Source organism: Rhinolophus ferrumequinum, chromosome 21 (assembly GCF_004115265.2).
Source record: "Rhinolophus ferrumequinum isolate MPI-CBG mRhiFer1 chromosome 21, mRhiFer1_v1.p, whole genome shotgun sequence".
Classification (NCBI taxonomy): Eukaryota; Metazoa; Chordata; class Mammalia; order Chiroptera; family Rhinolophidae; genus Rhinolophus; species Rhinolophus ferrumequinum.
Window position 1 is genome coordinate 51178807 of NC_046304.1, and position 135484 is coordinate 51314290.

Here is a 135484-nt window from a genome sequence, read left to right on the forward strand (position 1 = left end):
GTCTTGCCCTTGCCCCGTGTTAACACCCACTCCCCCCCCACCCCAAATGTCCAGGTCCTGGGGCAGAGAGCAGGAGGAAGAACAAAAGGGAAGGAAGGCTGGTGGGACCTGGGGCTGGTAGGAAGGATCTGAGCCAGCACCGGGCCAGGGCTGGGCTGGGCTGGGCTGGGCTGGGTGCCAGTCCACACAGAGTGGGGTCAGGTGAAGTGTGGCACGGGGTGATCAGCAGGCGAGGCCTCCTCACATTAACTGCGAGGCTCCCTCTGAGCTCTGAGCACTTTGGCAAACACCTCCCCCATCCCAGTCCCGGCCCTTCAAAGAGTCAGGAATGGGACACTAGAGGGGTACAGTGAGAGAAAGAAAACCTTGCCAGAGCAGCCCTCAGTGTTCAGTTCCTTTCTCTGTAGGCCCCCATTCCTGGGGAGTTGGGGTGATACCCCAGAAGCTGGATCTTAGACACATCCCATATAAGCTCTCACTGGCAAATGACAAGGTGGGGGTGGGCACAGAGAACCTCCAAGGTCCATCCCGGGGACTCTGCCTCATTTCCTTTTGGTGACCCCTGGGTGTGTCCTATGCATCCTGAGGCCTGGTGGGCAGCCGAGCTTGCACACAGCTGAGAGCTGCCCTCCAGGGAGGCTGTCTGGCCCACTGCGGACTCCACGACCCACCCACCGTGTGCTCGTGCAGTTGTTCGCACATGGGATCTGCGTGTCCAGAGGGCTGATGTCTTCGAGCTCTTGAAATCCCCTCTTAGCTTTTCCACCCCCCCACCCCCCACCCCCCCCACCCCGCGAGGGGCCGAAATAGCTGCCCCTTCCTCAGGAAGCTTCCTCCAGCTCCCCAAGAGTGCCTCTTGCTCTTTTTCCCCCAAAATCTGTTTCTAAGTTGGAATCAGGGCATATCAATATGGAGCTGGGTAGATCCCAGGCTTGGGGGAGGCAGAAGGGAGACAGTGTGGGGGAGAAAGAGGAGCCAGAGACGGGGAGACAGGCGTGCGCTTCATCTGTCCTTTCCATGAGGTCTCACACCATCTTCAAATAAGACTGGCCTGCTCTGTCCTAGATTTGACCGCTTCTCTCTGCCACGGACACGGGTTGGAGGTGAGTGTAGTCTGGGTCCCCTCTGCCACCACCCCCAGGGCCCAGCACGTGTGGGAAGTAAGTACAGATCTGTAGCTACAATCAGTTAACGGCTTAAGGGCTTGGGGACACTACTGTGTAGGAATGGTGTGTGCACCTGTCTGTGGGTGTGTGAACAACACTGTCACTGTGTACGTGGGTTCCTCCAGGCCATGCGGTGCCTGCATGACCCCTGAGCCAAAGACATGTGGCCTTTCCTCCCCAGGTGGTGGGTTCAGGGTGGGGCCTTGTCTCCTGTAGCTTCTCCCCTTCCCTCCACGAATTCAGTAGGGATGTATCCTCGGGGACTGCTTGCTCCTCCGTTCACCTGTGCCTCACCTGGAAGCTCCCTGCTGGCCCACTCCCTAAGGTCAGGAAGGGCCTGCTGGGAAAACTGGACCTCAGCCTCTGTTCCTTCTGTCCTCTATTTTCTCGTCCTTTGCACTGTTCTTCCAAGAGGCTTGAATTCTTTCAAGGGGTTGAGCTGGAAAGAGGGCTCTGCTCCTCTTTGTCCCCCTTCTGGGCTGAGCCTCAGTTTTCCCTTCTCTAAAATGGGGAGCCCCCACTGAAGCTCCCCTTTGAAAGGCTGTTAAAATGTGTATCCATAACGGTGGCGGGTGGCTGGGGTCATTGATGAGGAAGGCATGACTGGCGGAGCTTGGAGTTCTGAGGCCAGGAGAGGAGGGGGACAGAGGTACCCTCCTTCTGCATGTGGTTCCTAGTTTTTGGTGAGTCCGGCACCCAGAGCCAGGCAGGGCTCAGCCAGGGTTTCGCCCACCCAAGGCACCCCTGGCTGAACGCATCCCGCCGGCCGCGGCCCCATTCGCAGCTGGGGAGGTGGCGCCGGAGCTCGGACCCTGGCCGAGCCCGCTCCTGCCCGGAGCCGCTGCCACCCTCCCTCCCCCGGGCCCGGCGGGGCTGGGGCGACACCTACCTCACCAGGATGGCCACCCCCACGTCCTCGCAGTTGGCATAGAGCCGGGCCCACGTAGCCTGCACCGCCTTCCTCTCCGCCTCGGACAGCTCCTCGCTCCGCTCCCTGCGCTCAATCTCCATCTCGCCCGGCACTTTCTCCATGAGCAGCACCAAGCCCAGCCCGGCTTCGCTCGGCGGCGGCGGAGAGCGGAGCGCTGGGCGCCGGGAGCCGGGGCGGCTGCGTGTGCGGCGGGCGGGCGGGCGGGCGGGAGGGCGAGGGGTAGAGCGCGCCGGAGGGAGGGAGCGTGTCTGTCTGTGTGCGCCGGGTGTGTGTTTGTGTGTGTGTGTGTGTGCGCGCCTGTCTGCGCGCAGGATATATGTGCAGGGGGCGGGGGACCGCGAGCGGGGGGCGGGGATGTGGTCTGATGGAAAAATGTTAAAAAAAACAAATCCGCTCCAAACCCCCAACCCGGTGTCCGTGAGCCAATTCCTGCAAGGTGAAGGCAGGGCAGGGTGGGGACAACGCGGCTGGCGCTAGCCCGCCCGCCCGCAAGGACCCCACGGAGTTTGACCGCGGGGCGGGGCTGGGGCGTGGGTGTGGCGGCTGTGCTGGGGGGTCCCGGGAGGAGGGGCGGTCACGCGGCGCGGGGCGGTGCGGGTCGCACAGGAGTGCACCCAGCTGGGTGCAAGTCTGGGGGCACCGCGTCTCGGTTCACGCTGCGAGCGATATTGGGACGCGCGTGTGTGTGTGTGCACCCTTCACGCGGCGGGGAACTGACTCAAAGTCATAACAGTCCCAGGCATTAGCGGTGTGGCCGCCGGCCGGAGCGGGTATACGCGAGCCCCTCTGGCGGCGCGGCGGTCGGAGCTGAGCTCCCGCTGGCTCCTGGCCTCTCCTGAACCAGCCGCTGGGTGTTGCGGCGCCTCTCCCGGAGTTCCGGACCCCTGGAAGGTTAGGACTGGGTCGTCTCCCTGCTGGAGTCTCCCCGCTCCAGTACCTTAGTGGAATCCACCGCTGCGGGATGGGGCACCGCTTTCAAACTTGGGCGCCAGAGGCCTGCGCTCCCTTTCCTTCCGACCAGCACCCCCAGCCCTTTGGTGCACACCCTCGGCGTGGGAAAGAAGTCCCTGGGTGTCTAAGTAATGACACAGGCCGGCAACAACCAGGCGCTGCCCGGAATTCTGGGACCGGGGGAGCGCAGTCCGGAGAGACAGCAGGGCTGGGCAAAACAGACCTGGGAGGGCCAGGAAGTGTTGGGGAGGCCCAGGCCACTGGAGACAGCTCAGCCACCAAGGCCCCTGTTAGGGAGGGGGTCTTGTCTTGGTGGCTCCTCTCTGGGAGATGTAAATATACTATTGGATCAGAGGTGGGGACCGCACTTCTGAGAGCCACCGGTTCCCACTCTGCAAGCAGGTGCTCAGTCCTGGGACAGCCAGGCCCCACCTCTGACTCCCAGGGGAAGCCTGATGCCAGGTCCCGCTGCAGCGTCTGAAACAGTGGCACACTGCAGGTATGTCCACCTCTCCCTAGGGCTTCCTTGCTCAAGCCTTTGTGTCCCACTGCTCAAATATCGCAAGAGGTTGGCTCTTCTCTTCAGCTTTGGTTTATGTGTTTACTTAAAAATCCATATTTCAGAATCGAGATGCCAGGCGCAGGCAGTCCCAGCTCTGGCCCTCCTTGGGGCTCAGGATTCAGGTGCCTTACTGGAATCCTGGGCTGGTGGCCTCTTGACACTACCTCCATCTTGGCCGAGGGAAGGAAAATCTAGCCTTCTTTTGGGGCCTTGGAGGGGGATGGAGGAGAGAGGGTGGGTTCAGTTCCTTGCATCACTCTCAGACCCAGGTCCTCACTTTGGTCCCCCTTGCCATTGCCTCGGTGCCTCGGTGCCTCGGTGCTCTGCCTGGGCTGAGTCTGAGCATTGCCCCGGGCCACCTCTCTAAACTCCTCTGATAGTTTCCCAAAACCTGGGAGGTGGCCTTCCACATGGCTGCCCAAGAAGTTCCACCAGGACGTGCAAGTAGAAGAAATCTTTTCTCTATTTATTTCTATTTCATCCTTTACAAGTTCTACATATGTCTATGGGACAGGGTTGTATTTGCACAGTAGCATAGTATATATGTATAAGCCGATGCTTCGATCTACTTCGTGAGTGCACACTGAAATTCTGCCTCTTACTGAGGAGGGGAGTTGATCAGAAACGTTTGGAGAGGGCTGACCAGAGGGAAGCACTGAACCACTTAGCCAGCCCCTCACTCCCTGGCTCCCTTGTCTTCCTGGCTTCACTATTCCTCCCCTCCTGATGCCTCGCCTGTGACGTCATTGCCCTGCTGCCACTCAACTTCCAGCTGCTGGAACGTGCCCTGCGCTTTGGCTTTTGTGGTCTGCAGCCCTGGCAGAGTCTGTCTGAGGGCCCATCCTTCCTTGAGCAGCTGGCAATGCAGATGCCCCCAACTCCCCTTTGAAGCTTCCCCTGATGCTTGCAAGTCCCAAAGTGTCCTGTAGGTACCTTTAACGGCCTAAATCACTCTACTGTTGTCATTGTTGAACTTGCCAGTGTGTTTGTCTGGACTACACACCCGTCGAGGCCAGGCCCACGTCTCAGTCATATCTACATCCAGAATAGACAGGTCGATTTACCTGGCACTGAGGGACAAGCTGGGCCCAGTGAGGTTAACCGGTCATCTTCGCAAGGTCAGGTATACCGACCCCACTAATCAGCTTGAGCCTCCTAATCCAGCACCAGCAGGAACCTTAGGACACAGCAGTGGCTTGGGGAGCTGGCAGGGCCATCTTGGCCGTCCTCCGCAGACTCCGCCTGGGAGGGGATGGGGCAGATGAGCCATGTGTACCACCCTCTTCCTGCTCAGCACCTTGGCTATGCTCTGTCGCCGACGATTCGCCAACCGGGTCCATCCGTGAGGAACTGACGGGGCCATGGGCTGGGGAGGGGGGAGAAACTGCTTGGCTGGGCTACACAGAGCTGCCTGGCCCTCCAAGGAGGCTGAAGGGATTTGCAAGGAATCCCCAGAGGTGCCCCCTCAGAGTAGGGGACTTGGAGCTCTTCAGAGACACTGGCCAATGTGACTAGGTCCTGCCCAGAAGCAGGAGAGGGAGTCTGGGGTCTGGCCCACAGCTCTTCCTGCCTGTTCTTCCCTCCCGCAGAGAGCCCAGTGGAGTAGATGGGGCAGTTTTGGGCAGCACCTTGGAGACAGACTCCGAGCCCCCAGGCAGGTAAGGCAGAAGAGTCTGGGGTGGAGGAGGGAGAGTGCTGCCATGGAGGCTGCCCGTCCCGTCCCTGTCCACGCCTGGGGGTGTACATGGGTGTGCGCACGCACTCTATTCTGGCACCTGGCCCCCCTGTTTCCTCTTTGCCTGGTGGGCAGGCTCAATGTCTGTTTTCGCCAGTTGGGGATGGGAGCTCCCAGCCTCTCCTGTGGACCAGAGCTGCTTTGCTTTGCTTTGCTTGTCCGAGAGTGCAGGGTGGTCCCCAGAGTCCTTTCTGCAGAAGGCTTTGGGGGAGTGGAGAGAGGGATGAGGCAGAAGCAGCTCTGCATGGCTTTGCTTGCCTTCCCTTCCCCCTCCCTCTCCCACTGCCTCCTCCCAGCCTCAGAGACTCCACTGCCTGAATGATTGGCTGTCCAGTCCCCAATAGAAGGCGCAGGAGCAGCATGACATCATCAGCACTGAGTGTCATTGGCTGGGCAGCCCCTGCGGGCAGGACGCTGTCTCCGGTGGCCAGAAAGTTAACTCTTCCCTAGGCTGGTCATGTGGCCTGCACAAGGGGTAAAGTTTGGGGAACTTCCGGACTTTTCCTTCCCTGGGTGATCAGCGTCCTTTGATGATAGGGGCTCCTATGCCCAAGAAAACATTAAAAAATCAACCAGCATTTATTAAGAACATACTGTTGGAAATGTCTTTTGTGCCTATGGACCCACCTAGTGTGGGAGACCTCTCTGAAGAATGACATTCTCACCTGCAGAAGCGGCTATTAGCCCCTAGCTTCTCTCCCTCCTGGTGAAACAAAAAGCATAATGCTCATAGATTCCAGGGCCCTTGGAAGGAGGGTGTCTCCCCAAAGGGTTCGAATGGCTGACACAGCATGCATGCGTGTCTGTGCACCCCCATGTCTCTTTCAGGCTGTGGAACCTGCCTGTAAAGTGCCCCTGAGATGAGTGGAGACCGGCAAGCTGAGAAAACTTGAGTCTTTCTCTATGTCTTGGTCCCTGATTTTCCCAGGTCCCAAATGTCAGAAGGCCCACCCGGAATTCCTAGGCATGGGTGGGAAACAAAGACGTTTCTGTGAAACCCTCCCCGACATCTAGGGTAGCTGATCTAATTACTACTACTGATGAAATGGGTGGACATAAACAAAATGACCATCACTGGGCTTCATGCACAGGAGGCTGGCAAGTGCTGACTGGTCCTCACTGTTGAGTTGGGGTCTGGAATTGGGCAGAGTTTAAATTCTGGCTCTTCTCTTGCCAACTGAGATACGTTGGGCAACTTATGTAATCTTTTTATTTTTGTGTAAGCTGGGATTAATAACAGAGTGGTGAGGTTTCTGTGAGGTTTAATTAACTGTTAGGAAGCGCTTGGCACAGAGTAACTGCTCAATAAATGCTAGCTATTCTCTTGTCGTTATCTTGTACTGATCAGTGCTTTATGCTTCCCTAGAGATTTCTCATCTATTAACTCACTTGGAAGTCTCAGTAGCCTCAGAGGGTTGGCAGGACAAGTGTTTCCACTTCGTTGATGGTAGAAGAAACTGAGGGACAGGGAGACCTAAATTACTTGCTCAAGGTCATCCCCCCAGTTTGTGGGTGACGTGGCACTGATAGGTCCCGGACTTTGGGCAGTCCGTCTCCTCTACATGAAATGGGCCTGGACCTCCTATCAGGAGAGGAAAGGCCAACTTTGGGACCATCTGGCCAGGCCTGGCCTGGTGTGTGGCCTAGCCAGAAGGAAGCAGTTGCCTATTAACTCCTTGGGAACTAGTGAACTGGAAAACTTGGCCTAACATCTAACACCTCCCGCTGATGGTGGCAGTCGCGGAGGGCTGGCCCAGGGTGGCAAAAAGGGTGAAATTTCTACTCTCCAGTTCCACAGTTGTAAATTTCAACTGGTTTCTCGGGTGATTCTGCCGCTCAATAGTGGGGTGTGAGGTGTGAGGAAGTGGGGCATGGGGTGTGAGGAAAAGAAAGGCCAGAAAAGTGGGAAGGTCATTCCGTCCAATCCTCTGACTCCCACACTTTTCTCTGTTTAGGGAGAAAGCGCGCCTGAAGTAAGGCCTCACCTCCTCAGGAACTGGAACCAGCTGGCAGAGGCAGGTAGGCCAGGGCCGCAAGCCCTGGAGGGCAGAGGGCAGGGCTGGGGCCAGGGAAGAAGAACATGCAAGGCCTGTCCACGTGGGCATAGAGCAGGCCACCTTCAGCTCTGCAGTCATCAGTGGAGGCTGATACCAGGAGGGTGGACTCATTCCATCAGTTCTTACCTTGAGCCTGTTAGGTTCGCGGCAGGGGGGCAACAGGTCATTGTTAGAGCAACACGGGAGATCTTGAAAGCGTTTTTCTAGGCTTGGGGATGAGTGGTGGTCATGCTGGGGGCCTGAGTGCAGTGCTAGGGGATTTCTAAGGGACAGGCAGTCTCTGGACCGTCCACTCTGCAGTGCAAGCCCCCGCCTGGGCATGGCAGAAAGTGCCCATGTGGTTTGGTTTTCTGCGTCAGCTCAAGTCCTGGTTTGCCCCCTTCCCCAGGGGGATCCTGTGGTAGAAGCAGCAGCAGCAGCAGTGAGAGGGAGGATGAAGAAAAGCAGCAGCTGAGAAGGGAGACTCCTCCCTTTCAGCCCCTGGATCAAGCCCTGGCTGGGGGGCTCCTGAGGCCAGGCCTGTCAGGATGGCAAGAGGGGCAGAGAAGCTCAGGGCTCTGGGACAGGCTCCCTTCCTCCGAGTCCCTGAGGCGCCTCTGAATCTGGCTCAGAGGCAGGGACTCAGTGGGGTCCACTGGGTTATCTCAGCCCCGCAGCCCAGACGAGGGGCAGGAACACGCAGCGCGTGGGGGACTCCAGAAGGACGGGCAGCTGACAGCTTGCGTTTACTCAGGAAGGGCTTCCCGTTCGTTCTCTAACTGAATCCCCACAATAACCCATGGAGACTGGTCAGAGTATTATCCACATTTTAGAAATGAGGACACACAGAGAAAGGCTAACTAACTTACCCAGCACGGCCTAGCTAGCAAATGAGGGACCGCAGGCTCATACGGAGGCCGCACCTGGAAGTTTGCGGCTGCTCCCTGAGGGACGGGTTTCCCGGCCTGGCCGCCTCTCTGGCAGCTCAGGAGCCACACTGTTAAACCTCAGCTGTCGTCCAAGGCTATGTGGTGTCACTTTGCCATGGTGGCACTCACTGGCACTCTCTGCCTGTGGCATGTGCCTCTCCCTCATCCCCAGAGCTCACCATGTCACTGGCTGCTCTGCTGAAATGATCAATAAGACATGCCAGTTGGATCTGTGACAGGTCTGCCTAGAGCTGGGTGGCAGCAATCCACAGCTCGTCCTCTAAATGTGTTTTCAGAGTGTGTGTGTGCATGCGTGCCTGTGCTCCAAAAGGGCAGTGGCATGTGGGAAGGGAAAAAGCATGACACTTGTTTTTGTCAGTCTGCTGACTGCTCAGTAACTGCAAAGGCCTCCTTTGCCCCCAGCTGCTCTGCCATTTCTCTCTTTACAATCTGCCCAAACCTGAGCAGAGATAAAAGCAGATTTCCGCTTCTGCTCCCTGAGGTCCAGGCGCAGACCCTGCAGGCAGCTGCTCACCACGCACTTGAAGCCATTCATCTTCCCAAGTAGCCCCCACACGCATGCACATCTCCTCCCCATGCAGCCCCCACTGCCCACCCAACAGCGAGGTCTCTGACTGGCTGGTCCCTGCCCCTGACTTTCAGGAAGCAGGAGATGGGGGAGTTTCTAGACAGCAGCACCTCACATCTGAAGGGAAGGAAGGAAAGTGTGGGATGCCAATGCCGTAGCCTGAGGGGACCCACTCTGAAGCAGGGAGACTGGCAGTTCGGTGGGAGCTTCGAAAGTAGGGCAGGTAGAGGCGGGGGAAGGGTCGTGTAAGGGGAAGCTCTGTGTTGGGACCACATCAAAGCTCCGCTGTCCACTTAACAGGGGCTGTGAGTTCGTGCCACCTGTCTCAGCTCCTGTCAGCCTGTCTTTCTCCTGGGAGGCATTGGCCTTCCTGGTGAAAGGACTGTCAGGCTGAGGGCCAGAGGGCACTGTTCCCAACAGGTCTTTGTTGCCTGATCCTATCTTTGCATTCATTCTCTGCTTGCCATGTTCCTGTCACTCATCCTTGCCTCTGCTCTTTGCCATTTCCAAGTTGTCTGTCTCTTTCCACTGGTCCGAGGAATTGTCAGGCCAAGGTCACCTACCCGCACCGGAGCTGGCTCACAGCCCAGACACACATCCACAAAGTGACACCCTTTGCAGCAGTGTTCTACGGACCTGCTCAGGAGATAGTGGCTCCTCCAGGGATCCGTTCCGGATGAAGGGAGGGAAAGAGAGGCACGGGCTGCTGGCAATGGGGGGATGTGTCTGCAGGGGCTTGGAGGCTGCTGGGGCCCTAGCAGCTGGGGTCTGTGTGGGCTGGGAGGGAGGGGCTCAGTCCTGCTGGGGCGCAGACTGCTGTGGTGGGAGCAGATTGTGTTTACACCTTCCCCACACACCCAGCCTGCGCTCGCCTCTTATTCCCGGGCTCTCCCACCCCTGGGTTTTGCACGATCTGCGCAGAGCCTGGCACTCCTCTGCAGAAGGCTGCCAGGGATCGAGGCGCCCCTTCCCCGGTCCACTGTCTCCTGTCACAGAGGTTGGTGTGAAGCCCATGGTGGGGGGGGATCCCAATGTCCCCAATGTCCCCAGAAGTCCTTCTTCCCTCCCATTTCCTGGGAAAGAGCTACTGCTTGGAAATGGGAGCAGGAAGGTTCAGGGCCTTGGTAGACAGGCCATGATGGGAGGGAGGGGATTAAGACAGACCTGTGGTGGGAGCTCGGTCACTCCTGGTCCATCTCACGGAGTTGCTCGAAGAGTTAACTTAGATAATGTGTGTAAAGTGCTTAGCATGCTCAGTGTTCAACCTGGGAACTAGGAGGATTGTTTGTGAACTGTCAGTTACGGAACAATTAGTCATTTCCGAACAGGTAGTAGGCTCAGAACAGCTAGAGTCACTGACCAGCTCTCCCAGGGCCCTTCCCACCCTGTCTTTCCACATACACAATAGCTGGGTGATGGGACATTCTGAAACAAATTAGAGGACAGCAGAGGGGGCAATTGCAGGGTAGGGGCCATCTAGGAAGACCTAGCCCCCAGTATGGCTGCACGAGAGCACGGCCGTGGCCTCTGCGTGCCCAGAACCCCATCCCAACCTCCAGTGGGGATCTTGGCCTGGACACCTCCCCGCACCTGGCTCTGCTTCCCGGAGTGAATCTCAGATCCCAGAGAAGACAGGAGGTGGTTGCCCTGATGCTTTTCCATCCTCTGTCTGAATGCTAATCTCTCTGCTGGTGGGAGCCCGAGTGACAGGGAGAAGGCTGCTCTGAGCTGCAGGGTGGCCGAGGGCAGCAGCAGGGACCAGGGAGGTGCTGTTGCCTGCTACTTCTGTGGCTGAGACTCAGGGTGGCTGCCAGTCTCTCCTGGAGACGGGGACATGACCAGATGGCTGATGAGGTGGCGGGGTGGGTGGGAGAGCAAAGGAAGCAGCCATAGCAGCTGCTGTCCTGTCAACCTAGGGTGCAGATGTGACCTCGGGGAGTACCTGCCAAACGTGTGCTGTGTGTAAGTGGGCAGGATGGTCTGGATGAGGGTAGGTAGCAGAGGCTCTGTCCAAGACCAGGTGGGCGTGTGCCTGAGCTGAGGCAGGCACGATGGCGATGGCGTGAGAGCAGGGCACCCCACTGGTCCCGCAGGCTCCTAGGGCCCCTCTGCAGGAGCCTCACTCTTAGGAAGAAGCCCAAGATCTGGAGCTACAGGAAAGTAAGGCTTCTTTGGGAGCCTCAAAAGGAGAACGGCCAAAGGGCTTACACTGAGGTTTATATTAATACAAAATAACGATATTACTAATAGTATTAATAATGGGTAACGTGTCTCAAACACTTATTATGTGCTAGGCGCTGTGCCAAGTGCTTTATTTATAAGCATCGTCTTCTTTATAAGGCAGGAACTGTTGTTATCCTCCTTTACCCAATAAGGAAAGTGAAGTTCACAGAACTTGCTCAAGGTCACTCATAGCTAGTAGTGAAGCCAGGATCTGCACCTCGGCAACGGGCGCTCAAGTCTGTGAAGCTCTTGGGATACAGACAACCTGAGTCTAGAGCCCATGTGACCCCTCTCCCAGGGCCCAGGAATGAGAGCTGTGGCCCCACCCCCAGATGTTTCTGCAGGTGGCTGGGCGGGGTTTACCAGGGTTATTCTCATGGCTCTTTCTTCAGGACTCATCTTTGGAGGGCAGACCAGACTCTGGGCCCTGAAAGGGGGGCGAGTCCTTGCCTGCCAGCCGAGGGGAGTGAGGAGAGCTGCCTCTCCAAGATCTGCTGTCCCCTCAGGGAGGAAGGAGCGGCTGTTGGCCAGGGTGACAGACAGTGAGGTCACCACTCACAGCCGGCCACTCTGTTGCCTCCTTCAACCCCAGCGAGGGTTGAGGTGGGAGATTGAAGAGGAAGGTTTTGTTTTTGTTTTTTGTTTGGTTTTGCAGGGGGAGGGCTCAGGGCATGGGGACCAAGGAGGTGGCTTCAAGAGGGACCCAGTGACAAGCTGGAAGCAGTCCTTGCACCTAGTGACTACAGGCCACCTCTGTGGGATACATATGCCCCCTAGTGGGCATTAAGACTAGAAGGTGGCTGAGAAAAAGAAAACCGATTCACTGAGGGACTAGGACCTGTGAGTCTGGGGAAGAATGGTCAGTCCTGTCTCTGTGTGGACAGACCGCCCCCCACACACACATAATACCATATGCAGAAGCCAGCTGACGTAAGCATTAAAAGAAAGTATTTAATTTATTCAACAAGCTTGTATTAGCAGCATGTGTGTGCATTGTAAGGAGTGTGTTAGGAGTGATACAGCAATGAAAGAGTGCCAGTTAGTACAATGGAAAGATCCCTGCCGAGGAAGCACAGTTCTGCCAGGTGAGCGGCTGCCATGTGACCTTTCCTTCTCTGGACCTTAATTTGCCCATGTAATAAGCATGTGTTGAAGCCAGGTGGGCCGGTGCCGAGGACATAATGACCATCTTCAGGAAAAGAACTGTCTAGTAGAATGAAGGGGACAGGCCTCTGGGGGCCTCCCAGATTCTCCCCACTCCAAAGAGGCTAAAATGGACTGTGTCTGGAGGTGCTAGCAAAGACTCGCCACTCAACAAACATTTGGTGGTGACCGTGTGCCAGCAGCCACTGTGGAGACAAAATGAATGAAGACTTCCTGCCACAAATGACCAGAAAACGGCGCAAAATACAAGAAACAGACCCTTGACAATAGGCAGCACACAGGACAGTGACCCCTGACTGCCTCAGCGTCTGCCTCAGACAGTTCCTGCCTGGGGCGTGGGGAGAGGGACCCGAGCAGACCACAGTGATGTCGCCCAGGTGAGGAAACGAGATCAGAGCTCAGACAGCGTGGTGCGCCTAGGATTTACACAGAGATCAATGGGATCCAGAAACGGGTGCAATGAAGGTGATTCCATGGAAAAAGGGGAGGCCTCTCAATAGAATACAAAAAGCACTCACCATAAAAGAAAAATGGCTTAATTGGACTTGATCAAAATTCTTGGAAAGGGACTGGGAGGAAATATCTGCCAAGCAAAGACCTGAGAAAGGATCAGTATCCAAAATATATAAAGAATTTTAACAACTTGATATCAAGAAGACAACCCATAAAAAAGGGGAGGGTTTTAATAGACACACTTCACCAAAAATGTATACATGTGCTCAATAAAAACATAGAAAGATGCTGAACATGGTAAGTCATCAGGGAAATGCAAATCAAAACCACGCGATACTACTATACACCCCCCGGAAGGGGTCATATTAAACTGACCACCATAGGTGTTGGCAAGTGTGTGGAGCAACTGTAACGTGTAATAGGTTGCTGGGGTTGCTTACAGAGTGACGTCTGCTTGGCAAACCAGTTTGGCAGTTTCTTATGAATTTATCCATGAGGAATGGAAACATATGTCCACAAAAAGATTTGTACCAAAATGTTCACAGCAGCTTTATTAGTAATAGCTCCAAACTGGAAACAACCCAAGTATCCATCAACATGTGAATGGCTAAACAAATTGTGACATATTCATACAATGGAATAATAGTCAGCAATAAAAAGGAAATGAACTACTGATGTAAGCCACAACACGGGTAATTGAGAGAAGCCAGACACAGAAGAGTACCTACTGTATGAATCCATTTATATGAAATTCTAGAACAGGCCAAAGTAATCTATAGTGATAGAAAGCAGATGGGTGTTTGCCTGGGGCCAGGGTTGGTTACAGAGACTGACTGTAAAACGGTATGAAGGTGCTCTTGGGAGTGATGACAAATTCTAAATCATGACAGGTTGTGGTCACAGGGGTGGATCCAGGTATTAGACTATTGAACAGTACATTTTCAATGGATGTGCTTTAGTATATATTATACCTCAATAAAGGTGACATAAAGAGTTAAAAACAAACAAACACTAATGAAGACCTGATCCTTGTCTTGCTCATGGGCTAGCGGAAAAGCCAGACATGAAAACAGGTCATCATAAAACAGTGAGTATTCAAAGAAGTACGGTCAAATAACGAGCACTCTGTTTATCACGTGCTCGCCTTCTGGTGGCCCATGCTAGGCGTTTTGCAGGCATAAGCCTGACAGTCCTGAGAGTTTCGGATACCACCGTCCTTATGTTACAGACAAGAAAGGGAGGCTTAGATAGAGGGGTAGTCATTTGCCCAACTTTACTTGGCTAAAACCAGCAGAGCTGGGCCTGCCTGCAGAACATGCCTGGTTGTGCCTGTTCCTTGAGGATGAACTCAGAGACCACCTCTGCGTCCCAGGTAAGACTTCAGAGGAGGTACCGAAGTGTGAGTGGGGGTCTGCTGAGCAACAAGAGGACAAGCGGAAGGAAATTTCAAGGCAAAGGGAACAGACAGCATGAGCCAAGGCTATCAACAGTTGTGAGAAGGCAGGGTTTTCTGGGAACCGAGACGGGTCTAGAAAATAGCAGAAGAGGTCGACAGAATATTACATAGTCTTCAAATTCACTTATTTGTAAAAACTCCATTAGCAAAACATGTTCTACCCTCACAGCATATTTTTGTCAGGGAACCCAGCACAGTGGTTAACACCATGGGTTTTGAGGCTGGCTTGCCTGAGTTGAGATCTCAATGCTTCCACTTAGTAATTATCAGGTTGGTGCAAAAGTAAATGAGGTTTAAAAGGTTAAAAATAATGGCAAAAACAACAGTTACTTTTGCACCAATATGTTTGCACCTAATACTTCCCCCTTTCTGCACTTTGGCTCCCTCGGGGGAGAACAACAGGGCTGTTGTGAGAGTCAAATGAGATAGTACAGAAAGGTTTAAAGCCATCAAGTGTATACATGAAATATGCGCAGCTTTTTGTATGTCAAGCAGATCTCAATAAAGTGGTTTCAAAAAAAAAAACCAAAAGGTACTTAGAAATTGCCTGGCCAGGAGCATACACTTAATATGCATTAGCTGCTAAAATGTGAAAATATGTGTCTGAATCGAAACAAAAGGTCTGAGGCAGGGGGCTTCAGCACTGATTATTTCAGCAGTTCAAAAGCATCATCAAGGACTCATGTTCTTTCTTTCCACTCTGCCGTCACAGACCTTCAGTGCTTGCTTTGAAGCAACTCATGGATGCAAGATGGCTGCTGAGTCTCAAGCATCACATCTTCACGAGGTCCCAAAGCCAGAAGAGAGGATTGTTTTGAAGAACAGGAAAACTTCCCTAAACTTGGCAGACCTGCCTGCAGACCTTTTCCTGAAACAATTACAGGCAAAGGGAATAGATTTACCCTATGAGTCTGGTGCAGACTAATCAAGATTCGCCCCTTAGGGCCGGGGAGGGACTTGCCTCCCCTGAAGCACACGGCTGCCCACTTACGTTCTGTTCTGTCTGTGATCTGGAGGAAGAACAGCTGCAGGGCTGGCAACTAACAGTGCCTGCCACACAGATGTCACTGATGCCACTGCTCCCAATGAAAACAGGCAACTGCTTGGGATACACCTGCCCTCCTTTGTGTTCTTATTAATACAATTAAAGATTCCTTTCCAGGTTAAGAAATTAACCTCCATGTTCCGGAGACTCTTGTTTTCTGTTACTGTGGGTTTCAGACACCTGTCAGTGAATGGAACTCAGCGAGCCGACCACTTGAACACAACAGGCCAGCTGAGTAGATTTCCCCTTTGCACACAGAGCTGGGATCCCTGAACAGCACTGGGGACTCCTGCTCTGCTCGGCTTGTGATCTACTTCTGTCACTTACCACTAGACTGTGCAGCTCTTTCCATGCCAATAAATACAGATGTATACTAGGCTGAATAATAGCTAGATAATAATTCCACCGTACGTAAAACTCCAATGTTCTAGACCTCACCAGCAACTGAGTGCAAATGAAATCCCAACATTAACACACAGCCTCAACAGCTCTGAGCCCTTGCTTGCTCCTTCGGGAATTCGGATGCATTCTTTGAAGTCTCCCCCAGTTATTTCGGGATGACCTATGCAGTGTACCTGACATGTCCTTAGGCACAAGTCCTCTCATTGCATTTTGCTTCCACCTCTTGGCCACTGTCCAGCGGCCTGTGACACTCCCATCTGCCGTGAGCCTGCTGCTGTTCCACTAAGCACGCCCAGAGCCTTACCATCTTGCACAAAGCAGCTCCTGCAGCCTCTCCTTCTCACTCTTCCTACCACAAAGTGGCTCAAAACACAGAAACAGGTGCCCGTCATCCCCCCACCTTCAACCTCATCTCGTTTCATCCCTAAGCACTCTCGCAAACACACAAAAACCTTCCCTCCCGTTTCCAGCTCCCCCAAACCAAAACCCTTATATAAAAGATCGATTTATATACATACACGGTGCAGTACAACTTAGAGGTAAAAGCACAGACTCTGCAGGCTGAGATCAAACCCTGACACCCCCAGTCAGCAGCTGTGTGAATCTGGGCAAGTTACTCATCTCTTAATGCTTCCGTTACCTGATCTGTATGTGGGGATCCTGCCAGCGCACTTCACAGTGCAGCCAGTGCAGCGGTGAGGATGAAACGATACATACCAAGTGTTCAGTAGTGAATGGCGCTTAGAAGTGCTATGAAGTATCAGCTATCATCGTTTTGCCTGCAGCAGGTTACTTGGCTACTACTGTATTTTCCCAAGTGCTTTTAGCAAATTCCACACTTAGAATTCTGCAAGTCTGAAATGAAAGGAGCTTAGTTTGCAGGGAGAGAACCCTTTCTTTCAGTATGATACAAAATCATGTCTTCAAGGGTAAGAGAAACTTAATGACCAATTTCACAAGACAGAACTTACTGCTAAGTGGGTTAATGATTATTTGTTGAGTCCTTACTGTGAGCAGAGGCAGTAGAATACCAACTAGGCACTGTGAGGAAATTAAAAAGACAAAAGTAATAATTAAAAGACTCCTCCAGCCTCGAAGAGCTTACAATCAAATTAAGAGAGTCAAACAGAAACAAATGTGCTAAGTTGAAAATAAGCACCTGCAACATATTACCATACACAGACCGTAATCTAGACTAAACACCACTGAGTGCACTGTAAAGAGTTGACAAAAATGGGGAGTAATACAGAAGAGGCTTCGTGGTCTTGCAAATTTAAATTAACTTGCAAGTAGGTGTAAATTCTGGCCCCCCCTCTAGTTGTTTTGCCCTATTGTTATTTCAACTATGAAGCCAGGATGGTTGCCTGAAAAATAACATTCAGAAGTAGCAGGAAAAAACAAAACAAGAATTAGCAGTGGGTGGTACATTTTTCTTTGTTCTTTTCATAATGCAATTAGTTTTCCTTCCCGGCATTAAAGCCACACACAGGCAGCGGGTCCTGCCAGCGCAGAGGCTGCACACGGGTTCAGGGTAATTCAGAACCACTCCAGCCCGCCGCTCGCGGGCGCCCTCTGCCGCCCGGGCCTCACCGCTCTCGCCCCACCTTGAAAAGCAACTGAGCGGGAAGTCGAACCATTCCCTGGGAATCTCCCTCCCCTTCACTAAAGCCACCAACCACCCCAGACGCCCCCTCCCCGTCCCAAATAAAATCCACAGAGCAGTTAAGAAACCGAGCCGTGCCTCAGTTTCCTCATGGTTCTCCCTAGGGAGGCCTCCTCGAACTTTCTGCGCCCGCGCCTCAGTCTCGGCCTGGGACACCCTGTGCACTCAGTACCGAAAGCGACCGTCCATCTTCATTGTCTAACGTCCCCTCTTCACAGATCAGGCCTCCCACCCCAGGCCCTCTCCCGCCCCTAGCGGTGGCCACCACCGTACCCCGGCTCCAGAGCCGCGCTGAGACGGCAGCTACCGCCAGCCGCGGCCGTTTGGACTACATTTCCTATTAAGCTGTTTCAACATCGCGAGAGCTCCAGCGAGACTGCCGAGATGACTTGCGCGCAGGCGCGGCGCCGCCCTCTTTCCGAGGCCGGCCTCATGGCTGGAAGTCATGGCGGCGTCTATCCGACTCGAGGGCGGCGAGCAGCCTCAGGCCTTTGGAAGTAAGTAAGGCCGCGGAGGTGGGAAAACGGGGTCTTCCGTGACGCGGCGCTAGTACACTTGGCCTCCCTTTTTTCAGAGGCAAAATGGTGACGGTAAACTGGTTACCCTCCTTAGAGGGTTGTTGGAGTAGCTGAGGTACTGGATGAGAAAACGCCTTCCAGACGGCGCGAGTTTTTATGATTGAAGGGAGAGAACCCAAGCCCAAGTCCTCCTGGGGGAGAGAGGTCCTTCCAACCTGCAGCCCCAACCCCCCTGCCACGAAGTGTCCTACGAAGTGTCCCTGAGGGTCTCCCAGGCCCGCCTCCGAGCGGGCTGACAGTGGCAGGCGGTTCTTAATTCACTTCAGGAGTGTTAACGTCTGAAGACTTGATTTCCTCCTAGAGTGCCTTGAGAACGGCCCCAATCAGTAGTTTTTACTTAATTCTACAGATAATAAACAATGGGATTGTAGACTTTGGAAAGCTGTAATTTTACAACGAACCCTTCACGTTCCTTTTTTTCCCTTTCTCCACAGGCCTTTCTTGGCCATCTGCAGAGACAGCAAGAAGCGGACCTGCAGGTTGAAGCTTAAAAGTAATGAATGGGGCCCTAAAATGAGTAAGAGTGGGTGCAGGCAGGACCTGGGTGGGCACCAAAAATGAGAAAGCCAAGAGGGTGTGAAAGCCTATCACATACAGCGGCCTAATACTTTATTCTGCAGTTAAGTTCAATTCTGTGAACAAATGTTGACAAGTCTAGAATCCCTAAATGAGGAGGGTCTGTGCCACTAGGTGTCCCTGTTTAAAACCAAAATGGATGCCACTGCAGACAGGGGTGAAAAGAGCCTTGGAAAATGAGTTCTGGTTGCCTGGGGTTTAGAAATGTTTGTTCCAGGTTGAGCTGAGGATGATTTAAAGTTATCCCTGTCTGAAAGGACGTCTTTTGTGAAGAGTCCTGACTTGCTGAGGCTCAGCTTTTTAAATGCTGTTCTTGAAAATAAATACCTTGATTGTTTCTGTTAGAATGAAAAGTATGTTATCTACATTTTTCTTTCAGATTAAATGTGTTGGCTGTGGACTTGGACAAAAGTCACATGAAAAACATCATCTTAAGATGTTCCAGTGTAAGGATCTTTGTGATGAAATTTCTATAAATGGTAAGATTTTTGGCTCTTTTCACAGAATTGCATAGGCTCTGATGCCTTTAATTATTGGTCGGCTAGATTTTGGAGATGTGTGGGTCTTTCAGGATTATTACTGTCTAGATAGGGAAGTGGTAAAGAACTGTGTTTGCTAGGCTCCTTGCCAAGCAGTCTCCCAAACAGTGTTTGTTACAGTAATTGTTGAATTAGATTCGACCAGTGGTTCTCAGCTGGGGGCAGAGGGTGTTACTGGGATGTAGTGGTTGCCACAAAGTGTCCTACAATGCCCAAGACAGCTCCCACAACAAAGAACTATTCACTCAATATGTCAGTAGAGTGGAGGTGGAAACCCTGTGTTGTATTAGACCAAGGGTAACTGCGGCCTGCGATCCATTTTTAATTGGCCTGCAGCAAATTCCAAAAATATATTTAGTTTACTTAAATAAACCAGGTGAGGCAATACGTACTTCACCTCGAGTGAGTGTCCCGGCTGTTTGTGTATTTTACCGCATATGGCCCGTGGTGAAAACCGTTGAAAAAAGTTTGGACACCCCTGTATTAGATTTAACTTGAGAGATGTGGATTCTAGTCTTAGCCTGTTACGAGATAACTGCACCAGAGTCTTACTTTTTCATTTGTAAAACAGGGTTAGTCCTTTTCAAACCTGGCTATACATCAGAACCACCTGCAAAGTGAAAATGTATACATTTCCGGATCCCACCTCCAGCCATGATTAAGAATGGCTCTGGAGTGGGGCCCAAGAGTCATGTGTAGCAGTATAATAGGTCAGATCTACTTATAGCTCAGGGATTTTTATTACAGCAAGATTATAGTACTGCCTATTTTTAAGTAGCTCTCAGGGCAGATCTATAATCCTCTATCTTAAAAAAACTGAAAACAACATGCTTGCTGTGCAGGATCGCTTTGTACACAAAGGTGAGTGAAAGAGAAATGACCTTGTGTGATGTCATTGCCTCTTGGTATCAGGTAGGCTTTGTGCGGATGGCCTTCAGTAGGCTTGCTGAAAAGAGTAATCCACACTGTCTCGGGCACTTTACTGATACTAGAAAGACACTAAAACATATATCCCCTACTCAGCTATCAGACACCTTGTGCTGAGGGATTCCCATCTTTACAAGGAAAGGAATTGTCAATGTGTCAGATGTAGGGTGCTGGGTCCATCTAGCACTAGATAGAGGCAGTTTTTGCCCTTGAGGGAAAGCACATTCTAATAAAGTAGACAACACTGAGAGTCCTCACGAAGAAAGTAAAGCAGAATTTGGCAAGAAAAAAATAAGCTGGCCAGTGCTGTGGGCTGGCAGGTTGGTGGAAGCCGAGTCCATGATGATGTAAAGTTATCCCTGTCTGAAGGCCGAGAAAGGCCTTTCTGTGTGGAATTTGGATGTCTGAGACTTGGTTTCCCAAGTTTGTTCATGAAAAGTTTGGGCCTGTTTTAAAAGCGAGCTGCTTGAGAGATAACCTGTGCATAGCTTCTTGAATAGGTTTTTCTTTTTCAATTTCTCCTTATCAAGGACAGCCGCAGCCTCGGTCTGTGAGGCGGAAGCGGATCCTCCAGAAGGCACTTAACCAGCAGCAGCACGTGTCCGCTGCCCTGGACGCAGTGGGCTTGTTCTCGTGTATGTAACAGGACTTGTCGAACGGCTTGGGTGGGGTGTTCTTTTTGCTTCTGCTGCCCTGGATTTTGGCTTCTGCTAAGTGGCAGGGAGACTTTAGCATAGGTTTGTGTTCTTTCCTAGATGTCTGCAGTGTGAGACAGAACTGAATTGCTTTGCCCGAAGCGAGTGACGATGCCTCTCCTGTTGCTGGTGAGCTTTCTGTTTCCATCTTACACGTCCCTAAGAAGCCCCACAAGCCTGTGATGGTTGGTTATCCCTGTCTGAAAATCTCGACTGAGGGAGAACAATCTGTTCTGAGGCTTCAGGGTTTGGTTCTGTTCTCTTAAAAGAAGTTCGGGCTTTATAAGGGATCAAGTGGAATGGACTCTAAAGGGAATTTTGTGGACTCTGCCGAGACCCCAGGCTAGTGCATGAGCCCTCTACAACTTGAAAACCAATGGTGTGGCTGTCCTGTCACGCATTAGGCCCCTTGATTAATGTCTCTGAGGGTACGGGCAATAAGAGGTGGCAGAAATGGGCAAGTGGCCCAGATTTGGTTTGGGTTCTTATTTTGGAATGAAAGAGTGCTTGTCACATTTCAAGAAAATGATTGTGCTCTTTGAAGTAGGCGGAAATGTAAAATGTGTATGCCAGCTGTGGCAGTGAGAAGACTTAAGGGCTGTCTGACCTCTTGCCTCTGTACCAGAGCCTGACCTTCAGGAAAGAAGGGGTACCGTGGCACTGACAGAGCTCTTTAGTTTCTAGGTGCTTTTTTAACACCAGGGAGCTCTCCTGGGTTAGCTCAGATCCTGTCTGAGTGGCATGACTGGCGCGGGGCTTTTCTTTGGGCAGCACGGGGCTAGGCTCCTTGGCATGTGAGCAAGAAAGGAGCGAAGTGGCTCTGGGTAGGGAGGGTATCTGGCTTTGTTCCCATTTAAATGCCAGGCTTGAAGTGGGCACATCACCATTTCCATTGAAATCTGGAGGTGTGTATAGGCTCTTTATATTTAAGGTGAAGTGTTTGTTCGGTCACCAAGGATGCTACAGAGTGAAACAAACCGAAAGGGTGTGCGTGTTATCAAGGAGAGACATGTACAAAAGTTTTACATCTAGAGGGGGATGAATGTAAATGTCCTCAGGGCTCATGGCTGTTCTTTACTGGCCCTTTCCTAACACTGCTCCCTCCAAGCACCGTCTCCTGAAAACGAGCGGTGGAGTCATCTGAGCCTCACCGGCCCACACTGGAACTATCTAATTGCGCTGTTGTGCCCTCAGCACACACACAAACCTCATAAGGGCTTAGAATGAGTGCCTCTGTGGTTGCCTTTTCTCTGAATTAGCTGCTGCTTTACATTTAACCTTCAGTGTGAGTCACTTAGTTGGCTGTTACATCAAATGATTCTCCTTTGGTTTTCCAGGTGGCCTCCCAGTGGTGCCAGACAGGATCAGCAAGCCTCTGCCGCTCGTTGCTCATGTCTGTCAAGTAATCCCCCAAAAGGAGAATCATTTCAGAGTTCTTTGGACCTTTATCTTCAAAAGGAGCCAAAGAATTCGAGTGACAGTGAGTTTATCCCAGAAAATCTTGGGCAGTTAGTGAGACTAAGAATGTTGAGAACACCACTTTCGTAATCATGTATTGGCGGGACTGCGAGCGATTATAAATTGAAGGTAATTAACGTGTATATGCTCTTGTGGGAAACAAGAGGAAACAGGTGCGTGGCCTAGAAAAACATTTCTTGGGAGTGGATTTCCTGTGAAGTCCATGTGTGTCCTGGGCTTAAATTTTGAAGCACAAATAAAAATTTTTTGAAATGACTCACTAACATTGTGGCATCAGATTGAGGCCCACATAAGAACAGTATTTCATTCTGTGACTCAGTAAACGCATTCTTCTATAAGTGAAAGTTTCAAAGGCTATTAATTGGTGCTAACGTATACAGGATGCAATCAGATGTTCAACTTTACCACTAAATTGAGTTTATACCCCTTCTAATGAGTTGCCACCAACAAATATAATAACTAGGACTTCTCAAATTCAGTGGATTGACAGAGGTTCTGATAACTACAGACTTGATGGGAATAGGGAAAAGTAAATAATGTATTACTGATAAAAAGGGGGTCCAGGCAGCAGGAAGCTATGGTTTCCTCAAGTAGCTGCTTTAGTAATTAAAGCCCAAATGTCTAGTCTGTTTGTCACATCTCTGAATTTCTAAAGTAGCAGTATTTTGGATCTAGTGATAGAGTTCATCCCTCTTGTTAAACATGCTGATAGGATCAGCCTTCCAGAACCAGAGGCCAGGTCCTGGGCCTTGGTGAATCGAGCAATGGTGACTGATGCCATCTTGGGAAGGCTCTTGCCAGCCAGCCCTGTGGAGACACGACCCCGTCGGCCCTACAGTATAGACATCAGACTATCCTGAAAGCTACTCGTCATAAGGCCAGGAAATCCCAGGGCCTCTTAAGGGCTGTATGGTGATAACTCGGCCGGTCAAGACCTTGTACTTCCGATAGAAGCCCATATAACTGTCTTAAATGAAACTGCCTGTCAACTAAGTTCAAATTACTGAAGCCATGATGTTCAATACTCGACAATGAGGGTTCAATACCTGATAATGTCATCCTTTTGAGACAAGGTGGGGTCATATATCTCTAATGGGACTTCCCTGAGAGGGAGGCAGCCTTCTGTGCAGTTGGCCCCCATCAAGTACTAGAACTTTCCCAGGTTCTGAATTCTCTGATCTCCATGTTACACCTGCATGGTCTACTACTTCCCCCAACACACAGAAAAAGACAAAAATGGTCTCCATCATTTATTCAATTTACCTAGTTTCAAATTACGTTCTGCCTATTGTACTCTCATTTTATCAAGTAAGTCGGTCATGTTCTCAGGTTAAGATGTGTCTTTAAGTCGAATTGCTTTGGAGTTCGCATTGGGCAGTACGTGCTGGTGGGAAGGTTTTGGCTGGGGAGTGTACAACTGTAACGTCTGGTCTTGATTAACTGAGCTGCTCCGCTGACTTGCTGAAGTCACTCAGGACCGCCTGCTGCCTTTGAGATGCTTAGATCTGACGTAACCTGCTCCTTGCTGGTGAGGGTCACAGTCTCCTCGTGGGAGTGTTATCTTTGGTTCTAAAACAAATCCAGCAGAGCAGTTCATTTTTCCTTGACCAATGTCGGGGTGTCTGTCTCAGAGCCAGACCCCTCTGGAGTTTTCCTGGATGAGCCACGGACAACACGGGGTGTCTCACAATAGGTTTCAATGTCAGTCACATACACCTCTTAATGTCATCTGTAGGGAGGGAGTGGATCTAGGGGAGTTGACGCCCCTCTCACAGGTTGAGAAAACAAGAAGGTGGTTTTGGTCACTTGAGGGGACGTGGGCCGCAGCTCTGTAAGAACAAAGGGCTCGGGTGCTTCGGGGTCAGCGCTGGTACAGCCAGAGGATGCCAGCTCCGTGCAGGTCCCTCCACAGAGCAGCTTCCAGGGACAGATCGTGGTTTGCATAGAATATCAGTGGCTTCTTGATTCGTTCGAAATAGTGGTCCGAGAATTTCCAGTAGTTGCTTGTGATGAATCCATAGGCACTAACCTGGACAAGCATGGTCACTGAGTCAGCATCGACTGAGCTGCTGCTAGACGCAGGCTCATGTACAGTGACAGGGATTCAGAAAGGCACAGCTCCTCCCCACCCACAGCTTCCTTCTGGCTCGTGTGAAGAACGCAGATCAGCGACAGTTCTAGCTCACAAACATCCAGCACTGTGCTCTGTACACTCGCACCCCAGCCTCACAAGTCTTAGGTGGGTGTTCTCCCCATTTTACAAACGGGGGAACAGGCTCAGAGGTCACCAAACGTGTCCCTAGTCACAAGCGAGGCTGGGTTTCGAACACAAGTCTGATTAAAGCCACGATCAAGCTGAAGATAGAGACCACACTGACTAGTACGGTCCCCCTTCTAATGGCGGCTGCAGACTCCTGCTTTGGAGTCGGGAAAAGCTGTGGGGCCAGTGTGGAGTGGCTGGCTTTAGCGCGGGTCCCTGCCTTGCCTTGAAAACTGCTCCTCAGCCTCTCCCTGTGGCTTGCTCACGTGGGCACCCTCCCATCAAAAACGCTCACAGTGACTTCAGGGATTTGTGGGTAGAAGGCTAAACCTGCTACCCTACCCCACTTCTAGAATGTCCTCAGAAAAAGATTTCCCTACCCAGTTCTGTTGAGATTTTGCCATTTGGTAATGTGTGCCTCAAATACCATAGGGTGGCTGCCCTGGGGAAGAGGGGAGGCCGGCCTGGGGCTGTTCTTTAAGGGACCTTGGATAGTGGATGTGGCATTCTTCCCACCCCTTCCCTAGACCAGGTCCCTCCTGCAGCGGGGGATTCCGAGCAGGCCTGGGGGTGATAGACCTCAGCTTAGGGATATCATGGATCAAATTAGGTTCCATTCACACCTGTACTCTACTGCTGTGAATTCCTGAAAGAGAAGACCTCTTACCTGGTCACAGGTATGCAAAGCTGTTAGCAGCATGAGGGCCCCAGTACTAGGCATATATAGGTCTCCAAACTTTGTGTTAATCAACTTTGATTTCAAAAACCTGGAAGCAAAAAGCCATTAAAACTCAGACATTTAGGTCTTGGCACACTGGCTTGATGGTTATGCCATTCCACTTTACGATGACCAATGCAAAAAGGTTGGGAAACCAAAAACTTCTGGCCCTTCTGCCCCAGTGAAATCATCCCTAGTTGGGGAAAAACCAGATGAGCTCCTAAATGCAACAATTTTCAGTTGAAATAACTCATTGGGTAACAAAGGAGGTGAGAAAGGAACAGGCCTGACCAAAAGACCCCCAGGTAAAATCCCGCCTTCTCTAGAAGCCTGAATCCAGCCTAAGAACTTTTCCTTTCTGCAACTTCCTGCCCTCACCTCTGGGCTAAGTGGGGACCTGCATTAGGTCAAATGGAGCACAGGTCCCATCACTTGGCACTGGTGAGATGGTGGACGTGTGTGCGTACGTACTTGTGGGGTCCAGAAGTGGGTCAGTGGTGACCATGGGCCTTGACCTCAGCCCGGGGTTCACAGCCAAGCTCTGCCTGGCAAACCTGACTCCACGTGTGTCTCCTTGTGGTGTGGCTGTGACTGCTGGGCTGGTGTGCCCAGCTCCCCGTGTACCCTTCACCTGCTCTGGGGCTGCCAGCCTCCGGGTGACAGCAGTGTTTCTCAGCCAAGGCATACTGACATGTTAAAAGGGCCCGATAATTGCTGCAGGACTGTCCTGTGCATTGTACAATGTTCAGCTGCATCCCTGGCTGCTACCCACTAGTGGCACTTGCACTCGCCTGGTGACGACCAAATGACCCCCCCACCCCCCCATGGAGAACCGCTGGTAGGAGGGACAGAAGGAAGTGAGACTAGTCCCCCAGGGTCCTCCCCGCTCCCCTCCGCCTGGCTGTGTTTGGGCTCAAAGCTGATGACAGACAACTCTGCTTCTCCTAGCCCCATGACTGCCGGCACCTTGTGGTTCCCCCACCCCCAGCCCGAGCCTTTGTGAGCACTGCGGTAAATAAACCTTGAGTTCTTCCAAGTTTCCTGGCCATTTCCTGTTGACCCTGGCTGACACACCACTAGCTCCATCAAGGAATTAACTAGTAAGCGGAGAATAACAAGTGCTTGGCACCTACCCTGTAAGCACGTGCGTGCGGTGTGTGGGGCACGAACGGAAGGGCCTGCAGTGCTGCGGGGGTCCTCCCACCGCCACCACCTACCTCTCTGTCAGGTAGCTGATGAAGTCTGGATGGAGAAGCTTGAATTTACTGGCAGAGGCTTCTGGTCCAAAATAGGTCTGAGGCCTATTTTGAGAAGAAGTGGACAGAGCGGCCCGCGCTGTCGTATTGCGATAAGGTGAAGGCGCTGGGGCGGCGGCGGGGCAGGAGCCGGTGGGGGCGGGGGTGGGAGTAGTAGCGGGAGAAGGGGGTGTAGAAGGTGGGCGGCAGCGCGGAAGGCACCGCGTGCGCCTTGGTCCTCACCAGCACCTCGGTGGGCGGGGTGTAAGTGAGCGAGGACGGGGGCGCGAACAGAGCGGGAGGGGTCGGGTAGGAGGAGCAGGTGTCCCGGGGGTAGAGGGGAGGGGGTGGGAGGAGAGGGTAGTAGTAGGACTCGGGGAGAGAGGTTTGCTCTTGGGCATGGCGGGGGAAGCAGGGGCTCAGGGGCAGTGGAGCCGTAGGGGGCTGGAAGAAGGGGGGCTCCTTCATGAAGCGGGGCACATAGGGGGCGATGTAGGACGGGATGGGCCGAATGGGCCCGATGTAGGAGGCCGAGGGGGCAGGGCTGTGGAAAGGGGACCTGGTGAGGGGCGCGCTGGGATTTTGGGAAGAGTTTCGAGAGAGAGATTTCAAGCCAGATTGGGAGGGAGATTTGGAGGTGGGTGGAGTGGGGTTTGGTGGAGATCCTCGAGATGCGTGCTGGACGTGAGGGCTGGGGCTCTGGGAGGAAGCCCGGGAGGACGGCTGGGAGGCATTTGGGGTAGGAGGGTGGGAGGTAGGGCGGGAGGAAGGCCCCCGGGTCGAGGATGGGGAAGGGGCGGAGCCTCCGGAGTTGGGCTGCTGGGTGGTAGGGTTGCTGTGGTTGGACCGGGACTGGGAAGGGGATTGGGTAGGGGACGGATTAGGGGTTTGGGAGGGGGAGCTCATTGGTATTGGGGTGGCGTGTCTGCCCGGGGTCTCGGAGCCAGCTCCCCCCAAAAGCCCAGTACCTACTCGTGTCACAAAGCCCACGCTCATGACCAGCTGCAGCATTGTGAACAATTGTTGGGTAATCACAGGTGGGGTTGGGGGCGGGGCACAGGGTGGGGCAGTGGATGCTGGCCTGGCCTCTGAAGGGTTAGCCCCTAAGGGACCTCAGAAGCTGCTCTTCTGGGGCATGGCTGGGAGCACTGAGATAAGAGGCTGGTCCTTGTAGTCACAGGGGTGGCACAGATTTCTAAGGACTGGACTCAGGGACCAGAAATTGTCTCAGCACCACAGGGAGAAGGTTCGGCTGAGGGCCAGGATATGGTTCAAAAGAGCTGGACACAGGCCTGCTACCCAGGAAGGTGGGAGACAAGACAGAGTGTCCTTTGTTCCCACTTCACAGGATGTGGGGCCCACATGGCCTGCTCTCCCATTTCATGGGCACAGTCTTGGGAGGGTGCCGGCAGGACGAGTGGCACCAATACTGGCCCTATTCTTAGTTTCCAGACACGATGCACTCAATAGGACAGTAGACCCAGCTGTAGACAGACCCTGCAGATGCTGTCTGCTGAGTGGCTGGGTTGGTTTTGGGGACAGCAGCCTGAAGCTGAAGTGCCAGGCCTGCCTGCTCCATTCAGAAAAGCGGCCCCTTGAGCCACAGCCCACCTCATCAGGAGGGTCCCTGGGGATCAGTAGGGTTACCTGGGCTTTCCTGGAGGTGGGTAGCAAAAATCCATAATTCCCTAATGCTCTTGAATGCCTGGGGATTTTATTGCTGCCCTCACTCACCTTCCCTACCTGCCACAGTATTACCATGCCCTGCCCCCAGCTGGCTGCTCACCAGTCCCCTTTATCAGGACCTTCGGGGACAGGCACACCCAGAATGGCTGATCTCAGCATCACATAGTCGCGGATGTCTGAGGGGATGAAGATATAACGCAGGTCCTGTTGGGGCAACAGAGATACTGAGCCCTGATGGGCACAAGACCACTTCTAGCTCCTGCTTAGAAGGAACAGCCCTCCACCCAGTCCTGCCACCCGTCTTTTCAGGAGAATTTCCCTTATACGAGGTATGATCAAACAATACGATGAATATTTAAATATAAAAACAATTATAGTAAAAGACACATTGCCATTAATCCCCCTCAAAAATACTCCTCCTCACTTCAAACACACTTATCCCATTGTTCTTGCCACTTTCTGAAGCAGTCCTGGAAGTCCTCTTTCATGAGTGTCCTTAGTTGCACTGTCATGGCTGCCTTGATGTCTGAATCATTTTGTCTTCGGGGAGGGGCCAGAAATCACACGGTGCAAGATCTGGTGAATAAGGTGGATGAGAACATACCGTAATGGTTCTATTTGACAGAAATTGCCATATACCAGAAGTGATGCGTGACACAGAGCCTTTCATGATGGAGGATGATTTACGGCACACTTTCAAACACACTTTCTCTCAACCGTAGCACACACCTGACTGACTGCACCAAACAAGTGGAAACTTGTCACTCACTGTTACTAAGGTTTGACATGCCACGTCCTGTATTGGGGATCCCTGCCTTTCCGTTGGATGGCACTCGGCAGCAGCATTCACCGTATTTTGTGATCACAACGGAAAGGCTCCAAGTCACACACCGTTTCTGGTATATGGCAATTTCTGTCAAATAAAAACATTGTGGTGTGTCCTCATCCACCTTATTCACCAGATCTGGCACCTTGTGACTTCTGGCTCTTCCCCAAAGTCAAAATGACCATGAAAGGTAAACATTTTTAATTGATTCAGGACATCGAGGCAGCCACGACAGCACAACTAAAGCCACTCACAAAAGAGGACTTCCAGAACTGCTTCAGAAAGTGGTAAGAACGATGGGATAAGTATATTTGAAGCGAGGGGAAGTATTTTGAGGGGGATTAATGGCAATGTGTCTTTTACTGTAATAAATCTTTTAAAATGTAAACATTCACTGTATTTTTTTTATTACACCTCACATGCCTGTGATTGCCACTCTCAGTTAATGTGGTGGAGGCTTCTGTACACTCCCAAATCCTTTGGTATTCTTCCCTTCCAGAGGTGAAGCTTATTTGCCATCCCCTTGAGTGTGGGTCGCACTTAGTGACTAACGAATAGAAATTTTCTAACAAATAAGAAAAAAAATGGAAGTGACGGTGTGTGACTTTGGAGACCAGGTCATAAAAGGCACTTCACCTCCTTGCTCTCTGAGATTACTCACTCTGGGTAAAGTTAACTGCCATATTGTAAGGACGCTCGTAGCCTCTAGAGCGGCAGTGTGACAAGGGCCCGTGAAGGCATCACCTTGACTCGGGCCTCAGTCAGGCCTGCCGATGACTGCAGCCCCTGTCAGTCCTGACGGCAGCCACCTGAGAGACCCTGAGCTGCTTGCAAATTCCTGACCCCTTGAAACTGTAAGATAGTAAGTGTGTGTGGTTGAAAGCTATTCAGTTGTGGGGTACTTTGTTACACAGCAACAGGTAACTCATACAGGTACTGTAGCCACACCACAAACAAAGCTGCCCCATCTTGTTCTTTTGTGAGCTAAGAGAGGTTCTACTGTGCAGCCTCGGTGTGTAGACACTGTGGCTAGCACACTCCTGAATTCCCTGGTCAGAAGAGGAAGCTTCTAGAAACCCGATGCAGCCCCACTGAGCATCACAGAACCCCTTACCCTGGGAGCTCCCTGACCCTGCACGTGGTACCCAGACCTCTGTGAGGGGAGGTGTGCTGTGCTGTTAGAGCATCACGGTGTGGTTGCAGGAAGCTGAGGCAGGAGATGCTCAAATTCTGGCTCTTCTCTCCCTAGAGCCAGGCTGTGTCCCTCAGTCTCTGAACCTCAGCTTCCTGCTGTGAGAATTCAGGAGACACGTCACTGTTCTGGTGACCCAGCGCTGCAGTCAGAGGGGCCTGACTTTCAATGATTTTAGCTTGCTGGTTGCCACCTGGCAATGTCTGCCCTGATGACCGTGCCAACGCTGGGAACAAGAGGCACGCAGTAAATGACCTTCCCCGGGGTGTTGCTCTGGGGTGGGAGTCTGGATTTGAACCCCGGCCCTACCTCTCCGCGTCTTAGCCTCCTCACCAGTAGAATGGGGGCTGACGTGGCATATGTAAATTGCCTGGCTCCCTACAAGCTTTCACTAAATATCAGCCATTCACACTCCAGTCCAAAGTTGTGCGGTGCTGCCTGAAACAACGCGACCCTCCTCCTCTGTAGCCCCATCCTGTGCCCAAGATCCTGGCACAAGCTCTCCACCCCCTGGGAACCCTGTGGCTCACCCCGTGGGGGGGGGGCTCTGGGAACAGTGGCACCCATCAGAGGTCTCACCTGTCCTTGTGGCACAGAGGTGAAGCCCAGTTTCCAGTAGGAGATGAGGGAGTTCTTCATGGTATTCACAGTGAAGCCATAGAAGGAGGTCTTGGTGCCCACATCGTCCTCAAAGCCTTTGGTCACAGCGCCATTGAGTCTGCTCCCAATAGAGGCCCATCAGCCTCCTTGTGGTTACGCCATGCTGGGTGTCTGCACTTCCATCCCCAGGGTTCCGTCACACCTGTCCCCATGCCTCTGTACGGACCACTCCCTCTATCCACTGCAGCACCTCCGCCCCCTCCGCAGCCCCAACCCCCCTCCTCCAGACCTCAAGGGATACCCTGTTAAATGGGCACATCTGGCCCTGGCAGCTCCTTCTTCCTGGGTCCGCTTGGCGTGTCTGCTCGCATATGCCTTCGTCCATGCCTCTCTGCCCGTTACAACTGCTGAGCCCCCTGGGGCCGCAGCTGCCTTGGCCCACGGGCCTCATGGAGGATGCCCACCCCGCGGCTGGCCAGGACCAGCTCTCCACCCAGCTCCTCTGCCCCCTCCTCCCTGATCCCTGCTCCGCATACCTGAACACATAGTCGTGGGCATCGATGTTCTGACCCTGGTGGGAACCATTCAGGATGCCACCATTACCCACCACGGCACACCGGATGCAGTCTGGAGGCTGCTCCCTGGACACAAACAGCTGGGCGCTCTCGGAGCCATTCAGAAGGCTCAGGGTGGAGGCGATGGCTGTGGAGGCAGGACAAGGTGGGATGCTATGTAGAGAGCTGTCATGGCTCATCAGGGACCTTCCCAAGACGGTTTCTGGCACCCAATTCGCCTGCGGCTTGATCCCAGCCCCTCCCAAGAGGCACAGAGGGTGGGACAGGGAATGAAATGTCAGTGGGGCCATGAGAACCGGAAAAGGGGAAGGTGGGGGAGGGGGTTCGGCTGTGCCCTCCGGGCCTCAAGCACTCAAATAACTAGCCCTTTGAGACTGTATTCCAAAAGGAAATAACCTGGGGCATGTGGGGGTGGTGGCAGATTTAACGGGGAGGGGGCTCTGGGCGGTTTCCCCCAGCAGCAAAGGTCAGCAGGCTGTTTGGGGCCTCGTAGCCCCTGTGTTTGGCCACCTTTGGACACTGGTTCCTTAGCTTTTCAGGCCAGGGAAGCCTCAGGATGGTGAGAGCTGCTTGGTGGAGGGGAAGCCCCAAAGCTTGGGGATTGAGCGCTGAGGCCCTCCCTGGAAAGGAACACGGGGGTCCCACATCACGGTGCTATGAGGGCAGGGAGGCCTGTTCTTCATCAGAGCAAAAAGCAGGAGGAATGGACCAGCTGGGGCCAGAGGGGCTGGGAGAGAGGCAGCGGCTGCGGGTTACCTTGGCGGGAGAGCCCCTGCCAGCCGTAGGGAGCTTTGTGCTGGCTGAGGCTGTCCCAGAGCTCCTGGGTGAAGAGGTCCCCTGACAGCAGCACTGGAATGGAGAACTCAAACAGACTCCGGAAGTGGGGGTGCCGCTGAATGGCGAGATAAAGTGGGTGTCGGCAGGGACGGCTCTGTGGGTGAGAAGATAAGAGGGCTGAGCTCTACTAGCTGGGGCCTGGGGTAGGTGGGAGGGAAAGGTTGCTCTGCCCTCTTCAGACTTGGGCACCCTCAGATCTGTGAGCTGAGTGGCCTGTGGTGCAGCAGCCGGTGGGGATCAGAGAGCTTTCTGGATTGACCCTGCCCAGCCCTTCTCCTGGATGCCACATCTCTGTGGCCTGATGGCTCTAACCTCCTACTCTTTCACCTCACACTTGGGGAAACTTTGGGGCATTTCCCCTGAACGGGTAAGACCTGCCTACCCTTGGGCGGATGAGCTCCATCCTGGGCTTTGGGATCCATCAGCCTGTATCCTAATCCGAGCCCTGTGGGATTTTTGTAGAAAGGGCTACGGGGAAGATTATGATCGTCTTTCTTGTAGCTGGTGCCTATACTGGGTTGAATAATGTCCCCCCAAAATTCGTGTCTGCCCAGAACCTCGAAATGTGACCTTACATCTTGGCAGATGTCCTTAGTTAAGATGAGGTCATACTGTATTAAGGTGGACCCTAAATTCAATGACCAGTGAGTGTCCTTATAAGGTGGCCATGTGATGACGGAGGCAGAGGTTGAGTGATGCAGCTGTAAGCCGGGGAACACCTGGAGCCACCAGAAGCTGGAAGAGGCCCCCTAGAGAGCTCTGCCCACGCCTTGATTTCAGACTTCTGGCCTCCAGACTGGAAAAGAATCAATTTCTCTTGTTTTAAGCAGCCTAATTGTGGTCATTTTTTCCAGCAGCCTTAGGACACTATACAGCGCCTGTGCACGCAGGGAGCTTGAAGGAGGGTGAATACTGACCAGCCCATCTGCCTGCAACCCCCACGGCAGAATCCCACACAGCTTTGGCCTGGTTGGGACTCTAACCACTGAAGGGGACCCTTTGTTAAGGCACTTGGTTTGATCAAAGGATAATGCAGGAAAGAGCTGTATAGTCATTTCTGTGATAATGTGACAGAGAAATTCCTAAATATCACTACACTATGGAAAACTTCAGTGAAGACCGCAGGGCTTTGGGGAAAATGGGATTAGTGGTACCACACTCAAAAACTAGGCAGTGATGCATAAAACAGGAATCTAAGGGAGATGGAAACAGTTTTATACACATTCAGTGGTCAAATACGTAAGAACTGCTAAAATATGGCATTTGACCTTTGAAAAAACTTGACATTCACTTGCAGAAGGCGGAGTCAGAGGGTGGCAGCTTGTGAGTTATTGTGAAGTGGTAGAAAGAGGGCTATACTGTACATCTGAGGAAGCAGATGGACTGTGCGTGTGTGTGTTTTGTGTATTCCTACGTGGCTCCCTTTGGTTGGGTGTGGTTTTCTGCATTTAACCCAGTGTTGATCGCTGACAGAATCAGCAGAAGCAAACACAAAATTTGTGTTTTGCTCAAATTGCTTTCTAAGATATCAGTCTGGTTGGAATAAATTAATGTTTTCAAAGTAGCAGAACTGAGTGTATAGCTTCAGTAATATTGAATTTATCATAATATTTTCCAGGATCTTCTTTACGAGACCAGGAGAAAAATCTCCAGGTCTCTGTATCAGAAAAGGCTGCGCTTCACTTGGGCAGCTGCCTTTCTTTCATCTCATGGCCATGGTGGCAGTTTCCTCCTTCACTGTGGCCACCAGGAAGCTCAGAGCCAGATATATGGCTCGTCTCCTATACCCTGTGGTACATTTTTCATGCACTTATCTCATGTCATCTTATTTTCCTTCACCTGTTTCTTCATTTTATTCTATTTTATGTCTTTGCCTGGTTATATGTATCTAAAAGCTACCTCAAATCATCTTTTTTTAAAAGCACGTGGGGATATATGTCATTTAGTACCAAGCAGCTCCAGGTGGGAAAGACTTGAGGAACGTAAAGATGACCTGGCCAAGCACTCATGAGACACTTGAGGCCTCTCTTCAGCCTGCTGGCCAAGTGTCCACCGGCCTCTGTTCTCAGACAGGCGCCTATCACCTGCCCAAGACTATTTTGTTTGGTCTCTGAACAGCTCATCTGTCACTAAGTCTTGCATCAGTGAAATATTTCTGAGGCCAGGGAGAAATATTTCAAGTTCTAGTTTGGTCTCTTGGGCCTTGAAAAGAACTCTTAGATGCAAATTAACCCAGAACACAGTTCTCACTCTGCTCAAGCACAGCTCACAGGGGATGAGGCGGTATGGCTCAGCAGTTCAGAGCCAGGGCCTGGGGTGAGACCAGAGGCTCAAATCCCAGTACCACCTCTTCTCCTTGAGTGACCCTGAGCAAGGTAACTTCCCTCTCTGTGCCTCGTTTTGCTCCTCTGTAAATACTACCTAACATGTTTGCCCAGAGGCTTGAGTGAGAGAACGCAGGGAACGTGCTCCAGATGGCATTTCAGCCCACAGTCATGACTGTTACGGAACAGGGTCTGGGAGGTTCTCAAACCCTCAGGGCAAACATGGAGCATCTTCCCAGGGTTTGGTGTTTACTCCACGGTGAGCAGTTTAAATGAGGAGTAAAATGTCAAATTCACAGGCCTTTTAAAGATAAGTCTCAAGACTTCTAAGAAATGTTCAGCTGGCTCTGTCCAGGGGTACATATGGATTCGTCCTCCTCTGTTGGGGTACAGGGAGTCCTAGTGTCCAGGTCCCAGAAGCCCTGATGGCTGGCTCCTCAGAAGTAAGTGGCATGCTTGGGGGAGAGGTGTGAGGAGGGGGTAGGTTCCAAAGAGCTCCCCCACAGCTGTCTCTGAGACCCGTCTCCTTTGTTTGCTCTTTCCCTTCCTCCCCATAACTTGAGGATACTCAGAAGTACAGAGTAGCTGACCACTGTACCTTTCTTGTACCAGGATTCGCTGCCTTGGGTCCAGAGAATGCTTGAGGCGCTGTGCTGTTCCTGTGGGAGAACAAGTCAAGTAGGGGTCTGACCTACCCCTCAGAACCTTCTGTCTGACGCCTTCAGCGCCAGGGGCTGACAAAGTCCATCAGGGTCAAAGGCATCCATTCTGTGGATCCTTCTGTTTCTATGCTCTGATTCTGGCCCTTGTCTCTCTCTTTAGGTACACAAAATCCTGTCACGTTATCATGTTCTGCCAAGCTGTATAAACGCAGAAATCAGGAAACCCCTTGGCAAGTGGCAGAAATGTGGAGTTCATAGGAACAGTGAGATGGTGCTTAAAAGATGAAAATCTGAAATAGGAAAGCTTACCAGCCGCCTGGAATTGTGCCCATGCGAAGGGTCTCCCTGCCAAGACCCCAGAGCAGACTTCATGTCCCGATGACTGGGGTCCCTTCACCTTGGATTGCCCTGCCTGAAGGGCCTGTGCCTGAAGCCTGACTCCCTGGCTTTGTAGCCTGTGATCCTGGGAGATGACTGAACTTCTCAGCACCCCGGTCTCTGCATCCGGACAGGAGGGGTAATCAGATTGTTATGACCGATAGTCATATCACATACCATCCAATGGCTGCGAGGGCTCAGAGAATCTGTGTTATCTCACATAAAAAGTGTCCTGAGTGTTAACTATGGTTATCTTAAGGAAGAAGGAAGAGGACTGTTGTGACAGCCTCTATGACAACATCCCTTTTGTAGGGCAGTAAGTGGGGGCTAATGTTACTGCCCCACCCCCACCTCCAAGAATGCCCCTGCATCAGGACAGAGGAGAAATAAGAAGGAAGGAGGAGGGGCCCTTGCCCATTCAAAAGGGTGTCAGGCTTCTCCCAGACTTCCGCCCTCTCCCCAGAAGCCACAGGGGGCAGGTGGGGAGGTTTGGGACGTGAAGCTTGTGAGGGAAACAAAAGTCTCTTGTTACTTGCTTCTTGGGGCTGTGACATCTGAGTCACAAGGAAGCCTGTGACCTGCCTCCCTTCAGGTTTCCCTAAGACCTTGGCGGGGCAGGACAGAAAGAGCAGGGATGATCCCACCCCCTTTCTTCCCTCTCCCCCTCGGACTGGCCACCTGTCCCCCCAGTAACCCTGTAGTTCCTCTTCTTGAGCACAGTAGGACCCCTTTGAGGAGGAACTGAGCCATGGCATCCAGCCAAGGCAGCAGCGAGAACCCCCAAGGAGCTTTGGAAATTGGAAAAACACAGATGCTAAGGCCCCACCCCTGAGATTCTGATCTGATTGGTCGGGGCCTTCCCAGGTGATTCTACTGTGCAGCCAGACTTGAGAGCCTGTCAGAGGAGAGGCTGAACAGGGCAGGAGGGAGACAGGAGGGATAGAGGTACACGGGAGGTGATGGGGACTCCCCCAATTCAGTTTTGCTCATCAGCATCAGGGACGTCTGCTCATCTCCAGGGCACCCCTCAGGGCTCAGCGACGCCTCCCAGTCTCTCGCTTCTCTTAGAGAACCCCCAGGCCTTCTAGACACATGCCTGGGGGGCCTGGAAGGAGTGGGGAAAGGGGCCAGCCCACCTACGGTTTGCTCCTCTGGGAAGTTTCCCCAGCCCAGGAGAAATGCAGTGCATTTTTCAGAAATGAAATTTACTCAACTTAGATCGTATTCTTAGGAATTCTTGGCCCTAAAATGTCCTTTCTTTTACAAAATAATGTTGACAGTAGATGGTCACTGGCAGGTTAGGTAACTGGTGCCCTACCTATATCTATCCTCACCCCTACCCCATAAAAAAAGTTTTTTTTTAAAAACAAGTCTAGACGTCTCCATGCTTGGGAACTGCTGATCCAGATTCTTCTGTGAGTAAACTCACAGGCTGGGTTCCACTCTAATCTGTGAGAGTCCTCACCTTGGGTGGGGGGCCTGGTCCCAGTGCCCTTGTCCCCTGGCCTCTCTATTGTAGTCAGGCAAGCCCATTTCCCGTCCCTAGTTCTGAGTCCCACTGCCTGTTCTCCCTGCCCAGAATGCTCCCCCACCTCCCACCCTGCTTTTCCTGGCACTCAACAGGCCAAGTCCCAACCTGCCCCCTGGGATTGAGCTATAGCACAGATGTCAGGGAAACACCAAGGAAATAGCTTCTTTGGTTGTACCAGATTTGTAAAAGGTAAAAGATGTTTTTAAAAAGCTTTGTTGAGGTATAATGGGTGTTCCACAAACCCCATCCTTAAAGCTGTATGTCAAAGGACATATAACTGCATTTTAAAACATCTTTACATAAAATTGACAAATATCCCCTTTCTTAATACCCTCAACCCTTTCCCGTCTTTCTCCTAATGCAATTTCTGATTACAAGGAGATTCAGTAACTTCAAGTTATTACCTGCTAGAGCATCTGGACTCATAATCAGTCGCAAGCTTATTTCATATTGTTTTGTAATTTTGGGTGCCATTTGACCTTGTTCCTTGAGAGCCCATACTGATTCTGCTTTCATCCCGTTGTACCTGGAGCAAGGTTTAGTGAGGAATGGGCAGATGGGAAAGCGCCAGGAAGGGAAAGCCGGGGCCCAGAGGCCCCTTGGCAGGGCTGCCGGTATCCTTGCGCCCTCCCAAATCCAGACTCTGGGCACGGCTCCTTCCCCTTTCCAGAGGTAAAGCTAAATCCTTGTGAAGTTTCTTCAGTAACTGGAACCATTACCTACCAAAGGCAGGCTCTCAGGTTTCTCCTTGTGGGGCACACATGAAAAGAGGGTGCCCAGGGCAAGCGGAGGGAGCAGAGCGCTGAAGCAGGCCCAGTGAAGGAAACTTGGATGGAGCCCAGGACCCGCCGCTTTGCGGGATCCGGTGCAGACGGTGCTTATCAAATAAACTGAGCAAACAGAGCGCGGGTGAGAGTGTGCCAGGCGCAGAGATTAGAGATAGGAGCGAGCAGGTAAAGGCCAGAGCCGAGCTGGGGATCCCAGCAAAGTTGGAACCGAGTGACTTAGGTCTCAGCCCCAAAACTAGAGTCTGAAAGAGGTGACGTTACGAGGGAAAGTTCCCGACAAAAACGGGACTGTTTTGTTTTTTTTGTTTGTTTTTTTCTCGGACTCAGGTGACCCAGCCAAATTTGGACTATAGAAAGTGTTTCTAACTGGGGCTGCAGGGAATTAACCCATAAGGCTGTCGCGAGCGGATCGCTAGTGCGCAAGAGGCGAGGCTCCTCTCGGGCAGAGGCTGTGGGGCCCCGGGCAGCGCCACTGTAACGCTGGGGTGGAAGTTCTAGGGACAAAGGGCCGCAACCGGAGTCCCCGCTGGGAGCCACCCCAACGAGGCCGGTGTGGAAGGCGATCTGAGGGCTCTGGGCGCCCTGCCCGTCTCCTGCGCCCTCCCGGTCAGGTCCCGCGCTGCAGCCCTTACCTGGCTCGGGACCGGGGCTCCGGGTACGGCCTCCCGGCGGAGAACAAGGCGAAGAGGATCCCCGAGCAGGCAGCCGCGAGTAGGAGCAGCAGCCAGAAGAGCGGGCCGCGCGGGAGCCCCATGCAGCCCCGGCCGGCGGCCGCCCAGTCCGCCGCCGTCCAGGGCGGAGGGGAGAGGACCTGGTGGGCTGGGCTGTCTTCCCGGAGGCGGCCGCCCCGCCCCGCCCGGCCCGGCCCGGCCCTGCCCTTCTCTGCCCCGGAGACGCCTCCCTGCCCTTCTCTGCCCCCGCGGCGCCTCCCCGCCCTGCTGCTCCCCCTCCGCCCCGCCTGGGCCGCTGGAAGCTGCCGCACCATCGAGGGCTGCGCGGCGGCGGGACCGGGGAGGCGGGAGTGTCGCCCCCAGCGCCCAGAGCTGCCCGTGTCCTTCCGGCATTACCCTCTGCCCGGGGACAGCGGGCACCCCGCCGCTGCGCTCCCGCCTGCGCCCAACCCCAGGACACCAGGAGCCTAGGGCTGTACCGGGCGGTTTCCCCGTACGGTCCAGGGCAAGCGCGCGCCGTCCATGGGCTGCAGGGCTCGGGGAGACGCCGCCACCGCCTCGGCCAGCGACTTCCGGAGGCCTGAGGCAGGTGGGGCGGCACCCCTCGGAGGGACCCTCAGGACTTGTCTGTGTTGCCCGGGCACCTTGGGTCCTTCCAGAATGCTGGCGTAATGAGGGGTCGGTTCCCCAGGGCCAATGAGCAGGCAGGGTGGATGTAGGAGCAAAAGCCGAGAGCTCAGACCGGGTTGACCTTGAGGTGCAGAGGTGCGGAGCCGGCTAGATGCGAAGCGTGGTGGGGCTGAGGCTGTTCGGCCCCTTCACTTGGTGACAGTCCAGGGCGTTCACGGCCCTCAACGCATTGCATTCCCTTTGCAGAGGAGGTCAGCCTGGAGATCTCAGCAGCAGAGAGACCACCTGAGAGGTCTAGCAGGGGCTCTGTTATCACCAGGGAGGGTGGGGAAGCTCAGGCCAAGCTCTGGAAGCAGAGACCTCCCAGGTTGGGAGCAGTGGGTGACACGGTGTATTCTCCCGTGGGCAGTGTCCCTGGTCTTATATCTCAAAAACCTGTGAAATCCCCCAGCATGCCCCCACACCCACCGCCCGATTGGCAGGAACTGCTGGTGGTCCCTTTCCACCAGCTCTCCGCGCTCACTGGTATGGGAGCAAGTCTGGATCCAGAACAGGTATCTGTCCAATTGCAAGCCTCCCGGAAAACCGTCCCAGAGTCTGCCCCTGTGAGTGGGAATGGGTTCTTCAAGTTCAGTTCTCACAATTTTTAAAAATCCCTCACCTGGCCAACCGGCTGATGAACACTGCTTGGAATTGATGGCTTCAAGTTTTTTTTATTTCAATCTTTGGTTGTCAGTCATCAACATCCTCGTAGGTGTTATTTATCCCTTGATCAGCACCTTCTCCCCTTTCCTCAGTGGTGAATAAAACATCACACCCTCTCTGTGAGCCCCCCAAGCCTATGCCTGCCCTTCACTCTCAGTAAATGCCTCACTTGCTTCATGAAGAAAAAGGGAATCACTCACTATTAATTTCTTCAACTTTCTATCTTCAAACCTACAAACTTGGTCCCCACCACAGTCCAGCCTCCCCCTGCCTGGACTCCAGCCCCAAGCGGAAAGGGTGCTCTCCTCCTGTGTGTGGGTTGATCCCCCACCATTGGTCCACCTCCAGTGCCTAAATGGCAATATCCCAGCTCAGACGGAAGCTTCCTACTCCCTATCCACCCACCTGGAGTTCTCATTCCTACTCTGCAGCCGCACAGGCCCTCCGGCCTCTCAACGCCTCCAGTGTCTCCCAGCAAATTAGCCCTGTCCCTGAAGCTTTCTTTCCTATCCAGGCAGGACCCCTTGGGTCATAATCTGAGCTACTCTCTTATTGTAACCCGATTGTCTTGTGTTCCTGGCTTTCTGCCCAGCAGAACTCCGACCTGGATTCCCACTCTGATCTGCCTGTGCAGTGTCCCCTCCTCCATGTGGCCTGAGTGCAGCTGGCAAGTATCTCATTCCAGAGCCGAATGGCACCACGACACATTCACCTTCAGCTGGACTCTCCACGCCAGCCTTTTTCTTGTCCTTTGCTCCAGGGACCGCCCTGCCCAATGGGGATTCCAGAACATCACCTCTTTCCTCCAGCCTCCTCTCCGCCCTGCCGTATCTCTAAGGGGGAGCTCCAACCTCCCATGCCCCGAACTACAAAGTCATCTTCCGTCAGGAACTGGACAAATCTCAGATTTACCCTTTGTGCACACTAACAGGTCAGCCGGCGACAGGTATACGGATGCTGGCAGAAGGCACCCGACTCCTGGGTCAGAGACAAAGGACTTTATTACTCACAGCACAGCAGGCGGCCTGGGTTTCGTGATTGTGTCACTCCTCCATGCCTCTCAAGCCCCATGAGGGTGAGGGAGAAGGGCCCAGGAGGGGCCACACAGTGGGTTTCCTGCATACCTGAGGAGCCCTGAACAAGGGGAACCAGAATCTTTCACAGTGGACTGCAAGCTACCCTGCCCTTGTCCTATCATACCAGACAGTAAGAAAACCCTCCCTCTGCTTCAGAGGAGGCACTGTCTTTATCTTCCAAAGCTGTTTGCTATAACAACACAATATTCTTGGAAACATAGTCTGGAACAAAAGGGCAGTTAATACCTCTGCTGATGACCTGTGCAGAAGTGCCACAGACCCACGAGGGTGGTCTCCCAACATATTCATGCCCACGCATCTTCACCTGCATTGCTCAGGCTCTCCTCCAAGGAAAGCCAGCCTCTCGGCCCTGTCCTCCCACCATTGCGGGCCTTGCTTTGGCAGCCATCTCCTCCCCCCTACAAAATCCTAATCCCAGCCTATGAACATGCCCCCAGATATTTCATCTTAACAAGGCAAGCGTAGCAAAACAAAGTCCAACAAAAACCTCTATTGAGCTGGCACTCTTCTTATCTCCTCTCTCTCTCTCTCTCTCTCTCTCTTTCAAGGAGGGCACAGCTCAAAGTGGCCCATGCGGGGATTGAACCAGCAACCTTGGTGTTATTAGCACCATGCTCTAACCATCTGAGCTAACCGGCCACCCCTCCTCTCTCTTCTTTTCCTCCTAGTTCTTGGTAGGGGAAGTCCATGCTTTTTCCATTTCTCTCTGTATCTGGTTCCTTTACCTACCGCACCACTGAAATTGTCCCCACTGGGCCACCAGGGGCCTTCATCATTCCCAGTGGAGCAGACAGTTTTCAGTTCTAATCCTGCTACATCTGCCTCTGAATTTGATTTTGACACTGTTCTCCTCAGGGCTACTTTTAAGTCTTTGTCTGTTAAATCCGACATCTGGCCATTCCCACAAGGCAGTTCGTGCTGCCTGCCTTCTTCCAGTGTAAGAGTCATACTTTCCTGCTTTTTGGGTTGCCTCACAAATTTTTCTTAGAGACTGGGTATTTTGAAGAATGTGGCAACTCAGTGTTGGTCACCCCTCCCTCCAGGCTTATTGTTATTTGCTTGTTTGTTTAGTGACTGGCAGGCTTATTTTTGTGAAGTGTTAGACATCTGATACTCTGCAGGGAAGGGCAGCTCAGGGTATGCCCACAGTTACCCGGGATGGCAGTGATGTGGGCTAAGCTCTCTTCTCTGTTCTTGACTACACCCAGCTGTTAAGCTCTCTTAAGTGCCAGCTGATTGTCCTTTTTTACAAAAATGCCCTGGAGCATACATTGTTCTACAGACTCTGGTTCCTTTGAAGGAGTAGTCCAGACGTTACTGTTCCGACCTCAGGAGGTTCCTCCTAGCTGTCCCTTTCCCTGGTTCTCTCTCGCAAACTAACTGGCTCACACTTTGGCCTGTATCTTCATGGAATCTACCGATCGCTCCCAGTGGGCTTTTACCATATCCTCCACTATTTTTGAGAACACCTTTCAGCTTGAATTTATCCACCCTTGTTTGCAAATACCGTAATGTCCTTTGGGAAGAGATTAGGACCCATCAGTTTTTACAGACCTAGCTACTTTTGACCCTAGGCAAAATCTCTGAGCCAGGTCTCTGAAGCTGGGGTGGGGACGATGGTGTGCTTCTGTCTGAATGGCACCCCTATTTAGGAGTCAGGCATGTGGTAGACAGAAGCCTCAGATTTTCTTGACTTCCCTCTCCTGGCATGGAACCACCATCTGTATAAACCAGGATAGGGACAGTATCTTCGGTATCATCATGCCAAGATAAAGCCTCTATTCCTTGAGTGAGGACTCGTGGCCATGTTTGCTCAGAACGTAGCCTCAGCAACAGGTAGCTGGGGCAGGATGAGAAATGCTGAGGTCCTGCTCCTCCCAGGATGAAAGCCTCTGACAGGGAGCTGCAGGGAGGGCGCCCTGTACTCTCGGCTGCACCCATCTCCAGGGGAGTTTTTTTCTCACTGAGCTGGGCACAGAGAGAGAGGGAGCAGTTTTGGCTCAAATACCACAGACTCTTACCAAATTTTAGTAGATTTTCTTGAATAGATGTTTCTTTATTTGCTGTATACCCTTGGGGCCATTTCCAGATTCTTTAAAGGATTGTCCTTTCATACTCTCCCAGTTTCTCTGCAGAGTTCCTCGAGATTTCATGGTGGAAGTCCATCGTCTGCAATGGTTTTAACTTAATGTTGGCTTCACTGTTGATTATCCTAAAATGCTATTGTTTGAAGCTGATTCAAACAATAATTCAAATAGAAACTGAATATTTGGTGAATCTGAGGAATCGTTAACATTTTTAGGTGTGATAATAGGATTGTGGTTATTTTACTACTTGGTAGTAATACATACTGAAATATTGACAGATGAAAAAATACGATGCATGTGATTCATTAAAATAATCAGGTCTGGGCAATAAGTAGGGATATTGATGCAATAAGATTGGCTATGAGTGGATCATTATTGCATTAATAATGATATCAATTATGATTTATATGAGCTGCAAATGGCAGTTCATTTCACTTCTTTTTACTTTTGTATGTTTGAAATTTTCCATAATATGAAGTTAAATTTATTTCTTTGTATACATGTGAAATATACCTCATTAGATTTTTTTAGAACTCTAAGGGCATCCTTAAGTTGAATTAAAACCTTGAAAAGTATATACACACACATTTTACTTAAGATGTGGAGTATGGTTTTATAAAACCGACAGATGAAAACTTCGAGTGTTCTATGTTCTGAAACAATTTCGTATAAGCATCTTTGTAAAAATATGTTTTTACTTAAATCAGTTTATTTCTCAGTATCTGAAATAGCATGAATTTCAAGCAAGTTCCTAATCAAAATTTATTAGATGTTGTAATTATGTATCACAGGCTGGTTTTGTCATTTCAATCAAAACCATTTTTAGATTATTAATTATTTTGTAAAAAAAAAAAAAAGCCATGATTAAAATTGTTCCAGTTGTATTTCAAGAATTTATAAAATGACAAATTTATGCACTGAATTGAAGCTGAGTAGAAACTGAGCTTGCAAAAAGAAAATACAGTTGGTGACTAAATTTTGAGTATCAGCTGGGACATTCTGGATCAGTCAGAATATGGATTAGCGCTTGTGATTCAGACAATTAGAGCCTAATGCTTTTCAAGATTTAAAAGGTTTCCTTTTATATATTTTTTCAATAGACCTATTCTTGGGAAGTTTTTTTTTTCCAACCTCTTGAAAATGTCAATTTCTTAAAAAAAAGTTATGTGTCAGAAATGAGAAATTAGTTTTGACAGTAGGTAAGTTATTTGCCTGCTTGTATAACACAATGCAATTGATAAAATTTTGCACAGTTATAATTGGTCTTCGTAATAAAAGGGAACAAAAATGTTAAAATTAAGAAATTTGAAATGATTTTATCATTAATCTCAATTGTGCTATTATATTGTATTTATTATAAACCATTAGCTATTCTAAAATAAATCATAGTGATTTTTTAATTTTTCTATCTATGATGCTTAAAACTGTTCACAGCGATTTTTTAAAATTTATTTTATTAGTTTGGAATTCAAATTGAACCCATTTGCCATCTTGATCCTAATATTTTTCAAGTTTGTGTTCATCTCTCCTCCCCCACTACATACAGGTGGCCCATATGCATGTGCCTTACAGGTGTCTTCTAATGCCACTCCTGTGCCTTCCCTCTTGTCACCTTTCACTCAACTAGCTGTCAGTGTGATTTATGTAAAGTGGAGACCTTACCACCTCTCTCTTCTGCTTGAAAATTTTCTGTGGGTCCCCATCACTGCCAGTAATTTCTCAAGTATGAGATTATATATACAGGAAAGCCCTGCCCTCCAGTTTGAAAAATACTGTATTAGAAGTTAAAGTATGACAGTTTCGGAGATTGCTAAGTAATGATAAATGCAAATGTGGGCACTGAAACTACATGGTGATACGTGATACGTGGTTATAAGGGTCCAGATAACTAAACTTTCCTCATAGGCTTCTGGGTGAAGATGACAGACTGAACACATGCATCTAATGATGTTCCCTCCTGAAACCCCACTAAGATGTTAATAAAGGGATTTTTTAAAACCATAACCCCACAAGGTCCAGGAAGAGAGGATTGGAGACGACAGCAACACTATGCCAGAAATTGAAAGCAAAAGGATAAGAAGTAATATTTAGCATCTTGAGATAGCTGAATACTAAACTTTAACTGGGGAACCAAGAACCAAACCACTTTATATTATAAAAAATTCCAAAGGGTTAGGAATGTTTGGCATTTTGGAAATAGGATGAGGGGTGAACTATAATAAGGACTGGTAGAAATCTGTTTAAGATGATTTAGTTCCACACACTCTTCAGCCACTTGACTGCCCCTTCCAACTCCGGCAAAAAACTCGAGTTTTTTCCCCTGTGGAAAGTTAAATAGAGTCTTGGTCTGGAGGACACCAGGCAGCATTGAAGCTATGTTATGTTAATGAAGTCAGGCATATTAAGGGAATGTATGAATACTGAATGCTTCCAGAAAGGAGGGGCAAATGAGATAAATGGATAGGAAATAGGAGGAAAAAAATTAAGAAAAATTATAGGGTGAATTTAGGAAACCCAATGCCCAAATAATAGAAGTTCTGGAAAGAGAGAGAAAAAAGAAAGGGTACAAATCACCAATGAAAATAATTCCATAAAATTTCCCAGTATTGAAGGACATGAGTTTCCAGACTGAAAGAGCCCACAGTGCCCAGAGAAGATTCTGCAAGATTCCAGGGAGGGAAAAACAGGTCACATGACAAAGATCAAGAATGGCTTTGGGTTTCTCAAAAGCAAAAGAAGAGGCTAGAAAGCAATGGAGCAATGTCTTAAAAACTATGAAGGAAAACTGTTTCCAATCTAGAATTCCATATCTAGCCAAACTGTTGATGCAATGGAGGAATAAGTATTTTTCAACATTAAAGTCTTTAAAACTTTTCCTCTCTCCTACTCCTTTTCAGAAGGAAGCTGCCAGAAGACTTGTTCCAACACAATGAGAGTGTAAACTAGGAAGAAGAAGATATGGGGCAAAGAAAGGAGACTCAACACGGGAAACAGTTGCCAGGACGATAGAAAACCTGGTCCAGGTAAGGAGGACAACCAGGCCAAACTGCAGGAGGTCAGAAGCTCAGGGAGAGATTTCTTCCTCAAACTAATGGCATGGGTAGAATCCATGATGTGAATCAACAACTTGAGTGCCTAGTTAGGCAACTGGCAGAAAATTTGAGATAAAATTACTGATAACTGTATAGAAAACAAAGCAAACCCCCAAATATAACAAGTGTCTATGCCAGGGTAGGGTGTCCTTACTTCTGTACTCCTCTTTGATTTCTTGTTTCTTCTCCATTCCCCCTAACCTCCCACCTGCCACACTGTCACCTGTTTTCGGCCTTCCTGTGGGTTATTTTATTTTTAGCATTCCCTTTTGATTTATCTAGTGTTTTTGAGTGTATATCTTTGTATAGCTTTTTATTTTGTTTTAGTTTTTTAAAGATTTTTATTAAAATATAGCTAACATACAATATTATATTTATTTCAGGTATACATTGTAGTTATTCAAAAGTACACACCTGGCACTATATAGAGTTATTACCACATTACTGATTATGTTCCCTATGCTAAAGAAGTGATCACCATGATAAGTCCAGCAACCATCTGACACTGTACCATGCTATCACAATATTTTTGACTATATTTCTCATGCTGTGTATATATTACATCCCCAAGACTTATTTGTTTTATATCTGGAACTTTAAACCTCTTATACTTTTTTTATCCCTCCCCCTGATTTTTATTTTTTCAATTAGAGTTAACATTCAATATTATTTTATATTAGTTTCAGGTGTACAGCATAGTGGTTAGACATTTATATAATTTAGGAAATGATCCCCCTGACTTGTACCCACCTGGCACTATACATAGTTATTACCATATTATTGATTATATTCCCTATACTTTACATCCCCATGACTACTTTGTAACTACCAATTTGTATTTCTTAATCCCTTCACCTTTTTCACCTTGCCACCAACTCCACTCCCATCTATCACCTCAGTAGATCTAGTACCCATCTGGCACCACAGTTATTACAATATTATTGACTCTGTTCCTTATGCTATGCCTTATGTCCCCATGACTACTGTGTAACAACTAATTTGTACTTCTTGATCCCTACCCCTTTTCACCTATCCCCTACCCCCCTCCCATCTGGCAACCATCAAAATGTTCTCTGTATCTATGAGTTTGTTTCTATTTCCTTTGTTTGTTTATTTTGTTCTTTAGATTCCACTTATAAGTGAAATCATATGACATTTGTGTTTCCCTGTCTGACTTACTATGCTCAGCACAGCACCCTTTAGATTCATCATGGTTGTCACAGATGGCAAGATTTCGTTCTTTTTCACAGCTGAATAATATTCCATAGTATATATGTACTACCTCTTCTTTATCCATTCATCCATTCAGGGACACCCAGGTTGCCTTCATATCTGGGCCTATATAAATAATGCTGCAATGAATATATGCATGAGCACGTCCCCTTGAAGTAGCATTTTGGGGTTTTTTTGGATAGATACTCAGAAGTGGGATTATTAGGTCCTTCTTTGTCTCTTGCACTCCGGGTGTGTCCCTGTGTGGGTTGCGTGTGTCCTCCTCTTGTAGTTGAGCCTTGGTTGCTATTTGCACTTCAGTAGAAGGGACTGACCCTCAGGCTCACTGATTATGAGGACTGGCTGTGACTACAGTGGAAGAGTTGTGGGTCAGGGGTTGACCCCACAGAGCAGGATCTGCCTCAGTAGGACTCTGGTGCCTGCCCAATCTACCCCTTGGGTGTTTCATCCTTGGCTGGGTGATGCTCCAGCTCATTTTGAAGCTGGCCGCTGAGGGCACCAGCCCCAGGGCCACCTGGGAGGGGACCTGCTGCAGGTCAAGTTCAGCTTCAGCCAGTTCTCTACCAGGGGCCACCTGCAGGAGCCACATAGTATTAAGTCAGGGGATTATAATGGTGGCACTAAATCTTCTACTTTAAGATCTGGATCTCTGGTATAATTTGATTTAACAAGTGTATAAGTCCCAAGTATTTAGCTTGGGACTTTTTGAAAGTTTTCTTTTCTTTTTTTTGCCTCTTAATAATTCTGCTTCCTGTACATTTACTATGCATACCAGTTTTCAACATTTCTATTTACTTTAGCCCAGTGCTGGCCCTGTGACTTGGATGAGGTTTTGCATCTGTATGGGTTCCACTCCTGGCTCTACATAGCATATGCAAAGGTTGCGATAACCTGCTTAACTGCACCTTCCACCCCACCACAACAGACAAAGCTGAATTCAATAGAAAATTCCACTACAGGCTGAAGAGGTTTACATCTGGTTAGAAGGTATAAAACTTGAGAGTGTTAGGCCAGGAGCAGAAACTGCCTTAGGCCGGAGAAACCGCCTGGAATGTGCTGAATAGAAACCATCTTATCTTAGAAGCCATCTTGTCCTGCTCCCTGCTTACTTGTGATGCATTGAAGAGGACCAGCCTTATTTACCTCCCCCTATAGAACTTCATACCCCTCTTACTCGGGGAGGTTATGGTTTTTTTTCTCCCCCCACTCCTTCCCCCCCTCCCCTTTCTTCCTTCCCCCTCCCCCTCCCCTTTCTTCCTCCCCCCCCCCCCCCGTCCCTTCCCCCTCCCCCCCACTCCGATTCAAGCCCTTGTTTCTCAGTCTAGTTGTGCAGGACACAGCTCCCTGGCCCGTGCTGGTATTATGAGACTTGTGCTCCCTCCCCCCGCCCCCCAGGCAGTCGGTCACCGGTTATCAGTCATCAGTCGGCCACTAACAGCAGCTCACAGCAGCTCTCACTGGCTGCGGGCCAATCATGGCAGCACACAGTAGCAAACAGCAGCACACAGCACCCATGGCAGCTCATGCCAACCTGTTCATTGCAGCCCCGCTCCAGGTAGAGCTGTTGTTCACAATCTTAGCTGTAGAGGGCACAGCTCACTGGCCCATGTGGGAATTGAACCGGCAACCTCGGTGTTAGGAACCCGGCGCTCCAACTACGTGAGCCACCATGCTGACCCCAGGTTATGGTCTTTTCTAACCTGGCTTCCCCCTGCTCAAACACGCCAAATAAATTCTAATAGACTAATTTTGGTCTACCGCAACTCATTCCTCCGGCTGTGCCTAACACAAAGAAATCCACAGATGACCACCACTGTGCCATACTTGGAAGCGCCTTGAGAGGTCAAGCCGTGAACCAAGTCCAGCTGCTGCTAGTGCAGGGCTTAGAGCTGCTCGGGTAGAGGTATGGGACATGCTCAAGACAAATGCTGCTTGTCTGGATTCCGTGAACCTTTGAGAGACCCTAGGAAAGTCCGCAGCATGAGCTAAGGCAAGTGGTTTGTACAAAAAAGCCTCTGGAAGTGGCCTGGGTGTGCCTGAAAGTTGGGCAGAAGCGGGGTCTCAGAATCACCAGGGCGTGGTGACAGTTTGGCATTAGCTAGCTGGATGGAGACTCAGATATGGCGGCTGCCTGCGTCTGCACGCAGAGAAGGGGAGGGGGGCTCAACAAAGAAACAATGGCCTCCGCCAGCTCTCCCGTCCAGGAGAAAGCTGCCTCTGCAGCCCCCGTTCCAAGCCAGACAACTCAGTGCCCCAGCATTTGTCCCTGCCACTTCTCCAGCCACTGCCTCAGCGCTGGAGCTCAGAGCCAGTGATTCGTTGGTGGGTAAGTCCACATGAAGTCCCTTTAAGAGGAGCGCCTGGGACTCCAGCCACCCTCCATCTCACTCAGTCACTATCTACTCTGGTTTTCACAACCAGAAATTATGGGGACTTCTCTCTCTGGCACTGGAACCCTGGGATGGAGTGGAGCTGGGACCTCTCAGTCCTCTGGGGCACGGGGGAGACCCCCCACAGCTCAAATATCCTTCCTGATCTTTAATGGTTACACGCGGGTGTGGGACCAGCCCATTCCACGTGTCTGACCTTCCTGTCAGTCTGGAGGTGGCTTTTTTCTGCGTGTCCTTAGTTGTAGGGCTTCAACTAAGGACACGCAGGCTTCAACTAAGAGGACCAGCCTTATTTACCTCCCCCTATAAAACCTATAAAGCAAGATTTTAGTCAGTTCTCAATGCTAGTTGTTTTGTAGGTTAGTTGTAATTTTGATGTGGTTGTGAGGGAAGGTAAGCACAGTGTTTACCTACTGCACCATCTTGATCGGAAAAATCTGTGGGTTTTTGGTTTTTTTTAAAGATTTTTTTTATTGGGGAAAGGGAACAGGACTTTATTGGGGAACAGTGTGTACTTCCAAGACTTTTTTCCAAGTCAAGTTGTCGTCCTTTCAATCTTAGTTGTGGAGGGTGCTGTTCAGCTTCAAGTTGTTGTCCTTTCAGTCTTAGTTGTGGAGGGCGCAGCTTAGCTGCAGGTCCAGTTGCCATTGCTAGTTGCAGGGGGCGCAGCCCACCATCCCTTGTGGGAGTCGAATCGGCAACCTTGTGGTTGAGAGGACGTGCTCCAACCAACTGAGCCATCCAGGAGGCAGCTCAGCTCAAGGTGCCGTGTTCAATCTTAGTTGCAGGGGATGCAGCCCACCATCCCTTGCGGGACTCGAGGAATTGAACCAGCAACCTTGTGGTTGAGAGCCCACTGGCCCCTGTGGGAATCGAACCAGAAGCCTTCGGAGTTAGGAGCACGGAGCTCCAACCGCCTGAGCCACCGGGCCGGCCCAAATCTGTGGCTTTTTAAGTGCTCGCCCTAGGCATTATATAACACACATGTAACTCATCACAGTCTGTAGCTTCCCACACTTTACCAGTTTATACAAATGTACAAATCTTACCTCTATTTAGGTCCCTTTATCCTCCCTCATTTATAATATAATTGTCTTAAATATTTCTTTTTTTTTGAATTTTTACAAGTTTATTTGAACCAAACTGATGACATACGCCAGGGAACAAGATCTCAAATGCTGTCCATTGTCTTAAATATTTCCTCTGCATGCATTTAGAACCACATGAAACAATATTATAATTTTTGCTTTCGCCATCAAACATAATTTAGAAAACTCCAGAGGAGAAGGACAGTTTATTCTATTTACCCATAGTTTGATTCTTCCCATTGTTCTTTCTTCATTCCCAGTATTTCACGGTTCCTTCTTGTATCATTTCCTCTCTGTTTAAAGAATTTCCTTTAGCCATTCTTTCAGGGTTGTTCTGCTAGCAACAAATTCTATTTTCTTCATCTTGTCTGGACTCTGTGGCTTTGGTCAGTCTGTCCTTGTGCCAATACCACATTGACTTAATTAGTGTCACAATATAAACATCTGGCTATCTGGAAGGGTAAGGCCTCCAGCGTTGTGGTGTTTCTTCAGTATTGCCTTGGCTACTCTTGGTCTTTTGCATTTCCACATGCATTTTAGAACCAGCTAATTGATTTCCAAAAACCTCCTGGGATTTAATTGGGATCACATTAAATCTGTAGATTAATTTGGATAGATGTGATATCTTAACCATATTGACTCTTCCAATCCATTAACTTTGTGTAAGTTCCATTTATTTGGGTTCTTTAATTTCTCAATAATGTTTCCTAGTTTTCAGTATAGAGATGTGCACTTTTGCCCTTAGATTTATCCCTGTTTGGTGCTTTTTGATGTTATTGTAAAGAATGTTGTTTGAAAATTTTCCTTTCTTATTTGTTTGTTGCTGACATAGAAACACAATGGTCTGTTTAATTGACTTTGTATCTAGAGATCTTGCTAAATTCACTTATTAGTTATAATGGTTTATAGATTATTTTGGATTTTTTTATGTGTATAATCATGTCCCTAGATAACAATGGCTTTGCAATCATGCATGTTATGTCTTTTATTTGCCTTATTGAAGTGGCTAAAACATCAGTTCAATGTCGAATAGCAGTAGTGATAGCTGACATCTTTACCTTTTTTTCAATCTCGGGGGAAAGTTTTTAATATTTTGCCATTCAGATGATATTTGTTGCTGATTTAATTGTTTTGGTAGTTGTTCTTTATCAGATTAAAGAAAGTCCCTCCCTTCGTAGTCTACTAAAAAAAAAAAATCTGAAAATCATGAATGGGTGTTGAATTTTGTCAAATGCATTTCCTGCTTCAGTCGAGATAATCATACTAATTATTTTTTCCCCTGTGAATCATAGTGATTGCTTTTTACCATCTTATATTTTTAAATTGAGGAATAATTTATGTACAGTGAAATATATCTATAATTTAATGGAGTCTGATAATTGCATATCTCATGTAACCCACACCCCAGCAAAATATAGAGATTTCCATTACCCCAAAATGTTCCCTCATTACCCTTCCAGCCAGTGTGCCATTCCCTCTAGCAACAACGGCTATTCTGATTTCTAATACGTAAGTTAGTTTTTTGTTTGTTTGTTTTTTAAGGAATCCCCTAATCTTTAAAGATTTTTTTTTTATTGGGGAAGGGGTAAACAGTGTGTACTTCCAGGACTTTTTTCCAAGTCCAGTTGTCGTCCTTTCAATCTTAGTTGTGGAGGGTACCGTTCAGCTTCAAGTTGTTGTCCTTTCAGTCTTAGTTGTGGAGGGCACAGCTCAGCTCCAGGTCTAGTTGCCGTTGCTAGTTGCAGGGGGCGCATCCCACCATCCCTTGCGGGAGTCGAACCGGCAACCTTGTGGTTGAGAGGACGTGCTCCAACCAAATGAGCCATCCAGGAGCTCAGCGGCAGCTCAGCTCAAGGTGCCGTGTTCAATCTTAGTTGCAGGGGGCAGAGCCCACCATCCCTTGCCGGACTCGAGGAATTGAACCGGCAACCTTGTGGTTGAGAGCCCACTAGCCCATGTGGGAATGGAACCGGCAGCCTTCGGAGTTAGGAGCATGGAGCTCCAACCGCCTGAGCCACGGGGCCGGCCCATGTAAGTTAGTTTTGATTGTTCTCAAACTTCACAAAAATGTAACCATACAGTATGTATGCTGTGATTCTGCGTATCAGCAGTGTGTTCCCATTTACTGTGTTTATCATTCCATCGTATAAACACACCACACAGTTTTTATTCATTCTCTTATTGGTGGATATTTGGGGTAGACATTTGGGTGGACTTCCCAGTTTCTACCTATTGGGAATGAATCTATTATAAACATTTTGTACAGAATTTTTTGCAAATACCTGATCGCAGCAACACAGTGGTGGTGTCTCCAAGAAGAGTTCCAGCGGCAAGACCTTGGGCAGAGTCTTGGTCACCTAATCCAACGACAACCTATTGAATGCTCTGCCTTGTAAAAGCACCCACCGTTGGAGCGGTGGGCTCAAAAAACAGACCTAATTGAAATTTCGTGTAGGGTGTGGTGAGGGAGGTGCTAACCAGTGACCCTCACTCGGTGCCCTGGAACTGCATACGTGCCCACCCTCCCGTCTACTCTGGCAGAGTCCTCTGGGGGACCCCCGTGGGCTGCACTTTCTCCCAGACTACACGATCAGGCACGCTCTCATCTTCGCTGCTGGTCCCTGGCAAGAGCAGCTTCCCTCTCCGCCTTCGCACCAAAACAAATCAAGTCCTTACCTGCTTCCTTCCCCCAGCGAACCCTGGAGATCAGGAGTCCTTGCCAAGGCCCACCTGCTGGCCTCCCTGGCTACTGTATTACTTCAGAGAGGCGACTGGGGGAGGGGGGGACAGAGAGAGAGAGGGAGAGAGACAGAGGAAGAGAGAGAAAGAGAGAGAGAGAGAGAGAGAGAGAGAGAGAGAGAGAGAGAGAGAGGTGTGTGCTCCAGCTACTACCCTCCCCTGCCCCCAATCCCGGAGTGTGGCTCCCTGGGATTAGACAAAGAAGGAGGGAGGACTGCTGGAGGAAGAGAACCCAACCCTTCCGGATGCCTCTGAGGCAGACCCACAAAGGTAGGAGAGGGTGGATTGTAAAGCCCACACCTTAGCTCCACTGTTTATTGGCTACGTGGGCTGAGTTTAATTTCCTTAATTAATTTCTTTAATTTCTCTATGTCTCAGTTTCCTCATTTGTGACGTGAGAATGATAATAGTACCAACTTCATAAAGCTTGCTATGCTCATTAACTGTGCCTGTGACTGTTCTGGAAACGTAGGAAGCACTATACAAACATTGGCTGTTGTGACCCAGTGCAGACTAAAAAGTGACTTTTTAGGGCCAGGTGCTGGACCATGAAAAACACTGGGCGCTTTTTGGTGAAACACTGTATCTGCCCACACTGCCAGGCATGGGACAATGTGAGAGCAATGCCACACAGGTAAACCCAGTGTCCTCATACGTGTTGCTGGTGGACATGGCTGTAACAAGTCCTCCCATCCTTGAATGCCTTGAAACACACACTCCTCTTAAGAGATCCAGTCTATTTCCCCATAGACTTGGACTGGCCTCGTGACTTGCTTTGGCCAATAGACTGTGGCCAAATGACGCTGGGTACTTTTGACAATTCTCCTCAAGTGGCTCTGTAGCTTCTGCTCACATGCTCTTGGAACCCTCTGCCACCAGGAGCTCTGTCCAGCCTCCTGGAGGATGTGCGGCTGCATGGAAGAGAACCGAGACACCCCGCTGGGAGCAGGCGTGAACTCCCAGATGGAAGAGAGAGGCCACCTCGACCATTCAACTCCAGTCCAGCCCTTGGATGTGTGCAGCTGCAAGGGTAACCCCAGCCGAGAGCAGAAGGCAGTTGATCCCAGCCCCAGGTGCCAGTCCATAAAATCATGAGCAAATACATGGCCATTTGTTAATCCTCCAGATTTTGAAAGACCTGGAAGGCAGCCTCACAGGTGGCAATGGCACTTCCTGCCTGGGCTTCAACAGAGGGCTCACACATGTGGAAACTGTTATTTCTTACATCACTTCTCAGATCCTACACGCCTGGTCTGGTAGCTGAGGAAATACAAAACTCTAAGCAAGCCAAAAAGAGTGGCTAATTTCGGAAGATTGCACAACCAGAGGGAGGAAGATCAAGTTGAACACCCAAACTGTCACCCACTGACGTACAAAGAGGCAAGGACCAGATGGGAAGCTTAAACAAACAGTAATAAGAGTCCTTTCAAGGAGATTCTATTAGAACGTTAAAACAAACGAATAAAAAAACCATGATTTTTAAAGTTAAAAAATTTACTATATAACCTGAAAAAAGAGGGTAGTCTTTGTTGAAATCCAAATAATTGGTACGCAGGGCAAAAAAAAAAAAAAAAAGCTTAAAAAGATGTGAATTATACAATGAGTAAGAGACTTGGAGGAAAGATCTCAAGGAGAACGTGGAGAAAAGATACGTTAATAATAGGTAAATGGTAAAGATTTTCCTGATGTGACAAGAAGAGAGTTGGGTTTGCAGATTAGAAGGATTCACAGACAGCCAGGTAGGATTATCTCTGAAAAGGTAGTCACTTAGGCCTTTCCTGGCGGAACTCTGTAATTCCAAGGAGGAAGAAGCTTCCAGTGGCAAGAATAGGTGACTTAAAAAGGAGTGAGAATTAGCCTAACATCGGACTCTTTCTAGTATCCAGCATTGTGAGCTATGTGGGTGTATTTATAAATTCATAAATTCCCCCAGTGAGAGGTGACACATGTCCCTGGTTATCTAAATGGTGTCCATCTCAGTCAGAAACCTACCTGTTCCCTGCCCCCCAATGCCTTTCTTGCCAAGCCTCTCTTTCAGACTCACATCATATCATCTGGACATGCTTTTTTGTTTTTTTGTTTTTTAAATTTCTTCAGCCCCTAACTCTGACCTGCTGATAACCATTGCAGTTTTGTGACAGTGTTCGATCAATAGGATGATACGTGAGTGCGGGAGGAATTCCCCATTCCTGACATGGGTTTGGCTATGCTGAGGGTTTGCCTTTCATTCAGGAGTATGGTGCCTCCAGGAAATGAAAGGGCATGTAGGGTTACGTTTTTCCTGTAATCAAGCTCAGCTAAGGGTGGAAATTCTGCGTCATGCATCACACTGGGGGATTTACTTGCTTCCAGATCTTGAGGGAGCTGGCGCACATGTGTGTGTGCGTGTGTGTGTGTGTGTGTGTGTGTGTGGAGGGGGTCAGGACAGGGTTTCTGTGGCCTGGTTCCCTGCTGCTGTGTGTGCCTGCCCAGAATGTGATAACCCAGAGAATTCCACATTTGCTACAAACCTATTTGCAATTTTGTGGACGAGTATCCATCCTCAGGCTTGGTAAGGGGTACTTCTCTCCTTCTGTGACCACAAGTGGCTGACCTTAACCTTTCCTTTACAAGCCGATCCACGGGGCGTGTGAAGACTGTTAGGAGAGCAGCCCAGACACGCCACCAGCCTCTCCTAAGTCATCTCCAGGCCTTCCGTTACTGACCCGACATCCATCCTACTTCTTAATCATTCCAAATTTCTATAAGGTACTCTTGACCCAGGCACAATTTTTGTACCCTGTTATCTACTCTCGTTTCCATAAACTTCCAAAAACCCCAAATGATTCCTCACTACTAAAGAAGAGCACGGACAAAAACTGCTGCCCCAGAAGCTACTGGGTGGAACCAAGATGGACAGAGCAGAAAATTGTGAGCAGTGTTGGAATTGCACCTCAACCTAGAGGATCCTCTAAATCTTCTGACTTAGAAACCGGGCCCCGGGAATGTGAGAAGGCAGGAACAGTGGTAATTCGTGGCAGATAGGTTAGGAACAGTGTGGGTACCTGATCAATGACCCCTGAAAGGAGAGCGGAAGAGAGAGCCTGGGGTTAATGAAAAAGGAATGATGCTGCATCCTCGAATGGGCAAATTGGGGCTCCCCACCCCTCACTTGTAAAATACTCTATTCTTGGCCAGGCTTTGAATCCTTACAAGGTCGCTCCTGGTGGGAAGAGGCCTTTGGGTTTGGAAGCATGAACTTGCACTTGAGGATGTTGGTCCCAGCTGGATTGGGTCAAGGAAAAGGGTGGGAGCTATTTAGTATGAAAATGTCTCTCACTGAACTGTATGTTCCTGTCAAGGTTTTATCTCAAATTTGTGAGAGAACTAGACTTCAAAGAAAGCCAGTTCAAAATGTATTTCTGATTGAGAATCTTTATAGTAGGAAAGAATGACTTGATGATATTCTAAGACCAGGTATAAGAAAGAAATGTCCGGTTAAAGGTGCCAGGCTTATCCCCAGAATCAGAGTCAGCTGTGTGGGTTCAAAACCTCCCAGAAAGGGCTCTGTCTTAGCTTAGCTCCCCAGAAGCAGAGCCTGAGGCACTCGAGGGCCTGTGGTTTATTGAGGGAGGCCCTTAAGGAAATGCCTGTGAGAGAGAGAAGAAAGGGACGATCAAGACAGGTCTCAGGTAAAGTCTAGCCTTAGGGATCCAAGCGTAGATCACACCACAGAATTGCCCCGTGCAAGGGGGAAGGTCTTTGCACGCCTTCAGGAGTGGGGGGTGGGGTGGGGCGGAATGTCCTAAGCTTGTAAGGACACAGCTCCCATCAGCCAAGAACAATCAGTCCTCCAGAAGGGCACAGGTGTCAGCCAATAGCTTGGGCACGGTTTGCACTGACCCATGCCAGGATTTGGGTGGGTCCCCTACAATAGTCTGTTATTCACGTAAGAGGAGCAGGATATGCCAGCTCAAAATGTGCCACTTTGCCATGTGGGTTTTTTTGAGCTGAAGGCAATCAAGACACAAAAGATGCAAGAAAAATTTTTTACCTCTCCCTTAACTACCTAAAAGAATTTCGTTAGGGGGCCTGGCTTAGAGAGAGAGCTATTACCAGGGATGACTTTTATCTGAATGACCTACCTGTATGGCAGGGCAAACACCTGTCTACCAAGCACCTGCTCTTCTCCTCCTATGAATTACCCTCCTCCCTGGGGCTTCCCATCCCATTGCTTAGCTCAGGATGGCTGATAAGCCTCAACTGCCTGACTTGCCTTTGGGTCTCACATTTTTATGGGGCTCCCATACATACGAAATAAAAAATTTGATTTTCGCTTGTTAATCTGTCTTATGACAATTTAATTATTAGACCAGCTAAAGAACTGAGAAAGGTAGAAAGAAATTTTTTCATCCTCAACACATGCCAAGCCAGAGTTCTTTCTCAATCTGGTCTATCAGCAGATTACAGAACTATGACATCGGCAATGCCGGATAAAGAGACTTCACCTTTTATTTCAGCGTTGGCTTGCAAGCTCTTCGGGAACTTCCCAGGTGTAATCTGAACCCCACCGCCATACACTTTGGGCAGGGAGAGACCGAATAAAGAGACAGACCACTCCAGATTGGTCGGTGGCAGGTGTAAGAAGCAAGGGAATTTACTTAGGAGGCTTGTCTTGTGGGAAGACACAAGATGATAGATTTTCATAGTCACCCACCAAATTTTAAAAGTTTACAGAGAGACCTTAACAGGTCAGTCGCCTACACAGGACCTTAACAGGGATCAGTCATGTACCTGGTCCAGATAGTCTCATCAGCACATTGCAATCTCAAGGCTGTGTCCTTGGGCAGCTTCTAGTGAGGGAAAGGCAAGCAGAGCACACATTCCAAGTGGGGGGAGGCAGGGGACAGCCTCCCGTTGCCTGGATCCAGTCGCAGGTCAAACCAGCAGTCACATCTTCTGGATGTTCTTCCTCAGTATTCAGGCTCCAGATGGTTACCTTTCTCAGAAGCATGTGCCTTACTTCTCCTTCCCTGTTCTTATGTGTTCCTGGGACAGTGTCCTGGGAGGTGGGTCTCATTGCCCCACATTCTCTCCCAGTGACGCCACTCGCTCTTCTCTGGCAGTGGTTTTTGGTAAACCTCTGAAGCACAAGTTAATTAATGAAAATGACTGTAGCTGATGAATGCTAAAGGGTAATGTGTTTTGTCTATTCCTCTCGCCCTTCCTACCTGAAATGTAGGCTAATCTTTTAGGTATGTGTAGTGATGTGTGATGGGGACAGGTTCATCTTGTACCTTCCTTACTCCAGCCCTGGAATCAGCCATTTTTCCAAAAAGCCTTGATTCCTTATAGTGGAAAATGGTACTTCAGAACCCAAGATCTGGGCACTTCATGTGATCAGTGTTACTGGTATTCATTGCTTCTGGGTCCTATCGATGGTCAGAGCTAGGACATATATGTATACGCGTGCATATACACACATATGCTTGTGCACATATCCCCTTACATATAATTCTGTTATCTATCTATCTACTTACCTACCTAAAACCACAAGTTCATCTTACCATATGGTTCATAATTCATTATAGTCTTGCCCCTTTCCATATTCATAACTTTCTTTTCTTTTTTTTTAAAGATTTTATCGGGGAAGGGGAACAGGACTTTATTGGGGAACAGTGTGTACTTCCAGGATTTTTTCCAAGTCAAGTTGTTGTCCTTTCAATCTTAGTTGTGGAGGGTGCAGCTCAGCTCCAGGTCCAGTTGCCAGTTGTGAGTTGTAGGGGGCGCAGCCCACCATCCCTTGTGGGAGTCAAACCGGCAACCTTGTGGTTGAAAGGACGCTGCTCCAACCAACTGAGCCGTCTGGCCACCCGGGAGCTGAGAGGCAGCTCATTGACTTCATTCTAGTTGCGGAAGGCACAGCTCGCTGGCCCATATGGGAATCGAACTGGCAGCCCCATTGCCCAGAGCTCGCACTCTAACCAACTGAGCCACCCGTCCGCCCCCATAACTTTCTTTTCTTTTCTGATAAAGAGAAAATCAGTTCCCATTATCCCTAATATATTTATTTACTTATTTGTTTAATCCTATAATACATTGAAAATGGTTTCAGAATTATTAAGTCACAGCACTGGATAAAACAAAACAAACCTACCAATTAGAATTCATTATGTGTTTGCAATTTTTTTTGTCTTTATTCTGAGATTATACAGTTGAAATATAGTTTTCCCCTTTCTGTGTGGTTATGAATAACATTTTAATAACAGATAGCTTCATTTGTTTCTCTTTGTATCCCATTTTAGGATGTTTTCCCCTCATCCATATTGATTTTATTTTTTTATTTTTTATTTATTTTTTTACTCTATGAGGAACAAAGGCAAAACTATGCAAAAAAATATACTCAGAAGTGTCATGCCCTCCCTCCTACTCTTCTGCCCTGTTCTCTTCACTCCTTGTAGGTAACCAATCTCACTAGTTTTGGGAATCTTTTCCTCCTATTTCTTTTTGCAAAAATAAGCGGATACAAGCATACTTTATTTTTTTTCTTTCCTATGAAAAGGTATAAATACTATAAACACTCTTTTGTCTTTACTTTTTTTTGAGTCCTTACTTTTTAAAAAACTTAATATATCCAAGAAGCCACCCCATGTCATTTCGTTAGGTCTTCCTCACTATTTCAATGGCACAGTATTCCACTGTGTGGTTGAACCATTCTTCATGTTTACATCTCAGATGTTTAAGTATTTTAACAGTTTCCCTTAGTTTCCATCCATGCTGCAGCGCATATACACTTGCGCATTTATTTTTGTATTGTCAGACGTATCTCTTCACAGGAAATTCCCAGAGAACGTTTCTTTGGGGTGGGAGGTAAACACGGATGTAGTTGTGTTTAATCTTGTCGAATTCCCTGGCACAATGGCTGCTCCAGTTTGCATTCGCGCTGGCTATCATAGAAGTTCCCGTCTCCCTAAAGCCTTGCAACAGTGCAGTGGTTGTCAGGCTTCTTAATTTTTGCCAATCTGCTGGGTGAAAATACTATCTCAGAGTAATTTCAATTTGTATTTCTCTTATTCTGAGTCAAGTTAGACATCTTTTTCTCATGGTTAAGGGCCACTTTTACATCTTTTTTAAGGGAGTTGTGGCTGCTCATATTTCGTGCCCATTTACCTATCGAGTTTTTGGTCATATTTCCTTTCGTTAGTGAGTCTTTGATGTGTTAGAGATATTCACCCTTAATCCATAATATATGTGGCAAATATTTTTTCTATTTTTTAAATTTGTTTTTGGCCTTGTGGTGATTTTTTTTTTTGCCAGACAGAATTTTATCATTTTTTTTATGTAGTCAAATTCATCAATCTTTTATTGTCTCTAGATTTTGACTCATATTTAGAAAACTTTTTCCTATACCCTAGTCTAAGAGGTATTCACCCATAACATCTTAGTACTCTTATCATTTCATTTTTTACACTTAGATCTCTGAACCATCGGGAGTTCATTCTTGTGTGTGCTGCAAGTTACAGCCCTAGTCTGACCTTGTTCCAAATGGCCATCTGGTTTTCTGAGCACCATTAGTCACAAAATCTATTTTGACCCAGTGATTTCTGTATGTCATTCCTCTGGTCCTCTGTCTATTCATGCAGCAGAATTACCGTTTTTAATAATGGAGACTTTATAGTATGTGTCAATATTTGGTAGAGCTAGATCTCCCTCATAGCCCCTTTCCCCAGTTTTTCCTAGTTATTCTTACACGTTTAGTCTTCCACATGAATTTTAGTATCAGTTCAGGGTCTAGAAAAATATTTTGGTATTTCTATTAGAATTGCATTACATTTATACATTTACTTGGGGAGAACTGACAAATTTATTACATTGAGTCATCCTTTCCAAGATACTAAAATTCACATGATAGAAGAAACATGTAAAAGGAGCTAGGCAAACCTGAAAAAGAAAAACTGGACACTGCGGAGAATCGGACGCAGAGATGCCGCCACCTGCCGCCCCGAGCTGGGTACTGCACCCTTTTTGAGCAAAGCAAGTCCGGTCCAATTGGTATTAGCTTTTGAACCCTGAGCATTAAGTCTAAAAGGAAGCTTCCTTCTTCTCCTGCTCACTTTTCACTCCCCCTCCTCCTCCTCCTTTTTTGTTTGCCTCCACGCCCTCACCAAGTACCTGTATTCTCTTTAGCATCAGTAGAGTTCTTCTGGGCTTCAGAGTCCAAATTCTGGTGATAGAACTCAAAGAAACTACTTTCTAGTCAGGCATTTTACATGTAGTAATTTTCTAGAATCCTTGTGAAATGGAGCCCCTAAAAGTCATGTTACAGACTAGAATACAGTAGCCTAAGGAAATGTTAAGGGATTTTTCCCCCCTTCTTCCACCTTCCCCGCCCCCACTCTGGTTCAAGCCCTTGTTTCTCAGTCTAGTTGTGCAGGACCCAGCTCCCTGGCCCGTGCTGGTGTTAGGAGCCTTGCGCTCCCTCGCCCCCCTTGGGGAGGCAGTCTGTTGCCGGTTGTTGGTCGGCTGCTCATAGCAGCTCACGGCAATTCTCCCAGGCTGCGCTGTCGACCACTCAGCTGGCCACTGGCTGCTCATGGCAGCCACGGTAGCCTGTGGCAGCACTCAGCAGCCCACAGCAGCCCATGGCAGCTCACGGCAGCTCATGCCAACCTCTGGCTGCTCACGGCAGCCCAGCTCCAGGAAGAGCCATTGTTCACCATCTTAGCTGTAAGGGCACAGCTCACTGGCCCGTGTGGGAATCAAACCGGCGATCTAGGCGTTAGGAGCACGGCGCTCCAGCCACCTGAGCCACCGGTCGGCCCAGGATATTTATTTATTTATTTATTTATTTATTTATTTATTTATTTATTTATTTATTTATTTTAAGGGTAAAATAGTGACTCTCACAGAAATATAAAATTAACATATGTCAAAGATTTTACTTAACTCATTAATTAATGAAGGAACTAATAAGATGTGAAAACTGGTTCCAAGGAGAACCCACAGTACAGACACACAGGGTAGAGACAATCGGGAATACTAAAGTGAGTTTGATAATAGGTACGAATGGGTCACTATCTACAGGGGAATAATTACTTGCATTTTTATTATACAAAATTTGTTTGCATGGCCATGGACAAGAATCATTTTTATCACTGTCCGTTTTCTACTACCCAGAGAGTTGTCAAAAAACTCAAAAACAAGGAAAGGTGTAGACTCTTCTAGAATCAGATAACCCCTGGAAGGGTCGGTCCTCTAGATAATCTAGAGTGGAATTAAGTGACAGCTTCCAGATGTCACAGTGGCTAAGTAGATTCGGAATTCAAACCCAAATCTACGTTTCTGTAAACTCAGGCTCTTTCTTCTGTGCCAAGTAGCTTTTGGACAGTAAAGGGTGATTTTCAACCGAGATTTGTGGTTTGGCCACTCGTCATCCCACTTGACTTCGTTGGTCTTAAGAAAGGAGCTTCCTCCCCTCTGCCCTCCATGGAATAGAACCTGTGGCAACTTCCCAAGGCCTCCAAAGCCTCAGTCTTGAGGGCATCTCCTCCTCTGTACAGACGTTTCCTCTCAGAAGTCGCGAGGGGGTGGCGGTGGCTTGGAGCCCCGTCCGTGCCTTGGGACAGCTGAAGAGACTGCTATAGCCCTGGTTCCAGTCAGATCTTTGGTTTGGGAGTAGTAGGACGCTGGTACAGCCTGATTATGCCTTCATCGTGCAGCCGCTTCCAGACCTCTCTCTCCAACTTGAAGTCATGGTTGATGTAAAAGATTGTTTTTTTCCATGATTTGTCATAGTAGTGATCAGAGAAGCGCTCATGGCCCTCGGTGATGAAGCCGTAGGCACTGACCTGCATAAAGGTTGGAGGAAAAAGAGGGTCTGTGCTCCCTCTCTCCCAGGCTTCCTCTCACGGGCTAACTCTGTGTGTGCTGGGGGCGGGTCCCTTTATGGGGTTCCATCCCTCGGGGTCTGGTGCAGGTCCCCGGATGCACTTGCACACATGCACCCCCACTCCCACCCTTACGTCCCCACCCCCAGCCCAGCCATTGCCCCATGCTGAGCGGGCCAGCGATAGCCCAGGGCTATCCAGGTCGCAGAGCTTCACCTGGTCACAGAGCTGAAGGGCAGTGAGCAGCAGGAGCGCCCCAGTGGTGGGGCGGTATATTCTCCAGTGGACAGTGTTCAGGGTCTTAGACCTCAAAAACCTGTGAAATACCCCAGCACCCACCTGTCAGGAGGCTGCAAGGTTGAGAGGGACCTAGCCCCCTGCATGCTTTCCGCTCACCTGTTCTTGATGTATCGCATCAAGTCTGGGTGCAGCAGCAGGTATCTGTCCAATCGCAAGGCTTCCTGAAAAGCCTCCTGGGGCCTGTGCCTGGGGCAGGAAGGTCATTTAGGCTCAGTTCTGTCCCCTCATCTGGTGCGAGCCAAGTCAGGGTCATGGGCGTGGGGTAGCTGAGACTGTCCCCACCTGTCCAGCCCTTCCTTCACAGCCGCTCACTACACAGCTCAGTGTGGGGCAAGAGGAACGGGCAGTGGGTACCTGAACCAGGAAAGGCTCTTTTTCGCCAGGGTCTGATTCAAAAGCATTGCTTCCAGCCACTCAAAGTCCCGGAGGCCTTCCAGGAAGTGCAGGTAGCGGATATCCTGAGGACCAAGGACAGCGAGTGGTCCAGGAGGACTTCCTGCCCTCAGGACCACAGGCTGCGGTGGCCTGGCTCTGAAGCCAGACTGCCCACCTGCTCTTCTCAGGCCTGGCATGGCTGTCGTCCCTGCTGTCTCCCCAAGTGTGGGCAGAGCCTGTACCAACCACAGACTCCAGGCCCAGGACTCCCTTATCCAGAGTCAGTGTGTGGCCAGGCCCTGTCTGCTTTGCTCACCTTCTCCACAGGCACGTGCTGGAAACCCCGATTGTGCAATGTGAGAAGTGACTGGGTCACGGAGAAGGCAGTGAAGCCGTAGAAGGATGTCCGAGTACCCACGTCCTGTTCGTAGCCCTTAGTGACAGCTCCGCTCAAGCTGTGTGGAGAGACAAAAATCAGAAGACGTGAGTGCAGGAGGAAGATGCATGGAGGTGGCTGGAGAGAGGAAGGAGAAACGGGGAGGCAGCGGTCACGTACGGAAATTCTCTGGAGAGCCCAGGAATTCCACCTTCAGAAACAGGCACAGAACGCCCTATCACCTCTCTCAAAAGAGGCTGTCTCTTCAGGAAAGAGGCTAGAGGGGGTAGCTGGGGGGAGGAGATGGGGGGCAGCTCACCGGAACACGTAGTCATGGCTGTCTATCTCTTGGCCCATGTGGGAGTTGTTCAGGATGCCCCCATTGCCCACCACGGCACAGCTGATGCACTGGGAGCTCCCAGCAGGGAGGCTGGCCAGGAGCAGCTGCTGCTGGGGCACCGGGGGAAAGCGTGTCACCACCTTCTGCACCACTGAAACAAAGGGGTCCCTCCATTCAGCGCCCAGGGAGGGTCAGGGATCTGGCCCAGCATTTCTCCCAAGGCTGGTGGCCCCAAGAAGAGGCAGAGCTGAGACAAAAAGCCAGCTGCCCTCAGCCAGGGCAGGGTGGACAGCCAGGCCCCCCTCCCCGAGGCCAGGACTCACAGGAGTAATTGAGGTCCATGAAGCCAAAGGGTGGCTTGAAGTGCTCCAGGCGGTTCCACTCACTCAGGTTGAAGTTGCTGGAGTCCAGGAAGAGGGTAAGGTTGGGCAGAAAGAGATTCTGGAGCCAGAGTGACTTGGAGGCTCTCACTTTCACGGAGTCGGGGCAGGCCTGCATGCAGAAGGGGGAGGTCAGAGAGGGGGAGGCCAGGAGGGCTGTGGCCCGAGGCTGGGGGTGTGGCAGGGGCAGAAAGGGGCCTCCGCTGCCTCTTCCATCAGGTTCCCAGGTCCACTGATGTCCAGAGGGTTCCCAGGCAATGGGCAGTTCTTGGCCCTGAAGGCAAACACGCTTTGTAATCGTGAGAGAAATGGGACAGCCCGTGATGTTGTGGTATGCTGTTGTGTGCGTGGTTGCAGCTATGCATGTAAACATACGTATTTTGAATGCTGCCCACCTGTGGTGTGGGCCCAAGCTGTTTTTCATAGGGATGGAGGCGAGGGAAGGTGGTGGAATAATCTCTCTAGGCCAAGACATTCCCAAGCACTAGTGCTGGGCACGAGGTTGGGTATTCTTGTCTGTTAGTCCCTGCCCCTCCACACTCCCTGTCCTGCCAGAGGATGGGGGTTCAGGGGCCAAACCCCAGAACATGTCACACTCTCACCCTGATTGATGACCTTCCAGGCCTTCTGTGGGCTCCAGGACAGGGCTCACACCTTCCCATGATGACCGGGCTGGGATTCTGGGGCCCGCCTTCTCCCCGCTCATTTCAGTAAGAAAGGAAGAATGGGATGACAGCATTGTGGGGTGACAACAGGGGTGGAACGAGGCAAAGCCTGGGAGAGGAGCCTGGGAGGTGAGGGAGAGGGTAGGGGTGGGTGGTCTGCCAGTAGGGGCTTCAGAGCAGGAAGGCATAGAGCAGGGGTAGTGACAAAAACTCACCGTCTGTAGGCCCCCCACCTCCAAGCTATATTTATCCTCAAAATCCCACTTGGGCTCATACTTGAAGTTGGTGGCCTGTAGCCTTGGGCGTCTGTGCGTGGTGGGGCTCTGGAATGGGGCAGAGCGTGGGGTGACGGGGACTTTCTTCATGGGTGGGACCACTGCTTTGGTCGCTCCTTTTGTCCTCCTTCCGGTTGCCCCTGCTCCTGCGGTGGTTGGCACCTCAGCCCGACTTCCTGGAATGGACGTCCTCGCTGTGGGTGCCACAGCTCTGCCCCAAGGCTTTGCTGGCACTGTCCCTGTGGCTGTCGGCCTCTCGTTCTGTTCCCTCCTTCCTTCAGTTGTCCTCGTGTCCTGACTCTTCGGCGATAGTGACTGTGTCCTGTTGGAGGCCACGCCCCTGTCCTGACTTCTCTGGGGCAGTGTGTCTGTCATGATGTCCTTTCTGTCCTGACTCTTGAGTAACGCTGTCCTTTCTGTGCTGGGCACTGTGGCCGCGTTGTGGGCTGTGGCCTTGTGACTTTTGTCCAGCATGCTGTTCTCCTGCACTGAGCCTATGTGTGTGGTGGTCCTTTCCATTGTGGGTGCCGGGGATGTGGACCTTTGTAGCAAATCGGGAGACCTTTCTTTAATATCCTCTATATTTTGATGCCTGGGGACAGAGATAACTTTTGGTGAAGGCTGAAGATTCTAGAGACGGGTCAGAAGCATGACTAGCATTTGTTCTCATGCCTCATGTAGACTTCAAGCCAGTCTCCATGAGAGCTGAAGAAAAGGAAGTATGTCCACCCGCTATAGAAAGGCATGGGTTTAGACACTGACTTGTGACCCATACAGAAAGCTCCCTGGTAGCGTGGAGTTTGGGGTGCTGGAACTGGATGCCGGGAATGGAGCTGAGATGAAGCCCCAGATCTGTGTGCTGCCTCCGTGGCTCCCAGTGGACACTGCAGTCCGGATGTGAGTTCTAACACTGAGTTCGTATGTCCCTAGTCCTGTCACTGCATATCTATGATTCAGTTGACCTTTGTATTTATTTTTTTAAAGTGTAGGGAACAAAGTTAATCTTGTTCACAAGAAGATGGAAAAGACGCATTCATGTTAAGACTAGAGCTGCCACCTTGACTGTGAAATCAAGATCTCGGTAAAAGATCTGCCTTACAGATTTACTTCAAACACTGCTGAGAAAGAAATGGTGGCTTGTTGGGCTTGTTAGGAAACAAATGCAAATTCAGTAAGTACTTGTCCAGAGCCCACCGCATCTGCCATACCTCATGGCAGGTGGTGGAGATCATGAGTGAAAGGTGTGTATCCTGGTTATAAGCAAGAAGAACTCTAGTGAAGGGGCAGTCGTGTAATTAGGATGCATACACAGGGGGACATGCGGGCTCGGTGGGCGAGAAGGAAGGGGCTCCGTCCGGACACCATGGCATCAAGGACAGCTTCCTAGGGGAGCTCCCCTCCATAGAGTAAAGGTTAGGATGGGGAGGAGGACGTTTCAGTTCCAGAAGCACGAAAACTCAAGGTGTGTTGGAGCCATCAGGTATTTACGAAACAGAGTGGGGCTGGGGGCTGGAGACCAGGAGCTGGTCCCAAACAGGTAGGCAGGGCCAGGTCATGATGTGCGTTGTATGTTGGAGGGAGGAGTTTAGACTTTGTCATCTGTCCACTCATCCAGGAGGAGCTGTGGAAGAATTTCACATGGTAGATTGGCTGGAGGGGGTGCGTGCTGAGGGAAGGAGTCGGGGCACACAAGCTGATTTCTACCCCAGAATGCTTTTTCTAGCAGTGGTAGAAGATAGATTCGGGGTGGCTGGTGTCACTTCTGGCACTCAAGCTTTTTGGTTCCGGGGACTGGATTGACTTTAATTTTTATTTTCTGCTTTTATGTGAGGCTGTCAAAAGTATCACATAATTTATGCAAATTAGTATGAGGTTCTGCAGAGAAAAGCCTGAATCTTCTGCTCTGCATGGCTCTTTTACTGGACTTTGTGGCGGGGTCTCTGTGAACACAGGTTTTGGGGGGATACCTGGGAGCTCTGGAAAAAATATCTTCCTCTCTAGGAACCTAGCCATGACCCAAATGGATTTCCGGGTGTCCTTAACTCTTACTTGGCGTCCTGTGCCCCCCTCGCTCAGCTTGGTCACTCTTTGTCTGTTTCCTCCACATTTCTACTAAGAGCCACATACATATAACAGACCTGCTGAGGTTATGGAAAGAGAAAGAGAAAGAGCATGAAGTGTGTAGCCACTTACACCTGGGTGACCATCCTACCGTGTTTCTCTGAAAATAAGACCAGGTCTTATATTAATTTTTGCTCCAGTAGGGCTTATTTTCAGGGGATATCTTGTTTTTTCATGTACAACAATCTACATTTATTCAAATACAGTCATGTCATCTTCTTCTGGAACATCGTCATAATGTACTAAATGCGTCCGTCTGGCTGACGATCTTAACTGGGGCTTATTTTGGGGGTAGGTCTTATTTTTGGGGAAACACGGTAGCACTTCCATTTATTAGCCAGGATGACTGGGAGAAACCTTCTTAACCTGGCTGACCCTCGGTTTTTGGATCTGGAAAATGGGCTGCTGCCTTTTGCTTCTGAGAGAAGTGTGCTGTGAGCATTAAGTGATAACGTGTTCAGCATCTGGCACAAAATACAAACTCAACCATGTAAGTTCCCTCCCTCCCCTCCCCCACCGAGGTGCGTCGTTCCCAGTCATTCTTGATTGATCATGGACAACCCAGAGATCTGCTTGGTCGGTCTCCAACTCCTCTGCCCACCACCCAGCTTCACTGTTACATTTCTGTGCAGCAGATATTTACTGAGCACCTCCGATGGGCACTGGGCTAGTTACCGGGGCCTTGGCGGTGAGCTTAGCCTCACACCTCCCTCGCCACGTGGAGCCCAAGATCTAAAGGAGATGACGGGTCATCACATAAGTGAACATCAAGTTGTAATTAGGAGTTGTGCTGGGAGATGGGTGAGTGTGGGAAGTAGCTGGTGCCAGCTCTATTTCCTGTGCCCGTGTTGGAGCTGGAAGTCTACATAGTCATGTTTGGGGGGGTTCGATTTCCTCAATGACAACATCATCTCTTTCTGAAATTACAAACTACGAGGAGGCATCCCTACCCCAGGGTCCCGTCCTATCGGTGCTTTTGAAAGACTCTCTGAGCCCCCAAAGAAATGGATTTAAACAAAAGCGGAATAGAATTTGACATATGCACGTAGGAAGAACATCTCATTCAACAAATGTTTGCTAAATATCTACTCAGTGGCACGTGCTGTGTGGGGCCCAGGAATACTACTTTGAATAAGGCACGGACCTTGCACCCCACAGAATACACAGCACCTGTTATGTAGGCAGAAGACAAAGGAGATCTTTCATTGTTAGAGAAATATAGGGCTGGCCCAAGGCGCTACGTGCAATAGGCAGGCAGATTGCCTCTGTTGATCCTTCCTCCTTTATGGCCTCCCTCTTCTGTGGCCCTCTCTTGATTGATGTTATAGTTCCTATCTTCCTGGGCCACACAGAAGCACGTTTGTTCAGCTCCTCTAGGAAAGGTACTCTGTTTTGACCTTGAAACTGAGCGTGGACCCGAATTCTCTTCAGGTTGTCAGGAAAAGCCTGGCAGTGATATTCTCTTTACCTCCTCCTTGGAACACACACATTTTTAACTGGGCTTATGTAGAACACGCTCTTGCCTTTGTTATGTGGCTCAAAGAACTTGAATGAGAGATGTTTCAGATCAGAAAAGAGAGAGAGGCCACAGGGCAACGACAGACTGTGACGTGGGGCAGCCTGGGAAGGCTCATCGCCTTCAAGCTTTTATTCTTTTTTTTGTTTGTTTTGTTTTTCATTGTTAATTAAGCCCGAACAAAAAAAAAAAAGGAAATTTATTACAAGAATAGAAAGTGTCCTGAGGAACCCAAGAGCAAGAAATGGTTGAGAGTCTCAAAAGGCCTGGAACCAGGAGTCTGTCTCTGAGATGTGTCTCTGTTTCCGCCTCTGCTCCCTCTGAGTCTTTCTCTCTACTCCTCAGCCCGAGTGGTGGTGGCGGATGACCACCCCATAACACCTGTTCTGGGGACTATTGACTCCCTTTGCTCCCAATTTTTAGGGGAGGGATTCTGACCCACTTGGGTCCCTTCTCCATCCATCCCTGGCCAGGGGTCTGGGTCACACTATGTGACATCCTGGGGCCCACCTGTGCATGGGAGGACAGTCTCAGGAAGAAGAGGGGACAGTCTCATGACCTGGCAGACACCTCCGGAGAATTCATTCTGAAAGAATCCCACTGCATGCAGACTGCAAAGCCAGAGTTAGCCTGAAACACCTTCTTGATTGATTTGTGCCACCTCTATTTAGTAGAAAGATTTGAGGGCCATGAGAGTGGGGATGAGACTCACTCGGCTTCCCTTTAAGCTGATTATTGAGCTTAAGCTCCCAGGGAAAACAAAAGCCCAGGTGTTAACTCCTTTTAGCCAACAACTCTTGTTACTCAGCTATGACTCTGGCTGGATTCATGCCCACCTCCACTTCTATGGGCCTCAAGAGACCCATAGAAGTTTTGCTTCCCAACTTGAAGCACCTGGCATGGCTGTGAGTGGGGTGGTCTTTCATATCCCACTCATCAAACACACAGCGTGGATAGCTGGCCATCTGCCTAGAGGTCACTCCAGTCCCAAAGAGGTACAGCATACGGCGCTCCTCTCTACAGTCTGGTGTAGGGGCAGGAGGCCAGCCACTCCCTGCAGGACTGCTCAGCCTGCAAATGCTACAAGTTAGTGATGACTTGTTTATGTTTTACAGGAAGTTGCAGCAGTGACCCAGGTGTGACAGAATTGTGTCATTATGTTTCATTTCAATTCCCCATAATTAAATACACCTGCGATTGCTAGGGATGTGGGTGTTGGTGTAGGCATTACTTATTCTCAGGTACGGTATTTGCTAAACACTCAAATTGCTTCCACTCGCATGCCGAGTGCCCTGCATTCATCTTGGAGGACCCTGTGGGAACGTGAGCTTATACATAGGCCATGGGCTGGGCGGGGCCGCAGGATCTTTTTCTATTAAGAGCCTCAAGTTCAGAGGGACAGGCAAATCAGTCACATCCAAGCAAAAAGCAATTTTATTGCATAATTCTGGTCTATCTGGGAGGTAAAAATATAAAATGTTGCCCTTTTCAAAATAAATGTGTCATTAGCAGCCGTCACACAGCTCTATTCAATCAATGAAACAAATAAAAGAATAATAATCTGGCATCGTCCTCCCTCTAAATTCTTAAGTACACATCACCAGGGGGAACCTGAAAGCAAAGACATGGCAAAGGTTCAAAGTGCTGAAGTGCCTCAAGCCATGGAGAAACTGTTGGCAAGAGAGCAGTCGGTTCCCCAGAATACAGTCCTCGAGACAATATAAGGGGTATTAATGTTGACTCACATGCCAGACTGAAATTTGGCAAAATACCCCAAATCAAAGGTTACCAATAAAGTCAGTGGGAGTAGAGGATTAAGAATAAGAAAGGAGCTGTAAGGACCTCCTTGGTTCCCTACTTCATTCTGCACTGGGTTCCTCCATGCTATGGTACAGACACCCGAAGGGGCAGGCCAGTGACTGGCCGGTCACACTATGTGCCTCTCCTCTCGTCCTCCTGTCCTGGACTTGGCGTCCGCCACAGTCAGCTCATTGGAGCATGCCTTCTTCTTAGGGTTTCTCATCTGGTCCCCACCCCCAGCTGTCATTCTGCTTCTCTTTGAGAGGGGAGCCAACTGTGGGACCCCAACATGTCTTTCCTCACTTCCTGCCAAAGGACCCTCCCTTTTGGGGTGCTCTGGTCTCCAGCACCCACTTCGTTAGCCTGGCCTGGAGTTTCCAGAATTCCCTTGGTGTCCACAGAGCCCTGTCGTCTGGTCTTATCTGAAATGGAAACTGGCCTTTCTGCTTTTCTTTTCAAAGTTGGAAGTTTATTTTTCCTGGGAAATCCTGAAAGTTTTCACATGAGAATAAGTGATTTCCATTTCAGAATTTTGAAACGTGAGATGTGTCTACAAGTTGCTTCAATGACTAAAAGCTGTGCTTTGTCCTAGTTCTCTTTGGATGCTGGAAAAATGTACAGAAATCCTTATTCTGTCGTTATTTGAGTGTCCTTTATTCAAATCAAGGCCAATTCTTTTGCTTATTTTGTTGTCAGCCAGTTCAGTCCTAATGGGGACAGCATGGAATGGGAACAAAAGAGGACAAACAGCTAAGTCACTGCTTCAGTGTCTGGATCCACTGTCCAAAACTGTCCGCCAACAGAGGCACGCTGAGCTCTCTCTGACATGCCGTTCACCTAAGTGAACTCATTGAGGGCCACAGTGGTGGGAAGCTGGTTCCAAAGTTGGGTGCTCTCCCTCCCCAGGGTGCACACATACACACAAACACAGTGCTCCCCAGACCCACAGACGTGAGTCTTGTCCTAGAGTTAAGGAGATGGGAGGACTTTGAGGAGGGGTGCTTGCTGGAGGGTGGGATCAGGTAAGCAGGTAAGAAAATGTGTTAAAAACCATGGCGAGCATTAGGTCAAGAATCACAGATACAAGACAAGACAACCCCCTTGGCCAAAGTGGTGATTCACCCCTTCTTCCCATCTAGCGTGTTTACTTTTCACAGATTAATCATTTTAAAATACAGCTTTCACGAAGCCGCCTCCCTTCCTAAGAGCCTTTTGCAGCCACCCTCGGCCCCACCTTCATAAATGCCCTCTACTCCCTAGAGTGAGCCCTTCTTTTCTGTGAGGCGGGTCCTCCCACAGCTCAGCCAAGGACAAGGACAATTATTGAGGTCGCCTCCAAGTTAATTCTGACCGCACGCCTTTCACTCACACTCAGCGAGCCCTGCCTGTCTCCTAGATTCCATCTTCCCTTTGAAGTTTTCCACGGACACAAAATCCTTTCCTCCAGGGACCTCTACTCTTGTGGCACTCACTCTCTCTGTTATTTGTCTTGGAGTAGAATTATGTGAACAGTTTATTGAGAGAGCTCAGTGTGCAGCCCTGTTCCTCTCCCCGAATGTCTTGGGCAGATTCAATAACTTTACAGTCACTTTCAATGATTAAAACTCAGTCTAAAAAAAAAAAATCACAGGGAAGTTTAAAAAAAAAAAAAAGAGCCTCGAAATTCAGTCTAATCCCATTTAAAGCTCCAGATGTCCTATCTGGTTCCAAGCTCTTTTCCATCCATTCCCCGCTCCCCCCACCCAGCCAGGCCAGAACTAAGACCCTGGTGGGTGGGTAGGAAGGTGGGAAGCTGCAAGGAGAGGGAGGCGAGAATCCTGGTCAAACAGTGTGAATATGTTCCTTCTGAAGGCCCAGCTGTTCTGGTATTATTACTTAAGTGACCACCTGTTTGGGGTGGGTGGCTGCAGCATCCCTACTCACATTGAAGTTGTGTGGGCTTCTGTCTGACGCCAGGGCCCTGCTGACACTGGTCTCTGCAGGGTCAGTGAAGGTGGCATTCCTGGGGCAGGGCTCTCCTTTGCAATAAGGCTCCCCCCATGAAATTTCACCCTGGGACCATGTCTCTCGCTGCCGCGGCAGCATTCAGTGTCCCCACTACACTTTTCTGGAGTGGGTATCACATGACTTGCCCCCAGCAGGTAACGAAGCAGTTCTGGGGCTCTGGGTTTGAATCCTGGTTCTGTCACGAGTGGGGTGAACTGGGTAATGCACTTAAGCTCTCTGTGGCTCAGGACACGCATACGCACAAGAATGAGTGCGTTCATACACATAAAGCATTTAGAATAGTGCCTGGCGTATAGTGAGTATTAGAAGTGTTAGCTACAATAATAAAATAATCATATATACGTACACCGAAGTGTTAAGAGTGGTCACCCCTGAAGAGTGGGTAGACCTGGGGCATAATGGAGAGAGAGAGAGACCCTCACTTCTTGCTTCATCCTTCTGTATTTTTTTTAAGCTATGAGATATGCATTCCTTTCAAATTTTAAGAACAGTGAAACAAAATCATTCCCCAAAAAATTAAGTCTGGAAAGAAAGGGGTCACACTGCTGGAGATGTGTTTATTTGAGAAGAAAACTGGTCTAGAAAGTCCTTTGGAAGGATTAACCAGAGGCCCAGTATTGAAGCTGCCTCCCTTCGTGAGAGGTCTCCCATTTTACTAACCAACTTCTTAGGGAGAGTGTGATTTTGAAATAAACGGAATACACAGGGTGAATCTGTCACTTTAGGACACAGAGAATGGCATGTGAGAACTAACCCCACAGCTGCTCTTATTACAGTCCCAAAGGGGAAAATAGTCTTGCTTTCCATCTCCGCCTTATGGAGACCCTGCCCAGCAGGTCTCAGATTCCTGCCTGCCTTTCCTCTGTATACAAGCCCCACGGCATCTGGGGTACCTCGTTTCCCCACTCCCACCACCTCCACGTCCCCCAAGCCTCCCCTTAGATCTTCCTTGCCCGTGGTTCTGGACAACATTCTGGGTCCCTGACCCCCCGATGTGCACACAGCGGTGTCTCAGAGTTCCCCGCTCCTTCCTGGGTCGTAGATTTCAAGTTCCTCTAATAAAAGATGACGAGCTGGGAAAGGGTCAGGCTCTTACCTGGAAGGCTTTGTATTGGGTTCCTTAATGAAGGAAGACAGGGCAAAGAAGAAGGAGAGCAATGCTGCCAAAAGCAAGAGCCAGCAGAAAACCTGTCTCAGACGACTGCCTCTCTGCAGGTAGGACTTCATGGCTACAGGTGGGTCGGGCCCTTGGGGAAACTTCTGTATATCCTGGGGCTTTGGTGTAGGCAGCAGGGAGGTGAGGGCTCCTGGGTATCCTGGCCTGAGAGTGCACACCCTTGGTCCTCACGGTGGCTCGCTGAGTCTCTCAGTGTCTGCCAGAGAAAGGAGGGGCCACCTTTACTGCTTTATGAAGGCTTAAAGGCTGGCATGGCTTGAAGGAAAAGTCCGTTTGTTCAAACAAGTCCGCCTTCCTTTCCTTTGTCTCCGAAGCCAATTTCTGAATGGAGAACTTTATGAGACATAGACACCCGTTACAGGGAACCTCGCTTTCATCAGGTTCCAAACCCCTGGGTACCCTGGACAAGTGCATGGGCTGGTGGAGACTTGCACAGCCTCCATGCAATGGCACAAGTTTGGTAAGAAAACTACGGGGAACCCATGAGGTTCGAGACCCCCCCTAGCAGTCTTCCCCTACAAGACCTTTGTGCCACCATGAGAACCTCTCATTTCCTAAGTATTTTGAGTAGCAGTTCTCAACCTTGGGTCACATTAGAGCCACCGAGGAAGCTTTAAAACATTGTAATGCCCAGGCTGCACCCACACTTAAACTGCAATCTCGAGGGATAGGTATTCTTCCAGGCATAGGTATTTCCTTGGTTCCCGGGTAACTCCGATGCATGGCCAAGTTCAGAACCACTGATTTATAGGCATCGGGGGCTTGCCACAGTGGTGTTTTCAAATGAACAAAGCTCTGCATACAGTGTGCTTATCAGACCTGGCGCAAAGAACGTACACTTTGTGAGCTTTCCAGAGTGCTGTGATCTGCTGCCTTCCTCCTGTGACCTGGGACAAGTTACTCAAACATCCCGCCTCACCTGCAAATGGGAAAAGCAAATGGCATCTACCTCGTGAGATTATTATGAAGACACCGTCGAAGAGCAGGGAGCTGCCATTCTGTGCAGATTTATCGTCTAGTCATGACCTTGACCGTGATAACAATGACCCCTGCACATCCGCGGCCGTGCTCTGAGCCAGGCACTGTGGAATGTTTCGCCTGCCCTAACGCAGACCTCATAGCCCCTCCAGGAGGGGGCACGATTATCAACCCCCTTTTCCAGTCGAGGAGATCACCTCTGTGAGTGAGCGGCTTGCCCACGATCACTGAGAAAGCCACTGGCTTGGGGACCAGATCCAACTGACCTGGAGATTACATTCTTACCCAAAGCACAGTGATGCCTCTGAGAAATTATTAAGTCTGCCTTGACATGAAAAACAAAACAAAACGTTTAACACTTGGAGCAAGTGGACAACTTAGAGAAATGATATCGAGGGGTCAGCTGTAGAAAACAGAGACATCAGAGAAGCAGCAAGGTTACTAATAGTAAAAACATTGCTTACAGTATGGTAAAACAGGTTTTCCAGCAGTGAAGGAGGGAAGGTGCAGTTTGGAAGAGCAGGGCTTTGAAGGTTTGGGGTGTGGGGGCCATTGCTCACACACGGCAGTGTCCATGCTTCCCAATGCACAGCTTCTAAATCTGGACCCAAAGTCCTCGGCCTTCACCCAATATGCACCAATAAAGTGCTTAAACACCCTTCCCCAGGGAGGATGAAAAAGGTAGAAACACGAATCTGAGCTGCTTAAAATAATCCAGTGTGTGGCGTGCCTTTTCCCCACGCCACACGCCGGAACCCATGGCACTGCTGCAGGACACGGGCTGCAGCGAGGAGAAAAGTCTCTCCTAGGACTGAGTCAGTCTGTCGCTCTCTGAGCACACCTTATCTGTCAGTGCTCAGACACTGACTCTCAGCATTTTCTGAATAGACCTGAGCCAAGTGATAACTCTGTCTTAATGACCTTTTGTCCCAAGTTCGTCCACATCCTTGTCATACGAGCAGTAACCCTCCGCCCTGGTGCCTGTTTGCAATGCCAGGCGACTGCAGTGCACAATGGGAAGGCATTTTTCTTACCCACAGCAGTGGTTTGACTAAACGAGGTGTCTTTTTCATCTCATCCCGTGTTTGAGGAAGACACGGGTTCTCAGTGTGGTCTCTGACCTCCACAAAGCACGGAGGTCTAGTTGAGCTGCTGGGCACAAGTTGAGCTCCGGGCACAGCCTGTGCCTCTCACCACTTCAAGGGTGGGTAGAACTTGGAGTCCTTGAAGCCATCTGGGTGAGGCAGGATAATCCAGAGTTCTAGTTTCCTGGTGTTGGGTGCCGTCGTGGGTGCCTGGGCAGAAAGTGAGGTCCAGAGAAATACAGATTTTAGTAAAAAAAGATTTTCCAGTAGTTTTTCAAGCATCACAATTTTCATGTTTGGTAAGATCTACTGTCTGCTCCTTTTAAGCTAAAGCTTCTGACTTTAGTCTTCTTTATACCCCAGCCAACAGAATGTGTGAGACCTTACATGAAGTTAAGAGCTGTTAGATAATTTTCAGTAAAAGGTAAGATAACGACTCTCATACAGATATGAAACACGAGAGTGTGTTCAAGGTTTTCTTTTACTCCTGAGAGGACCAGGCAGATGTAGCAACTGATTCAAAAGTGAAGTGCAGCAGCACAAAAATCAACATAGAGGAAAGACGATTAAATTGAATTGCAAAAGGGGGCAAAACTGGTTTTTCCACAGGGAGGAGGGTGAGGGCAGACAGGAAGGACACACTTGGCATGTCCATCACCTACCTGCTATTTACAGAGCTCTAAAATAGCTCGAAGGGAATGGAAGACAAAAATCAGCTCACCTGGAAGGCTCTATTCTAGATGACACCCACTTTTTCCACTGAAGCACAACCGTTTTTCTAGAATGAGTATGCTTTGGAATGACTCAGCATTGGGATTCTTGACAAGTGTCAGCCATCGGCTCCTCTCTGCTATAAGATCCCCTTGATGAGTTAGAGGAATGCTGGGTTAAACGGAAAGAGGCCCAACTTTCTAGAAGTCAGCTTGTTGGACATGGTAGGAAACTGCATTCAATGCCCCTATGATATGTCCTGTCTTCTCTAATTCTATTTTCAATACCAGGCCCACCCCTGACTTTTTTTTTTTTCAACAGCCCTATTGAGATACAATTGATGTACTATATAGTTCACCCACTTAAGTGTACAAGTCAATGGATTTTTTTTTTTCCAAGTCAAGTTGTTGTCCTTTCAATCTTAGTTGTGGAGGGTGCCATTCAGCTTCAAGTTGTTGTCCTTTCAGTCTTAGTTGTGGAGGGCGCAGCTCAGCTCCAGGTCCAGTTGCCGTTGCTAGTTGCAGGGGGCACAGCCCACCATCCCTTGCGGGAGTCGAACCAGCAACCTTGTGGTTGAGAGGACGCGCTCCAAACAACTGAGCCATCCGGGAGCTCAGCGGCACCTCAGCTCAAGGTGCCATGTTCAATCTTAGTTGCAGGGGGCTCTTAGTCAACAGTGGGTTGAAGGCCCACTGGCCCATGTGGGAATCGAACCGGCAGCCTTCGGAGTTAGGAGCATGGAGCTCTAACGGCCTGAGCCACCGGGCCGGCCCCAGTCAATGGATTTTAATTATTCAATGAATTTATAGAGTAGTGCAACCATCACCATAACCTAATTTTAAAACATTTTCTTCATCCCCCAAAGAAGCTTTATGCCCATGCACGGTCACCCCGTCCCCCAACTCTCTTCCTTCCCCTGCCAGCTGAAGGCAACCACTAATCTGTGTTCTGTCTCTATAGATTTGCCGATTGTGGACATTTTGTGTAAATGGGTTCCTATAATACATGGTCTTTTGTGACTGGCTACTTACATCACTTAGCGTGATGTTTTCAAGGTTCATCTATGTTGTAGCAGGTGTCAGTGCTTCATTGCTTTTTATTGCCAAATAATCATCTTCCACTGTATGGAGGTACTGCATTGTATTTTTCCATTCATCAGTTTGTGGATACTTGGGTTGTTTCCACATTTGGTTGTTACAAATAATGCTGCTATGAGCATTCACAAACAAGTTTTTGTGTGGATATATGTTTTCATTTCTCTTGGGTAGATGATACCTAATTACTGAATTATATGTCAACTCTATGCTTAAAATTTTGAGGAACTGCCAAAGCATTTTCCAGAGTGGCTGCCCATTTTACTTTCCCACCAGCAATACCCGAGGGATTATATTTCTGCATTCTCCCCAGAATTTTTTTTTTTATGGCCATTCTAGTGCATGTGAACTGGTATGCTGTGGTTTTAATTTGTTTCCCTGATATCTAAGGTTGTTGAACAGCTCTCACTATACTTATTTGCCATTCATATATCATCTTTGGAGAAATGTCTAGTCAAATCCTTGGACCATATTTTAATAGGTTTGTCTTCTTATTATTGAGTTGTAAGAGTTCTTTATATATTCAGGATACAAGTCCCTTATCAATATATGATTTGCAAATATTTTCTCCCAGTTTGTGAGTTGTCTTTTCATTTTTTTTAGTGGTGTCCTTTCTAGCACAAACATTTAAAATTTTGATGGAGTACAATTTATCAGTCTCATTTCTCACTTGTACTTTTGGTGTCATATCATTGCCTACCCCAAGGTCATTCTCTCTTGCTTTTCTATTCTGCATTTCATTTATTTCTACTGTACCTTTTATTATTTCCTTCCTTCTACTTGCTTTGGGTTTAAATCACGCTCTCTCTCTCTCTCTCTCTCTTTTCTCCTGGTTTCCTAAAGTAGAAGATTAGGTTATTTATGTATGTATTTATTTATTTATTTTAGAGATAGTTCTTTTTAAAACATAGGTTTCATGTTTTCCTTTAAGCACTCCTTTTGCTGCATTCCATACTTGTTGAGTTTCATCTGCACTTATCTCAAAATATTTTCTAATTTTTCCTTGTGGCTTCTTTGACTCATTGGTTATTTAGGAGTGTTGATTTTCACGTATTTGTGTATTTCCCAAATTTCTTTCTGTCATTAATTTTGAATTTAATTCCTTGTGGTTGGAGAGCATAGTTTGTATGATTTCAATCCTTTTAAATGTATCGAGGTTTATGGTTTAGCATATGGTCTCTTCTAAAAAATATTCATGGGCACATAAGAAGAATGTGTATTCTACTGTTGTTGGGTGGAGTGTTCTATAGATGTGTGTTAGGTTGAGTTTGAGCTGGTTTATAATCTTCTCCGTTCTTGTTGATTTTCTACTTAATAGTTCTATCCATTACAGTAACATTCTGTACTTCATGAGCCATTATTATCATATCTTCATTTAATATTTCCTCTGGTTTTAAAAACAAACTTATACCATGTTTCTCCAAAAATAAGACATAGCCGAACAATCAACTCTAATGCGTCTTTTGGAGCAAAAATTAATATAAGACCTGGTATTATATTATATTATATTATATTATATTATATTATATTATATTATATTATATAAGACCAGGTCTTTATTATAGTAAAATAAGACTGGGTCTTATATTAATTTTTGCTTCAAAAGACGCTTTAGAGCTGATTGTCCTGCTAGGTCTTATTTTCGGGGAAACACAGTAATAGCTACTTTTAAGTCTTTCTCAAATATCTTCAACTTTTGGGCCCCTTCAAAAGCAGGTTCTAGTGCCTGATTTTTTTGCCCTGTGTATGAATCATACTTCCCTGTTTCTTTGCATGTCTTGTAAAGTTTTTGTTGAAAATCAGGTGTTTTAGATAATACATTATAGCTATACTACATAGGGCATCCGCTCCTGCCCTGGACCTTGTTATTGTTGTTTGTTTGGGTATTTGTTTATTTGTGTCATTTTTATCAGATTCTGTGAAGTCTGACCTGATTTGTATGCACAGTGTGCAGCTTATGATGTCTCCACTCAGATTTTTTTCTCTTAATAATTGTTTTTATCTTTTAACCTGACTTCCTACAGACCACCCCAGATCAGCATAAGCCACTTACTGGTCACAGGTTGTACTTATGTCCCCTTAGCCAGCTAGATTGTTTTTTCTTTCCTACTGGAGGTGTGTGTGGCTTGGAGACTGCTTTCAGAGTTTAGAGTTTACAGTTTTGTCCCGTACTCACTAGTAGCTTAAAGACTCTCGCTTTTGAGGGGTTGCAGCCTTGGGCATTTGTAGTCTTCCAGGCCACCAAAGATGAATGTGATATTTTTAAGTCTGCCTTCTTAGGAGTCACCCCTAGGTCAGAGTAGCTTCTTGTTCAGCCAGTGTTTAGTCAGAGTTTGGCTTTAGTCCCTTGAGCCAGTAAGGGTTCTGCCCTTTGCTAATGGATCTGTGTGGCCCGGGGAATGCTCTGAGGCTGCTTTTGTTCCCACATGGGTATAGCCTAGCACATGCACACGCCTTCTGGACCCCCAGGAGTGCATGGGATCCCATGTGTACTCTTGGCTGTCTCTTTCCCTTGCCTCTTTGTTAAACATCTGGCTGGTCTGCTATTTTGCTTGTTTCCACTAGTAGCTTGCCCAAAATGTGTGTGCCTTTGAAGAACCCACAAACCTTCACAGCAGCCAGACACTGTCACTTTTGATTGTGAAGACATAGGGCAAAGGATGAAGAAGCCTTTCTCTGGGGCTTGAGCAGTGTTATTCATAAAAGTGAATGTTGACAGTTATGGGTTGTGTTATGTCCGCAATAATCGTCTGGGTCCAAGGGGCAGAGGTGCACGATGGTCTTCAATAAGTTCTTGGGTGTGTGTTTGTGATACGGGGCCTTCTAAAGTCCAAGGTCCAAGGAAGGGGCTCTTCCTGGGTCAAAAGATGATGCTGTTTCATACTCCCCTTTGGCCAAACTTTTCTTTTTCCAGCTAGAATGCCCCTCATTTCTGAAGACACAGTATTTATCTTTATAACAGGCTCAACTGGCATATCCATTTCTTAGAACTTTCTCACAGAAATAGAAAGGTAAAAATAATGCCGTTTGGTAAAAAGAAAAAAATGGAACTTTAATTCACATCTCTGTGTTGTTTAATGAGGGAGTCAATGATTGAGGGTGCCCGAGGCAAGGATTTAATATTAAAATGACTTCCCAGCCTTTCTATACAGAATGTTCTGTCTCCTGAATGGTCATGGTTAGCAGGTGTGCTTGTCTTGGAATACTGAACCTGGATCCGACGGCCTGAGAGCCCTCTGGGCTGCTGTGGACCTCTTTTTTGAGGCAACTGGAAAGGCTAGGCAGAGCCTAACAGACTTATTTTATGTTACTTCAGCCTCTGCATACAAATACAGTATTTCTTATTCTCTGAAGATACAGCATTTCTTATTCTCTGAAGACTCCATTATCAACAAAAGAACCCTAGTTCACTTTCTAAGATCATACCTACCCTTCCCCAGGATGTGGTCAGTCATCTAACCTCCCACGTCCTCCATATTTGGAGGAATTAGTCTGATGGAAAGGAAGAGGGATACCACAGCCCAGTTTCATGGTGACAAGTGCTATCCCAGACATGACATCAAATCCAAGTTTTGGCTGGTGAATTCATTTATTTCACATTTGTTGAGAAATTACTATATGCTGGACTCCTGGCGTAGGAACTGTAAACTGGTGTGTGACTGTGTGACAGAGACATCCGGGGCCGTGGAGACATACAGCAGAGGAACCTAAGCAGAGTGAATGCAGAAAGAACCCTCACACCGTGTTCCCAACAGGGCCAGGGAGGCCCGCAGAATCATGTAGGGATACGGACACGCAAGGGCAGCACCAGGAAGGCAGAAAGGAGATTCAAGCAGGATAACCCTACCCTGGCCACATCTAGCCCAAATTTCCACCAGTGCCCAGAGAGGGAGGGCTGAGAAGTAATGGCCAAATTGCACTGTAGTCTGCCTGCAATGTTGGTAATTGTTATGGCGGAGGCACCTTTGTGGAGAGGTTTTCTGGGTCAAAAGGAGACTTATTTTTAATTATGTGCCCCCAACACCAGGCACTGTCAGTGCTGCAGACACAGTGGTGAGCAACACAGAACAAGTCTTGGCCTCATAGAGGTTACCTGCTGGAGCAGAGACAGACAAGAGCCAATTAGACAGTGACTGGTGCTGCGAGGTAAAGGAGAGGCGGGGTGAGCTATGGTCAGGACGGCTTCTCTGAGGAGTGACCAGGTCAAAGAAGGAAGCAAGCCACAGGAAATGTGTGTGCAGAAACTAGGCTAAGCCAAAGGAACAACAAATGCAAGAGCCTGACTCAGGAACATGCTTGGTGCTTTATAAATGAGTAGAAAGGCCAGTATAGCTGGCACTGAGCAAACAAAGGGAAGGAGGGTGGAGAAGCTAGTTTGGGGTAATAGAATTAAAAACAAAATCTTCTCTTGACCCGGAAAACCTCTCCACAAAGGTCGAAGAGAAAGAAAATTGTTGAATAACCATTAAGCCAGAATTAGATATACATCATAGGCAATCCACTGAGAGATTGCAAAGGCAGAAAGAAATTTCTCCCTTTTGTACAGCCAACCGGCTACAGCTCATCACAAACAAGTTCACAAGCAAAACAACAAATAACACCCAAGGGAGAGGACGTGACAACGCCATCTGTCACACAGAATTCATCCTGACTTCACTTGGTGGTCAGGGCGGCCATCTAGGTTATCTAATTGGCCTTATCCAAAGGGAGACGGGGTGGGGGTGCTATCATCTTTGATTGCATTTCAAAGGTCCACGAGAAAGATGTCCCAGGGTGTGGTAAAATGATTCCTTAGCTTTAAAAAGATTTCCAGGGCCGGGCAGGTGGCTCAGGTGGTTGGCTCAGGAGGTTGGAGCGCTGGGGGTGGGGGTGGGGGGCTCCTAACACCAAGGCCGCCGGTTCAATTCCCACATGGGCCAGTGAGCTGCTCCCTCTACAGCTAAGATTGTGAACAATGGCTCTCCCTGGAGCTAGGCTGTCGTGAGCAGCCGGAGGTTGGCGTGAGCTGCCGTGGGCTACCGTGTGCTGCCAGGAGCAGCCATTGGCTAGCGGCCAGCAGCCAGCACGAGTGGCCGTGGGCTACTGTGTGCTGCCACCGGCTACTGTGTGTCACCATGATCGGCTGATCGGCAACCAACTGGCACCTCAGCTTGGTGGGGGTGGAGGGGGGGAAGATTTCCTTGCATGGTTTGTGCCAAATAGCCAGGCAGGTCTGCTAAACACAGCACTTATGGTGATAAACATGTGTGTTTCTTTTTGTTGTGTTGCTGGAGCCCCCAAATTGCTGTATGATTGTCAGGTGGTCATCGCAGAGCACATACATCATTCTTCCACTTTTCTGGTCTTTTCTCTAGGACAACCTCTCTCAGACACTTCAAACTTCTCTGTGAAAGGTGGAAGTCAAATAGACCTTTGAAAAACATTCTGAGGAGCTATTGTTTTCAATGTCAAGAAACCTGATAAGTGCAGTGCAGGAAGAGTAAAAAAATGCTAATGGAGACAGTGGCGTAGCAAAGTCATTTAGGGTAGACAGTAACGTGCACTGCCCGCAACTGTAGGGCAAGGCCTGGCATGTGCCCAGCTCCCTGACATAGCAGGCAAAGAGAGGGTACTACCCAAATCAGACCCCAAAAAGCTTTTCTTCAGGTTTGCCACCTGGGTCCTTTGTGCCACGTCGTCCTTTGTATGCCAGTTGAATACTCCCTTTAAACTAACAGGTTTCTGAAGAGAAGCAAACTAATGACATACAGTTTATTTTATGCTCGTGGCATAGCATTAAATGCTGGCAGCACTCGGAAAACTTCCGTCTGCCTTCCAGTCCAGGAACTAATTCTTACCTGCGGAGATCAACCTACTCACCTGAATTTAAGTACCTCTTGGGTTTGTCATTGCTGCTTTTGTTTGTTCTTCAGCCATTTTGTTAGTTTGTTCTAGAACACTGACCCTATATCTGAACGGCCTGCTGTTCAGCAACAGGGAGTTAATGGGCTCTTTTCTCTACATCTTAAGGAAGATCTGTGTTAAAGTGTTAGCATGGCCTTGGCTTTCAGAAATGTACATTTAGCTCCACGTCGTACATGGGTGCTTTACAGTGAAGATGTTGATCACCCAATTATACAACTGCCACCAATAAAAGCAACTATTTGCCAAATCCTATAATAAGCAGGACCTTCAGGTGTCTTTGGAACAAAAGTCCTTTAATCCTTGGGCAGTCCTCTCCCTTCTCGGATTGGGAAAGCTGTTTTTCTGCAGCTCATGGCTCCATCTGGGCATCAGGGGGTTCTACAGCAAGCAGACTTCTGCCAGCAATGCAGAATACATCTCATCCGCCTCTCTGTCTCTGTCATTACACCCGGCCACCATTTAGCTGTAGAACCTTAAGCAAATAACTCAAATTAATGGTTATAATAATAGTTCACAAGGGCACAGACTCTGTCCTAAGTACTTACATATATATTTCTTTATTGCTGATAACAATCCAATGAAGTTGGTCATTTTACAGGTACATATAGTGAGACACACAGTAACTTAACCAAGACCACTCAGCTATGAAGTAGCACAGCCAGGATTTGAACCCAGGGAGCCTGGGCACCTGCACCACTATGCTATATGACCCAGGGTGAAGTTGAATCTTAGTGTCATCATCTGTAACATGAGCTGTTGACCAGATGCCCTTGAAGGTCCAAACTAGCCCTGCAAATGTCTGTGGTGCTCGGCGGCTCACTACTTTTAAGAGTAGAAGAGTAATGTCCCATATCTGCTCTGTTCATCCCTTAGAATTTATGCCAGCATATAAGTTCCGAAATCACTAAAAGCAGGAGAAACCAGTGGGACTCACCTTCGTGGACCAGTCGTTCATGGATCTCTACTGTGCCTGACAGTCAGCGTCTTGCCCTCAATCATCATTTATATGCTAGACGAAGTTCTTGTATCAGATAGGGTCCCTGAAGCTTCTGGAATCAACTGGTTCTTGTGTCATTTAAGGAAACTAAAGTAAGTTAAACCTATTTACACCCCACTGAGAATTGACCTCTCTGTCCTTTGCACTAACATATACCTTACCTGGATTTGACCAATAATGTTTATTACACGTCTTACTTGTTTCTTCCTCCACTGTCCAGTGAGTTCTTGGAGCCTAGGCACCATAACTCATTTGTACAAACGCCCCCAAGTACAATTGTTATTACATAGCAGGCATTTAGTAAATGTGTGATAAATCATTTGAAAGAAAAGAAAACAAAACAAATACATGGTAATATCAGATACTCGTTTTTCACCCCAGATGCCAAGATTAGGTGTGAGCAATAGTCTACTCCAGGAAAAGAGCTTGGGGAAAGAATGAACTAAGTCTCTCTGGGGCTGATATTTATGTTAGACACCCAAAACTTCCAACAAGATGGAGAGTCCACATTAGTTACCTACAGTAACGTGGCCATTCCATGCATCTGATATTCCCTAAGAATATACTCATGTCATACTAAACTAATACCGAGATTCTTAACAAGGACTGATGAGAACATAAAGGGCAAGGTAGGGTCTTCTATCTGACATACTTGGACATCCGACAGGCCTTTAAACTGGGAGGATGTCTGTGAAAGAGGAGAAGGGACCTCTTCGTGCATCTCATTTGAGCCATGCCTGATAAGAAGACAGTATCCCTAGACTCCTAATATATCAGCATATTTTTGCTCATATTAGAATTTTCACTAACCTTCCTCCCAAGGTTCTATGTCAAAACTGAGATCCTCAAACAGACTTGTATCCTGCAAGTGGGAAAACTGGACTTCCTTCACAGGGTCTAAGTAGGAGATACCTTGCTGTCCAAACCAATGAGTAGTGGTGGTTGAAAGAATGAGAAGGGGCACTAGCTTCGTGGTGTGGTGGTCAAAATCCAGCTTCTTTGCCACATATGCCAAGACATTGAGTGGGATTTACCATGTTGCTCCAGAACTACGTCTAAGAATCAAAGCTGAGAACAAAAGATGCCAAGTGGCTGTGGGGTGGGGGAGAGAATACCCATAAAAAGGGGACCCTGGTGCCATGTGTTCACTGAGCTGCAGCATCTGAAAACTTAGAAGCCTAATGTGGGGGTTCCTTAGCACCACAAGGGAGGCACATTTCTTCTTGTCCTTTTATCTCAGACTTCCTATTTTCCTGGGAGTTGTGGCCCCAGGAACAGTCGATGGCAGGAATCCAGGGCCCAGGATTGCGTATCACTTAAGAGGTTTGTTCTTACAGAGAATTCACAAGAAAGAATAAGAGGGAGGATTGCTGCTAGAAAGAGCGGCCATTCCCCAGGAGTCAGGAACCCTTCTGAGCATAGCAGGAAGGATTCTGCCAAGAACGGTTGCCTCCAGGGATGGGTAGACCTGCTGAACAGCCTGGGACGAAGCAAGTCTTCTGTGGCACTGAATATTTTTTGCTTGATTATAATCAGAGTTCAGTTCTGTCACTTATATTTATACAGGTGTCCTGACACTTCCTTGAGCCTCCTCGTACCCCAGGTATGCGTCTGCATTTCCTGTGAGCACAGTACATCAATAATGTGACATAAAAAAACAACAACAAAGAAACCTCCCAAGCCATAAAATAAAGTCTGTCCTTAAAAAAAAAAAATGAGTAGGAAAACAACCCAGGGATTATACCGGATGAACTATACTCAAAGCCACCCCAGTGGACAAGGACCGCACATCCCCCTGATTTTCATGGTGGGAAAAACGGGTCCAAAAAGACCAGCCTGAAACTGCGAGTCCCCAAGACAAGGCATCACAGTCACAGAAGCCGCCATGTTGGAGCCAGCTGTTGCACGCCCACCACAGTCTGCGTTCTCATCTCATCCCCAATCGATAGCAGCAGCAGCAGAATTCACTTCTTATCTCTAAATGTCATTTCCCACTGAAAGAAACCAGGGTTTTTTGGAGAAATGGCTGGTTAAGACTGAGAACAGGAAATGTACACTAGTCACCCCCTTATCTGCGGTTTCGCTTTCTGCATTTTCAGTTCCCCACAGTCAACCATGGTCTAAAATTATGAAATGGAAAATTCCAGAAATAAGCAACTTACACATTTTAAATTGTGTGCCATTCTGAGTAGCATGATGAAATCTTGCACCATCCCACTCCAATCTGCCTGGGATATGAAACATCCTTTTGTCCCGTGTCTCCACACTGTAGACATTCCCTGGCTGGTAGTCATTTAGTGGCCATCTTGGTTATCAGAACGACTGCCGCAGAGCGACTTGTCTTCAAGTAACTTTTTTTTTTTTAATTTTATTTTTATTGGGGAATATTGGGAGACAGTGTGTTTCTCCAGTGCCCATCAGCTCCAAGTAGTTGTCCTTCAATCTAATTGTGGAGGGCACAGCTCACTGGCCCAGGTGGGAATCGAACTGGCAACCCTGTTCAGAGTTCGCGCTCTAACCAACTGAGCCATACAGCTGCCCTTTTTTTCCCCCGGAGTTTAAAAAAAAAAGGATAGTTTATTGAAAGCAAAGGGTTAGAGCTCCTGAGGGGGTCCCGAATGGAGATGCCCCCAAGTAACTCTTATTTTATTTCATAATGGCCCCAAAATGCAAGAGTAGTTTTGCTAGCAATTCGGATACACCAAAGAGAAGCCGAAAGGGCTTCCTCTAAGTGAAAAGGTGAAAGTTCTTGACTTAAAGCATTTTGTCATCTCACATCATCACAAGAAGAGTCAGTACAATACAGTAAGATATTTTGAGAAAGGAAGACCACATTCATGTAACTTTTATTCCAGTATATTGTTATAATTATTCTATTTTATTTTTAGTTATTGTTGTTAATCTCTTACTGTGACTAATTCCTAAAGTCAACTGTATCCTAGGAATGTATGTCTAGGAAAAAGCATACTATATACAGGGTTCAGTAGTATCCATGGTTTTAAGCGTCCACTGGGGGTTTCAGTCTTGGAAGGTATCCCCCTACAGTATAGAGGAATTTGGGACATCTTGTTATGCCAAAAAGCAAGGAAGTTATCAAAGATAATCACATTAGAAGATTACAGAATCTACTAAATAACTGGCCTGTACTCTTCCAAATGTCAAGGTTATAAAAGACAAAGACTAAGGAGCCATTCCAGATTAAGGGAAACTAGAGACAAGAGACTGAATGCTGTGCTTAATCTGGGATTGGATACTAGCATAGAATTTGTTTTTGTTTTTGTTTTTTTCAAATAAAACACATTGTTGGGACAACTGGCAAAGTATGGGTAAGGTCATAGATTAAATAATAGAATTGTATCAATGTTAACTTTCAGATATTGATCATTGTTCATGATTGTTTAAAGTGTGTCTTTGTTCTTAGGAAATATATGCTATAGTATTTATGAGTAAAGGAGCATCGTGTGTGCAACTCACTCAAATGGTTAAAAAGATATGTATCAGAGAGAAAATAATTAAGCAAATGTGGTAAAATGCAAACAATTGGGGGGTCTGGATGAAAGGTCTTGGGTATTCTTCAATATTTTTTGTGTCTTGTTTTCTTCTCCTGAAAAAGGAGAATGTTACTTCCTTCACTTTGTCGCTGTGAAGATTCACAAGGGGACATTGGCAAGACATACCATGCTCTACACGTAGCATGCGTTCTAAAAAGTTAGTGAACCTTCATCTCACTTTGCCTCAAAAGTAAAAGCCAAGTCGAATTCATTTTGCAGTATATTATCTAGCATAGTGCTTTGCGTGAAGACAGGCTTGATAAATGTCTGGAAAGTATAATATGCCGATTCACACCACTCAATATTCTAATTTGAATCCTATGTGCTTTGCCTGCTTGTTCCCATTTCTTTCACTGAACCTTTTATTCCCAGAACAATTTTCTTAATTTTATTCCCCTTGCCAGCTGCCTCCTCTCCTGAAATTTAACTTGCAGAGTCAGTGGAGCTGATTGATTACAAGAGAACCAAAGACACCACCTAACAGTTCTGAGGTGAATATGATACACCTTTGAAGGAGCTAAATGACTGAGCATGTCAAAATAACCTCTCCCATTTTGGAGAGCTTAACAAAAAGTAATTCAAGTACTTAAAGGAGAAAAATTATTCCCCTCCCACCACTACCAAAAAAACCCTTGATTGCAGATTGAGAGTTATTTAACATAGTTCAGTAGCCCCTGACGACCCAGCGTGATCTGAGGCATGCCCCCCCTTTTTCATTTGTAGAACACCCAGGCCACTGCCAGGCCCAAAGATTCGAAGTTGGTGGTCCCCCACCTCCAGGGGTGTAGAGCCTCCCTTGGGGCGGATTTGGGTGGTGGAATGGAAACAATTTGACCCTTCAGGCCAAGTGGTGACTCCAACTTCGTTTCAGACTTACTCAGTGGTGCTTTGGTAAACCCCAGCTTTAGTGAAACAGCAACCACAGGTGAGGGACGGTGTGACTCATTTGCTTCACACCTTAAGTCAAGTCAATTCCAGAGCCACCGAGGTGAGAAAATGGGTGGGTGCAGTTGCCCAGTCAGAAGGACCTGCTGGATTTTGCCTTAGGCACGGGAATAATGGGAATGAGAAAAACAAGGGAAGGGGGTGTGTTGGATTCAGCTGCAGGACAGTGAGCTGAGGCCGCTCTCTCGAGCTCACTGTAGGACAGGCCTGGGGGGAAGTTTTGGGGGAGGAAGGCAGAGATGGTGGGATACTGGGGTACCGGGACCGGCTTGAATTCATCATCGTACTCCGGGGTCTAGCACTGAGCTGCTCAGGGGCCGGCAAGGCCTCGGTAGGAAACTAGGAGCCCGGTCTAGGCAGGACAGAGCGCCAAGCCGCACCCCGACGCAGCAGCGGGGGGTCGGTATGGGCACGAATCTGTAGACTTGATACGAGGAAAGGCGGCGGCCTGGCTGGACTGGCCTCGGACTCCGAGGCCCTATCGGCGATCAGCGGAGCCACAGCATCAACACGAGGCGGAGGGCTTCTCGTGGACGGGATGGGCCATCTCGCGCTCTCATTGGACAAAAGCCTTTGTCAATCACTGAGGAAACGCGACTGTACGAGACCGGACATCCGGTACCTCCCATCTTGGAGCGAGGCGAGCTCCGCCGGGAGCGGGGAGGGCAACGATGGGAGGATGCGGTACCCAATGGCAATCAAGAGCTTCGTCTTCGCAGAAGATTGGCAGATGTTCGAACCACAGGCACAGCGGAGGGATACGGGGCTCGGAAAGTGATAGGTCCAACCCGCGGACCTGTGGTTTGTACCTGTACGTGTTTCTTTTTCGTATGTAAAGTGAGCAGTTCATTGACGCGTAAATGATATTGTACTGCGGGCGACGGTCTTTTTTGCAGTTAGCGTTTTGGCTTTCGGCTAAGGCTCCTGAATTTGGTAGGCTTTTCCTGGAATTACCTAGATTCTCTGGATTTCTCAGTGAGGCTCTCCGTTCCTTATGCAGGATCAGGGTTGCGCCGGAAATGGTCGCCAAAATAATCGCAATGTGCGGTATTAGGTGAGTTAAAGCTAAGATTGAATGGATGGTAGTCAGTAGAAAACAGAATGAAACAGAAACGGACTGTTCATAGGACAAAAATATAAGGCGCCCTTAAACATTTGAATGGCTGCCCAACCTTTTTCATAATAAGAAAAATGCAAATTGAAACTTCACTGAGCTAACATTTCTGACCTATCAGATTGGTGAAAATACGGCTTGACAAGTTGCTCAGTTAAGGTCAGTGCAGAAACTGGCTCTCTCATACGTGCTGGTGGACTGCAAATTGGTATCACCTGGGGTTGGGATGGGGCCCTAATACCTGACAGCATGTGAGTTTACCTTTGACCCAGCAATCCATTTCATCAAAATACACTTCCCCAAATAGGAAACAATAGGTGCACCAAGTTCTATTCAGAGTGGTAGTATTTGAATTAGCAAAAGATTGGAAACAGCGCAGATGTCCATCAGTAGGAGAATGGCTGAATATTCTGCAGGACATCAGCAATATACGAGTATAGTATTATGTAGTAGTATACAGCAGACTTTGCAACATTAAAAAGACTGAGGAAGCCAGCGGTATTTTCTTTGGAGTGATCTCTAGAGACGTTGTATATGGGCTGCTACCTTTAGCATAAAGAAATGCTAAAAGGCCAAAACCAAAACTGATGAAAATGATTTACCCGTAAGGAGTGGAGGTGGTGGTGGTGGAGAACGTGGTAAAAATCATAGAGGGGAAAATAGAATAAAAAAATAAAGTGATAATAATAATAGTAAAAGAAAACAAAAGACTACAACACAAAACAAAATTTTGTGACAATGGGTATTTGCCCAGCTTGGCTATTGTTCTCCAGGGACCCAGTACTAGACCCTTGGAAGCACAGGCTTGCTTGGCTGGGTGGGTCTCAAGTTATTTATAATGGGGTGGGCCATGGTGTTGACTGGGCTAAGGATTTTTGGTACCCTGCCTCTCTCCAGGGCTCCGAGGAGCTGAGGGAAGAAGGTAAACGACTTTTACCTGCCTCAGGATAATATATGATGAGTAGAGCCTGGTTCCTAGATAGGATGGTGGGGCCAAGCGCGTGACTGGGTCTCTGCCATGCCAGGCAACCCTGCAGTGGTGGCTCAGAGGCTGTGCCTGTTCCACATACATGACGCTGGCCTTCAGAAGGCTTGAGACCTGTACTGCCTGGACCTAGCCATGCTTACACTTGATGTCTCCCAGGGCCAGACAGCTTCCCAGAAGATAATCTTGGGCTTTGTCAAAATAGGAGGTCCTTTGGACAAGCGTATGTTCTTATAATCAAATTGGGAAGAACAAAACAACCTCAAAGCCATCTGTTCTTAGGAAAACTATTTACATGAGCAGGTTTTAAAAAAATTGAAAACAAGTGCAAATCATCCAATGAGTGGGGAATAAAGAGCTTGTGCAGAGTTTAGATTGCCCATTTTTTCCATCGTGGCCGCCGGAAAAGGCGACTGTTTTGACAAGACGTGAGGAGATACCTAATTTTGTCCAGATGGTGGCGGTTACAACAGACACTTGAGGGAAGGAGGCCCTGAAAAGCGTCTAGCAAGGAGTTTGGTGAACAGAAATGAACTGTCTGTGGACATGGTTTTTAACCTCCTGCATCGCAGTGATGGGCCACTGCGATTTGCGTGAGCGTCTCTGAAGCAGGGCTCAAGACAGGGTGGCATTTGGACTGCCTGGGGAGGGACTGAGAGGCTCTGAGACTGGTTCTCCTTGCTGGGCAGAGACCGAGCCCCTGAAAGTCTCTGAACCCCCAAACCCGGAGAGTTCCATTCTGATTGGCTCTGTGGGCCCGTCTGGGCCCTGTGTGGCAGTGACACACTGGTGGTTGCCTGCCTTATGGAAATCTTTCAGGTTTGCTCTGTCTCCTTCCTGCTGTTTCTTTCTCCCCTACCTTCCACTGTTTGGTGGCCCTAATGGTATTGATTTTTCTTCCGACACTTGGGAACAAACAGCGTGTTTCTTCTTGGTTTGCAGGGTTGGATATTATGATTGTGTGCTAGTTCTTGCCATTGACTCCAGGAAACTTCTATGAACATGGACTTTTTTTAAGGCACTTGGATTTTCCTGACCTGTAGCAATATTGATATCTGTGGGGTGACGTAGGGGTGGCACTTTGAAATGAGTTTTAAGAGGACTCTTCCAGCCATAAAGGGCCTCAAGGGTGACCCCGTGAGGCAGGTGATAAAAATGGTATAAACAGAAACAGGTGCTTATTGAGAGATGGCATCAGAGCACGCAACAGTCGCAGGGAGTAAGCAGTGCTTCCTCGAAGCCTCAGAGGCCCCGGAAGAGGAGTGTGGAGTATGCTGGGCTTCCAAGTCCCTGCTGGGTGATAGAGTGGTCCTGGTGTCTACCCAATACCCCCCCCCCCAGAGCCCCAGCGGGTCCACTTACCCCCCCTGATTGGCCACGTGTTCAGCTAACCTGGGCCCAGCCCCAGGCGTCTCAGCCAACCACAGTGGTCTCATCCCTTTGCTAGTGATGGGTTGAAGTGTGGACACGTGACACATACTGGCCAACTGGGACCTGAAGGAAGGTGGAGAGGGGATCCGGGGCAGTTCCGTCATTCCCAGAAACGTGCTTCTGGACATGACACCTGAACTGCTGTCATCTTGCAACCATGAAGAGAGCTAGTCTGCGACAAGAGCCTGCAAGGCGAGGAAGATGAACTGAGAGAATTGCAGCCTGGGCTGGGAGGGTTCTGGGCCTGCAGCCGTTCTGCCTTGGACTCCTCACGTGACCTAGCTCTCCTCTAGTTTAAGACAGTTGAGTTGGAGTTTTCTGTTCTTTGCAGTTGGAACATCTTAGCTGATCCGAGTATACAAAAATTTCTTCAGTTTACTTTTCCCATAGCCATAAGAATTTTGACTCAAGTACCATGAGTCGTTCCTTTTTGGTGGAATCAGAGAAGAAGGACGGGGAAGCAGGAGAGGACAGGGAAATACAGTGACAGTGGGGCAATGCCAGTGCCCTAGTGCATCCTGGGAGAGATGGCCCTGCCTACTGACATACATTTGCAGGATGGGGAGATAAAACAATGTAAGGGGGTCCCTGAGACCCCAGAAAGGAAACAAACAATTCTCAAATCATAACATTTTTTAAAAGCAGTGACAAAAAAGATAAAAATAATTTTTTTAAAAAGGAAAAAGCACTGACATTTGGATATAAAAACAGACACAGAGAGCAGGCCCTCTAGCCATGCAGACGGACAGCAAAGAAGCAAAAGGAATTATAGCAACAGCTGGGTGGAGGCTTGAGAAAAATCCTAACAAGCAGATGATGAAAGGTTAACTGTCCTCCCCACCAATACTAACCTGAGGTGCATCAAATGCCACTGCTTTGGCTTTGTGTTGATTTGGTTTTATTTTAGCAAATAAATATTTATATGAACTTCCTAGGTTCTCTCTTTAGCATACCCTCCCTAACTCAGTGGGCTGTGAATTTTTCTGCCAATGGCGTGATCAGAAAACAGGCCTGTGCAGCACGAAGGAACCACTGTTATTTCTGTCCTCATATATTCACTGACTCAGAAATTTATTGATCTCGTAAATGTCCCAGACACTGTTGTATGAGATCATTTTGGCATTTCATTGGATGCTGCCTGGTGAGGTTCTCTCTCCCCGCACACGTGCCTGTCTTCTCAAAGGACTTTAACCTCCATGTCACATGTTATTTCTTCTATTTATAGCGTCTAGCGTAGTTCCAGGTACATTATAAGCACTCAAATAAGTTTTACTTAATTATGTGTGAAGTAACTCTCATGCTTAAATAAGAAGAACTCTTAGAGGGGCTTAACTTTGATACAGTTGTTTTGTTCCACGATGGAAGGTGAGATTAAATTAGACTTTTTGTTAAAAGAATGCTCCCCTACTGCTTGCTTCTATACAGTTACAGAAGCTTCCAGAAATCCTTGTAAGACAGAACGAGAGTGTATTGTTGGTAGATGATGTGCAGGCCGCAGGACTTGCCACACCGCGTGCTGGGGGCTTGGCTGCTGCCTGCCCTGGGTCTGCGTGGAAGATTTCATTTGGATCAGAAGACAGCTGGGAGATTTCCCCATGTAACCGCTGGAACCTCAGCAGCGGGCAGAAGCGAAAGGAGTCAGGGACTTTCTCCTCTGAAGGCCACAGTCCTGACTCCGGTTACGTGATACATAAATTGCAAGAACTGAGCAAATCTACGTCTGTGGATATAAGATCAAATGAAGCCTACAAAAGTCTGAAAGCAACGAGGGCTGGGCTCACAGGGCAGGGCAGAGTTGTGGACGTCCCGCTGGGTGGCGGAGGTGGCAGCCTACATGTCGTAGAGCCTGAGCTGCTCCTGCACGTCGCCATCGGACATCTCGCCAAACGTCTCCTTGTTGTCCTTCATGAGCTTGAAGATGGCCGCCAGCTGTTCTTTCTGAACTCTGTCGAGAAGAAAGGATACAGAGGAAAAAGATGCTCCTAACCCAAGGAAGAGAGAGAGATGCTCTGAGCATCTCAGTGGAGTCAGGGCACCCCCCCTCTCATGTATTACTGCGTTTGCTCTCCAGAATGAGAAGAAAAGTAACTCAAAACCCACTCAAAATGCAGGAGCTGGTTTGGTCTTAAAAACTCCACTTGAGGGTACTAAACTCTGGAGTTCTAAGTTTTGGGTTTACCCTGGAGATTTGGGGACGCCAACTTATCAGTCGGGTTCTCAGTGTTTTGGTTTCCCCTTGAACCTCCTTTTAATGTTGCTTGCACATCTCACAGTGAGGCAAAGCAGAAGAAGATATGTTCCATTAAGTGGCTGGGGAATCCCATGAAGAAATATGGTAGGAACAGCCTTAGTTGAGGGTCATAAGCCCGAAGTGGAGGAATAAAAAACATTATGGGCTGGGAGAAAGGGCAGCATACACAGGTGCTTGGCCAAGGGGCAAGGGCAGGTGTGAGTTTTGCTGCCCACAGGAAGGGGGGACCTTTCCCAATGTACACAGACACCTTATGGCCAGTGGGGTCCCTGCCCCTCTTGTCAGGGAACAGGCCTGGCTGGAGGTAGGCTTTGTTTACTACACGCAGGCTGGGAGCACTTTCTGTTATCTTTATGGGGCTCAGCCATGCCATCTCCCCAGCACAGGACACCTCCCACAAGTGCAAACATGAAAGGGTGGAGTGAAACTGCAGCAAAACCAGGGAACGGTCTGGTTCTTGTTTGTTCTGCTCAGGTGTGCTGTGCTGTGTGGCACCGGCTCACTATTCTGGTTTCTGGCTTCTGCAGTTCCCCCTCCACACACAGGACACCACACCACACCACACCAGCGGCTTGGCACTGGCCGCCTTCAGAGGCCATCGGCCTACTGGCAGGCACAGACCTCTCAGCGCCTCCCTGCAGCTGGATCTGTTATCATCTGCTGTAGAGTTTCCAGGTGGGAATTCCCACCTGTTCTCAGGAATTTTTTTCGCTTTCCCTGTCCTGAATCCCGAGATATAAACTGTTTTCTGTTCTCCACAATGAATCGTTTCTGCAAAGTGACGGCCCGATACTACCAACCAACTGGGTTCAAGTAGCCGATTTTCCCGATTTCCCAACCAACTTTTCTTGGGATTCGTGAACGGGAAAGCGAAATAAATTCCCGAGAACGGGTGGGAATTCCTGCCTGGAAACCCTAATCTGCTGTAACCACTGCAGGCCCAGCAGAGCAGAGCTTTGGCACAGCCTCTGGCCAGTGGCCTTGCAGGGCACAGCGCTGTCTAGGCAGGGGGACGTCCGATGTCTCGTCTTACATTTATCCTAACACGCCTTTTGCAAGAACCCCTGTATCTCCCATCTAGCAGTTGGTCTTCTGACTCGGGCGTCATCTAGAATCTCTTCGTAGTGACGTCCCAAATCCCGGCCTCTCTTCATCACCCTGGGAAAGCTATTCTGCCATGGTTTTCCTGTCTGGAGGAGAGAGGCCTATGATCAGTACTCTGTACCCAACTGTCCGAAGAAGGGACAGTTGTGTGATGAAGGGTGTGATTGAAGGGTGTGTGATGAGCGCCTTGGATGGAATCAACCCGGATGTGTGTGTGGGCACCCCACCAAGTGAACGCCAACTCTCCCCTGTGTTTTGGATGGCTGTGGCACTTGCATACTGTGTTTCCCCGAAAATAAGACCTCGCTGGACCATCAGCTCTAATGCGTCTTTTGGAGCAAAAATCAATATAAGACCTGGTCTTATTTTACTTATAAGACCAGGTCTTTATAATATAATGTAATATAATTAATGTAATATAATATAAAAATACCCGGTCTTCTTTTACTATAATATAGGACCAGGTCTTATATTAATTTTTGCTCCAAAAAATACATTAGAGCGGATTGTCCGGCTGGGACTTATTTTCAGGGGAAATAGAGTATTTTTAATAGGGTGGACATAGGACTTCGTACTGTGTCAAAATGAGAGAAAGGTCAAATTTTAATGGTCCAAAGGAGCTTATTTTTAAAAACAGAGCAAAACTGAAAAAACACACAGTAATCAAGACCATCTACTCAGAGTTTATTGGGCTGAACAAAAGCTGAACACACATTCCCAAGCCATCCGGAATACAAGAGGCTTGGTGCCCACATTCAGAAAGTTCCAGACAAATTGAGATAACGGACCTGCTTATTGTGTCGGTAAGATCCCAGCCTGGACAAGGACGTCACTATTGCTATGTGGAGACGTATGTGCTCACAGGACAACATCCGTTCATCGCGTGGCTGGTGCTCTGTTGCCTGTTGTCCCCTAAGCCCCTGAACCTAAGGTATTAGGCCCAGAGGACAAGGTCACTGGGAATGAGACATGACCTGTGTTGACATTGGACATTTCCGACCTTCCATTAAATGGAACAACATTTTCCAGAAACTTACTGCTTTTAAAAAATGTTTTAAGCAACATATCTAAAAACTGCAGATTAGTCTCGCATAGTATAATATTGTCAATATAAAATTCTGAGAATGAATCTGGGACTGATGTGATTATCTGGTGAAGTTCTAACTCATCTATGAAACGTCCTAGGAAAAGGCATAGTCAGAAATCTATTTGAAGCAAACACTGTTATTGCTTCAGCCGAGCAAAGGTGGAGCTTCAGCTGAGCTGCTAAAAACATCAGTGAAAAGGCCTCTTAGCAACAGAGGGCTGGATTCAAGCCTCCTCTAAAGGGAAAATAAGGGCTACAGGAAATCAATAGCTGGCCCTGGTTTTTGCTGCCCGTCATCAGCTGAGCCAGACAACAAAAGCGAAGTGGCCCCAAAGCAGAGGAGGGCAGTCGGCCATCCCTGACTCAGCCAGTAAGCCCGGGCAGTTTGGCCCCATTCATCCGTCCCACCTCAAAGCCCTTCATGCTTTGGCGTCATGAAGGAAAAGCAGCAGGGCTGGAATAAAACTATACTGATTTGAAAATGATGAAGTAACTGACATAGTGGCTATCTCAGGGGTGAAGGGTGTGTGGAGAGTAGGGCTGAATGATAAGAAAAATTGAAGTCCAGGGAGTGAGAACAAACCTCAAAACCCTTCAGCTTAACAAAGCAACCCACCCACAGAGGGAGGAACGCCCCTACCCCGGGAGAGCCCAAGGCATCCCCAGGGTCCTCCCAGCCACGGGACAAGTCCTGCCTCAGGATCCAGCAGATTTGTGTAGGCAGATGCACCCGCCAGCCTGCAAGGCTGCTCTCTGCGGGTTTTCATTTTATCTCTCAAGCTTTTAAGATGCCAAAAGGAAAAGCCTTTAGGAGGACGCTAAGGGTAACTTCATTATTCTTCGGTTCTGTAAAGAGAAATAGGGAGAAAGATCATGGATTGTACTCATTGCATCTTACAAGTATCATGTAGAAGGGGATGGGATGAGGGAGGAGGATGTTTTGAATTGCAGATCTCCAACACGCTAGGGGCAGTTTGCCTCTTATCACCTGCAGCAAGATAGTGTGTTCCACAAAGCTGGTGGGACCCCGCATGGGACCCCAACAGCCCGCTGACCCTCATTCCGAGTCTACGAGGCATTTGGGCAGTTAGGCCGGTCAGGTCCTACATGTGGGTTGTTAGGTCAGGTCCTACATGTGGGCCATTAGGCAGGTCTGGTTCTGGACACTTCCCGTCTTTGGCCCCTGTGGCTGACTGGGACAGTCGTATCGCTCTATTCCCGCTGGCTGGGTTGTTCCCCTCTGGGGACAGCGGCAGCTTAGGATGTGTGCTCCCCCAGATGAGGCCAATGGTGTGCCCCTTTTCTAAATGACACGTAGAAGCACATGGACACGCTGAGGAAACGCAGGATCCTATTTTGGCGCCCTCTTCTGGAGGTCAGAGTCAGTGCGTGTTTCTAGAAATTCACAGCCCCTGCCTGTTCATGGGCCTGTCAGGCAGCGAAACTAGGAGACTGTCCCCAGCCGGAGTTACTCTACCTCCTCACGCCGTTGCCGTTATGCCATACAAAACAGCTTCCACTAGAGCCACGTCTTCCAGAAAGGTCAGGACAGTCCTGTGAACCTTCAGAATGGAGTGGGTGCTGAGTCCTCATCTGTCAAAGCCAGGCTGGCCTACAACCGGGGTTCTACCGTACCAGAGCTGGGAAGGGTGAATGGTGTACAAAGAGTGGATGGCGGTGCTTTGTCTTTTTCCTGCCAAACTAAGAGCTAGCCAAGCTCACCAGCTTCACCAGCTCTGGGGGTGAGGAGGACATCTTGCTGGGAGCACTGTCCAGCCACTCTGAGGCTGGATGTGTCACCTCCCAGAGAAGCTGCGGTGGGAGCCCAGGGACTCCCCCTAGCCAGGCAGAGGCAGTGCCAAGGACACCTGTGAGCCCCAGGCCCCAGGAGAAAGCTCAGAGGAGGAGGAGGGCAGACAAAGCAGGTCTTGCTTAAGCAGCAGCCGCCTCTGGATTTACAACTTCACCACTTTCTGCCCCTTGGGCAGAAGGAATTGGATCTGTGAGCAGTTCCAAGGATGGGATGCCCAGTTAAACGCGGGGGAATGAATTTGGGGTCTGTTGCTTTCAGTCCTGCTTCTTAGGAGCCATGCCCTGAAAATTGTAAACCGAGGCTTCTGGGTAATGCTGGATCATGTGACCACTAACGATTTAGGCTCTAGATACTGTGTGTTGGCTGAGTTTATAAATTAAAGTCAGGGACTTGGAGTATTTATTTGTTCACTGGCTTGCAACTTGACTGAGACCCTGAGTGCCAAGGAAGGAATTAGAAACAGGCAGAGTTTGGTTGAAAGAATTTGACAGGCAAAGAAGAGAGCACACTTTTCACTGGCTTGTGGTTTTTAGTGGTTTGACAATCATATGCATGTTATTTTTCATACTGATGACTCCAGGGCAATTTTCTGGACTCAGCTGGCACCACAACTGTCTTACACCCCTCAGTTCTCCTGGTCCCCACCAGAATTATCATGCTGTAGATGAAAAGACAAAGCCGAACTTGCCAACCTCTGCAACCCCAAGCATCACCATGCAAGGAACAGAAGCAGCCGCCAGAGGGGTGGGCATCAGGGGGCCCCACACAGGGGCACAGGGCTGACCACATGCAGGGGCAGGAGGGAGCAAGCAGACAGCATGCTGGGGAGGGGCAGTAATGAAAATGAGCATGGGGCGGCCGGATGCTCAATGAGTTAGAGCGCGAGCTCTGAACAACAGGGTTGCTGGTTGGATTCCCACACGGGCCAGTGAGCTGCGCCCCTCCACAACTAGATTGAAGACAACGAGCTGCCACTGAGCTTCCGAAGGGGCAGCCGGATGGCTCAGGTGGTTAGAGCGCGAGCTCTCAACAGCAAGGATGCTGATTCACTTGGAGCTGAGCTGCGCCCTCCACAACTAGATTGAAGGACAACGACTTAGAGCTGATGGGCCCTGGAGAAACACACTGTTCCCCAATAAAAATTTTTTTAAAAAGAAAGAAAGTGAACATGAACTCCAGCCCCACCCTGGGAGGAACTGTGTTCAAGGGCTGTGCTGTCTGCGAGTCCATCCTCAACTTGGGGTACACCAGTGATAACCACAGCCTGCGGATGAGGGGATGAAAACTTCACCCCAAGGGAAGTACTCGGGCACAGCCCTAACCCCACAGAACAGGAAAGTGTGAATCGGTGATTTAAAGACCCCCAAGGATCCAGTGAGGAAAACCCTCTTAGGCAACACAGAGTCTGCTGTCTACACAGAACGGAGTAAGGACTCTCCATCCCCATTCCGGAGGTCCCAGCCCTGAGCCCAGTGGCAGTCTGACGCCTGGCCTGAGGCCTGGCGTCCAGTCCACTAATTGGTCTTTCCTGTTCTAAGGTCCCTCACATCTATCTGCGCACACAGACTAAGGACGGGGTCTTGGCCATAGCTTCTGTCCACAGGGTCCTCGGAGAGACACAGGTGCGTCAGGCCCTCTCCGTAATCCGGGGGCTGCAGCTTTTTGTGTAAGGAGCTCTTTTAGGCTTTGTGGGCTACGTGGTCTTGGCTGCAGCTACTCAACTGGGTCACCGCAGTGCTGGGAAAACGAGCACAGCGGTGTTCCACTCGCACTGGACTTAGTAGCACAGGGCGGTGGTCGGCCAGCGCTCACTGGTCATAAAAGGCGGCCTGTTCCACAACTTGGGAACCCAGGTTTCTGCCGCTCACGTCTCTCAGCTGCATCACCTTCTTAGGGTAAGACAAGCTGCAGGTGACACCATGCGCCTTCCCCGTCCCTGGGAAGACAGTTCTCCCCCAGCCTCACAAGAGGGCGCTAGCCCCCCACCAGCTGGCCCGTTAGGCCCACCCGGGACTTGTCTCCAAGAACCTGGCGTTCCCTGGGAAAGGGGTGTGTTCACCCAGTGATCCCTGCGCCGGAGAATAAGAGGCTCGGCTGCTCATTAGTTATGAAGGCGGCGGAAGAGGAGAGGTTTAGACCGGTCAGTCGTGTTGGGGACACATTAACAGACAGAATGAGGGAAGCACCACTAGTCTAAGAAGTCAGGCTCCTTACCAAAAGGATTTGCAAGAATATTTGTGGCTCAGGACCTAAGGAACTTGCTACAGGGAAGTGAGGTCAGAGGTCAGCTCAATCCTGAAATATAAAGGCAGCACAGCCAGTCACACCAGAGGCAGCGGCATCGCAGGGAGGATTGGGGGCTTCCCGGGCTGCCTTCCCCAGCAGGGCCTTCCTCTGCTGGGCTTACTGCCACCCCTCTGCCCCCAGGTGAAGAGCCTCCGGGCCAGGTACGGAAGAACTGGGGACAGCTCCAGAAAGGATTCTGGTGGGCTGGGTGTCTTCTGATTTTGGAAGGATACTGGGCGGCTTGATGACCGTAATGGAAGGGTTGGCTGGGCTCTGCATTCCAGAATCGTAAGCCCTCTGTTCCTCTCTGGGTGCTGGGGAGTGGGAGTGGCGCCCAAGCCCCTCTGGGTTGCTGGGCCCAGAAAACGCACCGCGCCCATTTAGACTTCTGCTTGAACCAAGGGATTCCAGGCCGCCGGTGCGCGTGCGCATGCGCGGGGCTCAGGGTCAGGCCCGTTCTCTCCCGTGGCCTCTCCCCGGTTGGCCCAATGGCCGCGTCCCGAGCTCCTTAGGTACCCTGGCGGGATGGAGTGGAGAGGAATGCGGAGGGACACGGCTGGGGTGGGGCAACAGCCCAGTTATAAAAATGAGCAGCTGCGCAGCTGCACTCGCCTCAGAGCTCCGTGGAGCAGAACAGATAAAAAATGACCGCAGGCGCCGGGCTGGGAGGGCAGCCGAGGTGGCTGCCAAACGGGTGAGCATGAAGAATCGCGCTCTGCCGTGAAGTGATAGATTGGGTTTGTCATGAACTCTGCGTGTGAGTGAACAGCCGGATCCGCTCCAGGCTCTTCCCTGGCATCTTGTTTTTCCCTTTCCAGTGTGTGTGTGGGGGGGTGTCAGTGGGGGTGGGGTTGCAAGGAATGGGCTGGGCCCCCTCCCCCCACAAGGGACTGTCTCTGGGGAAATCAAGCCTGGCTGAATATTGCCAGGACAGGAAAGAACCCCTAAAATGAAAATGGGGAATGGTCAGGGGGATGTAGCTTGCAGGAGGCAGGCCTCCTCTCCTGGCTCCTGAATGAAGGGCACAGTGAGACAGTAGGGCTCCTCGGTGAGTCCAGCAGAAAGCTGAGCAGTCACAGGCGGAAGTGAGGCGAGAGGAAGTGAGGCAGCCTACCTCTGTTCCTCCTCCAGTTCCTCTCTGGTCATCATCTTCTTATACTGGTTTCCCCGCAGCTTCCCAGGGCTGTACTTGAAGGAGAAGGTCTCTCCTGCAGAGAGGGGACAGGGTAAGAGCCCGCAGAGATTTGGGCCCCGGGCCCCTCCCACAAGTTCAGAGTTCCCTCCTCTGCCTTTGTAAGTTTCAAAGAACCATCTTGGCCAGAGAGGGTGCCCCCCCACACACACCTACCTAGTGCCAGCTCAGGTGCTGCCCAGCCTCAGAAGGGACTGGACTCTCACATTTCCTCACCTTGCACCTGACGAGTCCTCCTCCCACACCCTTCCCATGAACTCCTACAGAAACGTAGGAACTATTTTAGGAACTCCAAAAGTGGCTACATAGACAAATATGAGACAGCCAGAGAGAAGCTAGCACCACCCCCTACAATACGGCTCCATCGACCAAACGGGACCCTTCCAGGACCAGGCTAAGCCACAGAGATAGCTGGCTGTCCCTCTCACCAAGCCACCGTCTGCAAGGCCATTATCTCCTCATCTGAAGCCCCCGCCTCCCATTGCTGCCGTGCTAATTACAGTCAGTTGGAGGGAGCTTCTCCCCGGAAAGCAGGCTGTGCCAAGGTGCTGGGTTCCCTGCCCTCCTTGTGTCCCAGGTCTGGAGGGCAGCACGGGGACCCCTGACCTCCTGCCAAGGTCCTCTAGTCTCCTGGACTTGAGGCCCATATCCCATCTCCAGGGGTGTCATGTCAGCCAGGCTCACTCTCTCCATGCCACAGCTGCCTCCCAACGAACAAAAGGGCAGCTCTTGAGGCCTGAGGAGGGCACACCAGGGGGTTGGACAGAAGAAAGCAGATACATGCGACACGGAGCGAAGGCAGGTGCTAGGCACACAGGCCAGAGGGAGGCAGCACACATGCAGGCGAGGGCTGCAAGGGCAGAAGAGAAGAGGACCCAGGGGCATACCCTGGGCTGAGTATCCTGGTGGAGAGTGTCCTTTGGGGGACAGTGCCCTTAAGTGGTCCTTCAGCCCAGCAGCTATAGGGTACATGGCCTCTGGCCAACCTGGGGACAAAGGCTGAATGGCTTGTCTTATCTAATTTCCATTAACACTTGAAGAATTAAAGGAAACGCAGAGACCAGCAAATTACCCTTCCACAGGGATATACTCTTTCTCAGTTCTGTTCTAGAAGGTTCACCTCTCTCTCACTTCAATGTCAGGAATCTCAAACACCTCCACATCCTGCCTGCCGGCCACCCTGACCTCCAGCTGGCAGCTGTCCCACGTGATCAGATAGGCTGATGTGGGCTCCGGGGAGGAAGAGGCCTCAGTCTCTCATATTCCGCTTCTCTCTTGGCCAAACAAAGATGGTTCTGGATGCAAATTCAGAACATGAACATTATGTTGTGGGGATTGTGTTGGCCTCTCACCAAACATCACTTAGAAGGCCGGCTCTGGTGCGCATGTCTTCCCACGGGTCCCTCACCGCGGCCAAGTGCTCAGGGGCTGACACCTCTCCTTAGGGAGCAGTTACTGCATTTGTGCAAGGATTAAGGCGCTGTGCATTCATTCAACAAACATCTAATGAGCACTGTTCTAGGTAGTGGGGATGTGGCAGTGAATAAAACACAGCAAGCAACGATAAGTAATTAAAATACAGCGTTTACTCTTGGCCATGAGAGCTTTGCAGAAAAGGATAGCAGCGGGGAGAGGGAGTCAGAGGGTGCTGCTTGGAAGTTTAACTGTGGGGAGGGGGTCAGAAAGGGCTTTATAGATCCAGCAAAGCAAGGAGGCCAGTGAGACAGGGTGGCAGAGAGCAATCGGACAGGAGGATGTGGCCTGGGAGTGAGCGGCCAGGGATGGCCTGGCTCTTCCTCCGGGTGACATGGCGCTCCGGGAAGAGGCAGGGTGAAACCCCCACTCCCATTAGCCTGGCTCTGCAAAGGACTGGAAAGCACCATTCCTTTCTGGGCCCAAGGAGGCAGGAGCTTGTAGCACAGGGTTTGGATGGCTCGCGTCTCGGGGGTCTGGGAACTCCGCTGAGTAACTTAGGGCCACGTTTGAGGGGCCTGGGTCTCTGGTTACCAGGAATGCCCTGAAAAGCCTGCCACAGGTGCTGGATCACACGGAGCTGCACTCAGAGTGAGCTCGCAACCAATGCTTGCTTCTGGACCTCAACAAGAGGCAACAGAACACCAGTTAACCTTGACGTCAAGGCCCTTGCTGTGTCTTAGAAAAATAAAACAAAAAATGCTGCCAGCTGGGTACTACTCAAGGTTTCGATTTATGGGGCAGCTCTAATTAGTTTTATTAGGTTGGTGCAAAAGTAATTGCGGTTTTTGCAATTATTTTTAACCTGTTAAACCGCAATTACTTTTGCACCAACCTAATACGTTTTTTGAGCCAGAGAGACTTGAAAAGGCTTTCACGTAAACACAAGCATGTACCAAGTGATACAGAGCCGCTTCCAATTTTGCTAGACCAGGAAGGCTCGATGTGACAGTCCCCCGGGGAGGGGGCACTTCCTCCTGCAGTCTTACGTGAATCCACTGAGTCACTTAGGGAAGACATTTTAGCGACTCGAAACAATTAGCCTGGGGCCGAGCTGCTCATGGCAGAGGGACTGGGAGTCCACTCCTGTTTTTTTCTGACAGCTGAGGCCATAAACCTATCCTCCCTCTGTCTTGTCAGGGCTGGCAGGAGGTGGCTGGGGGTGGAGGGCTCCAGGGTAGCAGTCAGATAAGGAGGGAGCGCCCACCCTTTGACGAGGCCCAGGACTGGCTGTGGGGCTCAGAAGAATGGTCTGCTGAGAGTCCCAGGGACATTCGGCGGCCGCAGCTTTGGTCTTCTGTGTCCTCAAATCACTAACAGGACCCACTAATGTGGCAGGGACAGAATCCAGGGCCGCAGGTCCTTCAGGTAACCTGAGAGAACCAACAGCTCAGAGGGAGAGCCCCTGTAAGAGGCCAGTGTCCACCCCACCCATACCCCCTGTCGGCCCCCTTCCTCTGAGGCTGTATTGAGAGAGGCTCAGGGCCTCAGGGGGAAGCTTTGGGCCCCCCCAGCCCTGCCCCCCGGCCCAGCCCAGCCTCAGCCTCAGTTATTGCATTCCTGCAACGGTTTCTTTCCATTGCTCCTGCCAGCAGCCGACTTAAAGTCACAGCAACAGTCTCGCTTCTTAAAAAATATGAAGTATTTCAAACGTACACAAAAGTGCAGCAGTAAGTCCTCCGTGTATTTGCCACATAGATTTCACAAATGTCGACATTTTGCTATTTTTGCTTCAATTTTTTTTTGTTGTTGTTTTGTTTTAGAGAAATAAAAGATCCAGCAGCAGAAGCCCCACTCCATGTTTGGTTCTGTCTGTCTGTCTGGGGCGCTGGACAGGTGTCTAGGGCAAACACACCACCTTCCACCTGGTCAAGTTCAAATTGGTGGGTTTCCTCAATGTTGCCGTCACTCCCTTCTCTTATGGTAGCCTGGAATCCCATGGCCAGGGAGGTCTGGCTAGTTACGAAGAGCTGCTCAGAAATCAGGCGTTTTCTCCCCTGGGGCCTTTATTCTGCAGAAAGCACGGGCAGTAGCCTGTGAGTGGCCTTGGTTTCCATAAAGCAGGTCAGAGATACTTGGAGAGAAACGTGAAATGCATAAAGCGGTGAGGTGACGAGAGGGGAGTTACCGTGTTTCCCCGAAAATCACCGGAAAATAAGCCCGAGCGTGATTTTTCAGGATGACATCCCCTGAACATAAGCCCTAATGCGTCTTTTGGGGCAAAATTAATATAAGACCCAGTCTTATTTTCGGGAAAACACGGTAAGAGGCACCGTAGGAAACAGAAGGTCAGCGTGCTCAGTTTATTCACAGGATGGACCACCTGTATTTCTCCAAATACAACTCACATTTTCTAGATGGAGAAGTGGAGACGGAAGGAGCCAAGGAAGTGGACAGGGAGATGGGTGGAGGAAGGTGGGGGATGGAAGGGAGCAGGCTCTGATCTGGAGGTCCTCTGGGCCATGCAGGACTCCACTTCTTAGCCCCTGTCCTTTATCCCCTCACCCTCCATCCGCTCCCCTCATCCTGCCCCTCAGATCCTCAGCTGGAGATCCCAAGGGCCCACAGACACGCTAGAGCTGGCCTGAGTGGGGGCGGGGATGTGTGGTCTGGAGACAGGGTCGTACTCACCATCTTCTTCCTCAGGCCCTGCTGAGGGTGGGCCCTCCTCGCCATCCTGCTTCTGCTCCTCTTCCTGCAAGATAAGGAGAGGGTCAGTACCGGGCACAACAGGACGGTTTACTCAAGCACTGTCACTCGGGTGTCTGACCCTCGGTAAAAGGGGGCACACTGACCCCTGGGCACACTCGCAGGAGAGATGTCCCACAGCAGCGTGGGGGCCAGAAGTGAGTGACCCCCTCAGTGAGGTGGGGCAGCGGTGGGCACAATGTGGTGGAGAGAGGAAGGGACTGCCAAGGGCCAGCCTGGCCACACACGACACCGGCGCCGGTCACCGGCGCCTGGCCTTTGAGCTTGTCCCAGAGGAATGTGTGGGGGCCACAGTCAACAGTGGGTGGAAACTGTATGACATCAGCGCAAATGCCATTTGGCCAAGGTGATGGGAGGGGGCCCTGGGCCGAGGAACTGGGGTTCTGACCTTGCACCTCAGTCCTTTTTCCAGGCGGGTGATAGTCAAAGCATCTGGATGCTATTTTGATAAGTGACCTGGGGACTCCCACCCCTTCCCTATAGCGAGTAGAACAGAAGGCACAAGAGGAAAGCGGGTGGGTTATCTGGGACCCAGGGCCGGGCTGGGCATCAGAGAAGCTGCATTCACAGTTTCAGGCTCCGTCTGTGCTCCCTCCAATGTCGTTTCTATCCCTAAGCATTTCAGTGTCCATTTTCCCAAAATTGGAACTCCACCGCCTTCAGCCTGGTTCTCTCCCACACACAGACACAGTTAACAGATGGCCAGAAGGGACGTCCTGGGATGGCCTTGGTGGAAGAAAGGAGTGATTTCAACTTGCAGGAATGTTGGAGGATGAGAGACAGACTCCAGCTCTGAGGGGTTGAAGGGTGTGGCAAGGGGACCTAAGGTCCAAGGAACTGTGACTTAGCAGCCCAGTGAGCAAATACGGAAATACCTGCAGGTTTAAGAGGGGAGAGCAGGCATGAATGAGCTGCCCCACTGTGGAGAAGGCAGCACAGCAGACAAATCCAAACCCAGGCCTTTAGCACTCTGATTCTGGGGTCCAGCCAGTTTGCAGCTGGAGCACTGAGCGTCGGGCAGGCGCCAAACTAAACAGCAAGCTGAGCTGGCAGGCCAAGTTTGCACAAGCCCAACAGCCAAATCTCAAAGGGCTTTGAGTCTCTTGTGATTTTCTGTCTCCTGGGCCACACAAAATGCAGCCAGGAGCGGGGCGGGAGACAGGAGCTGGTCCTTCTCCACTTAGCCTCCCTCAGCGCCATCCAATGTGGGCAGTGCTGCCCTGAGTGCTGCTCAGTACCTGGGGTTTTGGTGTCCAGGCGCCTCCTGGATTTTGCACACAAAGCATCTTCGTGGTACCAAGGAGACACACCTTTTACCCCACAAACCCACTTCTAGGGGTGCTCTGGGTTGGAAAGGCATCTACCGGCGTTTTTACATAATGATTCTGACTGTGTGCAGCAGAAAGCAAGACAAAACAGGAAACAAGTCCATGTTTATGCGTAGGGTTAAATATACTATAGCTAAGTATGTTTGGTTAATATGTTCACCAAAATATTAACAGGTTAAATATATTACGTCGCAAGGATACCATCCAACACTGCATTCGAAAGGAGGCAACCAGACGTAGTGATGTGAAGATGCATCAAGATAAATTAGCAAGAGGAAAAAGCAAGAAGCAGCCCAGTGTGAGGAGGGCAGTCTTCTTGGTGTAAATGTTAAAACGGGAGCGCACATATGTGCTCATAAATGCAGAGAACAAGTTTTCTGCAAGGACACGAAAGACGCGGTTAACAGTGGCTACCTTTGGGGAGAGAAGCTGGGGGCAGCTTTTTATCTTCCACATTTCAGTATAATTTGGATTTTCTAAATATACATGAATTACTCTTAACAGTTTTTTAAAATGCTGTACAGCGGTTTCTGAAAAGTAAGATTGGGCTATTGTGTATATTATGTAATAATAAACAGCCATTAACCTATTCAGGGCTGGACCCCCAAAAATAGCTCAACACTGAGACTAGAGAGATGAATTCTCCTATTATGTTTGAGACACAAAGATTAAAAGGAAAATAACAACAAAAGCCAGCAAAGTCCCTTGTCCTTAAGTAATTCGCAGTCCAATAGGAAAGACATACACAAATAACTGCCACTTGGTGAGAAATTCAGGAGCCATGGCAGACCCCATCACCACAAAGAGACATGGCTGTCAGTTGACCTGCCAACACCCTCCTGGGGAAAGGCTGGTCCACATTTGGATTTTGCATTTGACTTTTAGTGTGTGGTGTTTTTTAAACTGGTTGTGACCATTTGGTGAGTCATGAAAGCAATTTAGTGGTTGCTACTAGTACAGTAGTACCTCAGTTTTCGAACATCTCCATTGACGAACATTTCGGTTTACAAACGCTGTAAATTTTATGGATCTATGGTATCATTAGATAGTAAAATTCATGCTAAATTTGCAGTTTTAGGGGTTGATTTTAAAGGTCTGGAACGGATAAAACCATTTCACATTACTTTCTATGGGGAAACCATGCCTCGGTTTTCGAACGTTTCAGAACTCGAACGGTCTTCTGGAACGGTTTACGTTAGAAAACTGAGGTTCCACTGTATTTTAAAAAATGTGCAGCCAGTCTTAGTGTGGTTTTAAGCTTTAGTAACTTCAGAAACACAAATTCTACAAACATACCCAAAAAATGACATTTGAAAGGTTAGTCATTTACATTTTAAATATATTGATGTTTCTTATTCAGATTCATATAATATGAGCACTTAGTGCTGTACATGGCTCTAGTTGGTTTTGAGACTTTGAAAATATGGGCTGATGGTCAGTGACTAAAGGGACTGACCTTTGTGATTTCACCCTAAGAAGACTTGCTGCATACATGACAGTGTTTGGACATGGTGACCTCACATCTCCAAGGCGCCCATGGGAGAGGCCTCTCTTTGCCCATCTGGCCAGATTCTGGCACACACAAAGAATTTAAATGAAAACAACATTCAAATTTCAGGAAACTAAGTGTAAAAGACATTTAAGTAAGTAAATATTCAACTGATGTGCTTTGTAGGTTTGAGGCATTTACACTTCTTAAGTTATTAAAACTTAAAACTGTACTAAGACTTTGGAGGGCACGCCTGTATCCCAGAATTAAAGACAAATAGTGTGGTGTGTGTGGTAGAGGTAGGTAGCATTTTTCTGAAACCTCTGCTGTGGTTCTGTGCCTTTATCTATGGGGATGCAAATTAAAATCATTTTTTCATTGTGAGACTTAATGAAGTTTAGCAAACACTGTAAATTGGACACTGCTTTTTGTTTGGATAGAAACCCCCTTCTTTCAGAAGATGCCTCTTGAAGCCTGTGGTCCTGGTAGGAAATGTCAGGGCAGTCAGACCCCACCCTCTCCTTGCACCAGCATGTGGATGCGACCCAGGGGCCCAACTTCTGCTTTGGGACAAAGGACCTCTGGTCTCAGAGCTGTGAGCCCAGGAGCTCGGGAGGAGAGGCCCCTGGCTCTGTTTGCTCCAGAGGCCATTTCCCTGTATGTGAGCCACTCAACTCCCAGTTCTGTGCACGCTCACCTGACCTAGTTTCTGTCCCTAACAGCCAGAGAGCCCTGACCACTCTCACTGTCCACTCACACCCCACGTTGCAAGCCCAGAACATCTCAAGTTCTCCTGGGTGTGTGTAGGGGGAAGGGGCAGGGGGGCGTTGCCTGCATTACATTCCAGATGCAAAGCAGAGGTGGTGGGTAGGAGGGTAGCAATGAAGTAGTTTTCAAACTGTGCTCCAGGGAGGCACCCCAAGGCCTCACATTTATCTAGGCTATTAATAGGCTTTTAGATAATGTCAAAATAATGGAAAGAATTCCATTATTTTTTAATTTTTTTAAAGAAAGAATTTTTTTTTGTTGTTTGTTTTATTGGGTAATTTTGGGGAACAGTGTATTTCTCCAGGGCCCATCAGCCCCAAGTCATTGTCCTTCAATCTAGTTGTGGAGGGTGCAGCTCAGCCCCAAGTCCAGTCACCATTTTCAATCTTTAGTTGCAGGGGGCACAGCCCACCATCCCATGCGGAAATTGAACCGGCAACCTTGTTGTTGAGAGCTCACGCTCTAACCAACTGAGCTATCCCGCCGCCCCCCATTACTTTTTTTAAAAAGGTAACACATCACTGTTTTTACATTTTGCCCTTATTTTATAAAAAGGATGGAAAGTGGAAGTGGTGGCCTTTAGCCTTAGACCAGTGCTCTTTGCTTCAAGGAGGTGGACTTGTGCGTGGTCGTGAGGGAAAGGAATAAAGGAAAGCATGTACAGCAGGCTAGAACTGTGCTGTCGAAGCCTGTGTCTAGAAGAGCTGATATTAGGAATTTTACATTTGCAACACCTGATCACGTGTTCCAGCTTCAGTTCTGCTTTGGCACAAGCAGTTCTGCATGTTTATTTTCAGGAACACTTTGTGCATTTAAGTAAGACGGGGTTGGCCTTAACGAAGGGGAGCTCAGCCGAGCCTGAAGGGTGCAGAGAAAGCCTCAAAGGGGACAAGAATTCTGAGCTGGGTGAGATGAGATTGCCAGGTGTAGAACAGCACAGCGTTTCCAGTGACTCTTTGGAGTCTGGTGTGATTGAGGGAGGGGAGTGGTCAGGGCCTGGACCATGGAGATTTCTATAGGACAAGGCAACGAGGAGCCACTGGAAGCTTTTAAATGGGGAGAAACAGGATGGGAGCTCCCTTTTGGAGTGGGACGTGGGAATGCATTGGCAAGGGGAAAGCTAGGACGAAGCAGGAGGAACTCTGAGAAGAAGGTTCAGAGCTTAGGTGACAGCTATAAAGGCCTGAACTGAGAGGCTAACGGAACCTGGCCCTCAGCTCCATGTTTGTTGAATTAGACAGCGAAGGACTGGCTGAAGGAGAAGCCAAAAGCAATCCCTGGGGGTCTGGAGGTCTGAGTCCCACTCTTGGGCTTGCTCTCCCCTGGCTGCCGGGACAGGACCACACCTGGAAGCAGCACAAACATGGCAGCTGCTCAGAGTGCTGGCCTCGAACCTCACAAAAGGCCATCACTGCTGCTTTCCCGTCAATGCCCTTGGTCTCGAGTGTTGCATGGCATCCAGGTGTATGGACTGAATCATGTTCCTCCCCAGATTCATATGTTGAGGTCCTAACCCCCAGTCCCTCAGATTGTGGCTGTATTTGGAGACAGGGCCTTTAAAGAAGTACTTCAGTTAAAATGAAGTCGTCAGGGTGGGCCCTAATCCAATCTGACTGGTGCCCTTGTAAGAGGAAATTTGGACCCACAGAGAGACACCAGGGGTGCGCCTGCACAGAGGAGAGACCGTGTAAGGACACAGGGAGAAAGTGGCCATCTGCAAGCCAGGGAGAGAGGCCTCAGGAGAGACCAAATCTGCCGACACCTTGATCTCACAGTTCAGGAGAGAAGAAATTTCTGTTGTTTACACCACCCAGTCTGTGGTACTTGGTTATGGCAGTCCCAGCAGACTAATACACCTGCTCTAATGAAAGTAAATCAATTTAATGAAAATTGTGAATGCTGACACCCTCTGAGACAGAGAACTGGCGTCATCCTGGCTGGTCCCCAAAGCAGGCCCAGGCTGAGACGCAACCACAGTCACTCCACTGTCGCAACATTCTATTACTGGGTGGAGTCTAGTCTGAACTTCACGTGCTCTGGGAAACTTTTCTAATTCAGCCTTTTCCTCCAACAGAGTGGGCGGGGTGGGGCAAAGCACAGGGGAAGTGCCTCCTGACACTTGTCAGGGGCCCAAGACCTGGGTCCCCCAGAGGCCAAGAGGGGAGGGGTGGCAGATGGGACAGGCAGGTGTCTTAGGGTACAGAGGGACTCAGGGGGAGGATTCTAGGAGCCACTGAAAGCCGGATACACACCCTGCAGGAAGCCAATTATGGCTAATCCAGACTGATCACAGCACTAAACAGAGATGGAGGGACACGGGGAGAGAGATAGAGAGAGGAAGAGAGAGAGCAAGATGGAGAGCATCAGAAAGATACAGGTATCTGTCTGTCTGTCTGTCTACCGAGGAGAAGGTTCTACCCTTGGGTCCTGCAAACAGGATCTGTTGGGACCGTGACCAGCCACCTGAGCTGCCTCCTGCTGTGATCGCACCAAGACCCCGCGTTAATCTGGAATGATTTTAGAGGACAGCCTCTCCACTAGGCAGGCAGAGAGGGAGGCCTAATTCCCGGGGAATTACTGTCCTTCCATCCCGTTGCAGTGGGCAAGGACAGAGATAACAGGGGGCTCTCATGGGGCCTGCACACACTGCCCTGCAGACCAGCTCTGGAGGGTCCCCACATGGGCACCAAGAACAGCAAGGGGCGGGGTCACCACCCAGCTCCCACCGCAGGTGCAGTGGGTCCAACAGTGCTCCCTCCTTCCAGAAGGATTCCATTAGTCAATCAGGTTGCTCATCTTTGGCATTCACAGCGGTGAGCAGAGGGAGCAGAGCTGGCGCCAGCGTGGATGCTGGGCAGGAGGGCAGGCTGGCAGAGGTCACGGCTGGTTCTCTACGCAGGCATCATCAAATCAACTCAGCCACCGCAGGCCTCCAAATGACAGCTCCAGACTGAGGACACTCAGGCCGTCTCTCTAAATCCCTATTTGCAGCTGGGAAGGCATGTCCCTGGTGACAAGGAATTTATGTCTTCTTGTCCCAAACCGGCCTCCTCTCGGCTCATCAGTTTTTTCTGTGGTCTCACCCGCATCCTGGACGCTTCATCATGGCCCGGGGTCGTTGAATCCAGCCTGATGCTCCCATTCCGATGTCTCAGCCCTCCCCTGCCTTTGAAAGGTCTCTGGGACTCAGCCTCTCGTTCACGCTCCTGCCACAACCACTCTGCCTTCACATGGCACAGCATCTGTGACCCCACTCTCCACCAATTGATCTGCTCTGAGAACACAAAGTGCTGACCTCCTGATGCTTTTCCTGCTCAAAACCCCATAATATATAGCTGCCATGTTCAATTCAGATAATCCCAGCTTTCCAAGTTGTCCTGCTTCATCTCAGCAAGGTCAGTCTCTTAACGGCTTACTCGGAAATGCTCTCCTCTCCCACCCACTGGGTATGCCATGGGGTGGCAGGGCGAGCTGGAACTTTGGGTCCTCCTTGGGACCAAGGCCTTCCTCAGGGACAGCATGTGTCCTTCCCCGTTCACCTCTTGGCCCTCCAGCTGCCTCCATCTAGGCAGGGGACCTCTGAGGTCACAGGATCTGACTTGGACCTTGGACCGTCCAGAGCTCAGTTTTTATCCTAACCTTGGCGGGGGGGCAGAGCCCTGGAGCTCCATGGGGGTACTGCTGGGACTGCTACGAGGAAGAGGGGGAGGAATAGGGGCCACGACCCTCACCAGGGCAGTCCTGCCTTTGCTTCACACACTGGCCTCCCATCTAAGATCGAAAAGGGAAAAAGGTATCGAGTACTTTAAAAAATGTTAGAAAATCATTGATCTCATGTGGCATCAACCCAGTACAAAACTCTAGTTGATAAAACCTTGGACGAATTGCTGGTTATCCAGTCTCTGTTTGAACACTTCTAGCCTCGGGGAGCTCACTACCTTCCAGAGCGGTCTGCCTCTTTGGGGCATAATATATAGCTCTAGAGCAGCTGAGGCCTGGGACACAAAGTGAACTAAGGCTCCAGCCCACTGCCCAGGGCAGCCCCACGAGGGGGCGGCACCTGCCTCTTGGCAGGAACCAACAGCATTTCCTTTCTTTTTTGTTCTTACTGCAGCTTATTCATTCAAGAAGTACTTCCTGGGTGCCACTGTGTGCTGGGTCTGCTGTGGGAGCTGGGGATGTGGCCGTGAACGTGGCCAGCAAGGACCCTGTTCTCAGGGACCGACATTTCACTGTGGCAGACAACGCACACTAAAATAAAGGTGACATCACACCGTACAGAGTGCCAGCACTTTACGTCGCTGAGGTGGTCAGGGACACAGAGACCTGAAAGGTGAGGAGGAGCGAGCGTGTGAAGCTGTAGGCTCGGAAGGGTCTGCCAGGCAGAGCGAACAGCACACGCCACGGTCGGACGTGGCACTCGCCTGGCTGGGCACTGGGAAGGCCTCTGTGGCTGCAGAGGACGCGGGGAGCAGCTGGGCAGGAGGCAGAGCCGCAGGGTCCACCGGGCTTACAGGCCGTGGTAAGACTTTGGAATGGATTCTGCCTGCGATGGAAGCCACTGCAGGGCTGTGACAGGAGACGAGGAGGTGTGATTTCTGTGTTATAAAGGTCACACCAGCTGCCAGGTGGAGTATGGGTGGGGGAGGACTGGATGTAGGGCTACCAGTTCAGAGGTTCTTGAACAGCGCAGATGAGCCATGGAACTGGAGCGGAGAGTCTGGAGACAGTTACAGACCATGCTGATAGTGACTATGGTGGGAGAGAGGGAAAAGAAAAAAGAAGGGTGACGTTGGGCTCTGGGCCTGAGTAGCTGAGGAAGCAGTGGAAGAACTCTGAGTGAGATAAGGAAGAACACAGGGAGGGAAGGGGGACAGAGGGCACGCCACGGGGCACAGGCTCTCCTCAGACATGTTGGTCTGAGGCGCTTGTTCGGCCACTGAGGGGAAATGTCAAGTGGGCACCTGGCTGTCTGAGGTGGCGCTCAGGGAGAGGGCTGGACTGCGCCAAACTGAGGATCATCAGCTATGGATGAGGAGGAGGATGGTGGCCAGGATGTTCTGGAAGGTGACAGTGGTGGCCCCAGTCCAGAAGGAGTCCTCACTTGATATTATGGGCATGAGCTTTTCTAGTGGGGACAAAACGCAAAGGAAGAACACTGGGGGGATGGGAGAGGGAGAGATTGACGCTCCTGTCACGAACTGTACAACACCCCAGCCGGCCTGCAGGGCTGTGTTCAACGTCCGGACACCGTCCTGGTGTCCGACCTCATATCCGGCTTCGGGCACAGTCACAAGCCTTCCACACTGTGTCGCTCAGATGATCAAGCATGGCAGACTCAGTCCTAGCAGATTAGCAGTTTGGGACATCCGAAGCTTCATAAAAAAACACCCTGGGGCAGCAGCAGTCCGCACTCTCCCTGACCCTTGTCAGTGGGTTTTAGGTCAATTCTCATCTCTGCATTTCGGGGTAAACAGAGAAGGTGGAGCACAGGGAAGGAACTAAGGCATTGACAAACTGAGAGGGGCGGAAGAAATGAAGTCACTGTGTTGGGGGCAATGAAGCTGAAGAATTTTGACCGTGATCGACTTTAAGGATAGTAAGAGAAGACAGGTGGCCAAGGTTGAAAACTCTTGAGAGGCCCCAACTGTAGGAAGAGCACCCATTTCAGGCTTCCTGAAGAATAAAGATAAGAGTAGTTTGACCCCGGAATAGGGTTCCCCTTCTCACAGGCTACCACTGGGTTGGAGGTATTTTCCTGTCTTGAGATGGAGCTCAGACTCTGAGTCTTCAGCTGGGAGAAAAACTATCAATGCCACGGTCACAGAATTAGGCCCTTGCTGAGAATATGCCCAAAGCTGTCTCAGCCAGAGGGTTCACAGTGTAATATTCACCTGAAAATATTAAGCACATGCAAACGTACCCACCCCTACGCACGCCACGAGAGGAGCTGATGACCGGAAAGTAGACAATCACGGATTGTTAGAGTCCTAAGAGACATCAGAGATCACTTTAGTTCTACCCTTTCGATTTGGAGGTGGGGAAACTGAGGCCCAAATGTTAAGTGACTTCCCCAAGTCCCGTGGTTCTTCAGAGGCAAAATATTAGACAAACAAGTTCCATGAATTCTCGCACTGGGTTTCCTTTGGACCATTTAATCTCATTAGCTGTTCTTCAGCCACAGGCCAGGAGAACAGAACAGATGCGTCGACCTGCCTGGCGCGAGGAAGGTTTCCTTTTCAGTCCCGAGCAGGCAGTGGTGCCAGCGGGTTAGTGCCCTTCTAACCCGGGAGGAGGTTTCTGACCCTGGTCTGAATCCCGCTCCATCCCTCTGTCCTGAACCGAGGCAAACTGAGTGGTCAGACTCAGGTTCCAGAAATGCTTTGGCTGCGATGCGTCTGGCAAGTCTCAGGAAGGACGTCCACCAGTGGCCTCAGTGGGTCTCACCCCACCCACACTGCTTTGGGCTGACTCCCTGGTAGAGAGCAGGGCTCCATGAAAGAATCTGTCTACGAGAGTACACGCTCAACATTGTGTTTCTAACTCTCCAAAGCTAGGCAGCTTTTTTCTTAAGATGTGTTCTTTAAAAATGTATATTACTTCTCACTGAGGAGAAAATTCCAACTGACAGCTAATTTTTCTGTGTGCAAATGAAACGCTTTAGCTCTGAAAGGAAGAACAAAGTTTAGCCATTAGGAGAGCCCCCGTACTTTTTCTCCTATGAAAACAAATTAAATTACAAGCTTAAGCAACTTTCCAAAACATACCGTATTGCACGACTGAACACTGAACCGTTTACAGCCCCGTTCTATTCAGTTGGTGTTCATTATTGTAATTACTGCGAATACTATTACTGTTCCGTGTTCTGCTTTTTTCCCTTACTTATTTCTACCAATTTGCTAATTAATCCAATGTCCTAATTAATGGACATTTGGGTTATTTCCAGTTTTTCTCCCAGCAAATCACTAGACCTATTATAGACTGATTGTGTCCCCCAGAATTCATATGTTGAACCCCAAACCTCAGTGTGATTGTTATCTGGAGGTGGGCCTCAGGGAGGTAATTAGGATTAGATGAGGGCATAAGGGTGGGGGCCCCCTGCGGGGAGTAGGAAGGGACCAGAGTGCTCTCTCCACCATGTAAGAGACAGCAAGAAGGGCAGGTGTCTGCAAGCCAGGAAGAGAGCTCCCACCAGGACCCCAAATCTGCAGGCGCCTTGATCTTAGATTACCCAGCCTCAGAACCTGTGAGAAATAAATGGCTATTGTTTCAGTATCCAATCTGTGACATTTTGTTACAGCAGCCGAGCTGACTAAGACAAGATTCTGGAGTGATATGAACAACTGCCAAATAACTATTTGGCCCTCTGCTAGCTGCCTTCCGCTTTTGTGAAGAGGACAAAAAGTGGGACCATGCTGACATCACCAAGGTCAGAGGACTGATGGCAGGGGAGGGGATTCACCTGCTCCTGAAGCCTTCATTTTGGGCAGGCGAGGGGCTCTGTGTCTGAGGTGGGGGGACACACTTGTGGTGACGAGGCTGGTGAGGGTGGGGACCCAAGAGGGACCTGACAGTAGGATAACTTCAGAAAGGCGAGCCAGGGCCCAGCTGCTTGGTGAGGACAGACAGATGAGGCTGTGCGGCTGGAACAGGGTGACACCACCAAGGTCCGAAACACCAAGCCCTTTCCTGGGACATTTCCCACTGGTTCCTTTTTTCCAACAGTGTATTTGGAAAATTCCAAACCTACAGAAAAGTTGGAAGAATAATACAATGGACACACATATACCCTTCACCTTAACATTTTGCCATCCACGCATTCTCTATCCACACACACACACACACACCACACACACACTACACCCACCACAGTGTGACTTTGAATCACGATGTGTCATCCTTAAATGTTTCAGCATACATCTTCTTAAGAACTGGACATTTTCTACATAACCACAATGCCAGCATCACACTCAAGAAATTGAGCATTAATACAATAAAAATGATCTAAGAAACGTTCATTTCAAAAGTGCCCCAATTATCTCCCCAATGTTCTTATAGCTCCCCACCCCTACCCTGACCCAGAATCCAATCAAAGATCAGGCATTGCCTTTGTCTGTCACGTCTCTTTAGTGTCTCTTAATCTAGAAGCGTCTCCCTGCCTGTTTGTGTTTGGTGACATCGGCCAGCTGCCTTTTAGGCCAGCAGTCTTGAGTAGAGCTAGGACCAGAGGGTCAAGGTCTGAGTTCTGGCACAGACACAGTGATTTAACTCTAGTACTATTTCAATGACTCTTGACCCTTCGCCTTTGACCATTGCTGGGAATCCTAAGACGTAGCCTTGCTGGAACCCACACGTCCATTATGTAAGAAGCCAGGCAACCCTAAAACCCTACACACAACCACACATCAGCACAGAAAGCACTGTTTCCTGGCCTTGACAGGACCAGCTCTGGCTCTGGACATTGTTTGCCATAATTCTTTTCGAGGGTGGGACACGCCTGTCCTGCTTGTCTGCTGCCCACCCCAACTAGATTCCTAAGAAAGACTGAAAAGAAAGAGGTTCTCATACTCCAGAGCTGCCCGTGGCCGGCCTCCTAGCCCTGGCCTGGCCGATCTACCCGATTTCCTTAGTTTCTGCTCAGTGTCAGTGTCCCAGCCCATCACAGGCCTCAGGGAGGGCCAGCATCTCCGCAGACCTTTGCGGGGGATTCAGAGCACAACCCAAGGCTGCCTCCCTGGGCTCCTGGATCCTTCTCAATAATCAGCTTTGTGAGTCGGAGGCAGCGGCTGCCCCAGGCCTCTGGGCCTCCTGGCAGGGAGGATGCCATTGGATTAGAAGAGATGCAGTTAATGGAAGATGAAGGGGGAGGGGAGCGGCCAGTTAAGTGCTGCGCTCCTGGAGCTGTGACTTCCCGCTCCCTCCCTCCGCTCCCCTGCTGCCCTTCACTTAGTGAGAGGCAAGGAGGCTGGCTGAGGGCCTCACCTGCTGCCTCCCCCAAAAGTGACCCGAGTTATTTTCCCCAGGGGTCTTTCCAGCCTGTTCTGCAGGCTCTGGCAGAATGATAATGAGCAGACAACACTGGGGACCTGCTCTTGAAAATACCCAAGTCCATTTCCAGACAATTTCTTAGTAGCTTCTCCAGGGGGAACCCCACCACTGGAAGTTGGGGGACAGTGGATATCTGTGTCCCCTGCCCCTGGCACCTGACCCCAGGCCCTATGCACAGCAATGACTTAATGCTTGCCGGTTAGAGTTGAGGGGGACTCGCTAGTTCAGAAAGGGCGGGGGACCTGACCCCAAAAGGGAAGGGCAAGATCTCCCTCCAAGAGAGGAAACTGACCTCAACTTGATTCTCGAGTTGGGTGGATTCCCAGGTGAGGGTGTGGTAGAGGGAGGACTGGCATAAGCCGTGGGCATCAGTCTGGTGGCCCATGAACCTCTGTAAGGGTGCCTTGTCCTTCGAAACACCCACTCACCCTCACAGGACATGCTTTCTCCCAGAGACCAACTGTGCCAGGGCTGCTATTTAAACACCACCACACCAATACATTAGATATCATATTGCAGGGAGCCCAAAGGCCTCGGAAAGTTCTTCAGAAGAGCTGTACCCCAGAGGCTCGAGGTAGCCACTACAGGACATTTTCAACTTCAGTCTAAACGCTACCGCTGGGTGGCTGAGGGCCACCATGTAAACTAGGAGAAGGAAGGAAGGGCTGATTGAGAGTAAGCCTGAGAAGAGCGCACACATCTCTCCTGTTCCCAAGAGGACTGGGCGCAGGCAGGAACCCCAGATATGGGAGCAAACCTAACACACGAGCACCCATCCAAACCCTACCTCATGGCCGTGGGTGAGGTTAGCTCGGACGGGCAGGGCCTCGGTCCCCACCAAGAGCGCTAGTCCCATTAACCCCAGTTCCTGTCCACCCTGGGATGAACAGCACAGCTCTCCACAGGCTGGTTTAGATAGAGTCCACTGTAATGACACAATTAGTCACCCACTTGTCAAGCAAAGTGCTGCTCTGGTACCCTTACTCAGCAAACAGAAGGCCTCTGCCTGCCCTCCACCAAGGTTTTCTCTCCAGTGTAACCCACTGTGACCAGCAAAATGCAGAGTGGGCCCTGCAGACATGCTGACAGTGCACCAAAGCCCCCTGCTCGAGGGTTTCCACCGCCCTGGCCATTCTGCCTTCCAAGAACAGGAGCTCAGGAGTAAGGACAAGGCATTCAGATCAGACTCAGGACCCTTGGTGGTGGCCTGGAGGGCCCAAGGTGCTGAAATCCTGGGAAGGTGCCTGGGCTTCCGCCTGGCAAGTAGGCTTCCAGTCTAAAGAGGGGCGTGGGCAGAAGTGTCTGGGGCTGGCGCGTGGGTGCAGGCGAGCTACCAGACACTTCTGGATATCCTGAAGCAAGACAGCGGCCAGGCCCCAGGACAGCGTGGGAGTGAGCTGGGGGCAGAGCAGGAGTGTGGGTTTGGGGCGCTCAGCTGAGCTGCAGGAGGCTTTGTCTTGCTTCTTCACTCCACACTGGCCAGGCTTATCTGCTACCCCAGGGGAGATGCGCCAAAGCACAGGAGCAGTTTGAAAAGGACAATGAGAATGACGGCGAAGGTCGGTGCCTTTCTCTCAGTGCCCAGCCCCTCCCGTGCGCCTCACCGGCGGCGTCGCGGACTTGTTAAAAAAGTATTCTTATTTTTTTCACAAGCAAGGCAACTCTCATAGCTGGCCTTGAAGTAAGCCACACGCACGTGGATTTGGGAACCCGTGAGCGGGCGGGGTGGGATGGGGGGCTGTGCGCCCAGGGAGCGACGCTGCGGCACAGCAGTGACTGTGCCGGGAAGGAGGGAGCCCAGGCTCCGGGCTCGGGGAGGCCGGGAAGAGGAAAAGCGAGCAAAACAACAAAACACAACTCGGACAGGCTCGGCGCTCGGCGTCACTCTGGGGGACGATGATGAGTTTGCGCGCCGGACCCTCCTTTCCTGCCGGCCGCGGGCTCTGTCCTCCCTGGGGACACCCGGCCCGAGGCTGGGTGCCCGTTTCCCGGCTCCGCGGGGGGCGGCAGGGGTCGACCCGAGCCGCGGGGAAACCCGGCCGGATGGGAAGAGGCGCCGGGGTCCGGGGTCCGTACCTGCCTCGCCTCGGCGGCCTGCTCTTCCGCCTCCGCCGGCCCGGCGCGCTCCCCCGGCCCCGCGGATTCTCCCGGCCCCTCGGACTCTTCCGGCCCGTCGGGCGCAGCCACCGGCTCCGGGGCTCCGGGGCCGCAGGGCGCGGGGGTGCCGCTGGCCTCGCCCTGGGGCGCGGGCTCCGGGGGCGCGGGGGCGGGGTCTGAGCTCGCGGCCGGTCCGCGCCGCACCAGCAGCCAGGCGAGCAGCAGCGCCAGCGCGGGTGACCAGCGCCGAGAGCGCGGCCAGCAGCTCGGCGGGCGCCTCCATCGTGCCGCTGCCGCCCGCCCGAGTGCCAGCCCGCTGGGACCCCGAGGGAGTCCGCCCGCGCCCGCCCGCGCCCCGCCCCGGGGCGGAGCCCTCGCGGCGCCCCGCCCCAGACATCCTCGGTCCCTGGGGCGACCGACACTGGGGACCTGAGTCCGGACTCGTAGGGAAGCGCGGCACCTGAGACAGAGGAGGGCCAACCCTTCCCTGCTCCGGGCCGGCCTGACGCTTAGAGTTTAGGCTCCTTTTGAAAACCAGTTTGAAATACTCATTACTTACGTGCCCCTTAGATTGTCATCTCTCGGCATCATTTTAGCCCTGTCAAGTTATCTTAGACCATTTCGGAAATATAAGTACTAGTTTGAGCCAAGTAAAGCCAGGAAGGCTCACGTAAACTGACACTGGGCTGCCTGTAGGACAGTGGAAACCCAACGTCATCCCCTTTACTTTTAGCCAGTTCATAGACAGGGCCACAGCTGCTTTTATGCATAGGTTGCCTTAATCCATGTTCGCAGAAGCCATTTCCAGTTCCTGGCCTGTGAATGCCCCTTCTGGGTCGGAACCCAGCAGCCTTCAACACTCGCCTCTGTATGCCCAGCAGACAGGTTTCTGGAATTCAGCTGTAAGGGCCTTGGGTCAGCTGTTTTCCCCTACTGACTTTTCTCTGCATAATTCTGGAAGGCAGGGAGGGTGGAATGAGGGAAAGGAACTCTACTGTTTTTGTTTCTTCAGATCCTCCCAGGGTCTGTTGCTGAACAGTATGTTTGAGATAAATATGTTATAACAAAAACCAATTTCTTATCACTCCCAACCCCCACTCTAGTTAAACAAACATGGGCTGGCAAAGTCTGTCAGGTACAACAGTGAGACATAAGGCCTAATGTTAAAAAACCAGGGTTCTGGGTTTTGCTGAGGATGCATTTAATATTGTTTTGGAAAACTGCAAGTGCCTGAGCTGGTCTGTGATGTAAGACAAGATGTTAGATGGATGCTTCCTTTTAAATGGAAGACGCAAGTGCGCTCGTAAGCTTCATGAGCTCCAGTTGTGACAAACAGGATTCTAGCAACAGTGAGCTCAGTCCTGCTGCATCACATAGTATTAGGGGAACATGCAAAAAAAGGGTTAGTGGTCGCTGATGAAACATGCCGCACAACTGTAACATGTGGAATGAGGTTTATCTCTTGCCTAGTGGCTTTTGACCACCGGGACTGCAGCCAAAGAGGGTCTTATTTCTGTCCCGTCCCTATTGTTTTAAAATATGCAAGTATATATTTAAGAGGTTCTGCAGTGGAGATAACCTCAGTTACCATGAAAGGAAACCAAGATAAAACGCAAAAAAACAACTCAACTCCGAATCTAGTTGCTTTATTTAAAGTGATGACCAAGTTTCATCCAAGTGAGTTAAAAAGACCAATCGAATGGCAGAGCCATGGGCATTCCGTGGACCCTTGCAGTGAGACGGAAGCAGAACCAGGAGGCTGCTCAGTGTTGTTTGACATGACGGTCGGCATGAGGTACTCAGCACAGTCCGGGTTCTTTCTGTGGTGTCGTCACCTGCCAGACAGCAGGTGGGGGCCATATGTTTCGAGTTCTGGACTAACAGTGAGACAAAGCTGAGAGCCACTGCTTGAGGGCACACAGTGCAAGCGGTTTTGCTGGACTCAATGTCACATCTTGACAGAAGCCAGGGAGATGGCGTGTGAGGTGAAACCAGACTCCACATGGACCCTCAGCAGTGCTCGGAACACACATGACAAACAACTTACTTGTGGAAAGGTTACACACACCAGGGTGCTAAGGTGCGCACGTACACACCCACCTCCCGGGCAGTACCTCCAACATTTACCCAGAACTTTTTTTTTTTATTGGGGAGGGAGAACAGGACTTATTGGGGAACAGTGTGTACTTCACTTCCAGGACCTTTTTTTTTTTTTTATTCCAAGTCAAGTTGTTGTCCTTTCAATCTTAGTTCAGCTTCAAGTTGTTGTCCTTTCAGTCTTAGTTGTGGAGGGCGCAGCTTAGCTCCAGGTCCAGTTGCCGTTGCTAGTTGCAGGGGGCGCTGCCCACCATCCCTTGCGGGACTCGAGGAGTTGAACTGGCAACCTTGTGGTTGAGAGCCCACTGGCCCATGTGCGAATCGAACTGGCAGCCTTCGGAGTTAGGAGCACGGAGCTCTAACCACCTGAGCCACCGGGCCGGCCCTACCCAGAACTCTTCCATCACACACTCTCGTCTAGGGCCTAAATCCCATCAAGGCTGAGCCTCTAAGAACTTCGGAAAGCAAATGCACCGCCAGCCTCCTGGCTGATCCTTAAATACCGTTAGCTAATTTACAGAGGAGCCACGTACTAAGTTAAGAATACAGCTATAATGATAGTCGTTTCTTTTAGGAAGATCTCATACACTTCCGTTTCGTAAGGTCTGAACTGACTTTCTGGTTGTGAAAATCCGTGCACAGCTCTACCTACCCCGACCAGCGTCCCTCGTGAACAGCACACTCACTTCAGGCCCCACCAGCTCAGGGCTTTCACCGCTCCATCTATCTCCAGCACCCAGAACAGTGCCTGGCACCCAAACATTTGTAGAATGCTTGAATGATTAATAAAAGGGCATCTGCAAACATGAGCAAGATGTGAGGAATGTCCCCTCAAAGGCGTCACCTTACACATCCCAGTGCAGCCGTGTGCAGCACAGGACCCTTCGGGATGACAGTGAAACCCTGGTGCCTCCCTCACTCCCAAAGACCCAGAGCCCTCCTGGTGGCCTGGCTGTCCTGGGTCCCCCACCCTGCTCCTCCCCATCAGTAGTTCCTAGTCCAAGATCCCTTCTTCCAGGACCAGCTCGTTGGTAACATTAGCTGTCATCTCGGAGAATCATCCCTCAGAACAGTTTAACGTTGTATCCTTCACCTCACTCGTGTTCACCCCCACTCAAAGGAGCAGCTCATGCCAGATGGGTAGAAGGGTTAACTGTGGGACTGTGGATCCCTTGTTCCCATGCCTAACCCCACTCCACTCCTTTATCACGGTTCCCCCACCTCGTCCCTGATCCCTTATTTTTAGATATTGTTTATCTAACAGGAATCACCTTTGCCCTCTGGGGAAGGAACCTGGGTGACTAATCTCTCAAACTCAAATTGCCACTGGACCATCCCAGCCACTGCAGCGCACCTCATCACGCCCCTGGTGGCATACAGCCTTTTGGTTTTGGCTTTTTTCTTTTAAACTGAGTTTAGAGAGAAGCAGTTGGTATGAATTTGAGAGGAAGGTGTGATAGCAGGTAGCAATACTGAGGAAAAGATAAAAGCCTTAGAAAATGGCACAAAAAGTTTTTTTCAGAAGAAGGAAGAGGAACGCCATTCAGATATTAATAGAGAGATTATGCCTTTAGGGTTTGACCTCACTCCCATCCAGGCACAGACCCGGACCAGCCTACAAACAGCCGGGGTGCCTGGCGGGGTGGTTGGGGTTCTGGTGGGGAGGAGAGCAGCACTGCAGGCAGGTAGGGCAATGGGAGGCCATGCCAGGAAGGAAGCAGCTCTCCATCCAACCCAGCAACATTTAGGCTGGCATTTTAGGAGGCAAAAAACTGACTAAGACAAAATAGGGAGCAGCCTCCTACAGAAAGGCCCTGACAGAGCCAGTGTCAGGAATGCTAACCAGTCCGTTACAAATGTGACATTAGACTTGGCCCTATTTATCATGTAAGCTCTATGAGAAGAACACATTGAACACCTTTTCACTCTGTTCGTAACAGAAACCCCGATGTGTCGTCCCTCCCCAAAGTACAGCACACAAAAATATGCCTGGAATTTAACACCCTCTCCGACTGTGGAGAGAGGGGAACGAACCCCAGGATAGTACTAGGCAGTAGCTAGTGGTGCTGGACACGCTGGCTGGGTGACTGCTGCTGAACTGGGACGAATGGTGACATACAGGAAGGGGGCACACTCACACCGCGCCTTACAAGTAACCGGTTCACACACAAATCCAAGGCCACTCACCACTCTCAGCACTCTGCATGCTGCGGCCAGCTCTGTGGACAGCGGAAGTGCCTTACCACATCAGAGAGGTGACAGGTGCAACAAGACACTCAAAGGACCACAACCCTCCAGCCTTGGAGTCGACCAGCTTGGTTTTAAAGGAGACGGCACAGAACCTTCTTACCAACATGCATCACGTCAGCCTTCAGTGTTCAGTGTTTCACTGAGCTTGCTGAGTTTTTAATTTCTTCACAATCTATTCTTAATGAGCAGTAAAAACAGCGTTTGACTGACTGAAGACAGAAGCTTGGATCAGAGAAGGATGATCCAAATTCAAAGACAAAGGAGAAGGGAGAAGACATGGCCACCAACAGCTTAGGTGGGAGCCAACTCAGGGAGTTGCTTTATCTGCTCAGGGGTGAGCCGGCCTCCACAAGTGTCCCTAATCCTGCCAAGGAAAGTACAACTGCCTGTAATCAGCACGTAGACAGCACAGCTGGGTGCAGAGCCGGAAGGAAATGTTAGAAGCAGAACCCCGAGAACCCCCACGTTGAAGTAACAGCAGGGCTCTCTAGAAATTTTTCTTACAAATTAGAAAGTCACACCTCAAGGGCAGATACAAGTTCGTAACAATAGACACAACTTAAAAAGGCAAGAAAAAAAATCTAAGTATGGCTGTGAAAAGGACAACTTGGAGAATACACATTCTAAATCCACTTGAATAAAACACCTGAATTTCCCCATGGAAAACTAGCCAGAACAGAGAGAATGGGGAAGAGACGATAAAGGAATGTGGGTCCTAAACTTTCATGAACACATTGAAGAAAACACTCAGCTGCTCGGAGGTACAAAGAACCTAACATGAACGTCACTGTGAAGCAGCTGAGACCTTCACACTTAGAATCCTACAAACGGCAGTACTGTACCATCTTCCTGGAACCTCGCGCCTTCACGCTCCTGACACACACACTACAACTAGCACACGGACACAGGGCTCTGGAATGTAAAGGCCCGGGACGCTGGCAGGGTCACGAGACTTCACCGTGAGCCTGTCAGTGCCCAGCACGGGGGCAGGTGCATGCAAAGACTACCTTACTGATTTTTACTTCAAGTTTTAGCTTATTTAAATCCAATCTTGTTTTTTAAAAAATGGAGACATGATTAAGATTTTATCAAAACATCTGAGTTCTCTGCTGCTGTCCGGCTTGGCGCAAACCCTCAAAGCAGCAGGAGGCCAACCTCAGGCTCTTTAGAAGATGCCAGGGAACTGCCTGAGTATTTTCCTCCTTCGCTGCTGTTATGACCCCCCCAGTGAGGGGACACACCAATGGAGTCACGACTTTCCCCCAAGACTACGATAAGAAGAGCGACATGGGAAGGTTCTGGTATTCTCAAAAGAAAAAAAAATTCAAAGATATAAAAGTCGTTTAATTTTTATTAAATAATGTAAAGGGTTTCTTGGCACCATCCAGAAGATTCGCCTTTATGCATAAAACAAGCCACGTTAACTTGCATTGGAAGCAGAGAGAAAAGCTACTGCAGCAAATGCTAAGTGAATGGACTCGTACCCCAGGAGCGTCCTCACTCTCTGGCTTTCTTTCGCTGGCCATCCCCGTGTCTGCAGGTCCGACAGGCTGCCCTCCCTGGGCCCTGCCCCTCGCTGCGGGCATGTCCGCCTACACAGACAACGGCTGTGCTTGGTCACCTGGAGGAGCTGCGCTCTTTGCTCACACAGTCGTCCTGGGAGGTGGTGTCCCCATTTCCCATCATGCTGCACGTCCTCCTCTTCTTCCGGCGGTGCATCGTCCCGTCACCTTCAGACCCTGACTCACACTGGACACGAGAGGAGAAAACAACAGGCATTCAACCTGGACCCGTTTCTTCAGTAAGCAAACCCCCGACCTCAGGAGACAGCACAAATATTGTCCCTTTTCCCCCAGAAGCAAAGCAGCCATGTGTGACCGCTTCATAATGTAGTCTGAACATCCATCTCCTCAGACATTTCTGGCTCCCAAAGAATTACAATCTTCCCTCGGGTGGCAAGTCTCCCCACAGTGTTCTCTAATAGAAGGATTATTTGTTTGAAATCAGGACACCCACTCGAAGAACATGTACAGCCAGCGTTCTGAGATTGCGTTATGGAATTTCACTCGACCAACAGAGCCTGATGCGTGCAAGAGCAGCACGTGACATTCACAACACACACCCCTCCTGCCATGAGGAAGGATGGAATCAGTCCATGATGCAGTTACGGGACAAATGTCATCTGCTAAGGGCACAGGCCCCTCTTACCCAACACCATCTGAGCTGTTAGCAAGTCACTGACTTGGCTGGGTTTCTAGGCTCACAATTTACCACCCACAGGAAAATTCTTAACCTGGCCTTTGAGGTCAGAATGCTCGGAGTGTGAATCCTGGCACCGCTGTTTGCCAGCTGTGTTTCAAGGCATTTATTTAGTGGAATTTCAACCTCTTCAGGTTGTGACGATTCACATACACGTACAAAGCTATGAAATGGGCAAAAGTCACCACACAGCCCGAAGGATGGCAGGTGTAGTTCTGGGAAGGAGAGTGCAAACCATTCACATCTGTCTCCCTCCTGGATGGCAGGAGGGAGCGTCACCTCTGGTTTTCCCGGGGTGACCTGCCCTGGAGGCCTCACCTCTGAGTCTGAGTCGGACGAGCTGGAACTGGACGAGCTGGAGGAGTCACTCGAGCTGTCGGAGGCGATCCCTGTGGATTCCTGCAGGTCAACGGAGTCGGCCAGGACCGCCAGCTCGGGGTGCTCTTGCTTCAAGATCCTGAGAGACAAGGCACGTTCTCAGTGCTGGGACACGCAGCGACACCCACACAAGTAACCCAGACTCAAAGCTGAGACCTGCCTCTCTTAGAAGCACCTAGGAACGCCAGGGTGCCTCTGTCGGAATGAGTGATGCCGAGTGGTGAGGACACGAGTCCGCAGGCTGGGAACAAAAGCCCCAACATGCTGCTCAGGCTTTCCGAAAGGAAAACTAGCTCAATGTACTACCGGTACCAGCGGCGCCAATGAGCCAGACGTGCTGCCAACTCGCGAGGCAACGTTTCCTTGAGTTAGTCTTAGTTTTATCCCCTTGGGAGCAAGTCTCTCTGGCATTTGTTTCCCTGAACTTTCCTAGCTCATTTTTTCTGCACCTTTCCTTTCCACAGCACACAGCACTTCATGATTGGCGTTGGGCTTGGTTAAATCTATTTGTAACAGTAGAAACCATTTGGTTTGTAAGAAATAACAAGTGTCAGTAACAGAGGGTCCCCCCTCACTCGAAGGTAAAACTGAACTGGACTTTCAGAGGCAGCAGCCCTCCCGTAGGAACCTAACCTGGGACCATAAGCAGGAACAAAAGACCTGCTATAAGGTAAGGTCTTTCGAATGACCAAAATGCAGCAGCACCCTACGGGAGGGAGGGAGGAAGTGGGCCTCAGATGCCCAAGAGTTGGGGAGAACAAAGCCACCACCCTTGCTGGCCCTCTCAGCAGGGGGGGCTGAGCACTGAACAGCCAGAATCCCTCTCTTACCCCGAGAGCTGGTCCCTCCAGGTCAGGGTTGGGACACAGTGGCACGGGGTGGCTGGGGGTGGCTTGCACTGCCGCTGCCCGTGCTGTATCTGTTCTGTGGATAAACAGAGGAGCTAAGTCTCCAGGGCGGTCACCTCACTCACAAGAACTGAAGGTAATAAGTTCAAATGGGAATAATGTTTCTGGGTAAGAAAAGAAACCACCAAATAAAACCCAAATAAAATGGCTTCCTTTGCTAGTGCTAGCTTTGGGGAAAAAACCAAAACCAAACAAACAAAACAACAGAAAATGAGAAACAATCCCAACTGTGACCATGTTTTTTGACTGACTGGCTTCCATCAAACATGCAGTCTTACGCTGTCACCTCGAGGCTGGCAAGCACCCTGACAACTAGCCCTGACCTGGGACCCGCTCGCTCTCCTCTACCCATGAGCTCTTGCAGTCCCAGCTTTTTCCAGGCCTGTCTAAAATCCGCACGTTATTGCAGCAGTGGACTCTTTCCATTTGATCTCTGGGTTAGAAACTGGAACAAAGCAAAAGGAAGGAGAAGTCTCTCACCTGTACCATTTCCTCGATAACTTTGGTCTCCCTCTTACCGTCTTGTGCCATACAACAGGGAAGTTGGTGCTGCTGGCAAAATTCTGGGTGACGGCGATGGTGGTATCAAGATTGAGGACAACGTGCCACCAGCCTCCTGCAATCCAACAGGCGAGCAGTTAAATCGGGTTTGGGTCTGCACACCACCACTCCCACACAGAAAGCGCACAGACAGCACTTCAGAAGCAGGGATTCCTAGCCACAGGGGAGCGCCTCACAGTGGTAAATGCGCCTCCTGACCGAGGAATCACAAGCGACCTGTCTGCGTAAAGTCTTATTGGAGTACGGCTGTGCCTGTTTGTTTACGGGTTGTCTATGGCTGCTGTCTTGCTACACGGGCAGACTTGAGCAATTGCAACAGAGACCGTCTGGCTGCAGTGCCTAAAATATTTATTCTCTGGCCCTTTATAGGAAAAGTATGCCCACCCGTTAATCCAAAGCTGTGACCCAAACTGTAAAGGCAGCAAGTTCTTCAGCTTCTAGGACACTTATCTTAAATGCTCTCACTTCCAGCACTTAATCTATCAAAAGGACCTGGGCAGGCATCAGGGGTGGGATTTCCTGCCTCTTGCTGTAAGTCACTATTTCCGGTCTCAATCCACCCAGTGCATCAAAACCCCAAGTTGCAGAAATATGCACAAATCAGAACATACACAAGACACTAAGGATAAAAATGAGCAGGATCGTTACATAAAGTTTATCAGCTGAATAACTATGATGTATACCTGAAACTAATAATATTTTATGCTAGCCATGTTTTAATAAAAATCTTAAAAAAAATAGTAACAGAAAAAAAGTTTATCCGTAGTCATCATACATTTATGTTATAAGAAACATGGACAGCAGCCCCTAAGCATTTGACGACACAGTGACATTTCGCTGTCTGGGGTGGGCGCCAGTTGGGTTCATTTAGTCAGCATGCAGAGGGATTTCTTTGACTCACTCTGTATGTAGTTCTCCAAATCGACAAATTACTAAATTCAAAGAAAGTACTTTCTTTCAGTTCATTTATACCTGGTACAAAGACAGTCTCTCCTGGTTTTTGTAAGATTTCCAAGGGTTTGAATTCGGGTGGCCAGGTTGGAAGCTGTGTCCGGGGATAAATGATATTAAACCAGGTAATAGCTTCATCTTGCTGGTTCCCTCCTTCTTCGCGGGTCACCTTGATGAGTTCCCTGGGCGTGCTGGTAGGGAACAGGCACCAGCGTTTGTGGCCCTGAACTAAGGCATTCCAGGCACTGGTTCCCAGGGGATCGATGTGAATTCCGGTTCCAGAGCGTGGTGGCCCCATTACAAACCACCTAAAGGATGAAAACATTCAAGACGTGAAGAGTAATTTAGCTACACACATACGCCTACCCACTCCACAAAATGATAAGGTCGCAGTTGTATACAATATGTTACCTTTATTTCAAAGACTACACAAATTCTGGGACATGCAAATGCTGAGTGAATGGTGCACGGAATAACAGAAAAGTAAAATCACTGACGTGGCTCACTGCTGGACTTTTTAACTATTAAAATTTCTCTTACAGATCAGTGGTTCAACTTTGGTTGCACATTTGAATCACCTGGGGAGCTTTCTGAAATCCTGATGCCCAGGCAGCACCCCAGACCAATTAAACTAGAGTCAGAAGGGCTCTGGTAGGACCGGGCAGGCATCAGCAGCCCCCTAATTAAGTCCCACTGACTGTTTGGAAAAAGGTGAGCTGGCTGACACATGCTGTTGTAGAGAAGGCAGTAAACAGATACTTTACCTGTAAGGGGGCCTGCGCTTCTCCCCTGCATACTGGAAGAGGTCATCAGTGAAAAACTTGGGCACCTTGTAGTCTTCCAAAAGTTTTCTTCTTTTGGGATGTTCGCCGTAGCTGCTGTCAAAGATGTAAAGGGGACTGTCATCTCGAGTGCTCTCCATATACTCGATGTAGTATTTCATCTTCATCTTCACAGAGTAGCCGTCATTATCCTCACCACACTTGAACTTCTGGTTCCGGTACTTCCTTTTCAGGCGCTCCAGAGTCCATTTCTCCTGCGCAGACCAGCCCTCCTGGGCATTCAGCAGAACCACGGGCTTGTAAGGTCTTTCATAACGCTCCACAAATTCTCCCACCGATAGCTGTAACGCGTCTGCCCTTTCCACGTTATCCTGGGGAAATCAGAAAAGACCTATCCAGTTAAAACAAACAAACAAAAACGGTCGGTAAATAAGGGTGGCCCCAGGGCCAATTAGGAACGACATACCTAAGAAGCCAGATTTTTTTCCTGGCTTCTCTTTTTTTGGGAAAGGACCTGCGTGGGTTCGGGCACGTCGCACCCAGCGCCACCCAACCAGAGGAGGACTTCGCATCTCACACTCGTGGCCTTTGACAGCTGGCTCCCCGGGGACCCCGCCATCCAAAGGGAGCAAGGGGCGAAAGGCCTTCCCTTTGAGGGTGCCAAAGGCGTGCGAGTCCAGTTGCCCAGCAGGCGCGGTCGCCGCACCGGAGGAACGAGGCCCGCCCTGGAATGCGGGCCCCGACCACCCCGACCTCCGCGGGGTGCGGGTGAGCCCATCGGCACTCTCGGGTGCCACGCTCGGCGTGGGCGGGGCGGGCTGATCTTGCCCCGAGAGAGGTGCGCGGCCGCCCGGAGACGCCGTGCCCATGCCCGGCCCGCTCACCGCCACAGCCGCCGGGTTCAGAGAGAAGCTCTCGTAGTAGTTGTGCCGGGTCCAGTCCAGCGAGTCCTTCAGCTCCGGCCGCGCACTCCGCTTGGCCTCGCGGATCCGCTTCTTGCTCTTGTGGTTCATCCTGCGAGGTCACCAGCTGGTCCCGCGACGACCTCGGCGAAGCTCGCTTCCTGCCACCAACGCCCCCCTTCCCGGCGCAGCGGCGGCGGCACTGAAACGCCCTTCGCTCTGGCCTGGCGCCTTTAAAATCGCCTTCCAGAAAATTCACTCCCCAACCACCTCCCGGGCCTCGGATTGGGCATGCGGTTGCGCTCTTCCCCGCCCGCCAGCCTCTCACGGTCAGCCATTGGCCTCGGCGCCTCAGGGTCCGCCTTCACACGCGTCGCGTTCCCGCCATGTTGGGAAGGTCAGGGATGCCAAATAGCCGCCTCACTGCGGTGGCCCCCACGCCCTCTTCCGGTTGCATCACTTCCGGCAGCGCGCTACCTTTCCGCGGCCAGCTTCCGGTTGGCGCGTGGCTGGTTCACCTGTTCTGTCTGATTTGTTTGGCTTTGGGGTGGTTTTTCTCGCCGTGCGGCCAGTTCGTCGCCCGAGGGGTGCTTTGCCTTTTCTTGCCATCGGGGTTTAGCGACCCGACGGGGCCTGCGGAGGACCACGTGACACCGGGGAAGCGGCCCCAGCCGGCCCAGGGCCCCGTGGGCGCGCGCAACCTGGCAGCCCGGCTCCCTCTGTTGTTGCGGTCCTTCCAGGGGGCCACCGAGTCCTCTCTGAGCGAGCGTGAACTCCGAGGGCATGTGGTCCGGACCCAGCGCTTTCGGTTCTCGGAGGAGCCGGGCCTGGGAGCGGACGGGGCCATGCTGGAGGTTTGCGTCCCGCAGGTGCGTGCAGCTGCACCCGCCGGGAAGTGTCTCCGGTCCTTTGCGGCGGCGCCCTAGACAGGAGCGGTTCTCAGCTCGCTTGGGGAGAAGGAGGGAGGGGTGTCCGTGGTTTCCTGCCTTAGTTTGGACAACAGAGCGAAAGGTTTGGTATGAAGCCTTTTAGCGTATTACATGTTTTTCAATAAGGAGTTCGGGGACCCTGCCAGGAAGGGGCCTCTCCACTCCCGAATATTTCCTGCCAGAAGAGTGGTTTTCTCGACACCTATTTTCTTTGATCTTGTTGAAGGGATTTTTAATTCAGCTTTATCTAGGATCAAGGGTTCCAACCCTCACTGCCCAAATAAAGTTTCTTGGATTGGCACTTTCAGCTCACGGCTGTCCCAAAACTGAATAGTTGTGCCTTATATGCGTACGGTTTTTCAAAGCACTTTCGCGTTGCGGTGTTTCGTTTGGTTTTAACAGCAGCCTGTGACTTAGCTATTAGTAACAGCTTAAAATGTAAAACAGTTTAAGAGGAATTAAAGGTTCAAGTGGAACCCGTTTCTGGTAGTTTCTAAACGTCTTCACGTTGAAATACCCGTCTGGATTTCTTCCCAAATTTAGGGAGTGAGATGCTCGTTATAACGGAGGTCTCTTTTCTTTACATCTAAATCTGCACAACTCATTCTGGTCAGAAATCCTTCATTGTACTCCTGGGTAAAATCTACCAGGGCAGGCTTTCTTGCCTTTTATTCACGCTGCACCCCCCTAACAGAACAGTGCCTAGCATATTTTAGGCACTAATATTTTTGTTGAGTGGGTTAAATGATTAAGTTCAGACCTTGGTTCCATCACCTTTGATACTTTTACCACTTCAGCCTCCTTTTCTACCACCCCACTAGGGGCACACTTTGCTCTAGAAAACAAAGACGTCGTTTTGCAGTTTAATTGCTAACTTTGTATGTTTATTTTGTACCTGGCACTGTACTAAGTAGTTTGCATTGAATAGTCCTAATCATCCTATGAGATAGTAGCTTGCAGTTGAGAAAACTGAGGCACAGACAGGTTAAATGACTTGAGTGAGGTCACACAGCTAGTAAATTACAGATCTGGAGTTCCAACCCAGGCAGGCTCATTCCAGAGTTGTGAGCTGTTATCTTGCCTCCCTAAATACCAGGCTCTCACAATTCTCTGCCTTTTCAAAGGCTTTGTAAGCTGCCTGCCTTCCTAATGCCAGGACTCAGCTCCAGTCAAATCTCTTTGGGGATGTCTTCCTAGGACCATATTGTTTCCCGTTAGCATACCAAGTTATGCCTATGCTTAAAACACTCCAATGTTTTCTTGCACTTAGAAGCTAAACTCCCGGTGGCCTACAAGACCGCACAGGTCAGCCCTTGCCTTCACTGGGACCTCTGCTTGCACTACACAATGCTGCCTCCAACCCCAATACCTGTGCTCTGTAGTCCT

The 135484-nt window shown here is 49.7% G+C and overlaps 7 protein-coding genes, 2 long non-coding RNA genes and 2 other non-coding genes across 19 annotated transcripts in view; 5 read left to right on the forward strand and 6 right to left on the reverse strand.

The window, feature by feature from the left end:
- CYGB (cytoglobin) overlaps nt 1-2318 on the reverse strand; it is a 9328-nt gene extending 7010 nt beyond the window's left edge. The window contains exon 1 of one of the 2 annotated variants that reach the window (XM_033089751.1): nt 2056-2318. In XM_033089751.1, coding sequence (XP_032945642.1) covers nt 2056-2198 — 143 coding nt within the window. In that variant the 5' untranslated portion in view covers nt 2199-2318. The remainder of the gene's footprint in view (nt 1-2055) is intronic. The other variant, XM_033089750.1, reaches the window with a different exon arrangement.
- Nucleotides 2319-4356: 2038 nt separating this feature from the next.
- Nucleotides 4357-5272, forward strand: PRCD (photoreceptor disc component). The gene is made up of 2 exons (XM_033089759.1): nt 4357-4952; nt 5200-5272. The coding sequence occupies exons 1-2, from the start codon at nt 4879-4881 to the stop codon at nt 5270-5272; spliced, it is 147 nt and encodes a 48-aa protein (XP_032945650.1). The 5' UTR covers nt 4357-4878.
- A 6837-nt stretch (nt 5273-12109) lies between these two features.
- LOC117013060 (uncharacterized) lies at nt 12110-17648 on the reverse strand. The gene is made up of 3 exons (XR_004421270.1): nt 17579-17648; nt 16614-16683; nt 12110-16497 (listed from the first exon to the last, which is right to left on the reverse strand). It is a non-coding gene; the product is annotated as an uncharacterized LOC117013060 (long non-coding RNA).
- A 64-nt stretch (nt 17649-17712) lies between these two features.
- On the forward strand, nt 17713-23220 carry LOC117013059 (uncharacterized). Its single transcript, XR_004421269.1, has 6 exons — nt 17713-17802; nt 18318-18376; nt 18839-18938; nt 20456-20560; nt 20681-20749; nt 21958-23220. It is a non-coding gene; the product is annotated as an uncharacterized LOC117013059 (long non-coding RNA).
- Nucleotides 18678-18755, forward strand: LOC117014114 (small nucleolar RNA R38). The gene has a single exon (XR_004421420.1). It is a non-coding gene; the product is annotated as a small nucleolar RNA R38 (small nucleolar RNA).
- On the forward strand, nt 20257-20340 carry LOC117014116 (small nucleolar RNA R38). The gene has a single exon (XR_004421422.1). It is a non-coding gene; the product is annotated as a small nucleolar RNA R38 (small nucleolar RNA).
- Nucleotides 23221-23336: 116 nt separating the features above from the next.
- Nucleotides 23337-38790, reverse strand: ST6GALNAC2 (ST6 N-acetylgalactosaminide alpha-2,6-sialyltransferase 2). Of its 2 annotated transcripts, XM_033089741.1 has the most exons (9): nt 38344-38545; nt 34951-35011; nt 31948-32122; nt 31153-31318; nt 30596-30734; nt 28099-28202; nt 26295-26378; nt 25027-25126; nt 23337-24128 (listed from the first exon to the last, which is right to left on the reverse strand). In XM_033089741.1, the coding sequence occupies exons 1-9, from the start codon at nt 38463-38465 to the stop codon at nt 23961-23963; spliced, it is 1119 nt and encodes a 372-aa protein (XP_032945632.1). In that variant the 5' UTR covers nt 38466-38545; the 3' UTR covers nt 23337-23960. The 2 variants fall into 2 exon arrangements, with proteins under 2 accessions (XP_032945632.1, XP_032945631.1); XM_033089740.1 differs by lacking the exon at nt 34951-35011 and having other exon boundaries at nt 38344-38790.
- A 23588-nt stretch (nt 38791-62378) lies between these two features.
- ST6GALNAC1 (ST6 N-acetylgalactosaminide alpha-2,6-sialyltransferase 1) lies at nt 62379-74828 on the reverse strand. Its single transcript, XM_033089739.1, has 9 exons — nt 74561-74828; nt 65961-66612; nt 65024-65192; nt 64680-64851; nt 64301-64439; nt 63964-64067; nt 63706-63795; nt 63526-63625; nt 62379-63270 (listed from the first exon to the last, which is right to left on the reverse strand). The coding sequence occupies exons 1-9, from the start codon at nt 74689-74691 to the stop codon at nt 63079-63081; spliced, it is 1749 nt and encodes a 582-aa protein (XP_032945630.1). The 5' UTR covers nt 74692-74828; the 3' UTR covers nt 62379-63078.
- A 15265-nt stretch (nt 74829-90093) lies between these two features.
- The window catches only part of METTL23 (methyltransferase like 23), a 52573-nt gene continuing 7182 nt past the window's right edge, over nt 90094-135484 (forward strand). The window contains exons 1-3 of one of the 5 annotated variants that reach the window (XM_033089752.1): nt 90094-90717; nt 115051-115269; nt 118237-118365. Coding sequence is in view for 3 of the 5 variants with exons in the window: in XM_033089757.1 (XP_032945648.1) it covers nt 133953-134038 (86 nt within the window). In the remaining 2 variants the exon portion in view is untranslated. Of the gene's footprint in view, nt 90718-115050; nt 115270-118236; nt 118366-133645; nt 134039-135484 lie in introns of those variants that run through there. The other 4 variants (XM_033089754.1, XM_033089756.1, XM_033089755.1 and 1 more) reach the window with 4 other exon arrangements.
- Nucleotides 93366-122669, reverse strand: MXRA7 (matrix remodeling associated 7). The gene is made up of 5 exons (XM_033090170.1): nt 122641-122669; nt 122061-122487; nt 107274-107337; nt 103092-103185; nt 93366-95381 (listed from the first exon to the last, which is right to left on the reverse strand). The coding sequence occupies exons 1-5, from the start codon at nt 122667-122669 to the stop codon at nt 95267-95269; spliced, it is 729 nt and encodes a 242-aa protein (XP_032946061.1). The 3' UTR covers nt 93366-95266.
- JMJD6 (jumonji domain containing 6, arginine demethylase and lysine hydroxylase) lies at nt 127771-133472 on the reverse strand. 3 transcript variants are annotated; one of them, XR_004421264.1, is made up of 7 exons: nt 133152-133469; nt 132250-132638; nt 131507-131793; nt 130454-130589; nt 129896-129984; nt 129006-129144; nt 127772-128177 (listed from the first exon to the last, which is right to left on the reverse strand). XR_004421264.1 is itself a non-coding variant. In XM_033089742.1 (6 exons), the coding sequence occupies exons 1-6, from the start codon at nt 133278-133280 to the stop codon at nt 128046-128048; spliced, it is 1212 nt and encodes a 403-aa protein (XP_032945633.1). In that variant the 5' UTR covers nt 133281-133472; the 3' UTR covers nt 127771-128045. The 3 variants fall into 3 exon arrangements, 1 of the variants encoding a protein (XP_032945633.1); XR_004421263.1 differs by having other exon boundaries at nt 128040-128177; nt 129896-129989; nt 133152-133467; XM_033089742.1 differs by lacking the exon at nt 129896-129984 and having other exon boundaries at nt 127771-128177; nt 133152-133472.

Bases quoted from the DNA above. Each gene is read 5' to 3' on its own strand.
- JMJD6 (XM_033089742.1), bottom strand. From the start codon at position 133,280: ATGAACCACAAGAGCAAGAAGCGGATCCGCGAGGCCAAGCGGAGTGCG. The intron at 131,794-132,249 runs GTAAAGTATCTG...TTCATCCTTTAG, and splicing joins AAGCGCAGGCCCCCTTACAG to GTGGTTTGTAATGGGGCCAC. The intron at 130,590-131,506 runs GTATAAATGAAC...GTTGGATTGCAG, and splicing joins AGAGACTGTCTTTGTACCAG to GAGGCTGGTGGCACGTTGTC.
- MXRA7 (XM_033090170.1), bottom strand. From the start codon at position 122,669: ATGCCGAGAGATGACAATCTAAGGGGCAC. The intron at 107,338-122,060 runs GTACGGACCCCG...CTTATCTTGCAG, and splicing joins AGGCCGCCGAGGCGAGGCAG to GAAGAGGAGCAGAAGCAGGA. The intron at 103,186-107,273 runs GTGAGTACGACC...CCCTCTCTGCAG, and splicing joins AGGGCCTGAGGAAGAAGATG to GAGAGACCTTCTCCTTCAAG.
- PRCD (XM_033089759.1), top strand. From the start codon at position 4,879: ATGTGTACCACCCTCTTCCTGCTCAGCACCTTGGCTATGCTCTGTCGC. The intron at 4,953-5,199 runs GTGAGGAACTGA...TCCCTCCCGCAG, and splicing joins TTCGCCAACCGGGTCCATCC to AGAGCCCAGTGGAGTAGATG.
- ST6GALNAC2 (XM_033089740.1), bottom strand. From the start codon at position 38,775: ATGCCGGAAGGACACGGGCAGCTCTGGGCGCTGGGGGCGACACTCCCG. The intron at 32,123-38,343 runs GTAAGGGCTGCA...TCTCACCCACAG, and splicing joins GAGCCCCGGTCCCGAGCCAG to AGCCGTCCCTGCCGACACCC. The intron at 24,129-25,026 runs GTAAGAGGTCTT...ATGCTTGTCCAG, and splicing joins CTTTGCATACCTGTGACCAG to GTTAGTGCCTATGGATTCAT.
- ST6GALNAC1 (XM_033089739.1), bottom strand. From the start codon at position 74,691: ATGAAGTCCTACCTGCAGAGAGGCAGTCGTCTGAGACAGGTTTTCTGC. The intron at 65,193-65,960 runs GTGAGTTTTTGT...TTCTGCATGCAG, and splicing joins AGGTGGGGGGCCTACAGACG to GCCTGCCCCGACTCCGTGAA. The intron at 63,271-63,525 runs GTGAAGCTCTGC...ACCTTTATGCAG, and splicing joins CCCTTCAGCTCTGTGACCAG to GTCAGTGCCTACGGCTTCAT.